The following is a 108,585-nucleotide window of genomic DNA, read 5'->3' on the forward strand; positions in this document are numbered from 1 at the left end:
AGGTGGTAGGATTCCAAGGGAACATGCACAGGGTCCAGACAATTCAAGTAAAAATAAGTATGACTGTCTCACTCTTTGGTCTGATACTGGTTGATTGTACCTCAGTTTTTCTTCTCTGACTCTCATTTTTCATGTAGGCCCAAATGATGCTTCTTCTTGAAAGTAATCCATATTTGTTTGACAAATTTATACCGTGAGGTGTCCTACTTTTAGACACTGTTTGATTTATATTTATCACTCAATCCTCCCATTATCCCTGGGGTTTAGGTATAATTGCTGTTTGTTTGTTTTTTTAAGATTTTTATTTATTTGACAGAGATTGCAAGCAGGGAGAGAGGCAGGCAGAGAGAGAAGGAGGGGAAGCAGACTCTCTGCTGAGAGGAGAGCCCGATGTGGGGCTCGATCCCAGGACCCTGAGATCATGACCTTAGCTGAAGGCAGAGGCTTTAACCCACTGAGCCACCCAGGCTCCCCATAATTGCTGTTTTTTTTTTTAAGATTTTATTTATTTATTTGACAGAGAGATCACAAGTAGACAGAGAGGCAGGCAGAGAGAGAGAGAGAGAGAGAGAGAGAAGCAGCAGGCTCCCTGCTGAGCAGAGAGCCTGATGCGGGACTTGATCCCAGGACCCCGAGATCATGACCTGAGCTGAAGGCAGCAGCTTAACCCACTGAGCCACCCAGGCGCCCATAATTGCTGTTTTAAAAGTGAAAAGACTGGGGCACCTGGGTGGCTCAGTCGTTAAGCATCAGCTTTTGGCTCAGGTCATGATCCCAGGGTCCTGGCATCGAGCCCTGCTTTGGGCTCCCTGCTCTGTGGAGAGCCTGCTTCTCCCTCTCCCATTCCCTCTGCTTGTGTTCCCTCTCGCTGTGTCTCTCTCTGTCAAATAAATAAATAAAATATTTTTTAATTTTTAATTTTTTATTAACATATAATGTATTATTAGTCCCAGGGGTACAGGTCTGTGAATCCCCAGGCTTACACACTTCATAGCACTCACCATAGCACATACCCTCCTCCAATGTCCATAACACCACCACCCTCTCCCTCTCCCTCCCCCACCCCAGCAACCCTCAGTTTTGTGAAATTAAGAGTCTCTTATGGTTTGTCTCCCTCCTGATCCCATCTTGTTGCATTTTTTCCTTCCCTACCCCCAAACCCACCACGTTGCCTCTCAAATTTTTCATATCAGGGAGATCTTATGATAATTGTCTTCTCTGATTGACTAAATAAATAAAATCTTTTAAAAAACTTTAAAAAAAGAAGTGAGAAGACTATTGCTTAGGAGGTATTTGTAACTGACCTAACGTTGTGCTGAGATCCGTTCTCTGGTCTTCTGACTTCAGACTCAGAACTTATCCAGAGGACCGTGCCTGCTTCATTCTCCCTCTTGTCTCTGTTTTGGCTCTACCAGCTGGGGAGCTGCCTGGTCTGAATGCCTGCCTTGTCCAACTCCTTATCTGGGTTTCATGGGACCATGAGGTTGTCTTTGCTCTTCTTGGTCTTTTGGTCTGCGTCACTTTGGAGAATCTGGTAAGCAAGTACTAAATCTGTTGAGATTCTAATTGGAATTGCACTGAATTTATGCATCCATTTGAAGCGAGATGCCGTCTTTACAGAACTGAGTCCTTCCTGCTATGGACATGGTGTATATATTTCTATTTTTTAAGGTATTTGTAAACATATTATTATATAGATTTGATCATAAGTAGCTTACAGTTTCATTGTTATTGTAAATAGCTTCTTTAAGAAGTTATTTTCTCCTTTTTAAAAGATCACTAAGGAATTAATTTTTCTCATATACATATATTAAAAGCTGAGCAATCCAGGGCTGGTTTGGCACATGCAGTGATGCTATAGAAAGCACAGGCTTCTTGGGGCTTCCTTTGAACCATGTCCAGCCCATGGATGGTACCCTTCTGGCTACAAGATGACTCCTCGAGCTGGAGGTACAGGTTCCTGCTTCCAGGAGGGAATGGATGAAATGTGAGAAGGAAGGAGAGAGTGCCTGCCTCATTGACCACAGTGGCTTCTTCATCTGTAGGAATGCTCTCTGCCTCAAAGTCTGATTTTAACAGAGCTATTGCAACTTGTTATGTAACAAAAATATTTGTATGATATACAAAATATGTAATTTTTATATCCTCTTACCCTCAAAATCTTTCTGTACCCTTGTTTTAGATGTGTTTCTTGTAAACAGTATATGGGTGAATTTTATAAAAATGCCGTCTATCTAGGGGTGCCTGGGTGGCTCGGTCGGTTAGGCATCTTTCACTCAGGTCATGATCCCAGGGTCCTGGGATTGAGTCCCACATTGGGCTCCCTGCTTGGCGGGGAGTCTGCTTCTCCCCCTGCCTCTGCCTGATGATCTGCCTACTTGTGTTCTCTATCTCTCTGTCAAATAGGGGCTCCAGGGGCGCCTGGGTGGCTCACTGGGTTAAAGCCTCTGCCTTCGGCTCAGGTCATGATCCCAGGGTACTGGGATGGAGGCCCGCATCGGGCTCTCTGCTCAGCAAGGAGCCTGCTTCCTCCTCTCTCTCTGCCTGCCTCTCTGCCTACTTGTGATCTCGGTCTGCCAAATAAATAAATAAAGATCTTTAAAAAAAAATACCATCTATCTTGGGGTGCCTGGGTTGCTCAGTCGGCTAGGCAGCTGTCTTTTGCTCGGGTCATGATCCCAGGGTCCTGGGATCAAGCCCCCCATCTGGCTCCCTGCTCAGCAGCAGGGGTCTGTTTCTTCCTTTCCCATTCCCAGTTCCACTCCCTCTGCTCATACTCTCTCTCTTTCTCTGAAATAAACGAAATCTCTTAAAAAAATGCAATCTATCTTTGCATTTTAAAGAGATTATTTAGTCCGTTTGTACTTATTGCAAATACTCATATAACTTAATTTATAGCCATCTTCTGTTGTCTGCTTTCTATTTGTTTTTCTCCTTCTCCTCCTCCTCCTCCTCCTCCTTCTACTTCTTCTTCTTTACCTTCTTCACCCTCTTCTCCTTCTCCCCCCCCACAACCTCCTCCTCCTCCTTCTTCATCTTCTTTTTAAAGTAGGCTCCATGCCCATGACCTTGAGATCAAGATCTGGGCTGAGATGAAGAGTTGAACACTTAGCCAACTGAGCCACCCAGGCGCCCCTGTTTTGTTTTTTAAAATGTCTCTTTTTAATCTTTTCTCTGTTCTTATTTTTCATTAATAGAATTTTCTCATTCTATATTTTTCTCCAAACAGAAATTGAAAGTTTTAAGATTTTTTCCCCTATTCTTTTAGTAATTACTATTGAATTACTGAAACACTTAAATTTAGCTGTTAGGTGAATGAACACATAAATGAATGAGTTGACAAATGTTAAATATAATCAACATCTTTAACTTCTTTTCCAAACAGCGTAAAGACCACATGCCCCTTTAATCTACTCATTTCTTGGCAGGAGAGATGTGATATAATACTGCCCTTGACTGCTTTTAATACATTCTTTATGTTGTCTGAAATTTAACTCTGATGTCTTTAAAGATTTTATTTATTTTATTTGAGAGAGAGAGAGAGCAAGAGAGAGCAGGAAGAGGAGCAGAGGGAGAGGGGGAGAATCTTAAGCTGACTCTGTGCTGAGCATGGAGCCTGACACTGGCCTCCATCTCACCACCCTGAGATCATGACCTGAGCCGAAACCAAGGATGCTTAACCAACCTAACCATCCAGGCATCCTTTACTCTGATGTGTTCAGATGAGGATTTCTTTTTATTTATCCTGCTTTGTGTTTGTAGTACTTCCTCTATCCAAGAATTCTTGTGTTTTATTAATTTAGAAAATTCTTCAGCCATTATGTTTGATATTTCCTTTCTATTACTCTATATCTTCCTCTTGGAATTCTCTCTGTACCTCAGATCAAAGTGCCTCTTAAATTGCTGTTTTCCATCTCTGTTTTCTATCTGAGCTGCATTTCAGATAACTCCATCAGACCTATCTTCCAATTTACTATTTCTCTCTGCATCTATGTCTAATCTGTTTACTGAAGGTTTTATTTTAATTACTGTAACTTTGAATTCTGGAGGTTCTCTTTGGGATTAAAAAAATCTGTCTGATAATTTTTTGCTGAGCTCTTATTTTTGCCAATACTTTAATTGCCTTTTTTTTTTTGGAAAGATTTTATTTATTTGACAGAGAGAGACACAGCGAGAGAGGGAACACAAGCAGGGGGAGTGGGAGAGGGAGAAGCAGGATCCCTGATGAGCAAGGAGCCCAATGTGGGGCTCGAGCCCAGGACTCTGGGATCATGACCTGAGTTGAAGGCAGACACTTAATGACTGAGCCACCCAGGCACCTCTTCAGCATGGTTATTTTTTTTTTTTTTTGAGCATGGTTATTAAATGCAGTTTTGGGTTACAGAGTTTGACAGACACCTCCAAAGCAGTGAGCAGGAAAGCATAAACACAAAGGCTGCTCTTTACCAGGCCCTGCTTGGAGGGCTGGCTCTTGTCTGCCTTCTCAGAATTTGGCTTTTGGAATGTTCCTATGCTGATAAGTTTTTTGTTGTGTGCTTGCAGCACTGAATTGCACCAAATCTGCTTGCCTAGACTTACAAACAATGTGATTTCAGGTGGACACTTGCTTTTCTTCTGAGAATCTGTTGTTGGTTGTGCAGGTGGAGAAAGTGCCTATGTGACCAGCCTCCAGTAAAAACCCTGGGCTCTGGGTCTTCAGTGTCCTTCCCTGAGCAGAAACCCTGCGTACGTGTTTGTAGGAGTACTGACAATACTGCTCCGTCCTTGAGCCCCTCCCCACCCCCGCACCTTGTTCACGTTTGCTAGATTAGAAATGCTGGCCAAGGTCGGGATAGGGGGAGGCTTGTTTTGGAGATGCCCTATCTGTTAGATAACATAGTCTTTCCCTTTTCTGATGCACAGCAGTGTCACAAGCTCTGAACAAAGGGTCGTTGTAATTAGGAACACGCAAGCTGTGTGATGTGCATGTGAACCCTTTGATCTCACGACAGCGCCCTCCTTCACGTGCGATCTCTCTGCAAGATCTGTGGACTAAGGTCTGGACATTGAGGAGAGTAACTCTGCAGCTGCTAGGGACCCCACCCCCACCCCCACCCCTCCGTGAGCCTCAATAAAACTCTATATAAATTCTATGGAGTGGCCTCTTCGTTTTCTGGTCTCAAGGTGCTTCTCAGTTTGGGGAAACTTTACTGTCTTCCCCCCACCTTTGAACAGTGTTACTATGCGGCCTCAGTGGTGGGAGGATATAGGACACCTGAACCCAGATTCCTCCAGAGTCCACCCAATATGCCTTTGTCCCTTGCTGACATTGCTGTGGCTAAATGTAGCTGTGAGTACAGCCCTGCGCAGAGTCCTATGGGTCCTTCCAGTGGAACACTGAGTGTGTGCGTGCTTGCGGGACTCCCAAGCAGGTGGATACGAATTTCAGGACTCAGCGCTCTGAATTCATGCTCCTGCTTGCTTCTACAGGGGCCTATTCAAGTTAGCCATGAACTTAAACATACATGATTCGTGCTGTGTCCGGCAGTCGTGGGTACTTTCTCATGGGACAAATTCAGGGATTTTATGTATCGTCTGTCTTCAACAAAATAATTTCCAAAGTGATGGCATCTTGGCTTTACATCATCTATTTCTCACTATTTACAAACAACCAAAAAAAAAAAAAAAGTCCAATTCTCAGTTTGCCCAGCGTTCTGTCTCTTTCATCTGAATTGTAGGGAGAGGGGTTCAGAGTCCCTGCCCCTTTTCACCATTTCTGCCCGGGCATTTGGGCCTCCAGTCCCAGAACCAGCCTCCGGGAGAGTTCACTTTCAAGGTTGGCAACTCCAAACCCAGATGGGGGGCTGGGAGATGGAGGACCTTGGTAGATTTGCACTGACTCCCTCTCCGCCTTGCCCAGCCGAGAGAAGTCCCCCGAATAACTAAGCAAGAAGCTGGGAGAAACAACAAGACAGTTTATTGTCATTGCTGCTCGTGAGGGGCTGTGAAGCAGGGTGGGATGGTGAAGGTGAGCCAGAAATCGGCAAGACTGGTATCATGATTGGTGGCCGTGGCCGTGGCCGTGGCGGGGGTGGGGGTGGCGGAGGGACAACCGGAGCTAGTGCAGGCTCCTTCCCCAGACCGGTCCTTCTCCCAGGAGCCAGAGGCAGGGATGCCCAGTCCGGAGAGAGTCCAGGCATGAACACTCAGGAGAAGCGCAGCTGGGCTTCCCTCACTTCCAGCAGTTTTCTCTGGTCTGTTTCCTAAGGGAGGCAGAGGGGCAAGATAGCGTGGGGAGAGGAGATGCAAATTCTTTCCTCCAGAGCGGCTTCATTCTGGAGCCCACCAGATCAGCTCTAGCCTCAGGGTACCTGATGCCAAGACCCCCAGCTTCCCCGCATGGATACAGACTTTCCTGGCCTCCTGGGGGTCTTAGTCCTGGGGGGCCACTTGGTCTGGGCCAGGCCCCCACTGGGGTGGAAAGACAGGCACGATGCCCCTTGGGACTCACTATAAGGGTCCTTTTCCCTCCCCAAGTCACGTCCTCTCCATCTCTGCTCCTCTGGGCACTCCTGCCACCCAACACACAGACACACGCTTTAGGGACTCACCTTCTTACGTTGGGATCTTCTCCAGCAGTACAGACAGAGGGGGACCAGAGATGCCAGAAACAGCAGAACCCAGACACCCAACAGCATGGCCTGAAAGCTTATGAACAGGGCCTGGGGACGAAGGGCCAGTCACGGTGCCATCTGCTCTGTGCTCTCCCTCATTTCCAACACCGGGCCTCTCCCCCCCTGCTTCATCCTCACACCCGTAGCTTCTGGCGGGGCTGAGGAAGGAGCCGTGCACGAGGGAGGGGGTGTTCACGAGTCCAGCACACAGAGAGTAGCCAGAAACCCCTCCTCTCGGGCCTCGGCGTCCTCCTCGGAACAGAGATGGGCTCGGGCTACGATTCGGTGCCCCGGCAGCCCCGAGGCTGGAGAGGACCCAGGAAGGATGTGCACGTAATCCCTCTGGAGCACCCCTGCAGCGCTGGTTCATTTGTGATCATTTCAGGGTTTGCGTGTCCCACGAGTCTGGAACACCCGCAATCACGGGGACTGTTTCCAGTCTGTTCAGCGCCGCAGCTGCGGTGACGGCCGTCTAGCTGGGTGTGCGAAGCAGGGGACCCGCCTTGCTCTTGCACCTTGGCCCTCCCTGCCCAGCGCCTGCCTCGCCCCTTCCTCCGCTCACCCCCCACCCCCTACCTTCAGCATGCTCAGGTAGGACAGGCACAGGCGTAGTCTTCTGCTTTCTCCTGGACTTGGAGTGGTCTGGGGCGCGGCGGCCCAGGACAAACCCGTGGAGGAGACTTGACAGATATATTCTCTAAAATGAAACTTGTACTCGTAGAAATAACTAGCCCCAATGACGACGGCGGCAATGGCCGTGGAGAAAGCTGCCAGGGCGAGCAGGGTCTTCAGCAAGGCCTGGTGAGGAGAGGAGGCAGAGTGAGACTCAGGAGACTCAGTCTCCAGGAGCCCAGCGGGGGAGACACGGGTGTGCTCTGGGCAGGAGGCTGGGCTGGGGTGGCCTCCAGCTTCTGGGCCTGGTGTCCCGCCCCTACCTTTCCCCAGACTCACCCAGTAGATGCCACCCCTTTTCTCGTAGATGAAGGCGACGGCTCCAGCCAGCACAGCCTGGGGAGAGAGGGAAGTAGGACCAGGGCTAGCACGGGAGACGCAAGCCCTCCAGCTGCCTGCTTCCGTTTCCCTCGGTAACCCCCACAGACAGAGCCAACCGTCGGCCCGTCCTTCCTGGGGGCACTCCACGTGGACCCAAGGTTTTGAGCTAAGCTTTGTTGTCTGTAGGTAGGCCTGGGTCAAACTCCTGAGGCATCAGGACCCTCTGATTTAGTGACATCGAAGAGCCCTCCTTCCTGTCTCCTCCCCTTCTCCAAAACCGTCCTTTTATTTTATTTTTTTCCCATTTTATTTATTTTTTCAGCGTAACAGTATTCATTCTTTTTGCACAACACCCAGTGCTCCATGCAAAACGTGCCCTCCCCGTTACCCACCACCCAAAACCGTCCTTTTAAAGCAATGGTGCTTTATGGGGGTTCCGATTGGGGCGCAGAAGCCCTAGGTTGTTGGAGAAGCTCTCCGTGCAGGATGGGTCTGCGGGTGGCCTCTGGTCCAGGCGCCTGTCCAGGCACTGCCCGCCACCTGGGCTGACAGAACAGGACGTCTGGTGCCTCCTGGAAGATGGGCAGATTTGAATCCCGTTTGGAGATGCTAGAACTGCTCTGAGTGTTTTGCCATTGGGGGGATGAGGATGCTTATTCTGGCTCTTCTCTCCCTCAATATTCTGTGAGTGCGGGCGTGCGGAAGGGCCTCTCGGCGCTACCACGACTGCCCCCGAGCCCCTCCTGCGATCGCACACACGCATCTGTGGATCTTCGCCACTGTTGCTCCGTGGCCCCCACTGGGTTCCCCCCACGTGGAAGACCCGCAGAGGACAGTGGGAAATGACCAGGAGTTGCCCTCATCTTGTAGAGTATACACACTCTAGCACGTTCTGCCTGCCCAACTCAGGGCAAGTGTCTGGAAATGAGCTGGGTCCCAGGTCTTTGGTTGATGTTTGCTGCTGAACATGGCGGGAAGGCGGCCAGGCTGGCGGGAAACCATGACCGCTGACCTGACCGGGTGACCTTGGTCAGACCACCGTTTCCCTCGGCTATTTTCTCATCTGTAGAAACAGGGAATCAGCCTCGATCACTTCGGGGCTTTTCGACTAGCGACACATTTTACAGTATCCTGGTGATGACGGTGATGGTCTGTCCCCTCTGACAGGAGGCTAATCCGCCCCTTCTCGGCCCGTCCACCATCCACCTGCCCGACTCACCACAGCCCCTGTCCAGAGGGCGGCTCCGGAGCCACGCAAGGTGCAGAAGTGGAAAAAGTAGAGGAAGCCTCCCAGGGTGCCGCTCAGCAGCCCCAGCACGATCTGCACCACCTGGAGGGAGACCAAGAGGCTGAGGGTGCGGCTCCCAGACTCCCGGGCCCAGGAGCCATCTCCAGGTGGGAACAGCTGGAACCGTAAGAGAGAGTGGGGAGGGCGGGGGTGGAGGGGCAGCCCACACCGGGTCAGGCAGAGGGAGACGGTGGCTCGGGGCTCCACCGGCTGGGACTTTAAATGGCCATGACTCTTCTGCACCCTGTTAGCCCAAAGCCCACCCTCCTTCAGCTTTTACTGAGAAGGACAGTAAGTGAGTAAAAGAGTTGGAAACGGAGCACAGGCGATCCGGATTTCTAAGAAGATAAAACCGGCTGAGTTCCCAGTTCAGAGAGGCTGGCCATGGGTGTGCACCGCAGAAGCAGGGTCCTCTTTCCCTGACACAGGGAGCCTGAGGGCCCTTCCGGGCCCCTACTCACCCAGGAGGCCACCAGCAGCCGGCTCCGGCCCCCGGTCCGGGAAGTGGTGTCCGGGGTGGGGGACCAAAGCTGGGAGCACGCGCGTACCAGGAGCGTGGCCAGAGCTGACTCCTGGTGGATGTGCACGTCGATGCGGGTGGGCTCTGGGGCCCCAGGGGCCACCTCGCCACTGTCAACTGTCTCCATGCTTGCGGACATCTGTCTGAGAGAGGGGAAGGGGAAGGGACGGCGAGGAAAAGTTGGTAGGACGTGTTCAAAGATCCCATTGGCCTTTGAGGCTGGTGGGGGGTCCCTGTCACAGAACGACGTTGCTGGCCCTTTCTCAAGGGTGTTGGGTCAGGACGGCCGGCTCTGCTGGTGCTGTGAGACGGCCGAGCCCGCTGGAGCCTCCCCCTTCACCCCAGGTCTGCTGTCCCCTCGTCCTCCCACCGCGTCAGGGTCCGGACCAAGTAGTGCCCCTCAGTCCTCACCTCTCCACCCTCGTCCGCCAGCCTGCCGTCCCAATCCCCACCCTGAGGCATCCGGCTATGGGGCTGAACCCCAGGGCCCCGCTGCTGAACCCCAGAACCCCAGGTCCTGTTGCTGCAACTACTCTGCAGACGGGCCTGGGGACATCCCTCAGCCCCTAAATCCCTCCCTGTCCACCAAGAGTCGCGGCTCTGCCTGGCCTATTCAAGTTGCTGTCCGCCCCCACCCCCAGCAGATGCAGGTGGAGGGCAAGGCCTCAAGCAGGAACACACCTGGCCTCTGCTCCTGCCACTTTCCTGGAGTCCATTCTCCACTGGTGGTTGGTCCCTTCCTCCCTCCATCCCCAGCAAGCTCTGGGCCAGGCTTTGGAGGCCTGTGAGGGGTTGGGTGGGGAGTCGGGTGAGGAGGGGTCCCGGAAAAGTCCTGCCTGGCTGGCACCCGCCTCACCTGCTCTCCTTAGGAGCCCCTGCGGGTGAGTGCGCCTGCAGGGATGGCCGGCTGGGCTGGGCTGGGCTGGGCTGGAGCTGGAGCTGGGAAGCCAGCAGATGGGGGAGGAGGTTGGTGGAGCACCAGAAGGACAGGGTGGGGGAGGGGCATGGTGAACCTCAGCATCCTTTCGAGAAGACAGCCTGGCAGAGGGGCCCCTGTGTGGGGGGTTTCCAGCTGCCTGCCCATCCCTGGGCTCCAGCCTAGAGCGTGGGTGAGAGGTGGGAGGCCTGGGAGCCCGCAAAGCTGAGGAGCCCTGGGAAAGCCCGGGAAGCTGTCTTCTCCCCCATGACCACTTGGGCAGGTACTTTCTGAACACGGGTCTGTGGCTGCTGCGGGTGTGGCCCCATCTGTTGTGAGAGTCAGTAGGAGTGTGTGTGTGTGTGTGTGTGTGTGTGCGTGCACTCTGCCTTTCTCACCAGCCTGGTTATCAACTCAAGACAGAATCCCCCTAGAGGGGCCCCTTTGCCCCAGCTGTTTTCTGGGAAGTTGCAAAGCTGAAGGTCAGACCTTCCTCCCTCCACCCCTTCCCTCTACTCTTCTCTTTCCCAAGACGGGTCCTCGGGTCCTCAGCTGCGGGTGGATCCTCCCAGTCCTGCTCTGCTGAGGCTCCCAGAGGACAGCAGGTGAGCAGGGCCCCCACAGGCCGGGTGGCCCCTTCCCAGGAGACTCTCACCATTGGACCTTGCTCTCTTGAGGAGTCTCCAAGGCCCGTCGCCAAAGCCCCCATCCTATCTCCCAGGATGCTGCTCTCTCCTCATTCCCAGTTCCCACAGGACTTGCTAGGGGTGCGGAGGGATGCCCTCGACAGGGCGTGACCTGGGTGGGGGGGCGTGTGTCTGGCTGCAGCAGCCTCCTCAGGCCTGCCCGGTGCAGTGGCTGATGCTCGGGCGGCTGGGTGGTGAGAGCTCCTTCAGAGTGAAGCTGGAAGGCGGAGGGCCCCGGATGTGGCATGGGTCCTGCTCCTCTCTCCCCAACCCCAGGAGAACTGGGAAAGGCAGGGCAGAGAGAATGGCCAGAGCAGCAGGGACAAGCCTCACACCGTGGAGCCCAGGGGGCATGGGAGGAGAGTCCTCATGGGACCGGCCTGGTCCAGCAGACAAGCAGGGGTCTTGGCTGAGCCTGGGTTGGAGTGTGGTGGGGGAAGTGGTGGTGCCCAGGGCCTTAGGGAACTGGAGCCCAAGGCACATTCAGGGCTGCCCCATGATGCTGGCTCCTGGGGCCTAAGGGGGAGATCTGGCTGGAATCCAGGGCACACATCCTCGAGTGTATCAGTGAACAAATCTGAGCCTACTTGTGCATCTGCAGAATTGCCCAACACCTGCGCTTTATACCTCCAAGGAGCCCGGTGGGTACAAGAATGATACTGCTCTGAAGGACACAGAGTACAACGGAAGACTTTAGGGTCGCCGTCTTGCTGATGTTACAACTGTTAAAACGGTCATGATTTCCATTAGGGAGGCTGCAGGAGGATGCCCACTAGAATTACTGTGGAGGATTGCTTTTGGGGCTGGGCAAGTTGATTCCAAAGTGCATATGGAGAAGTAACCTAGCAAAAAAGGCAATGAAAGAAAAATTAACATGGGATGGGGGTCATGAAACAGTTCAATTAAATATTAAACTCCATCCTCGTCATGAAAATCGTGGCGATGGTGCCTAACTCACCACACTCAACAATGGACAGAATATAAAGACTAGAATAGATCCGAATTCCCAGGAGAATTTTGTTTTTGCTCAGGAGAACATTTTAAATCAGTAGGAGAAAGATAATATATTCCTCGAACAGAACATACCCTTCAGAAGTTAACCATCTGGGGAAAGAAACCCCACAGCAACTTGGATCTGTCCCTTCCGACTTACAAGATAAACCCCAGATGGATCAACATTTAAATGTGAAAACTGAAAGCGTAACACTACTTAGAAGACAACAGGGAAGAATTATTTTATAATCTTGATGTGGGAAAGTCCTTTTAAAGTATGATATAAAACCCAGAAATCAGAAAAAAGATGGAAACTGGTTAACCAGAAAATAGATCACAAATTGTAAAGAAATATCTGGAAATCCTGTCACAGATGATAATTTTTCGAATACCTGAGATCCTATACAAAACATAACAGCAAAACAAGAAGGACTTGGCTATGAACAGAGAGCTCACAAAAGAAGGAAAAAACGGTGTCTTAAACATATGAAAAGATGACCAGTCCAGTATCACTCATAGTAAGAGAACTATGGATTGAAACTACACTGGGATAGTCACAGACAGCAGATCAGTGGTTGCCTTGGGCCAGAGGTCGAGGGGTTTACTGGGGACAGAACATTGTGGAATTTTTTGCAATAGAGAAATGTTCTCTACCGTGATGGCGGTTGGGGTTGTACAAATGCATGAATTTGTCAAACCTCACGGAGATGCCCCCTGAAAAGGGGGCATTTTGCTGTATAAAACTGATTAAAATCAGTTTAAAATAATAGGATGTAATTTTCCTGATAGACATTTGAAAAAGATTAAAAACTGTGCTGACACGTCCTGCTGGCCATGGAGAGGGGCGGTGGCTGGGCTTTGACCTTGCTTCTGCTTGTGGACGGCATGGGGTAGCCCCACACAGGCCAGTATCTATTCAAATGACACATGCATGTTCCCATTGACCTGGTAATTCCCCATCGTTTTCAGGAGGAAATCGATGTCTATCAATAGGGGCTGACTGAGGGGCACCTGGGTGGCTCGGTTAAGCCTCTGCCTTTGGCTCAGGTCAAGATCCCATGGGCCTGGGGTGAGGCCTCACATTGGGCTTCCTGCTCTGAGAGGAGCCTGCTTCTCTCTCTCTCCCTCTGTCACTCCCCCTGCTTGTGCTCTCTCTCTCTCTCAAATAAATAAATAAAATCTTAAAAAAATAAGAGCCTGCTGAAAACGATCATGATGCATTCAGATAATGGAACACTGCGCAGCCAGACAAAGGAGTGAGAAAGCATTTTATGGACTGATGTCCAATTATCTTCAAAACATAGTTCAGTGAACAAATCATTGTGTAGATGGTGTGTTTAGTCTCCTGCTCTTTGTGGGAAAAGGGGGAGGAGAATATATCTAATATGCTTTTCCATACCAATAATGTCATTGTAGGATATGTAAAAAATGATAACTTTAGTTTCCAACTAGAAGGAAACTAGGTGACTGGGAAAGAAAGATGGGAGGGAGGGCTTTAAAGGTATATCCTTTCGTATCTTTTGAATTTTTTAACCATATGGAAGTATTATGTATAAATATATATACTAAGTCCCTGAACTAATTCAGATTCCTTTCCTTGCCCAACCTGAGACCCAGATAGACTGTGTCAGACCATTCTGGGGAACGGTCTAGGAATACATGTGGTAAAGAACTGCAGAGGTGATTTGGGTTTGCATCCCAGATTACAGCCACTGGAACACTGCTACCTGCGCTGGGCAGACACTTTGGATCTTGACAAGGGACTGTTCTCTCCCTTTACTCTGCAACATATTCCTTTTTTTTCTTTGCTGGTTCCCAGACCTCACTCTTGTACATCTTCTTCCCAGCAGGCAGAATGACCCAAAACGTGGTGACCGTGAATGGGGTCGATGTGGCCTCTCCGCTGTCCCAGCCCAGCCACATCAACATCCACATCCACCAGGAATCAGCTTTGGCTCAACTGTTAAAAGCTGGGGCTTCCCTGAAGGAGGTCTTGTCCCGCCCTCGGTACACGGCCCCTTCCAAGGACAGGATGAGCTACGGGCAGCTGACGTTGGGGGTAAGAGGAGCGGGCGCTTACAGAGGATGGTAACTCTCCTCCAGCGGGATGGAAAAAAAAAAAGTGGGTTGAGTCCTCATGAGACCTTACTGTTTGTATCTCATCTTTTTTGGGAAAAGAAAGTTTTGGTAGGTTGCCCCACACAGTTAGATGGAAAAGAACGATGGGCCTCTTCGTTGGTACAGTGGGGGTTGTCCCAGCTGGAGATGGGGGACAGGTGGCTGTTAGCGGAGTTTCATGGAACCCATGTGGACTGAGGGCCCGCAGATGCGAGGCAGTATTACAGGCTCTTCGGGGAAAACTACAGAGAGTCCCTAGGCTGTAGCCTAAAAGAGCTCAGCATCCGTCAGAAGGGATCACACCAGCATACACATGCCTAGAATGAAAGGCAGAGCAGGTAACATTCCTAGGGTTCGACCGGCAGCAGTTGGCCTCTGAGCCAGACCTTGTGTGGAGGATGAGTATGTGTAGACAGATAGAGGTGAACGGTGGAAGGAAAGGAATGCCAGGGCAAGAGAACGGCAGGAGCACGGGTGAAGGAGCCAGAAGGCACTGGGCAAGTTCTTTCAGAGTGAAGAGAATAGGACTCAGGGCAGATCGGACCGCAAATGCAGCCCGGGGCCCTGCTGCTGAGAGTCTTGACTGACGAGGTGAGAAGGGTCCTGAATCAGCGTCAGTGGTGGGAAGGTTGTCTCCCTGTTTACGAACCTGCCTCCCAGCCAGGAGGTGTCCAGGGAAGAAGGGTGGAGGGTCTGCGCCTGCCTGGGCCCAGCAGAAATGACAAGGAGAGAGAGGAGTCTCCGTCATCTGCGGATGACGTCTCCGTGACTTGGGGGTGAGTGGGCTTGGGGTACGAGGAAGGAGAGGAATCCAAGAACATGGTGAGGTTTGGCGTGTTGGTGACCAGGAGCCCGGGGCCCGGAAGGCGGGCAGGGCAGACACTGGAAGTGCGGGTGAGGAATGGAGCTTGGATCTGAGGTGCTGGTGGGCTGAGCAGGGGGAGACCGCCAAGAGGGAGTGACAGCCGGGTTGTCCAGGAAGCAGTGAGTCAGGGTCAAATGTGCCAAAGGTTTGTTGGAGGGTCACACGTAGGAATGAGAAAGGAGGGAGCAAGATCGGGCAAGGGGAGCCCCCAGATCCTGACGCAGGCCTGACGAGGGCCCACGGGGAGCTCGGGAGCAGGGACCGTCTCTTCATGGGAGAGCTGCTTTGGGTGGAGATGACCGTTGAATTCACTGCCTGCTTCACCAAGGGCTGGGTGGCTGTCCCCGAAGGGCACCTGTGGCTTGAAAGGTGAAGGGACCCTGGAGCTGACGAGCCCCGAAGGCCGCCCACTGACCCTGCTTCTTGAAAGGGGTCCTCTCGGCTTAGCCTGGACAAGATGGTGGGATTCTTAAGGGGGAACGAGGAGGAAAGAGTGGGACTCATCCAGCGGGATGACCAAGAGTGGAAGTGAGGAAAAAGTAGTGATAAAAAGCCAGTCATGTCAGAGGGAGGGCAAGAGAGCCACGACATGCTGCTTCGTGGATGTGAAGGGGACGGAACCTTCCATAATCAGAGGTGCAGGTTGGTCAAGACAGGAAAAGGAGAGGAAAGCCAGCTAGGCGGGAGGTGGGTGGCCTGTCCTGGGGCGTCTGGGCTGGGAGGGGAAGGGAGCCGGCTTCTCACTCTGTCTTGCAGGTCATCCAGATCCTGCTGGGGGCTGTGAGCTGCGCCCTGGGAATGCTGCTGTACTTCGGGCCCTGGACTAAGCTGCGTGACTCTGGCTGTGCCTTCTGGGCAGGGTCTGTGGTGAGTGAGGAAGGGGCTGTAAGCCTGGTGTCAGGCAAGTGGTTATGGGCAAGGGATCTGGGGCAGGGATCTGGGGAAGAAATCGAAGACCCGGATCCGAATGCCCTTTGCCGTGAGGAAGCGGGTTTAAGGGGCGAGTGAATCCCTGTCACTCCCTTCTGAAGGCCAGGCTGGGCAGGCAAGGCGGCTGTGACAGAGTCCTGTCCGTATGCTCCGTGTCTTTGCCAGTCCCTTGGATCCTGCTTCTAATCGGCTGTCCTGGGAATGGGTGGGGTGGTCACTTCAGGAGAGTAAACCAGAGGCCTTTTCTGGCGTCTTGTCTCTTCAGGCTGTTGTAGCAGGAGCTGGGGCCATCGTCCATGAGAAGCGCCGGGGCAAACTCTCCGTGAGTCTTGGCTGTCCTCTGGCCCCCTCCTATTCTGTTTTTTTGCTCTATTTTTCTGTCTTCTTCTCTTTGGTTCCTAATGTCTCAGGATCTTATCTGGAGGGCTGGGGAGGGTTTCCTGGGGCAGGATGTGAGGAAGAAGAGACAGGTTTGGGGCCATGACCTCGTGGCTCTCACTAAGGAGGGTCTGTACCCTGCACTTTTCCCTTCTAGGGCTGGGCGTCAGGTCTGCTTACGCTGGCCAGTGTCGCCACGGTCGTGGCTGCCCTTGTCTTCTGTGCGAACAGCCTAACCATGCCAAGTGATGGTTTCATTTACATCGACTCCGCCTGTGACTCCCCAGATCTTCCCAACGCGACTGCCGGGTACAAAGAGAGGTGGCGAAGGACTCGCGTACCATGGTGGGATGCAGACAGTTGCAGAGCCAACATGCAAATGCTGATGGTGAGAACAGGGTCCAGTCTGCTCTGTGAGAACAGCGGTCTGTTCCCAAGGAGCTGGGGCACAGGCAGGCAGAGATGTAGATTCTTGGAGTGTGGGCCTCATCCTAGTCTGTGGTTCAGGAGGTTTTAACTTAAGCTGGAGACATTTCTCAGATCCTCATGGCTTAAGAATTTCTGATTCAAAGGGGATGACGTGCAAAGAGCAGTTAATGAGGATATCATGGAGCATCTTTCTATCTCTTCTGGTGTGCGGCTGTCCTAGGTACCTGTTGCTGCATAACACAACACCCAATGTGCTGTGGCTGAGGACCGTCACGTATCATTACTTCTCCCAGTCCGTGGGCTGGCTGTGCTCAGATAGACAGTCTTCCTTTGGGTTTTCTCATGCAGTTGCAGTCAGACGTCAGTGGGGGGCGGGGTGAGGCCATCTGAGAGCATGATCAGGTCAGATCTTCAAGATGGCGGGATGTCCAAGATGGCGCTCACATGGCTGGGAGCTCAGCTGAGGCTGTCCACCAGAGAGCCTACGATGGCTTCTCCATCTGGCTTGGGCTTCTCCTGGCATCGCACCTAGGTTCCAACAAGAAGTCTCTCACTGCGAATACTTCAGGAGGTGGGAAATGGAAGCCACCAGGCAATGAGAGGCTGCCCCTATGACTGGCTTCGTGTCTCCTCCACGGTACCTTGTCGTGCAAGACAGTTACAGGCTGTTCTAGATTCTAAGGGTGGAGAAATAGACCCAGCTCTTTTCACAGGGTGTGGTCAGGTCACATGGCAGACAGGCCAATGGGGTGGACGCTATGGCTGCCCCATGGTTGGAAAATGCCATCTGCTTCGGTGGGAAGTGGTCCATTGGACAGAGTCTGGTACCTGGCCGGGTTGGTAAGGTGGTAGTAAGAGCAGAATCAGAGGAGCAGACTCCTGACCGTGTCTTTTTGCTTCCTGCCTCTCCAGGATTTGTTCCTAGGCATCCGTGCTCTGCTCCTGGCTGTCTGTGTCCTGCAGGTGATCACATCCTTGGCTTCCCTGAGCATGGGGCTTCGAAGCTTGTGTGGCCAGAGCTCCCATCCCCTGGTGAGCTGTCGGGGAGGCACCGGGGAAAGAATGGGTTTGTTTGATGAGGCTCGGGGAACAGGGATGGACATCAGGGCCAGGAGCATCACTCGGCTTCTTTCCAGCACTCAGCGGTGTCGTTTGCCATTTGGGGAGCGTGTGCTGGTACCGTGTTGGGGTTAGCTGCTGCCCTCCGCCCCTTCCGGACCTCCTTTGTGCTTCCTGTCCCAGATCTCTGGGCAGCTCCCCTCCTCTTCCCTTTTCCTTCCCTCCTTATTTCTTTGACCTGATTTCAAGTTCGAGGAAGCTAACTAGGCCCCACCTTTTCTCCAGCAATGATTGATTTCCCCTGTTTTGGGTTTTTTTTTTTCAGAATGAGGAAGGGTCAGAGAAAAAGCTACTGGGGGAAAACTCGGTGCCTTCCTCCCCTGCCAAGGAGAAGACTGTGGCTACCATCATCCTGTGAGCTGCTGCAGAGCCTGCCGGGCCTCCGTGTGCCCCCGGCCAGAGTAGCCCAGGGCCTCTGGAGAGCACAGAGTCCCCTCCCCAGGACCCCTCACTGCCCTGCCCCTCACACATGCCTGTCCTTTGGTCACTGTTCCAGCCTCCTCCTCTTCCCATTCCAATGGCCTCAACTCAAGGAACAGGTGTTGTCACCTTTTCTCCAATGCTGATTAAATAGAAACAACAGGAAAAATAATTTTGGCCAGGCAAGAGGTGGTCTCCCTTGCTTCCGCTCACGGTGTGCCGTGAAAATGCCTTTCTCTGTGCTGATATGGATGGCTTTAAATGAGGGCCAGTTTGCGACATGGAAACAAGGTCCCAGTAAGACTAAATGTAATTATGTTCCACTCTATATCTCAAGTGGCTAACTTCCTTTTTACGATTTCCAAGTAAAGTGAAAATAACTCTCTATACTTAGAATCTTTTTACCTGCTGAGATTGTCTTTAAGCATCTGTAATTTTGACTATAACTTTCTGGGCGGGGGTTACAAAACTATGTGAGGCATGAAACAAGACTGTTGCCTCTCTCCCTCCCTCCCTCCCTTCCTTCCTTCCTTCCTTCCTTTCTACAGTAGAGTTTATTCGCTCTCCACACCTGCACACACGCACACACACACACGTTCTCACACTCCCCCATTATTCTTCACTTTCTTTTTGAGTGATATGAAGAATTTTAAAAAGTTTTTCATTTCTTTATACCTCTATAAATATATACTATACATATACAGATAGAAGCATTTCTGAAGGGTAAGGAAGCAGGTTATGGTCTTTAGAATTAACAAGTGATTGTTATTCTGGCTTTTTTTTTGTCTTCTGATTCCAGCATAGCTGACAGGCTAGCATTTCCGTGTGGCTTCATGAAATCTCCATGAGGAAGGGTTTATCCCTCCTTGGCAGATGACAGGGGAGGAAATAGTCTTCGAATCCAGGCAGACTGCCCCGAGCCCCCACCTTCACCCACCGCACAGTGCTGCCTCATGGGGCCGTGCTGAGCAGGTGCGGAGCCGCTAGAATGAGCGAGGCATGGCTCTGTGTGGGGGGCTTCAGGATGGGGGGGCCTGCGTCTCTCTCCCCAGGGCTCCCTCGCTGCCTAGTCCGTAGACAGAGGCTTGTAAATAGGCTTGTGTAAGAAGAGGCCACAGAGATGACTCAGATGTATGTTCAGAGTATTGGAAAGGGGTTGGTAAATTTCACCCTGAGGGTCAAATCTGGTCTGTCGTTTATTGCTTTAAATAAAGTTTTATTGAAACACAACCACAGCCATTTGCTCATACACTGTCTATGCTCCAAGGGCAGAGGTGGGCAGTCTCAACAGAGACTGAATGGACCACAAAGCCCGAAAGATTTACTACCAGTTCTTCTGGGAACCCCAGGAGGGTTGGGGGGAGTGGCTAGTTTTATGGGGTGATTGACAGGAGCCTCAAGTGTGAATCTGTCCCAGATGACCTGGCCTGTGGCACAGGCAACTCGGGGCAACTTGGAGAGCTTGCTGGAGATACATACTCTGCCCCACCCTAGACCCCCTGAATCAAAATTTCCATTTTCACAAGATGCACAAGGGGGTCCTTCCTGTGCTGAGTACAGTTTGGGAAGCGTGGGAATGGATGATCACTCGTGGCTGGCTTGCTGGGCGTATTCAGATATGGGACGAGCCCCCTTGCATTTAATCATTTTGTTTTAATTCTTTGTATGAACTCGGTAGATGCTATTAATTTCTGTGCACCAGTATTTCTAAACCAGTCCATTTATGGCCAGATCAGATAGAAGTGTTTTTCATTTTTCATACTAAATGTCATGTAAATAAATGTCAACTTGGTAGTTTTTTGTTTGTTGGTTGGTTTATTTTTGTTTTTTGGATGTTTTTGCATGAAATAGTCTTTTAATGCCGGAGTCTGGCAACTCCTTTTTCCCCCTGAAAGTTGCTGCTGCAACTGAAAGTGGTGCCGCTCCCTCTCTCTGGCCCTTTTCTCCCCGTCCCGTGACTAGCCCTGGAAGTTTCTGAATCTTGTCCTTTTCTGTAGGAAATCAGACACCAAACCCTTCTCTCCTGGCTTTTGTTTACTTAGAAAAGCCCACAGTTACCGGTCTGTCTGCATGGCTCCATCTTGGTGTTGAAACTGTGTATATACAGACGGAAACAACCTCCCCACCCTGACATGGGGTCAGGCAAGTAATCCCAAGCGGTTTGTATTTGTTGGAGGATTTAAAACCAGAGTATAAACAGGAAATAGCTTCATTCTCTAATCACTACTTTATTTTGTTTTGAAGCCCAACACAGGGCTCGAATTCAAGATCAAGACCTGAGCTGAGAAAGATTAAGAGCCAGAGGCTCAATTCCCTGAGCCTCCCAGACACCCCTCTAATCCCTGCTTTTAACTGTGTTTTGTCAACTTCCCATTTTCTTGTTGGATATGGGGTCTGTTAGCATCAGGACCAATTCCAGATTCCATAACCTGGAAATGGCCTCACATTTAGTGTTCGAGAGCCGGCGCTGTCCATTTTTAAAACTGCACTGGTTGGAGCTCGACTCCCCCTCTGGTGTAGACTGGGCTGCTGGACTGGGAGGGCCTGGGACCTGGAAGAGGGATGAAGGGCAGGGCCTCCTTAGGAGACCAGTTGGGACTTTCTTGGCTCAGCTCCATCCTGCAGATGTAGTGACATGGGTGGTGTCTGTCCTTGCTCAGTCTGGGAGGCACCAGGTGATTTCCCCACCCTTCGCTCCGTTAGCTACCCAGGGCAGGGGCACTTGGGCAACTTCCTAGGAAAGCATCCCAGCGTTCCTTCACCATTTCTTGCCCCTGCGAAGAGCATGGTCTCTTTGGATATGCTTCTGGATATCTGACTGGTAAAACCCCATTGTCTCAAACCGAACAAAGAAGGCCCTGGAGCCTCTGATCCAAACAACTGTTCATAAAAAATGTGTAATGAAGGTTTAGGAGAAACTGTCAACTCTTATTTTAAAAAATTCCTTCTCAAGTAAGAAGGAGACATCACAACAGTTCATTTTCAACGCTAGGGGCTGCTATAAACTTCTTCGGTATTTACCCACTGATTCCTTTCTCTCCTAGCCCCTCTAGAGGCCACCCCTTCATGAGAATTTCTGATTTATTATTATTATTGATTATTATTTTATTATTATTATTAATTTTATTATTTTTATTAATAATTATTTTTATCGCTTTGGTATCTTTTTTAAAAAAAGATTTTATTTATTTATTTGACAGAGATCACAAATAGGCAGAGGCAGGCAGAGAGGGGGGAAGCATGCTCCCTGCTGAGCAGAGAGCCCAATGTGGGGCTAGATCCCAGGACCCTGGGATCATGACCTGAGCCGAAGGCAGAGGCTTTAACCCACTGAGCCACCCAGGCGCCCAATCCCCTTGATATCTTAAAAAAAAAAAAAAAGACACTTGTACACTTAATCAAACGATTCTAAAGGTAATTGATATCCTATCCTCTATCTGAAAAATATAATGCTTTTGGAATGCTCCTTGTTATATGATCTCCTTGTCTTAAATTTTATGTTCTGTCTTGGTTTATTTTCACCTCTCAGATTAGATATCTTATTTTTGTGTGTGTGCTCAATGTTTATGCTTAGGTTTGCTCATGTTTTCATTAAGATCAAGAAGATCTCCTTTTCTTCTTGTAATTATGGGCTTCTTTCTGTACTGCTTTTTCTTCTTTCTTAAGGTATATCCTTTCTAATTTCTTTAAAAGTAAAGGTCTCTTGGTGGTAACCCTTCTCACTTTATCTTGATCAGAATATTCTTTATTATACCCAGCTCGAGAGAAATAGTTTCACTGGATAGACAATTCTTCCTTTAACGAAATGTAACCAGTTCTGGGGTGCCTGGGTGGCTCCGTTGGTTAAGCCTCTGCCTTCAGCTCAGGTCATGATTCCAGGGTCCTGGGATGGAGCCCCACATCCGGCTCCTTGTTTGGCAGGGAGCCTGCTTCTTCCTCGGCCTGTTCAGCCTGCAGCTCTCTGTGCTTCTGCTCTCTCTGACAAATAAATAAATAAAATCTTTTTAAAAAATGTAACCAATTCTCACGGCTTTTAAGATCTTTCCCCTTTCTTTGGTGTTTTGAAGATTTACTTCTGAATGTGGGTGTGTATGAACCTATTTTCCCTTAAAAAATTCTTCCTGAGGAATTATTTTAAAGAATTCTGAGTCCCAGAATTCACACTTTTGTTTTTAAAGATTTATTTACTTGAGAGAGATGGAGCCCATGCACGCAGAGCGGGGAGGGCAGAGGGAGAGGGAGAGCAGTCTGAAGCCGACTTCATCCGCAGCGTGGAGTCGGAAGCAGGGCTCGATCCCGCATCCCTGAGATCAGGACCCTGAGCCGAAGCCAAGAGTCAGACACTCAACTGACTGCGCCACCCAGGTGCCCCCTCACTTTTGTCTGTAAAACCTGAGAAACTCTGAGTTATGTCCGTGATCAGTCCCTGTCCTGCACTCTTCCCTGCAATTCCCTCCGAATTCTTGGTCAGACCTGAGTTGGACCTTGTCACTCCAGCCTCCCGATCTCCTCGTTCCTTCTCTGTTTTACATTTTCCACCTCTCTGTTTCCACCTGTCGCATTCCAGATAACTTCTTCATAATTATTTGCCGAGTTTACTCATTACCCCCTAGTTATTATAATCTGATTTGAAGCCTTCTGCGCAATTTTAGATTTTTGTTAAACATTTCTGGATGTTATCGTTGTGTTTTTTTCAAACCTTCTAACCTCTTTTGACCCTCTCTTATTCCTCAGTCACGCTGCTGAGGGTCTATTTTATTTCTTTAAACTTCCTGCATTATTTGTTGTATTATCTGTAGGAAATAACACCGGAGTTTGAAGTCTTTGTTGTTTTCTGCTACCTACTCGTGACATTTAATTTATTTATTTTTATGTCATTTTTTAAACCATTTTAACCATGTTTAAATGTAAGGTTCGGTCGCATTAAGCACATTCGCCTGGTCGTGTACAGACATCACGTGTGTCTTGAGCGTTTTATCTTCCCCAACTGAAACTCCGTCCCATGAAACATTCACTTCCCCTCCCCCCCTTCCGTCGCCCCTGGGAACCACCTTCTACTTTCCGTCTCTGTGAATTTCATGCTCTAAGTACCATATGTAGGTGGAATCACACAATATTTATCCTCTGTGACTGGCTTGTTTCAAGGGCCTCCTGTGTTGCCGAGTGGGTCAGTTTAAGCACGGGCCATATTGTGGTGTAAGCTTGCAACACACTCAGTGGGCCCGTCTCCTGTGGACTGTGGGGCTGACGTGGTCTGTAAATGTAAGTTTGGAAGTCAGCAGTGAATTGCAATGGTAAACAAACCCTCCCGTTTGTATATACTGGAGTGATATTAGGGAGACTTGGGAGGACACCCTAAATATTTGTTGGATGAATCAATAAATGGCACGAATTATTTTTTCCAGCTGTGCACGGAATGTGTCTGAGCCATTTACACTCCATGTGCATTGTGATTAAGGGCACGTATTTGGGTGGTCACTGAGGAGGGCTGAGATTTCCAGCGTGGGATCAGGGCATTCCCACTAGGAGATACATCAGAACCGTTTGGCAACTTTCTCATGGTACCTATCTTTTCTTGGTTGAAATTTGAAATGTAGTGAGGTGGGGGAAATGCTTTTTGAGAACCAATGGACTAATGTTATTATGGGATCTCATAACAAAGTAGCCTTGGCATTCATTCTCCCCTTTTTTAGGAACAGCCCCGGCTTTCCATTTCCTCTCCACTTGGGCGATCTCTTTTCCTCACTGTCTGGCTATGCGTTCATGGTGGGGCTTTAGTCTCAGTTCCAGGGATAAAGGATGTGGCCCAAGCTTGGACCAAGCAGCAGATCATTTCCCCCAGACCATGATTGTTGTTTCAGGAGTGGGTACACCTAAACTCGTCCCATCAGAGTGTACCCCAAAGACTACCAGAAAAGGCTCTGGCTCTTTAGGCTGAACTTGAACCTGGAAGGCTGTAGAATTGGAGCGGTAACAGCCATACTGCCACCGGGAGAGGTCTTTCTGGAGCTGCCAAAGACCACCCTAGGGGCTCTAGAATGAAGACAGGCTGTCGAATCAGAGCGGAGGTGGGAAAAACCCACTGCAGGGGATATTGTAACAGTGCCTGAAGCAGGAGTGACCCTTGCCCACTTTAGTATGTGACCGAATAAGTCAACTCTTGCTTAAGTCACTTGCAGTTGAAACCGTTCTAATTAATATGTGGAGAGACAGACATACCGACCTGGCATTTGAGTTGATGTCCAGGAATCTCTAGGTCCCAGACCCTGGGGTGCTTCTCTCAAAGCGTCCTGAGATGGGAGTGAAGCCAGGCACTTGCTCAATTGTTGTTACTTGGTGGTAGAACGTTATCTAACACTGGGGAGAAAATCACGTATGCCACCAACGTGACCGTCACTTTACACCGGCACCATTTCCCTAAGCTACCACTCCTTTATGAACACATTTAGGGTTGCAAAAACTTATGTGTAGGGCCACCTGGGTGGCTCAGTCAGTTAGGCGTCTGACTCTTGATTTTAGCTCAGGTCGTGATCTCAGGGTCATGAGATCGAGCCCTGCGTGGGGCTCCTCACTCAGCGGGGAGTCTGCTTGAGATTCTGTCTCCCTCTGCCCTTTCCCCTCCCCCCGTTTTCTCTCTTTCTGTTTCTAAGAAATAAATAAAATCTCCTTAAAACAACATATGTGTAGCATAACAGATTGTATATATTTGTTGCAATGGACGCAAATATACACGTGCATAGTGCCCGTGCAGGCTGCCGCTCCTTCATGTGCAAGGATGAGCAGAAAGCCTAGGACACGCCGGTATTTGCGGAAAATAGAGGCTAAATGAGCTGAGAGAAAAACAGGCCCTAAGAGAAGAAAAAGGGAAATGAAGAACATCCAAAGAGCTCATTTAGCATCCTTTTTAAAAAAGATTTTATATACTTATTTGAGAGAGAGAGACAGACAGCAGCAGCAGGGGGGGACAAAGGGATAGGGAGATGCAGGGTCCCCACTGAGCAGGGACCTCCCCCCCCATTTGGGGCTTGATCCCAGGACCCCGAGATCATGACCTGAGTCAAGGCAGAGACTTAACCGACAAAGCCACATAGGCGCCCCTGTATAGCATCCTTTTAAAGGCTGCATAACATATTTCCAATCTCCCTGCTGATGAGCTTTGACTTCACTTCCTGTATTTTTGTCCCTGGAAACACCGCTGCGGGCTGCGGGCTGCACTGCCCAGACCTTCTATTGCCATGAGAGGAAGTCTTTGGATAGGATCGCTCATTGGAGCACATAAATATTTAAAAAGGCAATAAATGTCATCAGAGAGCTTTCCAAAAAAGGCTACAATAATGTACATTTCACGGGCAGTGCATTAAAGCATCCTTCGTACTTCTCCTTAACTTCAGAACTAATTTTCGTCCGTGGTAGATATTATAACTTTTCCCAGTTTTTGCAAGTGGTTATGTTAATTCTCATCTCCTCTCCTGTTCATGAAGTTGAGTATCTTTTCATACACGCGGTGGCTGTTTATCGCCACCTGCCAACAGTCTACACACGGTGCAACCCTTCCTGGACTTGCGTGAGCTCTTTCGGTAACAGATTTAAGTTTTCCATCTTTTTTCAAATCTGGTAGGTTTCTTTTTTCTCTTTTAACTTCATTTATGGCATCTTTGTCATAATAAAATGTTGAAAGCTATTTTTTTTCTTTGATAACTTCTGTCTTCATGTCTTGGTTAAGAAAATATACCCAACTCTCGGATTGTACATCTAGTTTCCGATATTTTGTTCTAATATTTTTGTTTTATTCTTTACAGATGAGAATTCAGTTCTTCTTAGGTTTGTATATAGTGTGAGATAGGAGCTCGGCTTTTTTGTCTTCTAGTTAGAAAACTCTTCGGTTGAGCAACACTGACTAAGTAAACTGTTAATTCCCTAGTCTTTGTCATATATCAAATTCCATTATTAACTGGGATTCACTGTGTATTATGTATTATTTTATTAGTTTGTTTATTTTTAAGGCAATATAAGACTGATTTGATTATGCTTAGGCATTTTTCATCCCATGGGAACCTTAAGAAACTATTATCTAGGACACCTGGGTGTCTCAGTTGGTAAAGCTGTTGACTCGATTTTGGCTCAGGTCATGATCTCAGGGTCCTGGGGTTGGGCCCTGCATCCCTCTGGCTCCAGGCTCAGTGGGGAGACTGCTTCAGGATTCTCTCTCTCCTTCTTCTGCCTCTCCCCTTGCACATATATGTGCCCTTTCTCTCTCTCAAATAAATAAATCTTTTAAAATAAGAAGAAAGCGTTACCTACTTCCATACATGACTAGTTGGGATTTCAGTTGGAATTAAATTAAGTATCTATCAATTTTGGAAGATTGTATATTTTTTTTGTTTATTTACAGCATAACAGTGTTCATTGTTTTGGCATCACACCCAGTGCTCCATGCAGTACGTGCCCTCCCTATTACCCACCACCTGGTTCCTCAACCTCCCACGCCTGCCCCTTCAAAATCCTCTGGTTGTTTTTCAGAGTCCATAGTCTCTCATGGTTCATCTCCCCTAGAAGATTGTCTATTTTTATAGTATGGTATTTTCATGAGAACATAGCAAATTTTTCTATTAGTTCAGATCTCGTTTCATGCTTTTTAGTGTGGTGGAGTTTTTTGTAGTTCCGTATATCATATATATGAGTGTATGTACAGTGTAAAGAAGATCAATCAAGTAAATACCCCGTTGAAGAGATAGAGCATTGACTTTGAGGCTCTCCACTCTGTCCCCATCACTCCCTTCTTGACCACGTCGCTCTTCCTCCCTCTCACTGTGGTGTAATCATACAATTTTACTGCAAAAGTTACGTCTGTTGCCCTAAATAATATCTATTTTTAGTTTTGTCCATTATTAATCTCAACAAAAATGGAATCAGACTCCATGTGCTCCTGGGAATTGCTCCTTTTGTTCAACATAATATATTTGAGATCTGGCCATGTTGATGGTGGGACCTGTACTTTGCCCATTTTTACTGCTGTGTATTTTTCCATTGTATGAGCATTCTGCAATTTGTTTTTTGAGTCTACTGTTGATGGATATTTGTGTTGTTTCTAGGTTTTAACCTTAATGAGCTTTTTAAAAATATATTTTATTTATTTATATGACAGAGAGAGGTCACAAGCAGGCAGAGAGGCAGGTAGAGAGAGAAGTGGAAACAGATTCCCACTGAGCAGGGAGCCCCGATGGACCCTGAGATCAGAACCTGAGCTGAAGGCAGAGGCTTAACCCACTGAGCCACCCAAGTGCCCCCTTAATGAGCTTTTTAATAAATATCATCATGCATTTATTAAGAGCTTATCTCAGGCAATGCTTTTGCTTTTATATTCACTAAAAGAATTTTAAAAATCTGAATGCTCTCTTCAGCATTTTAAAAATGTATTTATTTTTAAGATTTTATTTATTTATTTGACAGAGAGAGAGATCACAAATAGGTAGAGAGGCAGGGAGAGAGGGGGAAGCAGGCTCCCTGCTGAGCAGAGAGCCCAACGCAGGGCTCAATCCTAGGACCCTGAGTCCTGAGATCATGACCTGAGCCGAAGGCAGAGACTTCTGAGCCACCCAGGAACCCCTCTCTTCACCATTTTAAACTGAACTTCTAAAATTTTTTCATGAATGCTTGCAAAGAATGCAGTTTCTAGCACATTGTAGATATTAAAAATAATATAAAAACAGAAATTAAATAGTAATCAGAAGCTATTTTAAAAATACATGAGCAAGCTCCTTCCTAATAGTCTGTTCCTTTTTCTCCTTCACTGTCCATTTACCTCTCCCACAGAATTGTATTTTATTATAATGGATTTTTGTGCCAGGAAATTCTTATCACCCTAGTCACACACATTTCTGTTTTAAAAATATATGTGAAAATTGGAAATTTTCCTTCTGCTTCAATTTTTTGGAACAGCTTCAGGAGAATTGGTGTTATTTCTTCTTTGAAAGTTTGGTAGAATTCCCCAGGGAATCCGTCAGGTCTGGGCTCTTGTTTTTTGGGAGGTTTTTGATCACTGCTTCAATCTCGTTACTAGATATCGGTCTATTCAGGTTGTCAATTTCTTCCTAGTTCAATTTTGGGAGTTTGTAGTTTTCCAGGAATGCATCCATTTCATCTAGGTTGCTTAGCTTATTGGCATATAACTGTTGGTAATAATTTCTGATGATTGTTTCTATTTCCTTGGTGTTAGTTGTGATCTCTCCCTTTTCATTCATAATTTTATTAATTTGGGCTTTCTCTCTTTTCTTTTGGATTAGTGTGGCCAATGGTTTATCGATCTTATTGATTCTTTCAAAAAACCAGCTTCTAGTTTCATTGATACATTCCAATGTATCTCTCGTTTCTACCTCATTGATCTCTGCTCTAATCTTGATTATTTCCCTTCTTGCATGTGGAGTTGGTTTGATTTGTTGTTGATTCTCCAGTTCTTTAAGGTGTAGAGATAGCTGGTGTATTCTGGATTTTTCAATTTTTTTGAGGGAGGCTTGGATGGCTATGTATTTCCCCCTTAGAACCGCCTTTGCTGTATCACATAGGTTTTGGACCGAAGTGTCTTCATTCTTATTAGTTTCCATGAATTGTTTAAGTTCATCTTTGATCTCCTGGTTGATCCAAGCATTCTTAAGCAAGGTGGTCTTTAGCTTCCAGGTGTTTGAGTTCCTTCTGTACTTTTCCTTGTGATTGAGTTCCAGTTTCAAAGCATTGTGATCTGAGAATATGCAGGGAATAATGTCAGACTTTTGGTATCGGTTGAGTCCTGCTTTGTGACCCAGTATGTGGTCTATTCTGGAGAAGGTTCCATGTGCACTTGAGAAGAATGAGTATTCTGTTGTTTTAGGGTGGAATGTTCTGTATATGTCGATAATGTCCATCTGGTCCAATGTTTCATTCAATGCTCTTATTTCTTTATTAATTTTCTGCTTCAATGATCTGTCTATTTCTGAGAGAGGTGTATTAAGATCTCCTACTATTATTGTATTCATATCAATATGACTCTTTGTCTTGATTATGTAATTTCTTATGTAATTGGTTTTCTTATGTAATTGGGTTTTCTTATGTAATTGGGTGCTCCCATATTGGGGGCATAGATATTCACAATTGTTAGATCATCTTGGCAGATAGTCCCTTTAAGAATTATGTAGTGTCCTTCTGTATCTCTGACTACAGTCTTTAGTTTAAAATCTAATTTATCTGATATGAGATTCGCTACCCCGGCCTTCTTTTGAGGCCCATTGGCATGAAAGATGCTTCTCCATCCCTTCACTTTCAGTCTGGGTGTATCCTTAGGTTCAAAATGGGTCTCTTGTAGACAACATATAGATGGGTCCTGTCGTTTTATCCAGTCTGCAACCCTGTGTCATTTTATGGGCGCATTTAGGCCATTCACATTGAGAGTGATTATTGAGAGATAGGTTTTTATTGACATCGTGTTGCCTTTGAAGTCTTTCTGTCTGTAGATTGTTTCTATATTTCTGTTCAATGATATTCTTAGGATTTTTTCTCTTTTATAGGACCCCCCTTAATATTTCCTGCAGTGTCGGCTTGGTGGTTGCATAATCTTTTAAGCCTTGCCGGTCTTGGAAACTCTTTATCTCTTCATCCATTTTAAATGTCAGTCTTGCTGGATAGAGTATTCTTGGTTGCATGTTCTTCTCATTTAGTACTCTGAATATATTTTGCCAGCCCTTCCTGGCTTGCCAGGTCTCTGTGGAAAGGTCTGACGTTATTCTAATGGGCTTTTCTCTGTACGTAAGGAGCTTTTTTGTCCTAGCTGCTTTTAAGAGGGTCTCTCTTGAAACATAATTCCTCATTCTAACTATCAGGTGTCATGAGGACTTTTGAGAATCTAAAATCTTGGGAGGAAATCTCTCTGCCTCTAGTACATGAATGTTGTTTCCATTCATGAGATTGGGAAAATTTTCATAGACAACTTCTTCCACTATATCTTCTAGACTTCTTTCTTTTTCCTCCCCTTCAGGGATTCCAATAATTCTGACGTTGGAACGTTTCATGGCATCGTTTATTTCCCTGATTCTGTTTTCGTGGCTTCTGAGCTGTTTGTTCCAGGCTTCCACCTGATCCTTTCTCTCTATCTGTTTGTCCTTCAGATCACTAATTCTATCTTCTGTCTCAGTTACCCTAGCTTTTAGAGAATTTAGATTAGATTGGAACTCATTGAGAGCATTTTGAACATCATCCCTGGTGGCTTTCAGTTCTGCCCTAACATTGTGAACATCATCCCTGGTGGCTTTCAGTTCTGCTCTAATCAATTCTGTTTGGTCATCCATGGCTTTCTCCAACCTAGCTATTGCCTGGATAATTGTTAGTCTGAATTCCTTTTCTGACATATTGTCTATGTCGATAGCCATTAGCTCTGTTGCAGAAGGCCCATCCTCTGTATTTTTCTTCTGTTGGGTATTCCTCCTCCTAGTCATTTTGGAAAGAGATGACTGAACAGATGCAGCTGGACTTATTGATTGTGGTGCAGTCAATGTGCACCCTGGAACGCTTCTGTGCAATCAGGATTCCCCACCCAAATGAGAGAAAAAAGAAAAAAATAAATAGAGAAGAAGAAAGAAAAAAAGGGGAAAGAAAAAAGGAAAAAGAAAAAAAAAAGAGAGAGAGAGAGATAGGAAAAAAAGGGAAGATAAAAGAGAAGGCTCAGCCCAAATGGGCCACAAGGTAAGATTTATGAAGTATACAAACAAAAACAGACGAACAAAAAGACTGATAAAAGTATATGACAAGAGAAAAAAATATATATATAAGCAAAAAAAAAAAAAAGGGAAGAACCTCATCAGAAAGAACCCCAAGTATTTATGAAGCCAGCATTACCCTGATCCCCAAACCAGGCAAAGACCCTACCAAAAAGGAGAATTTCAGACCAATATCACTGATGAATATGGATGTGAAGATTCTCAACAAGATCCTAGTAAACAGGATCCAGCAGCACATTAGAAAGATTACCTACCATGACCAGGTGGGATTCATCCCTGGGTTGCAAGGTTGGTTCAACATTCGCAAATCAATCAATGTGATAGAACAAATGAATAAAAGAGAGAAGAACCACATGGTCCTCTCAATTGATGCAGAAAAAGCATTTGACAAAATCCAGCACCCGTTCCTGATGAAAACGCTTCAAAGTATAGGGATAGAGGGAACATTCCTGAACTTCATAAAATCTATCTATGAAAGACCCACAGCAAATATCATCCTCAATGGGAAAAAGCTTGCAGCCTTCCCGTTGAGATCAGGAACACAACAAGGATGCCCACTCTCACCACTCTTGTTCAACATAGTATTAGAAGTTCTAGCAATGGCAATCAGACAACAAAGAGAAATAAAAGGTATCCAAATTGGCAAGGAAGAAGTCAAACTCTCTCTCTTCGCAGATGACATGATTCTTTATATGGAAAACCCCAAAGACTCCACCCCCAAACTACTAGAACTCATACAGCAATTTAGTAACGTGGCAGGATACAAAGTCAATGTACAGAAATCAGTGGCTTTCTTACACACTAACAATGAAAATACAGAAAGGGAAATTAGAGAATTGATTCCATTTACTATAGCACCAAGAACCATAAGATACCTGGGAATAAACCTAACCAAAGAGGTAAAGGATCTGTACTCGAGGAACTACAGAACACTCATGAAAGAAATTGAAGAAGACACAAAAAGATGGAAGACTGTTCCATGCTCTTGGATTGGAAGAATAAACATTGTTAAAATGTCTATACTGCCTAGAGCAATCTATACTTTTAATGCCATTCCGATCAAAATTCTACCGATATTTTTCAAAGAGCTGGAGCAAATAATCCTAAAATTTGTATGGAATCAGAAGAGACCCCGAATTGCTAAGGAAATGTTGAAAAACAAAAACAAAACTGGTGGCATCACGTTACCCGATTTCAAGCTTTACTACAAAGCTGTGATCACCAAGACAGCGTGGTACTGGCATAAAAACAGACACATAGACCAGTGGAACAGAGTGGAGAGCCCAGATATGGACCCTCAACTCTATGGTGAAATAATCTTTGACAAAACAGGAAAAAATATTCAATGGAAAAAAGACAGTCTCTTCAATAAATGGTGCTGGGAAAACTGGACAGCGATATGTAGAAGAATGAAACTCGACCATTCTCTTACACCGTACACAAAGATAAACTCGAAATGGATAAAAGACCTCAACGTGAGACAGGAATCTATCAGAATCCTAGAGGAGAACATAGGCAGTAACCTCTTCGATATCAGCCACAGCAACTTCTTTCAAGATATGTCTCCAAAGGCCAAGGAAACAAAAGCAAAAATGAACTTTTGGGACTTCATCAAGATCAAAAGCTTCTGCACAGCAAAGGAAACAGTCAACAAAACAAAAAGGCAACCCACGGAATGGGAGAAGATATTTGCAAATGACAGTACAGACAAAAGGTTGATATCCAGGATCTATAAAGAACTTCTCAAACTCAACACACACAAAACAGATAATCATATCAAAAAATGGGCAGAAGATATGAACAGACACTTCTCCAACGAAGACATACAAATGGCTATCAGACACATGAAAAAATGCTCATCATCACTAGCCATCAGGGAGATTCAAATTAAAACCACATTGAGATACCACCTGACACCAGTTAGAATGGCCAAAATTAGCAAGACAGGAAACAACGTGTGTTGGAGAGGATGTGGAGAAAGGGGAACCCTCTTACACTGTTGGTGGGAATGCAAGTTAGTGTAGCCACTTTGGAGAACAGTGTGGAGATTCCTGAAGAAATTAAGAACAGAGCTTCCCTATGACCCTGCAATTGCACTGCTGGGTATTTACCCCAAAGATACAGATGGAGTGAAAAGAAGGGCCATCTGTACCCCAATGTTTATTGCAGCAATGGCTACGGTAGCCAAACTGTGGAAAGAACCAAGATGCCCTTCAACGGATGAATGGATAAGGAAGATGTGGTACATATACACAATGGAGTATTATGCCTTCATCAGAAAGGATGAATACCCAACTTTTGTAGCAACATGGACGGGACTGGAAGAAATTATGTTGAGTGAAATAAGTCAAGCAGAGAGAGTCAAGTATCATATGGTCTCACTTATTTGTGGAGCATAACAAATAACATGGAGGACATGGGGAGATGGAGAGGAGAGGGAGTCGAGGGAAACTGGAAGGGGAGATGAACCATGAGAGACTATGGACTCTGAAAAACAACCAGAGGGTTTTGAAGGGGCGGGGAGGTGGGGTGGGAGGTTGAGGAACCAGGTGGTGGGTAATAGGGAGGGCACGTACTGCATGGAGCACTGGGTGTGATGCCAAAACAATGAACACTGTTATGCTGTAAATAAACAAATAAAAAAATATGTGAAAATTGAAAAAAATTATATGCCCATAAAGCTTTAAGTTTGAACAATCTCTTCTGTATTTGGTTATTACTAAAGTGTTATTAGTACACAACAGATGAAAGCAACACAAATGTATCACATTTCCAGGAAAAAAACAGTAACTTTTTTATTTCGGAAATGCGTCTCCCAATGAGACAAAGGAGGCTTTTTTCTCCATTTATTTCATATATACATGCATGATTATTATTCTTTGATAGAATGAGACAATGTTCAGATTAATTCTGTTCCCATATTTTGTTTTAATTGATGAAGGTGTAAGGGCCTCCTTAGCCAGAGCGACTCCATCTCGGTAAAACAGCCATTTTGTTGTTTGTGCAGTAAACTTAAAATGACCCTACCCCCCCAGAGGAATTTACTTAGAAACAAGCCTGGGAAACCAGTAAAATGTAGCCGACCAGTCCCTGATAACAGAGCCCAGATACAAGAACGGGTCAGTTCAGGCGGAGAAAACAGAGCCCAGATGCCAGGACGAGTCAGACCAGACGGAGGCATCCAATTAGTGAAGCTCACATACTATCTCCCTAACCACCAAAGAATGTGGGCCCCGCCTTTTCGGGCGCCAACTTGAGTGCCAATTCTGACCAAAGCGATAGATTAGTTTAAATAGCTACTATAGGGTAAATTGTAGTTCAATTGGCCACCTGCGTGTGACCTAGCATGACTGTGCAGCTTTCTCTGTGTGTTACAATCTCATTGGCCAGGCTCAACCACGTGGCTTTTGCTCTATAAAAGCTAGTCTGTGAGGCTGGGTGTGGGGGGGTCGCTCTCTCTCTAAGAGACGGTCCCGGCCGGTTGGTTTGATTCTCGATACTGGCGCGAAATAAGGCTTTGCTTGACCTTTGCTTTGTTATCAGTCTCGCTCCTTTGATAATGGACCCCAACAAAGGTAATGAGAAACCTCATTCACATAAATAAGTAAATAGGAATGGAAACAATTTTGTTATGGCAATACCACTTAATTCTTAGTACTCCTTCCAAGATAAATGTCAAAACCATAATAGCAATCTGTCATTAATTTTTAATTGTCTGTTAATGGATACATCTGCCTTCCTTTTTGTTGAAAACAGGACAGTGTATACTGCTTGACTTCCAAAAGGATTTATTAGCCAGTCATTGGAAACATTAGGTTTTGCAATCTCTGAGAAGTATACCAAAAAGGCTTTTTAAGACCTATCAAATGACTGTACTGTATTTCCAGCTCTTTCCCGGAGAGGCTGGAAGTTATCCTGTTTAATCCAATATATTGAAAATGTTTGGAAAAATGGAAATATTGTGAACTTTGACAAACCTTTGTCAATATATTTTGAGTGGGAAATTCTATATAGAGAGAAGCTAAAAAAAAAACAGTGTACTGAACTTAATGAATCCATCATTAGGAGTCCTGCATTATCATACGTGGCAATCTTTTTTTCGTCTAAACCCCATCCCTTTCTCTCCTGATTATTCAAAAGCCAATCTTTGATATCATCATTTTATCTGTGAACATTTCAGTACATAACTCTAAAGCAGTAGGACTCTCCTTTTTAAAAAGATTTTTGTTTTGTTATGTTAGTCGCCATACAATACATGATTAGTTTTTGATGCAGTATTCCAAGATTCATTGTTTAGCACCACACCCAGTGCTCCATGCAATACGTGCCCTCCTTAAAACCCACCACCAGGCCCTCCCATCCCCCCACCCCCCTCCCCTCTAAAAGCCTCAGTTTGTTTCTGGGAGTCCACAGTCTCTCATGCTTCCTTCCCCCCTGCAATTTCCACCTGATTCAATTTTTCTTTCCTTTTCCTAAGTCCTCCGTGTTATTCCTTATGTTCCACAAGTAAATGAAACCATATGATAATTGACTTTCTCTGCTTGACTTATTTCATTCAGCATAATCTCCTCCAGTCCCATTCATGTTGATGCAAAAGTTGGGTATTCATCCTTTCTGATGGAGGCATAATACTCCATTGTGTATAGGGACAATATCTTCCTTATCCATTCATTGGTTGAAGGGCATCTCAGCTCTTGCCACAGTTTGGCTATTGTGGCCATTGCTGCTATGAACATTGGGGTGGTACATTACTACTGTAAATACCCAGTAGTGCAATTGCAGGGTCATAGGGAAGCTCTATTTTTAATTTCTTCAGGAATCTCCACACTGTTTTCCAAAGTGGCTGCACCAACTTGCATTCCCACCAACAGTGTAAGAGGGTTCCCCTTTCTCCACATCCTCTCCAACACTTGTTGTTTCCTGCCTTGTTAATTTTGGCCATTCTAACTGATGTAAGATGGTATCTCAATGTGGTTTTGATGTGAATCTCCCTGATGGCTGATGATGAACTTTTTTCATGTTCTGCTAGCCACTTGTATGTCTTCTTTGGAGAAGTGTCCATGTCTTCGGCCCATTTTTTGACATGATGATCCGTTTTTTGGGTGTTGAGTTTGAGAAGTTCTTCATACATCTTGGATATCAGCCCTTTGTCTGTAGTAGGACTCTCCCTTTTATTCAGATCACATTTAGGAGATGAATATTTACTATTAAATATCTAGGCAGTCTTCCATCCTCCCCAGTTGTCATGCACTTTTTTTTTTTTTACTTTACTTTTTAAAAATTTGAATATAGATCCACAAAAGGTCTGTGTACTGGAACTTATACATAGTGTGTACACTTTCTCCTGGAGGCATATCATGTCCAGTTGTGTCTCTTTTAGTGATATCTAGTAATCATGGATCATCATTGCCTAGATCTGTTCACTTATTAGGGGTTGCAAAATTCAAATACTTTATCATTCCTCTGTGTTTATTAGCTGGAGTATTTCTATAAAAAGAAGGCTTTGGTCATTGGGAACTCTTTCATGTTGCCTCTTGTGTCCTTTTGATATGCCCCCATATAGTCCTATATCTCTCAAGGACATTAAATCCATACTTTAAAACATTCCCAAAAAAGGAAACTCCAGGGGAACCTGGGTGGCTCATTCTGTTTCACCTACGAGTCTATCCTCCTAAACTGTGGCAACCCACTGATCCTTTCCTGTCTCCATAGTTTTGCCTTTTCTAGAATGTCATAGAGTTGAAATCACAGAGTACATAGCCTTTTCAGATGGACTTATTTCATTTAGAAATCCACATTTAACTTTCCTCCATGTCTTTTCATAGCTTGAAAGCTCATTTCTTTTTAACATTCCATAATATTCCATTATCTGATGTACCACTGTTTATTTATCCATTCATTTATTGAAAGATATCTTGGTTGGGGCGCCTGGGTGGCTCAGTGGGTTAAAGTCTCTGCTTTTGGCTCAAGTCATGATCCCGGGGTCCTGGGATCGAGCTCCACATTGGGCTCTCTGCTCCGTAGAGCCTGCTTCCTCCTTTCTCTCCCTGTTTGCCTCTCTTGCCTACTTGTAATCTCTGTCTGTCAAATAAATAAATAAAATCTTAAAAAAATATATATCTTGGTTGTTTCCACATTTTGGCAATTACGAATAAAGCTGCTATAAATATTTGCATGCAGATTTTCAACTGGACATAAGTAATATATATATTTTTAAATTTTATTTATTTATTTGACACACAGAGAGATCACTAGTAGGCAGAGAGGCAGGCAGAGAGAGAAGGGGAAGCAGGCTCCCGCTGAGCAGAGAACCCAATGTGGAGCTCGATCCCGGGACTCTGGGATCATGACCTGAGCCGAATGCAGAGGCTTAACCCACTGAGCCACCCCGGTGCCCCAAGATACTGTACTCTTGCTGGTTAGCAGAGGACACGGGGAGCGCCATCTTTTTGGCCATACCTGCCCAGCATTCAGGTTCCTTCCAGAGGAGCTGAGCACAACTTGGAATGGAGGAAGCAGGTCATGGATCAAGTGCCATATAGACTCACTGTTTTTATTAAGACTTTGTTGATTTTTTTGAATGAATGTTTCTTTTTTAAAAAGATATTTATTTATTATATTATTTATTATTTATTTGCACAGAGAGAGATCTCAAGTAGGCAGAGAGACAGGGGAAGCAGGATCCCTCCTGAGCAGAGAGCCCGATGTGGGGCTGGATCCCAGGACCTTGAGATCAGGACCTGAGCCAAACGCAGAGGCTTAACCCACTGAGCCACCCAGGTGCCCCGAGATTTTAATCTTTTTTTAAAGTAACTTTTACCAGTTGTGGCTTCTCCACGAGTAAGAAGTCTACTCGGTTCCTTACATTGCATTCTAGAAGTAGAAGCCATCAGTCATTTTAGATCAATTCCAGCCCCCTTGGTAGCTCCCCTCTTCTTCCTTCCTCCTGGATGCCTGGATTTTTTATAGTCCCCACACCCTTCCCACCACTGTTGTTCTCTGTTGTAGCTGAAGAGCTCTCGCTGAATAGGGAGCCAGGTGGCAGGTTTATGAAGAGTCCTGCTCTCCCACTAAGTGCAAATATAAAGTCAAAGGAGGAAGAAGGCAATGGGATGGAGGCCGCAGAGATTGGTGTGATGTGGCCACAAGCCAAGGAATGCTGACAGCTTCCAGAAGCTGAAACAGGGAAGGGATGGATCCTCTCCTAGAGCCTTCAGAACCATCTCTGCTGAGACCTTGATTTTAACGCCATAAGACAAATTTCAGGCCCTTGTCCTCTAGGACTGTAAGAGAATACATTTATATGGCTTTAGGCTACTCAATTTTTGGTGATTTGTTAGGGCGGCAATAGGAAACTGACACACCAAGGTGATGTAGTTAATATGGTTAATATGTAGACATTGTGAGGAGCCATTATTTTACTTTTCCTGTTATTACTTCTGCAATGTCTTCATAAATTGAGATTTGAATTTACCTAGATCCCATTAGCAGAAAATGCCCTGAGCCCCACAAAGAAAGACTCCCATGGATTTAAAGAAATGTCTTTTAATGACCCCACAAACTTTTGGAAAATTCATTATATATACATTGCTGTGTGTGTGTGTGTGTGTGTGTGTGTTTGCTGTGAAGAATAGGAAAATATAAACCAGGGAGCTGTGGCTTTCTGCAAGTTCATCTCTCTGCCTCTGACTGTGCAGTGGTAGGAGTATCCTGGGGGAACAGGTCTGCTTCAAGGGGATGCACATGGGGACCAGCAGCAGAGAGACAGGCGGCTCACAGCACAGCTTTGAGTGGAAGGGCGCTTTCAGCAATGAGGAGTGTGGCTAAGTGAGCAATACAGCAGAGATATGGGTGACCCCGCTCCTTGCCCTAATCTTCTGGAGGGAAATCACTCCTACGTCAGGGTTCAGGATGGGACTGCAATGTGCCAGATTCTCCTTTTTGGCCAATGGTCTGCATGCTGTTACCATTTGAGACCCACATCCTGTTCCCTATGGCATTCATGGATTCTGCCTCAGTGACTCCCCTGTTCCCTCTAGGGGATATACCTGAGCATTATACCTGGAGAAGCAATTAGCTGACCAGGAAAACATCCAAGGTGGCTCTGGCTAGGCAAGTTTCATTCAAGGAATATGTAGAGTGCAATGAAACTGGGCAATGGGAGAAATCATTTGAGCAGGAGATACCGTACTGGGTCTCCTCTAGACGCCTATGAATGCAGCCTTATCCGGATCTACTTCATGGCTAGGTGGTCTGTACAGTTGCACAGGGCCCTGTGCTTAGTACAGTTTAACCCTCTGTTGATGGCATCTTGAAATTTTTTTTTTTTTTAAAGAAAGGGCCTGGCATTTTCATTTTGTGCCAGACCTTGCAAACTATAAAGCTGGTCCTGGTCTGTGCTTTTATTGGAAGTTGGAAGACAGTTACCTGGGCCTCTTCAAGTCATTAACACCAATAATTGGCCCAATGATAAGGACCAATAATATAGTCATTAACACCAACGTTTCCAAATCTAACTGCTTCCCCCCATGGGTAGTTACCCCATTGTCCACTATTTCCTGCCACATTTAGTCCTCTTACTACCTGCCTTCGAGCTTGAGCATTGACTAATCCATTGTCTCTATGTAGTGAACCAATGTGTATAATCAAAACCGTAATATTTTTGTGGTGATGCAGCAGACAGTTGGAACAGTTTGTCAGTCAAGCATGACAGATTTGACAATCTGCCTCTCACCTCACAGTTGCCAGAGAAGATTGGAATGACGCCCTGGGTAACTCTGGGGGAAACCGATCTCTGCCTGCGTCTAGGGAAGGGAAAGGTAGGAAAGTTGGAGGGGCAAGTTGAGTCTGCTCCCTGCGTGCGTCTCTCCTTGTCAGGTCATGCATGTTGTCAGGCTCAGAAGAAGCACACGAAGAAAACTAGGGGTGTGTGGTCATTGACAGACTTTTTCCAGGTCACACGTCTTCTTTTCCTCTTGGCTCCCAAAGGCTTAGACTTTTGGCTTTGTACCTGAATGCTGTTAATTTTTGAATGAGTAACTCAAGATCTTCATGAAAGATTGTCGTAAAAACCTATATCATACAATCCCTGGGAAATATCCCCAGACTCTACATTTGGAAACACCAGGCCACATGTTTGAGTTCCTTCTTCCCCAAAATCACCCAAAAGTCTCTCCCTCTATCTGGGGAAGATGATCAGACCCTGTGGCTGGCTCTGTGTGCCTTGATTTGGGTCATTTAATAAGGGCCTTTTGGATCCACCACTATGACACAAAGCAACAAATATAGCTCTGGAAATTTTGGTGCGATAGCAGACACATGGGGAAAAAAGGTTTCAACTTGACAAACTAAAGCAGCCCCCAAATTGTGGGGCAGTATTTCTGTCTCTTTAAAGGCAAACTCTTCCTTCACTAGCGCCACCCAATCAGAACTTCCTGGCTCAGGGGCTTCAAAGGGGACAAACCCCTTTTCCTTACAGTTAAAACAAAAGCAGCAGCTCCAACAACAGCTCCGTTGGAGAAAACCTGGGAGCTCATCAGCTCTTCCAAAGGTGAGTCTGGCCTTAGAGCAAGGAGCTGTGAGATGCAGCGGGACACAGGGAGATGCTTGGGGACAGACTCTGGTCTGAAAGGGGACCAGGTGCTGTGCCAAGCAGTCCCACAAGGAAGATGCTGCCAGAGGGGTCGTGGTGGAGGGTGGGAAGGGAAGGTGGAGGATGGGAGTAAAGAGACTGACTGGCCCAAGGTCCACCTGTCTCATATTTAACAGGACAGACTTGCTGAATAACCCACCCTCCAACACTTGTTCTCGTGACAGACACTGAGCTCTGCCTTAGCGGGAAGTCAGTGTCCTCAAGGTAGGGCTTTAGAGCCGGAAGGCAATTTAAAGACCACAAAGAGGGTCCAGATCCCTCTTTTTCCTGAAAAAGAATCTGAATCCCTGCCTGTGTGAATATGGTTTCCTTCATCTACCTAGGGATCCCCCAGTCACTAACGGCACAGGAAGCCAAAACTCAGTTTGCTGGGTCCTTGCAACATTTGAGGAGACCGTTGTGTGATTGATAGTGTCGCAGATAAGGTAAGGGAAGGGGCCATGGACGGGGAGACGTAGCCCTTCTACAGACACAAAGTGTCTGAAACCCTTTTGTTGCCTTCCCTAATTCCAAGCTTGCTACAAGTTTACTGTTTCTGGAAAGAGTGCGCACTATCTCCCTGGGTCTCCCCTGATCTATTTCTTTCTTTCTGTTTTTCTTTCTTTTTTAAAGATTTTATTTATTTATTTGACACAGAGAGAGATCACAAGTAGGCACAGAGGCAGGCAGAGAGAGAAGGGGAAGCAGGCTCCCCGCTGAGCAGAGAACCAGGCTCGATCCCAGGAGCCTGAGACCATGACCTGAGCTGAAGGCAGAGGCTTAACCCACTGAGCCAACCAGGCGCCCCACCCCTGATCTATTTCTGATTCAGTGTAAGTGAAAATGTGGAATCAAGGACCTGAGAAGGACCCAGGAAGGGGCCATAGTGTGCAGTGGTCATGCATGAGCATGGTGGTAAGACAGACTTTGAATTGGATCCTTCCTTTGCCCAATGTCCATCAGCACTGGACCTTGGGCAAGTCTCTCGGCATTTCTGAGCCACATCAATTTCCTCATTTAAATGATTAGGGTAGGGGTGCCTGGTCTGGCTCCATCAGAAGAGCCTGTTCATGCCCATGTTCATGATCTCAGGTTCATGCCCATGTTGGGTGTAGAGATTATTCAAATAATAAATAAATAGACCTTTAAAATTAGAATAATAAAATTAGCTTCCTTGCAGGTATTTTTGAGGAGTAAAGGAGAAAATGTACAAAACCTATTTATCAGGGGCTTGGTATATAGTATACATTCAGTAGGTGTTATATTAAGAGAAAGTTAAATTTTTAATTGTGGGCAATATTTTTTATTTCTTTTTTTTTTTAAGGTTTTACTCATTTATTTGATAGAGCACAAGCAGGTGGAGGGACAAGTCAAGGGAGAGGGGAGGGGGTGGGAAAAGCAGGCTCCCTGTTGAGCAGAGAGCCCGATGTGGGGCTCAATCCCAGGACCCTGGGATCATGACCTGAGCCAAAGGCAGATGCTTAATGGACTGAGCCACTCAGGCACCGCAGTTGTGGGAGATTTTCAACTCATTCAAAGATAAAGAGAACTTCCATGTACCATCAACACTTATCAATTTGTGTCCATCTTTTTTCATCTACAAACCCCTCCCACCCATCCCAGATTATTTTGAAGCAAATGTCAGACACTGTATCGCTTATCAGTAAGTATTTGAGTATATCTGTCTGAAAGATAAAGACCATTAAAAATATGACTTTTTCAGACTTTGAAGAGCAATTAGAAATTTAAAAAAATTATCAGATGTATTCAGATTCCTCGATGGTCTCATAATTTAAAAAATTGTTTGAGACCAGATCCCAATAACATTCATAAATTGCAATTATTTGATATCTCTTAAGTTTAGCTTAGTGGAAAAGTCCCTACCTTCCTGTTTCTGTCTGTGGAATTGTTGTTGTTTAAGAAAGGGCCAGTCTTTTGTTCAACAATTGGACAGTGTATGTCTTGTTGATTAAATCCTCCTGATGTCTTTAAATGTGCTCGTCTAATTTCAGTGTTTTGTATGAATTTATATTTAAGGAGAGGCTTGATCAGATTAAGGTTTGCCTGTTTTTTTGGGTGGGACTATTTCATAGGAGCTGTTGTAAACATACATCAGACGGCACATTACGTTTCCTTCTCTCTCTTCCTGTGATTTAGCAGACACTAATGACAACCTCGAGTAAAATTGTTTCATTGAGCATCACAAATTATGATATCCTAATTCCATCAGTCTTTCCTCGTTTATTAGATGGAATAACTCTATAAAAAGAAACTTCCCCTCAATGGTTCTTCCATTTCCGTGAGGAACAGTTAGACAACACAAAAGACATGCTTGATTCTTTCCCTTTATTTGTCCACATTCAGAATGATGAAATTATTTCCAGGCATACTCTGAAGGGAACAAGTGACTTCTTTTAAGATGATGATATTATGAAGTTGTGGATTTTAGCATATTTGATCTATTTCAATCCATTGGAAATATTATCCTGTGGACCCTCAATTGCCCCCTCTCTGCCAGAGCCTCTTCCAGCTGACTCTTTAGTCCTTTTGATATGATTCGGGCAAATTTTTAAAGTAATCTCTACACTCAATGTAACCCCGAGATCAAGAGTTGCTTGTTCTGCCGACTGAGCCAACCAGGCGCCCCGTGGTCTGAGTAATTTTTGGTAGCATCCTTGCTTTATAGTGTCACGAGACAGCCTAGGATCCATTTGCATGTTTCCTAGACCAGACCTGGGATCAGTACTTTCTCCTAAGAGTCCTAGTATTTTTAGTGAGAAATGGCATTTGAAGGGCACAGTATGGGCACTCAGGATGCTCATTGCCACTGGGCTTGTCACTGGCCTTCAAAACTACACACACACACACACACACACACACACACACACACTGCTAAGAACAGAATAGGATTCCTGAAAGCAATTTCAGATTATTTTGGCAAGTTTTCCCCCTTTTGGCCTTATGGTATATTCCACTAGGGATGGACAATGAAATTACTGCATTTTCAAGTTTCTTTGACCAATTTTTTGTATGGTTTGTCCATCACACCAAATACTATATGTGTCATTTGCTTTTGACTTTTACGGGTGTTTTTAAAAATATGTATGTATGTATGTATTTAAAGTAGGGCTGCCTGGGTGGCTCAGTCAGTTAGGCATCTGCCTTCATTTTGGGTCATGATCCCAAGGTCCTGGGATTGAGCCCCACATCGGGCTCCCTGCGCAGCAGGAAGTCTTCTTCTCCCTTTGCCCCTACCTCCCATGCTCTCTCTCACTCTCTCTTGCAAATAAATAGATTAAACAAACAAACAAACAAATAAAATGTCTCCATGCTGAAGCCTAATGTGGGGCCTGAACTTAACCCTGAGATCAGGTCCTGAGCTGAGATCAAGAGTTGGACACCTAACCAACTGAGTCCCCCAGGTGCCGCTTACCACTAGTGTTTTAAAATATGGTTTTATTGTATAGTTATATAAACTATTACAGGTTTCCCCTACTATCTGAAAGCAGAACGTTCCTATAAAATCTTTCATAAACCAAAATGAAGAGAAACAATTACCATTAATGTATATGGAAAATTTTGGGGGGTATTCCCAGATCCCCCAAAGTCACCTCCCTTATACATTTCCAATGGCTTCAGACACAACTTGCTAACAAATGCACAAAATCAATTGACGTAAAGTCCACATGTTCACATGGTTCAAAGCTCTGGCAGCTGGATGCTGAGATGCTGTGTGGGGTTCTTGGGGCTTGGCAGCGTCATTCTCACCGCCCAAGATGTGTGCTGCCTCTCCAGCGGCTCATCTAAATGTGAAACAAATGCTGAACACTGTTTTTGCTTTCAGCATTTTTTTGTAAAAATGAAAATCCTCTTTGAATTTACTTTGACTAGTAAAAACAAGTTCATGGGTAAGTCTTTCATAAAAGCAAAATGGTATGATTCGACTTTATTTTTTTATTTTTTAAGATTTATTTATTTGTTTGTTTGTTTATTCGATAGAGAAATAAACAGAAAGCACAAACAGGGGGAGCAGCAGAGGGAGAGGAGGAAGCCGGCTCTCCACGGAGCAGGGAGCCCAATGTGGGGCCTGATCCCAGGACCCTGGGAACATGATCGGAGCTGAAGGCAGAGGCTTAACCAACTGAACTCCCCAGGTGCCCCCAAGTAATTCAAACTTTAAAAAAGCAGGGAATACCAGTACATGCTTTCAAAATCAAATCTATGAAATCTAAGTATTTAAAGAAGTGTAGTTTCCAGCTTCTGTCCTTGTCCCTTCCACCTGTCCCAGCCCCACAAAAGTAGATTTTTTGTTTGTTTACTTTTCAGATTTTCTTGCCACTGGTTTTTCATGTACATGAAAAAATATATATAATAGTTTATACACATACTTCATGTTCCTCCTTATTAGAGAAATGGTAGTAAACTATGCTGTATTTTCTTCACTTTGCCTTTTTTTGCCTAATGGGATATCCTGGAGCTCTCTCCATACTGGCATATAGAGAAAGTTCTCGTTCTCCTCTACACTTCACAGTGTGAACATACCTTCGTTTATTCAACCAGTCAGTCCCCTACTTATGGGCATTTGATAGACATTTGGTCTTTTGCTATTACAAGTAGTGATGCAGTGAATAGACTTATGCATAATTTTTTCCCTGTATTTTTGTCAGTGTAGCTTTGGGATGTAGGGAAGAAAAAACTCCTCCTCTACCCTTCAACGACCTCCAGCTGGACTAAGAATTACACTTACTTGAGACAGATTAAGAAGAGAAAACAACAACGACAACAGCAGAGTGTGCAAATAGGCCCAGTAAGGAAATTGAGACCAAAAGAAATGACCAAGGCAGGCAGTTTTTGTACTTTTTAGACCAAGAGACAATGAATCTGGGAGAAATTGACAAAACAAAGAAAGGTTAACTGGGAGCGTCAATTAATAAGGAATTCTAAACAGACTTTGGGTTGTGGTTGTAAAGGAGTAAAAAGTGACAAGAGTTGGCGGTACAGCCTTCTCAGCTCCAAATCTCCCATCTCTGGTCACAAGGATGTCTCTTTAGCTCCTGGGACAGGGAGGGCACCCTTCACCTGGAAGATTAGTTTCCACCTTGCAAGGGGACAGAGAAAGGACTGAGTGTCCTTCTTGCACAGGGTGTCTCTTTAGTAACTCTTATTTAAAGTAATCAGCATGCCAAAGTGGCACATTTTGGGGTAGCCTGTGCTCATCTATAGGCATATATCCTAAAATTGGGACTAATCCTCCAAGGGTAAATGCACATGTACTTTTCGAAGATAGTGCTAACTTCTCCTCTGTAGGGTTTGGGCTGTTTTTCCATTCCCATTAGCCATGGAGAAGAAGAACCTATTTCCTCTAACTTTACCAACAGATTAAACAAATTAAACCAGATTAATAAAAAAAATTTTTTTTGGATTTTTGCAAACCTGTAAGTGAGAAATAGTATCTCAGTATAGTTTGAATTGTTTTAATTTAGTTATCTCATCTTATCTTTTCTATGTTTGATTTCTTTTTCTCTATTGTGAGTGAGTGTTAATATCTTTTAGTATATTCAGAGGTCATTTACTCTTTATCCTTTGAACTGTTTACTCCTATGTCTTACTCCATTTTCTATCAAGCTGTTGGTCTTTGCTTTCTCTACTTCTGGGAATTCTCTATAAAATAGGCTAATTTTCTCTTTTATTCATCATTATTCTTTTTATAATGGAACATTAACCCTCTTTGATATAGGCTGGAAATTTTTTGCCGTATTTTGACATTTATGTTTTTATTGCCTATACTGTTCTTTGCCTCACATTATCTTCTAGATTTAGATTTTCATGTAATCAAATTTATTAGTCTTTTCCCTTACTTCCCTTCCTTTAAAATCTTATAAATATTTTCCCCACCCCAAGTTATGCAGAATTTGCCACATTTCTTCTAGTATATGGATTAATATTTTATGTTTAGATTTCTAATCTATTTAGAATTTGAATGGCATAAGAAAGTGGATGCACTTCTGTGTTTTTCTGTATGGTTTTATAGTTATCTGGTTATTAGTCTGTCTTTTCCCCCACTGATGTGAGATGCTGACTTACTGAATATAAATGTAGCATAATATAATTGACTTGAATATCATGAATACAGTATGATTAATTTGGGCTGTTTCTAAATTTTCTGGTTTGGTTTCACTGTTCTGTCTCTCCTTTCATGCACGATGTCATAGTGCCTTGATTAAAGAGGTTAAAATGCTCTGCTATCTGGTAGAGCCAGTCCTCCCTCATAGTTCTTCTCTTTCTTGATTGCCTGGGCTAATTTCCTTTTTTATTCATCCAAATGAATTTTATAGTCAACTCTTTTAGCTGCAGGGGAAAAAGAAGTGATGACAAAATTTTTTAATTTATATGCATATAAGATCACATTGAAAAAGTATCTAATAACTTAAATTTTATGAAATGCTTTAAACATGAATCAGGGGCGCCTGGGTGGCTCAGTGGATTAAGCCGCTGCCTTCGGCTCAGGTCATGATCTCAGGGTCCTGGGATCGAGCCCCGCATCGGGCTCTCTGCTCTGCAGGGAGCCTGCTTCCTCCTCTCTCTCTGCCTGCCTCTCTGCCTACTTGTGACCTCTCTCTGTCAAATAAATAAATAAAATCTTTAAAAAACAAACAAACAAACAAACAAAAAAAAAACATGAATCAGTATTGCATTTGGTGAAATGTCTTTTCTGCATGTGGGTATTTTCATCTTAATCTATTCATGGGAATGTGTTGTTATAACACTTTTTCTCATATTGAACCACCCTAGGATTTCTGAAACAAATCACATTTAATCATGGTGTATTACTTGTTAGTGTCTAATAATGTATTTAGGATTTTTGTATGAGTATTCACAAATGAGACAGGTCTGTAGCTTTATTTGTTAGTGAAATCTTTATTAGTCTTCGAGATCAGTATTATACCTGTGTCGTAGAAAGAATCGAAAGTTTTCCTTCTTTTTAAATCATTAGGAATAACTTTAGAAGCATGGAGATTCTTAGCTCTTGAAGGGCTGAAGTGAGTTCCCCAGGAAGCCATGTGGACCTGATCCTCTTTGGTGTGGAAACCCTTTAACTATTTTGTTGTTTCTTCCATGGTGTTTGAACTGCTTCATCTTTCTGTCTTTGTGGGATCAACATGGATAGTAGACTAGGACACATTTTCAAAGAGGAACAGAAAGGAGAAAAGAGGGGGTAACGTTTTCCATGTACCTTCATTGACCCATTTTCTTCTCCTTCCCTTCCTTACGGTCTGTGGATACGTAAGTCCCAGATTCTCTTGATATTGACATGGCCGAGCTGAAGGACAACACTGAGGATGGTTCTGGTAGGGAAAACTGGAAATGGGAAGAGCATAACAGCAAACAATATCCTTGGGAGAAAAGCATTTGATTCTAGAACTACTCCCCACGCTGTTACCAAAAAGTGTCAAAAAGCATCTTGGGAATGGAAGGGGAGGAATCTTCTTGTTGTTGGGGCTCTTTGACACCAAGGAGACCCCGGAAACCACCTGCAGGGAGATCAGCCAGTGTGTCCTCTACTCCTGCCCCAGGCCCCATGCCATCCTCGTGGTTCTGCAGCTGGGCCACTGCATGCATGAAGAGCAGAAGACCATGGCATTGGTCAAGGCTGTCTTTGGGAAGGCAGTCTTGAAGCACATGATCATTTTGTTCACTCCCAAAGATTACTGGGAGGATTTAACATATATGACTCTATAACAGATGTAGATCCCATCCTGAAGGACATCGTCAAGGACTGTGGGAACCGTTTCTGTGCCTTCGATAACAGAGCCACAGAAGCTGAGAAGGAAGCTCCAGTGCAGGAGCTGATGGGGATGATAGGAGAGATGGTGTGGAGCAACGGTGGGGCTTACTTTTCTGATACCATTTACAAGAACATGGAGGAGAGCCTGAAAAAGAAAGACAGAAGTCCTGAAGAAAATCTACACTGATCCATTAAATAAAGAAATTAAACAGGTAGAAAAGGAATATACTCATAAAACACAGCAAGAACAAGAGGAAAAAATAAAAGTGCTGAAGATGGGAAGAGGCTGAGAGGGGTATGCTTTCAGAGGATTTAAATGGGATTATGAGGTTGTTTTCAAAAATATGGCATATGTTTTGGTAGTCCTGTCAATTTCACTTTTGCTTCTGAATTTACTGACTTGTAATAGTGGTAGACTGTATTTCCCTAAGACGGCTGTGACAATGCATTCTATCCCACTTATTCTTCTTACCATCTGACTTCACTACTTCTCCCACCAAGATGAGGGGTCTATGTCCCCTACCTTGGAATTGGACAGATTTTGTGACTGTTGATAAATAGCACATGGCTGAAACAACCCTTTGGGACTCTAAGCCTAGACAAGGAAAATGGTCCTTGCCCTGCTGGGATGCTTGCCCTCACAACCAGGCCATAATGTTGTGACAAAGGCCATGTTGCCTGTTAAGTCTCCCAGCCTGACGTTGCTGACCAACTCCCTTTTCCTCTTCTTTTCTCTTTTATCTTCCAGCTGGACCAAGTTGCTAGTCATACAAGCAAGGTGACACGGAAGCAGGCTTTCTACCCCCCCCGCCCACTGCCTCGGACAGAGTTGCAAAGGGCAAAGATGAGCAATCCCCACTGAGTCCTGCCCAAATTGCAGATTGATGAGAAAAAAATAAATGGTGAAATAGTGGTTGCTGTTTTAAGCCACTGGGCTTCGGAATGGTTTGTTCTGCAGTGACACCTAACCGGAATGAAACCTCTTCCCAGCTTGGTACCCCCCACCTCCTGTTATCCCATTTCCCTTCCAGTTTCAACAAATTTAAGAAGTTACAAACTTGGCATTCTCAGGCAATGATATGTAGACTTAAAAGACTCAATTTAGGAAAATTCAAATAAGAAAGGCTGCATCCGTTGCATGTTAGCACCACTGGGGACATGTGCTGCTGCAGGGCTGGTCTATGAGTGATTTGTTAGTGAAGCATTGGGTTTCTCTGGAAAGCTTGTTCTGTGGTTCATGGAGATTCTCTTATTGCTTTTCTCTCTTTTCTTTTTTAGGTCCCATAATAACTTAAAATGTGTCTGATGGTAGCTTAAAAATGTCTTCTGTACCAAATATTTTTCATTGACCTCTGCAGACCCACACTTCAGCCTTCTTCTCCCTAGATCTCTGCCCCAGGAGGCTGATCTCTATGGACTGACTACATCGGTGGGATCTCTTACTCTCTGACTTCTGCTTGGCCTGGCCAATGGGAAGTCCAAGTAGGGGACCTCATGGGAGTAGAAAAGCAAGGCTGGGTCTTCTTTCTCCTGTCTCTCTCCCTGCAGGGCCCTCTCTGACCAGCTGCAACCCTAAGCCAAAGGCGACAACTCCTCTCATGGTGGTTCTGGGTTCCATTCTTTGTTCACCCCCTTGGGTTGGGGTATCATTTTCTTATGGTTACTAGCACTCCTGTTTGTCATTTTCCAAAGCTCTGTACCACAGTTTGTAGGAAGTCTCTTCTCTCACCTTTCCCCCAAGGACCCAATGAGAGTAGACCATCATTTTACTGCTAGAATCCTGATTGATAAATCATAGGATTCCCACTTTACTCTGAGAGCATTCCTTGGTCTTTATTGCTGCTGTTGGTTTGAAATTCCCTCTAGTGTTTTCGGCCACCAGAAAAATCTCTTCCTTTCCTTTCCAACCTGTGACATTGGCAGTGAGTATTTGAAAGGTTCTGTTTTACTAAAATAATTGAAAACCTGGGACACCTGGGTGGCTCAGTCTGTTGGGCATCTGTCTTCAACTCAGGTCATGATCCCAGGTTCCTGGGTTCAAGTCCCACATCGAGCTCCTTGCTCAGCAGGGAGCCTGCTTCTGCCTCTGCCTACTGCTCTCCCTGCTTGTGCTCTCTCTCTCGATCTCTCTATTTGATGAATAAATAAATAAAATCTTGAAAAAATAAAATAATTGAGAAACTTCAAAGTTGGAGGGGTGACTTTCTATCATTTACAGTGATTGCACACATCCAAAATTCAAATCATTAGAGTTTTTACAGTCGTCCTTTGGTCTATGAACATGACTGAGAGTATTTACTGTATTAGTGAATTTTAGGGAGATGGGTTAGAGATTAAGTCTGGAAAAAAATTAAGATCCTAAATCCCTGCTTGTTCTAAGCTTCATCACAAGTATCAGGAATGGAGTTCAACACAAGTATCATGGAAGAAAAAGACTCTCATAAGTAAACATATTCTTAACATATGTCAGATAACATTGCTGGACCAAACTGCTCTTTGCCATCATGCAATTCTTTTTTTTTTTAAGATTTTATTTATTTATTTGACAGACAGAGATCACAAATAGGCAGAGAGGCGGGCAGAGAGAGAGGAGGAGGCAGGCTCCCCGTGGAGAAGAGAGCCCGATGCACGGCTCGATCCCAGAACCCTGGGATCATGACCTGAGCCGAAGGCAGAGGCTTTAACCCACTAAGCCACCCAGGCGCCCCTACCGTCATGCAATTCTTATATTCAAATGTACTTCTTGTGAATGACTCATCTGTGTGGTAGTATTCATGCCGTGACCTGATGTTTTCATGCAAGAACCATTTAAAAGATGTTTTCCCTCAGAGATGTGCAGAAACATTATTAATTCAATTAACCTGTGTTAGGGCCTACTGAACATGCAACTTCTGTGAGCTGATTTCTCTCAACCTTATTTCTATTTTGGACAGGAAGACATACCCAGAGGAAAAAGGAGCAAATCAAATAAATCATTGTCTTTTTACTTGACAAATGAAATATTGCTCATTCAGTTATCTTACCATATTTTATATCCCAGTTTTCTCTGAGTGCTGAGGACTCTGGAAGTTCCAGCCTTTAATGTGTGCTTGGTCCCCATCATTGAAATATGTGATTGTCGTGACCCATCATACAGAATTCAAACTATGATTTGTAGAGGAAGACCTGAGGAAGAATTCAAGACTTGAAGTCTACTGTAAAGGATGTGTGGGATGTGTCTGTGTGGGTGATGGGTACGATGATCACACTTCATTTCAGAAACAGGAAAGTTAAGCATGACAGGTAAGGTTGTCAGGGGAAGGGTAGAGTCAGGAGCAACAGTGCTTTGTCTTCCTGCCAAAGCATCCCTTTTGTACCCTGTGAGGACGGGATGGGTTGTAGAACCTGCCTACCTGGCTTCTTGATGGAAAGAAGAAAAGTTCCATTTTGAATACAAACTGGGGGAGGAACTCCCACGGAGATGTCCCAAAGTCAGTTTTCGAGTTACTTCCTGCATTGCTCTTACGAGGAACAGCTACTCACGACAGCTCAGAATTCTCTCCTTGAACTCTTTTGTTTCCACTTCTGTGGGCTACTTTGCTAAGAAGGCAAGAGTAAGAAGCTCCATGGAATCCTGGAAAGTCCTTGGACCTTCCCCACGTGCTGCAAGGGAACATCAGGCTTCATGAAGACTTTCAGTACGCTTCTGTAGAAAGGCCTTCCGTAGTGCTCCTGTGAGTGCAGAGGTCACGCACGGGAGGGGAGCCCAGGGCCAGAGAGGAGGAGTGTGTAAGGGGAACAGGAGCCCTGCTGGGGAAACAGCCAGAGATCCATCCTAATGCTGTGGCTTTTGTTTCCTGATGTCCCAGGGCTTGAAACCCAAGACCGCAGAGATTCACAACTGAGACTTGTCTCAGTGGCTAAGACTGGAGCAGGAAAAAGTGCAACGGGCAACAACATCCTTAGACAGAAAATGTTTGCTTCCAGTCCTGCAGCAAAATCGGCCTCCATGGTCTGTAAGAAACGGAGCAGCTGGTGGCACGAGAGAGAACTTGTCGTCGTGGATACACCTGGTGTTTTCGACACTGAGGTACAGGATGCTGACATGAGGAAGGAGATTGCTCACTGTGTCCTCCTGACCTCCCTGGGGCCTCACGCTCTGCTCCTGGTGGTCCCGCTCAGCTCGTACACACAGGAAGACCAGAAGGCCATGGAGAAGATTCTGCAAATGTTTGGACCCCGAGCTAGGACATACATGATTCTCTTATTCACCCGGAAAGATGAGTTGGAGGACATCAGTTTCCATAAATTCTTAGAGGACGCTCCAGACAGCATCCGAGGGCTGGTGCATGAGTCTGGGGATCGCTACTGCCTATTCAACAATCGGGTGATAGGAGCTGAGCTGGAGGCCCAGAGAATGCAGCTGCTGGCTCTGGTCCAGCACGTGGGGGTTGGGAACAAAGGAGGCTGTTACACCAATTAGACGTACCAAAAGGCCAAAGAGGAGATTCAGAAACAAGTCCAAGTGACACAAGAAATATACAGAGCAGAGCTAGAGAGACAGACAATGCAGATCAGAGAGGAGTTTGAAGAGAAAATCAGAAAGCTGGAAGATAAACTGAAGCAGCAGAAACAGAGTGAAACGAAGAAACAGAGTGGGAATTGGCAGAGAAGGAGGCTTTCTATGCTCTAAAGCACCAAAATGCCAGAGAGGAAGTTGAGAGTAAAAGTGGGATACTTGACGTAATCATGCAAGCATGGAGATGGCTTGCTTTGTTTTCTCATTTCTGTTTAAGGAAGATTGAACAGAATGCAAAGATCTATTTTCTGGTGGTCCTGCCCCCGTGACTCATTCACCAAAGTCAGAGTGCTCTCAGCTGCGTCTCCCAACGGATGTAATAAAGTTCACTGTTAGCAATCTGTAGATGGTTGGTTGACTTAACAGAGGAAGGACAAATTTTCAATTGGTGGAACTCGAGAGCAGAAAGTATGGATGCTCTCTACCTTGTGAATTCTTCCAAGAAGATGACCCCAAACTTTCTCTGTTTCTCCCTTGCAAAACTTTCTCCTCTAGCTTCTTTCTAGTTTTCTGGATCATCTCCCTCTGTGACTTCTACTCCCTTATGTTTGCCTTCAGGATACAGTGATCACCTTACACATATGGTTTGTTAGAAAGATTAGTTCTTTGTGTTGAGTAATCTTTAGATGGAGATACTTACAGAATTCTTTCCAGATGATTGGAAATTTGTTTAATTACACTTTTATAGAAGGACTCAAATTGTTCCTTATCATCTGCCCATTGAAGAAGAAAGAGTCATCAAGAAAACAGATCTCTTAGAATTCAACTAAGTGAAATGCCAGAAAGAGTGGATGACAGACAAAGATTCAACGCATAAGGAAACAATGTTTGCTGTGTTCAGACATCTCCATAGCAGCTCTTTGACAAAATTCAATGCAAAATCGTTGCTGAATTAACCCGTTTTCTCCTTTTCTTGTGAAACTAACTATTGCTACCACAACTTGATTACGTACTGCTTTGAAGGTCCTCTGCACACTGCCATGCCCCAACCAGTTGAATTGTTTGGTTCTTGTTATTATAAGATTTTCTGATCTCTCATACTCATAAAGAATCTTCCCACTTTTTCTTGGAAGATAACATAACTCCTTCTTCTAAGAACACAGGGATGAGTTTCACTTTTTGGAAAAAAAGCTCAAGATGATTTGGGAGCTAGTCTTGGTCAACCTTCAAGAGATCTCTCCTTCTTTTTCCTGGAAGATTGCCAATCCCTCTGCCAGTCAACTACCACATTCCCCTTGGATTCATTCATTCAGCACCAATAGAAATCATGTGTAACCAAGGTTTCAGAGACCTTTCTGGTTTTCCCTGTGCAAAAATTCCCCTTTAAGATATGGACAACAGTAGGAGATGTCTCTATTCCTTCCTACTAGGTACTTCTCACCTAATCATTTCCAGGTTTCCCAAAGCACATTTCCAGGTTCCTCGTGGTCATATGTGACTTATGTCAACTCTCCTTGCCCTGCCATCTTGAAATTGGCTTTTCCATGCTCCAAGCCATTTTGCCCTGAGGGCCATATACCTCTTGCTTATTTTCCCAAAACACATATGAGTTGAGACTGTACATTTTATTTTGTTATTTTTTAAAGATTTTATTTATTTATTTGACAGAGAGAGAGAGCAAGCACACAAGTGGGGGCGAGGGTGGCAGCAGAGGGAGAAGGAGAAGCAGTTTCCCTGCTGGGAGGGAGCCCAATGCAGGGCTTGACCCCACGACCCTGGGATCATGACCCAAGCCAAAGGCAGCCACTTAACCGACTGAGCCAACCAGGTGCCCTAGACTGTACATTAAAAAAAATATTTTAGTTATTTATCTGAGAGAGAGAGAAAGTGGAGGGGGAAGGACAGAAGGAGAGGGAGAAGCAGACTTCCCATTGAGCAAGGAGCCCAATGTGGGGCTCCATTCCAGGACCCTGGGATCATGACTTGAGCCAAAAGCCGACACTTAATCAACTGAGACACCCAAGAGCCCCTAGACTGTACATTTAATAAATGTTAGCAAAGGCTTGAGGATAAGAGAAGCACAACACAAAGAAGCTTACAATCCCTTTCAAAATCATCACTCAGAGTGAGACAGATTTGATTTTACTCTATAATGTGGGTGCACTTTGAATATACTATTTTTATCACTGGAGTTTCAGCCAAAATCATTATGAATTTAACATCCTATTGTGTTATGACCTTCTGTAAACAAATTGCTGGGTCCGTGATCAAAGGAGTGAGACTGATACAAAGCAAAGGTCAAGCAAAGCTTTATTTCGTGCCAAGCATGGAGAATCAAACTAACCGGTCGGGGCCGCCTCTTACAGAAAGGGTGACCCCTCCCAGCCTTACAGCCTAACTTTTTTTTTTTTTAAGATTTTATTTATTTATTTGACAGGCAGAGATCACAAGTAGGCAGAGAGGCAGGCAGAGAGAGAGGAGGAAGCAGGTTCCCTGCAGAACAGAGAGCCGGATGCGGGGCTCGATCCCAGGACCCTGCGGTCGTGACCCGAGCCAAAGGCGGAGGCTTAACCCACTGAGCCACCCAAGAGCCCCCAGACTAACCTTTAAAGGGCAAAGGCCGTGTGGTTGAGCCTGGCCACACACAGGTGGCCAATGAGATTGTAACACACAGAGAAAGTTGCATAGTCATGCTAGGTCACACATGGGTGGCCAATTGAATTTCAATTTACCCTATAGTAGATATTTGAGCTAGCCTATCACCTTGGTCAGAATTGTCACCCAAAAGGCACCCAAAAGGCGGGGCCCATACTCCTTGGTAGCTAGGGAGACAGTGTGTGTGCTCCACTGATTGGATGTCTCCACCTGGCCTGACCCGCTCTTGTAATTGGGCTTTCTTACCTGGGACTGGTCGACCATATTTTACTAGTTTCCTGGACTTGCTTTTAAGTTAAGTCCCCTGGGGGGGAAGCAGGGTCAGTTTAAGTTTTACTGTATAAACAACAAAATGGCAGTTCAACGGAGATGGAGCTGCTCTGGCTAAATAGGCCTTTACATTCCCCTCTTTTCTTTGGAGATTAGTCAAATCCTTGACTCTTCTAGCCTCTTTTTAACAGCTGCCAGATTGTTTTTAGTGACTCCAGTGTGATTTACCCAGAAACAGCATTCCTTTCCTAGGGCTACACAGAGCCCCCCTTTTTCTAGAAATAGCATGTCAAGCCCTAACTGTCTACATTTCCCACCTATACTTTAACAATAAAAGCAACAATGAACTCAGTGAAGTCATTGTTTTTTGAGTCTTAGCTTTAGTCCACAATCAGCGGGGTCCATTGGCTGCGGGGTCCATCTCTGGGGGGTGTCCTCGTCCTCGGCTCATTTGATGTGACCCGCATGAACCCAGGCCCTGATGTCTTCTACTTTTATTGCTGTGGGGGTGGTCAGGATGACAGCAAATGGTCCCTTCCAGCGAGGCTCCAAGTTTCCCACATGGTGGCGGCCTATCCAAACCAAGTCCCCGGGTTGGTAAGGATGTGGTTCTACCTCTGTCTCCGTCTCCGTCTCAGTGTGGGCAGTTTGGATCCCTGCATGAGCTCTTTTTAAGACAGACTGTAATGCCTGCAGTGACTGGAGTACAGACTGATCAGTCATTTCTGCTAGGGCAACCTCTTGTAGTCGAGGGCAGAGTGGGGAGGGGGAGATCTCCCATACATTATTTCAAATGGGGTCACCTTGTTTAAGTAGGGTGTACAGCGTGCCCTGAGGAGGGTGAAAGGAAGGGGATTCACCCATCCACCCCCAGTCTCCATAATTAGCTTTGGACTCTTTAAGAGTCCGGTTCATTCTCTCTACTTGCCTGGAACTCTGGGGCCAGTAGGTACAATGTAGCTTCCAATTAGTGTCCACAGCCTTGGCCATTTGTGAACTTACAAATGCAGGGCCGTTGTCTGACCCAATTGCAAGAGGCAGCCCATACCTCCAGAAGCTTTTTGGCTACCACTCCTGCTATCTCATGTTTGGTGGAAAAAGTCTCTACCCAGCCTGAAAAGGCATCCACAAAAACTAACATATACTTGTGTCCATACTTTCCCTGTTGTTAAACATCTTTTCTGCTATTCCCACTAACTCAGTCAGATTCTTCCCTTCAAATCCTTTAATTTTCTGAAGTTTCCTCCTTATATCTGGGGCTGACTGACTGGCAAAGGCAAGATCATCTAAACGAGCTATTGTGCAACTTCTCTGAAGTTTACCTCAAGTTGTCTAGCTTAGGTAAACAAACATTTAAAGACAATCAAATCTAGAATTTAACACCCATAAAGGTGTGTTATTAAAACATGATTTTTCTCTCTAAAATAACCCTCATTTCCAGAGCTAGCCAAATCAGGACTAATTTATTTGAAAAACAAGTCTAGTTATAACAAACTTGGCCTAATTATTTACATAAGCTCAGCAAGAACAGTGAGGGATCATATAGATCTTTTAGAATCTGCTTTGCTGGATCTTCTTATAAGGAATCTCTAGGTTGAACTTTCAGTAGCCTCTCTGGGCCAGAAGCCAAGTCATGTACTTGCCAGCAGACATGCTTGCAATACCTCTCGATTTGGGCGAATTCTTCTTCCTAAGTTCCCCAAAGTATCCTGCGGTTCCTGCACCTGCCAGGAAGTGACATTCTTTATTCACCTGGTGAGGCTGCTGGGAACTCTGTAAGCAAGGTATCAGACCAACAGTTCCAAAGGGCTTTACGGCTCCATGTTTTATAAAGTCAACCTTAGTTCCTTTAAGCTGTCTGGTCATATCTGAGTCTTTTTCAAATATGACATTCCGTCAAAGCCTTGGTAAAATAACCAGTATTTCCAATGGGATCCTGTTACAAGGAGAACAGATTCTTATTGAACTTATGCAAATGACTGATTGCCATGGGAGAAAGAATACTTACTGAGACCTTTTGTGTTTCCAGAGGGTTCAGATAGAGAGAAAAGTTGAATGCCCTGATTTGTTTACAAATGAATACTTTTACATCTCTGTAAGTTACAGATAACTTAAGAAAAAGTTTCCCTAGTCTGGAAGAGCAAACATTACAAAACCAGTAATGTTTAAAATAAGACAAAACATTAAGAGACACAACCTTATAATCTTTCAGTTCATCTAGTCCCATGTTACTATTTCTGGTTTAGTCCAAATGCAGCTCTTACTTCTGGAAATTCTTACCCATTTCAGTTCCAGGATATTAACAGATCAAAGACCCATATTTGTCCTGAAAGTCTCCCATATGAATTTCCTTTAAAGCTGAATTCATTTTACAAGAGAATTAAAACAATTACAAATGACAAAAACTCAGAATAGATATGGTTAAATATCAAGTGATGACCCTATCAAAACATTAAAACTTTAGAAAATGTATAGAGCTTCTAGAGTAGTTACAGCATTTACCCAAATGTAACCTAAGATTTATCATTGGTTTAGTAGTACTTCCTGAGTAACTTAGCATATCAGGGGAAAGCATTATAAGTCAAAGAGATCACATTTACAATTCTGGGCAGGCAAAGAGAAAACCATTTATATTTTCTTAGAAACATCTCAATCTCTAATGAAGACTAAATATTAACCAATTGTGAACTGTTACAACAGAATTCTTCGAAGGCAAATTTATGAATCAGTTAAGCACAAAATATGTTTACCCACAGATTTCAAAAGCACAAACCTAGTTCCAGCAACCAACCCTCTATCATTTTATCCCATTTGGTTTAAAGTTTCAGGTTACCAAAGGCTTTGAAAGCTACTTTAACAATTACCCATTAAAACTTCGAGACAGATAATTAGCCATCGGTTTAGTCATCTCTTTGTTAACAGATGTTAACAAATAGCATGAGCTCATTTGACTCTCAGTAAACTTTGATTGAAATTTCACATTTACTGCTGCTAACTCAAAAGACATGTTCATCTTAATTAACCCAACAAACTTAACTTAGTTCAAATACTGATTTACGTTCCACGTGGGCCCACCCCACTTCGAATGCTTAACCAGAGACACGGGTGGGAAGATCTGGAGTGGGGGGTGTTAGGCCCAGGGGTGCTCTTCTTGTTTCCTGACAGTGAAGAGCGAAGGAGCCGTGGTGCAGGGAGCACTGAGGATGGTCTAGAGGCCAGTTATGCAGACTGCACCCAAGTTGGTGCAGAAACAGGGGAGACAGAAGAACAAAGTGCCACCAGAAGGCAGAGAAAGGGTTCCCAGTTTTAGAGCTCATCAGCTCCAACAGAGGAGCAGATGCCATGCTTTCCTGCCAGCAAGGGGGAGGGGCTAGGCAGTCCATGTCGGGCAAGAGAAGGCAAGGAATTTCCCCGAAACAAAGGGAGTTTCGGCAGCTGCTTGGGAATATTTCTTAAAGTCTCTGTCTGACCACAGTTGGCTCCAGTTATAGCCATTAACACAAGAAATGAGTGAGGGAGAAGCCCCACATCTATTAGGAGGAACAGAGAGATAAAAGTCAGAGTCCCCTTACTCTCTGCTTGCCCCATTCCTTCAAACACAACAAACAACACAACAGACAACAAAAAGACAAGACAAAGACAACCACAGACCCAGCGGCCCTTACCTAGAACCTGCCGCCAGTGGGGATTTTCTTGGCCCCCTACAAACACTCGCTGGTGGGGATTTTCTTGGTCCCCTGACCGCCTAGTGGGACTCGAACCTCCAGTGACCACCTAGGGGGACTTGAACTCCCTGGCAGGTCCCCTGACCACCTAGGGGGATTCGAAACCCCTGGCGATCTACCAGAGGAGGGATGGGGTGTCCCCACATCCACTCCAGCCCTGGGGAGCAATACTGCGTCCAGTGTCTCCCTGGTGAGCTATACCTGGAGTTCCACAACCAGACAGTCAGACAGACAGGATCTTGAAGGATGTGGTCTCGAGATCTTACCTCTGGAGGCTTTTCCCTGAAATTCTGATGCTGGCTCAGTTCTCGTTGTTTGATCCTGGACGAGCCCCCAGTGTTAGGTCCATGGTCAAAGGAGCAAGACTGATACAAAGCGAAGGTCAAGCAAAGCTTTATTTCATGCCAAGCATGGAGAATCAAACCAACCGGTCGGGACTGCCTCTTACAGAGAGGGCAACCCCTCCCAGTCTTACAGACTAAGTTTTAAAGGGCAAAGGCCATGTGGTTGAGCCTGGCCACACACAGGTGGCCAATGAGATTGTAATACACAGAGAAAGTTGCATAGTCATGCTAGGTCACACATGGGTGGCCAATTGAATTACAATTTACCCTATAGTAGATATTTGAGCTAGCCTATCACCTTGGTCAGAATTGGCACACAAAAGGTGCACAAAAGGCGGGGCCCACACTCCTTGGTAGCTAGGGAGACAGTATGTGCGCTCCACTGATTGGATGTCTCCACCTGGCCTAACCTGCCCTTGTATTTGGCTCTGTTACCTGGAACTGGTCGACCATATTTTACTAGTTTCCTGGACTTGCTTTTAAGTAAGTCCCCTGGGAGGGTAGGCAGGGTCATTTAAGTTTTACTGCATAAACAACAAAATGGCAGTTCAACTGAGATGGAGCCGCTCTGACTAAATAGGCCCTTACAAAATATTTAATGAAAGAGCCACATCTACCTCCTAAGAAAAAGGAAATACAGGTTCATGAGATGGGAGGCCCAAAGGAAGTACCCTGAGAGCAGTGTTGCCCATTTGTCTCTCAGAGCAGAAGACAGGTAGAGTGTCCTTGATATATACTACTCATTGTGGTTCATACAGTAGAAGAATGAGACATGTAGCATATTCCCATCTCTTGAGGTTTAGGAGTTTGTATCTATTCATCCATTCATAAACATTTCATAAATTGTTTGACTTCAGGGTAGATTTTATGCCATAAGAAAACACAGAGAATCTAGAGATAATGAAAACAAAGTCTCTTTTGAGACTGGCTTCGCTCAGCATAAAGATTCTGAGAACCATATAAGTGGTGTGTGTCTGTAGCTTGTCCTCTTTTATTGCTGACTAGGATTCCATCTGATGGATCCACCACATTTTGTTACTCCTTCTGTTCTTAGTTTTACATCCCTAATTGATGTCTCTCATCTCATTTCATTGGCTAAAACCTCCACCATGATGTTGAATGGTAGTGGTTGGACACACTTGCTTGGCTCCCAATATGTCTTCAGTGATTCCCAGTGAAGTAAGTGAGATACTCGACCACGGTAATCTATGATTTGTGTGTGTGTGCATGTCATTTTCAGCAAGTATTCTCCAGCCACTTTTTCTTGAGTGAATAGTTATCCTATTATTAATCATGAATAGCTAATAAATTTTGTCAAAAGCTTTCAAAAATTATCTATGGGGATAATATTTTGATTCTTTTTCCTTCTATCTATTAATAAGGTGAATGGTAATAATAGATTTTCTAATAACAAGTTGATTTTTCATTTCTGTTCTGTCCTCCTCGGTGAAGCGGCCCAGCTGTGTCACCAGCAGCACCGTGTGCGGTCCAGGCGCCCAGAAGGCCACCGTCTCGCAGATGGCCTGCGCCGCCACCTCCAGCCCGGCCAGTGGGGACAGGAAGTCAGGTGTATCGACCCCCTTGAGCTCCCTCCCTGCCCAGCCACGGATGCTGCGCTGGAGGGTCAAGGTCCCCAGGCCCTGCTGAGCTTAGACTCGAACTCTCTCCTGCCCAGGATGCTGTTTCTGGTGGCGCTTTTCCCGCTGCCCGTTTTCCCCACCAGGAGCAGCCTCAGCGACCGCAGGCTCCATGAGTCCTCCCCCGGCCTAGGAGCACCAAGCCAGCAAGGCAAAGTAGAGGGAGCCGGGTTAGAGCCGAGCAGAGTGTGGGTGGGAGAGGGGAAGACTTGGAGTGTGCCCCAGAGACTGTGGGGCTCATGTTCTGTCTTGCTTTTTAAAAGCTTATTATTATTATTATTATTATAAAATACAATATAGTTTGCCATCGAACTCATTTTGAAGCGGGCCACTCAGTGGCGCTCAGGCCATTCACCGTGTTGCGCAGTCATCTGTGCTGTGCATCTCAAGCGCATTTTCATCATCCCACGTTGTAATTATATTTGCTTTTCTATGTCTGGCTTACTTCACTCAGCAGAATGTTTTCGGGTTCATCCGTGTTGTAGCCCATGTCAGAATTCCCTTCCTTTTGAAGGCTGAATAGTACTCTGTTGCAGGAACAGAGCACTGTTCATTTCTTCATGTGCATCCGTGAGCAGCTGGGTTGTTTCCATCTTTTACTACCATGAACGGTGCTGCCCTGACCCTTAGAGCACCTGTCTCCGAGTCCCTGCTCCCAGTTCTGTGGTATCTACCTAGAAGGGAGATTGCTGGGTGGTGCCATTTGGAAACTCCTTCTCAAGGCCTCTCTTCTCACCCAGCTGGGAATGAGCCCGGCACAAATATGGGAGCCTGAGCTTTGCTGAACATCCCTGATGGAAGATCCTCCTCAGTAAGAGAAGGAAGAAAAGAAGAACGTGGGCTGTGTCTATGACTTCCCCCTGAGGCAACCGACTGCATCTCCTTCTTCAGCCTTTCCCACTGGGAATGCTGTGAGCACAGGACCACCTCAACCAGACCCCAGGCTCCAAGCGCAGGGACATGCTGGGTCCACGTTCTTAGGCAACACCTTAGAGATCGGGTTGGACGTTCTCATCCGGCAGCATATCAGAAACATGAGCTGAGAGAAATGACTGGGAGATGCCAACTGAGCACCGAGAAACCAGTGTCAGTGGGGCTGAGGGACGGGAAGGGCAGTTCCCTTCTGGCCTTCCAGATCCCAGACCCAGAGCACAGAGATGCCAAACAGCAGCAGGTTTCCGAGTCTGCTCCCCACCGAACAGACTGGTGTGTCTCAGCGGCAGAGCATCGTCAAGCCTCCTGAAGGCATGGGCATCGTCTTCCTCTCCTCTCCTGAGCGGCCACAGGCTTCTCTGCTGCCTGCCATGCTGCCAATGCTGACGGAATGGCTTTGCCTCCCTCCAGCTTCCCCCGGCTGGCTCGAGAGGAATGTGGGTGAGTGGCTGGGAGTGTCAAGGAAGCACGGAGGGTGGCGTTCCTCCCTGCCCTCCTCACCAACGCAAAGCGGGACAGCAACAGCAGCTCCCGTCCGGGCCGGCCTGGAGCTGAAGCAGGCCAAGAACTTTAATGTATCCCTTGGGCTCTGGGGAGGACTTTTCAAGTAACAAGAAAATGTACATCAGGGGCGCCTGGATGGCTCAGTCGTTAAACATCTGCCTCCAGTTCGGGTCATGATCCCAGGGTCCTGGGATCGAGCCCCACATCAGGCTCCCTGCCCAGCAGGAAGGCTGCTTCTCCCTCTCCCACTCTCCCTGCTTGTGTCCCCTCTCTCGATGTGTCTTTCTCCGTCAAATCAATCAATCAATCAATCAAATCTTAGGAAAAAACAAAAGAAGGAAAGGAAAATCAGGTGTCAGTACTGATATTCGCAATATTCTTATGTGGTTTAGTAAAACGGCACTCTCCTCGTGGCTCAGTCTATTGAGGTTCATAGAGTAAAACAACAAAATGAAACAAAAAGAATTTGTGTTAAAATACATAATGAATCACAAGTAATTTCTGCTGGCCAGGAAAGCGGATGGATTTCCAGCATTCCCAGATTCTCTCCCTCCAGGTTAGATGACAACGTTGAGCTCTTGGAAGTCCAGCGCCTGACCTTGATGCAATAGCTCTTAGGGGACAGAGCCCTGTGGGACGGCAAGCCCTGTTCTGAGGCAGCGGTCGGCCGAGGACATCCTGCTTGTTTCCGTGGTGCTCTGCAGCCCATAGGACCCCAGGAACTTTCACACCGGATCCAGCCAAGCGCCTGCACAGGGTCTGTTGGCTTCAGAGCCTCAGGCCCGGGTGAGACTTTGGTCACACTAACCATCAGCACATCCTTCCTAAGGACAAAAGCCCAGAACACACAGATCCTTTTCCTTGGGCCTGGCACAGAGATTTAGTAAAGGGGGCAAGTGGGACTATGTCTCCCCTTCCTTTCGCCTGTTCTGCCTGTCAGTGAGCTTTCCTTCTTATTTGGCTGCAGTCAAGAAGGGCCTTCGATGGCGGCTCAGGGGTACACATCTCTGACCGGGATGAGCTTCGGTGCGGGTCCCAGTGGACCACCTGCCTTCCGAATGTCCCATCCACATCCCTCTCACATTCATTTCTGCCAGAAAGTAGTTTACCTCTTAAAATGTCTCGTCTAGGATCCTGACACAGTGCTCCTTTGGGATTGTCCTCAAGAACATGTCCGTCTTCTTCTTCCTCTGTCTAGAGAAAATCATAATCTGTCTTATTAGTTTTTCAACAGTTTTAACACCTGACTTTTGCCTTTCTCCTGCCAGAAGCATTGGTTTGAGGGGGAGCAGGCTGAATGAGGGGAGGGAGGTCTGAGGGAACAACACTTCGTTTGCTCCCCCCTCCCCCGCCTCCAGAACTGTGGTATCACCTGTCATTCTAAGAGATTTCCTGGAAAAGGTGAGTGGCCCTGACCACTCAGGAGCAGGTGGCATTCGGACAGACAAGGACCTGGAGCAGTTCTGCGGGGACGGAAAGGAGCAGAGAGCAGAGGCTGCTCTGATCCTGGGTCCTGAGAGCCGTGGAAAGATCTGGAGGGCATGGGCAGGAAGTTGTGGCGAGGGGCTGGCATGGCTCAGCGTGGTGAGTCACAGGGGTCCTGGGCTACAAAGAGCTGTGCAGGCCTGACCTTGGGGACGGTTCGGCAGTGAGGATTGCAGAAGGCAAGGGGTGGGTGGCCGGTTTCTGCGGTGAAGATGACAGGGAAAGTGTCTTCACGGTGTGGGGCAGAGACCTGCTGGGAGCCAGGGGACCTCAGTGCTCATGTCCAGCCACCATCAGTTCGGACAGCCACACTGCCTGGGCCTTAGTGTCCCCAGGAGTGTGAATGCTGGGCCTGAACTAAGTGTCCCTGTGGACTCTTCCCCTGGGAGATTCCAACACACTTTCTGACATTTTCTAGAGCAACTCCTAGTCCTCCTTGCCAAGTAGGGCCATGTCCCTCCAACCAGGAACACAACACACGCTCACACTCACAAGCATATGAACACTCACTCACAAACATACACACAAATGCAACACACACCCACACTCACAAACACTACACACACACACTCACAATCATGCAACACACGCTGACACAGACACAACACACATCGATACTCACAAACACAATACACACTGACACAAAGACAACACGCCTTCGGAAACATACATGCAAAACACAGCACACACTCACACGCTCACATAGACACAGAAACACAACACACACCCACACTCACCAACACAACACACACACTCACCAACATACAAACACACACTCACAAACATATCCAGATGGCTTCTACACGCCTTCTCTCAGAGCATACCACACACACTCACAAATATATAAACACAAATAAACATACACACAAACAAATGCATACACATAAACTCACATAGACACAAACATAACACACACAGAAACACATAGCACAGCCACACACACACACACACACACATCTCACACACTCCATCAACAACTCCCAAACACAACACATACTCACACAAACACAACACACACGGAAACATACATACTCAACACATACACAGACACAACACATACAAGCACAGACACAACACACACACGCACACAGACACACTCCCCACACACTTGGACTCACTGTTGGGGTCCGTTATCAAAGGAACGAGACTGAGACAAGGTGAAAATTATGCAAAGCTTTATTTTATGCCAAGCATTAGAAGTCAGACTGATCGGCCAGGGGAACGAGACTGAAACAAAGTTAAAGTTATGCAAAGCTTTATTCTATTCCAAGCATTAGAAGTCAGACTGACCGGCCAGGCCTGTCTCCGGAGAGAGCGACCACCCCCAGCTTACAGGCTCAAGAATCGACTGACCGGTCAGGGCCACCTCCAAAGAGAGCGACCCCTCCCAATCTTACACGCTACTTTTTTTTATTGGGTAAAACTGCAACCCATATCTTGGTATCTCAACCCACTGGATTTGTGTGTCTCTTGCTGATTGGCTAGTTCCCTCCGGTCTGGTGACTTGTTATTCAAGATCACCCCATATCAGGAACTGTTACAAATAGTACTTTCCGGGAAGGCTTAGTCAGCTAACATACTCCGTGTGAATAATAAGATGGTCGTCCTTCCCAAGATGGAGTCATTTTGGTCTGGGCAAGCCCTTCTCACTGTTACAAACAGTACTGCGTACTGATTGGATGTCTCCATCCGGCCTGACTCGTCCTTGTATTCTGGGCTCTGTTATCAGGAACTGGACAACTACATTTTACTGGTTTCCCAGACTTGTTTCTATGTACGTTTCTCTGGGGAGGAGGGTCAATTTAAGGTTACTGCACAAACAACAAAATGGCTATTTAACCGAGATGGGGTCGCTCTGGCTAAATAGGCCCTTCACTCACCACTCTGTCAGCTGTTGGGCAAGAGGAACGGCAGTGTTTTCTGTCTCCTGGGGTCACGTGCACTTGTGAGTTCTTTGTTTTTCCCTTTGGGGCTGACCCATCCTTGACTTCTGGGGATCTTGAAGGGAGGAGGTAGAGGAGAGTGTCCGCGGTAGAACAGAGGAGGGACATGGCTTCTGTTGTTTTCAGCAAAATGGGATGAGAGAGCTCAGCTCCAGAACTGCCCTTGAGCGAGCGGCAGTCGCTGTGGGGGAGGAACAGGAGGTGAATGGGACACTCCGGCCAGGATCCTCTGCCATTTGCATTTTCTCTGCAGCTGTGGTAGCATGAATAGGAAAAACAAGAAACCAGTGTTGTTATTATTTTGATCCTGTAGGAGGACAACGAGATCTCAGAGGCTTAGAAAGAAACACAGGTCATGGTCCCAGGGTCCTGGGATTGAGTCCCACACTGGGATCTCCGCTCAGCAGAGAGCCTGCTTCCCCCTCCTCCTCTGCCTGCCACTCTGCCTGCTTGTGATCTCTCTCTCTCTCTGTCAAATAAATAAATAAAATCATTTAAAAAAAAGAATAAGTCATGTAGCCAATTCTTTATAATAAAATTCTTTATGTATGTGCGTACACACACACACACACACACACACACACACACACACGCACACACACACACGTCTGACAATCCCAAAATCTGAGTCCTATCTGAGTCTGGTTTTCTCTGTGTGTCCAGGCTGTCCTTCTGGCTTCTCAGCACGCCTTGTGTGATGTGCCAGGCTGGACGCGACCTACAGGAACCCGGAAGTGAGGTAACAAGGGCTGCAGCACGAGCGTGTGAGTTCATCTGTCTGGGAGTCGGGCTGTGTTCATGTTCGCTGCAGCCGTAAGTGCAGGCGGTTTCCTCCACAACTCCTGTCTCAATTCCCTGTTGCCTGTGCATTTCCCTAAGAAGCCCTTCTTAAATAGAGTTTGTGCCTTGCTGTTCTTTTGGCTTTAAGTCCCTGTTTTTACACCAAAGCTCTGTCGGTGTGGTAGCAGGAATGGGTGGGGGAAGCACAATCTTGAGATTAAATCACCCTTCCCTTCGTGGGTCTGTGATGGGCTGTGATCATTACAATTTACTGAGCTTTCCCTCCCCCCATCCCCACTTTGGATGCAATGGATGATCTGGTCACTTCCCACTTGTTTCTCCCCGTTTGATTCCAGCCTCTCTCTTCTTCCCTCTGCTCTGGTATTGGTGGACTTCCTTTATTTATTTACTTGAATGCCTCATCCCATCTTTGTTTGCAGAAGCTGCTGTGACGAGCTAGAACCAAGATGCTTCTTTGGGAAGGTGCTCTATTAATGAAAAGATTTGGCTATGCATTTTGGAGGTTTAATGGAGATTTGGAGGTTTAAAAGGTTCATTATTAACACCATTTTCAATGTTTAAAGGAAATATACACTAGAACCATAAAAGACAAATAAACTATATGTAATAAAAACATAAGGTGGATATAAAATTATCGTTATTTGTGACGCTATGATTTCATATCTGGAAAAATCAAAAGACTAAACCAAGACCTTGTGGCTTGGTCAGTTAAGCATCCAACTCTTGATTTTAGGCCAAGTCATGATCTCAGGGTCCTGGGATTCAGCCCCACATTGGACTCCATGTTCATGCTGGAATCTGCTTGAAATTTTCTTTCTCCCTCTCCCTCTGCCACTTCCCCTGCTCACTCTCTCTCTCTCTCTCTCTCTCTCTCTCACACACACACATTCTCCTTAAAATAAATAAATACATCTTAAAAGAAGGAAAAAACCAATAAGCTCCTATAAGCAATCAGAGAACCTGATAAATTAATGAATGCTATTTAAATAAAAACCATAAGAACTGACTAACATACAAACAATAACTAATTAGACATAACTTGTGATTTAAAGGATAACAATCCCCCCCAGCAACAACAAAAAATAAAATGCCTAAGAATAGACTTGAAAATTGTGCAAACATTCTGTATAAAGGAAACTTCTGGGGCTATGGAGCAAATAGAACTCTCACATGACGTCTGGTGAAAATGTAAATTGGTAGAACCCCTTTGGGAAAGTCTATAGTACCCAGGAAACCCAAATATTACACATAGTCAGTATTGAGCTATCCTCCCCAGAGGAACACACCCAGCAGACATGCGTGCCTCTTTCCATGCAAGGAAATGTCTGTGATATTTATAGTGGTGGTACTCAGAATAGCGCAAACACTGGAAACAATGTTAGTGCCCACCAAGGGGCAGGTGTTCTCCCAGAGAAAGAAAGAAGGAAAAATGGTAACTGTGCGAGGAGGTGGATATGTTAATTAGCTTGATTGTGGTGACTATTTCTCAGGGTATGCCTATGTCGTATCATCAAGTTGTGTACCTTGAAGAGATACATTTTTTATTTGCCAATTTTTTAAATCTGTCAATATGTGATTTTTATTTTTCAAAGTTATACCTCAATATAATTGGATATATTGCTGGAAATATAGCTGGAAAATAAAGTAAAATACAGTCTATACATTTAACATAATTCCTATCAAAATACCATCAACTTTTCCATAGAGCTGGAACGAATAAGCCTAAAATTTTTATGGAACCAGAAAAGACCCCAAATAGCAAAAGGAATGTTGAAAAACAAAACCAAAGCTTGTGGCATCACCATTCCGGACTTCAAGCTCCTTTACGAAGTTGTAATCAAGACAGTATGGCGCCAGCACAAAAACAGACACGTAGATCGGTGGAACAGAATAGAGAGCCCGGAAATAGACCTAAATTAATGAATGCTATTTAAATAAATAAATTGACCCCTATGGTCAACTAATCTTCGACAAAGCAGGAAAGAATCTCCAACGGAAAAAAGACGGTCTCTTCAAGAACAGGGTTCTCCGCTGCATGCTGATGTTCAGGGTAAGGCAGGGCCAAGACATTTTCACTGTCGTGTCACCAACTTTATGGGCCTTGCCTGACCCACCGTAGGTATTTACACCTGTTCAATAAATGAAAGAAGGAAGGAAAGAAGGAACGAATTGTGTTTGGGACTCTTTCAGGCAAGCATGGGAGGATGGAAGATGGCAAGAGATGAAGAAAGTGCCGATGGTCAGAATGTGCTCGTGGTGTGTACTTGGCCCCAGGTGTCAGCTCTGGGGATCAAGGGGAAGGACTAACTCAAGACTGAACAGACACGAATCCCAGAGGCATCTCCATGCTGGGGGGAGACAGCAAGAGCCCTGATTTGCCTCTGCGCCACATCTCTCCCCCTGCCCTACCGTGAGATAATCAGAGCCTTGACCAGTCTGTGCCTCCACACCCCAAGGGTAAACTGAGGAAAAGAGATCTACTCTGACCCCCACAGACCAGGAGGTAGAAGAAATGAGATCACGAACTAGAGGGAACGCGATTTACCAAGTAGAATGTGCTAGAGAACAAGGATTGGGGCTTAGCAGGTATCTTCCTGGCAGCAGGTGTAAGAGAGGGAGGAGGGGAAGGCGAAAGGCAGGAGGAAGGGTTGTCTCCGAGCGACCCGAGAATCAGCTGTCACCTCTGCCCTCCCTGCAGAGGAGGTTTAACACTCCGATGAAGCAGCTTCCCCGAGAGTCACTCAGCGGGCAAAGCTGGGGCTGTGATTCCAGCCCAGGGTGGCGGGACTCCAGACAGCCCTTCAGTCGCAGGCCTCACGGGCCCTCCCGCCTCTGCTCGCTGGGGCGGCATCCGGGAGAAGCATCCCAGAGGCGCGGGCAGGTGCGCCGCGTAATACCAGACATTGTGTCAGCAGAAGCCATGGTGGACGGGTGCCCTCCAGAGAGATGCTTAAAGCTGCCGGAGCGGGTCCCGGTGCATGTGCTGAAGCGGAAGACAAGAGAGACGGGGAGAGACAGACGCCCCGGAGTGGAACAAGCTCAGACCGGAGCCCCGAGGAAAGGCTCGGTTGGAGAAGCAGAAGCCCAAGGCCTGGCGCTCTCCTGTGCTCCACAGACACCCCTGAGGTCCGGGAGAGCGCGAGGCGGGCTCCCCATCGCTCCGAGGGCTCCGAGGGGGGCAGCCCACGCCTACTCTGTCCTCACGGGTCCCCAGGACTGGGACGACGCGCCGCCCGCGCACGAGCCCCTCCTCGGGCTCCTCCGGCCGGCGAGACGGGCGCGGGCAAGGGCGCCACCGGCAGCAGCTTCCTGGGCCACAGGCGCTTCCCGTCCAGGCTCGCGGTCACCGCGGTGACCAGGGCCTGCGCCCGGGGAGCCGCCGCTGGGGCCGCTGGCGCCTGGAGGTCATCGCACCTCGGACCTGTTCCGCGGCGAAGGCGGCCGCGCCGACCCCGACTGCGCCGAGCGCCACCTGCTGTCGCTGTCGGGGCGCACGCGCGGCTGCTGGTCCCCCTTCACCGCCCGGGACCGGGACGAGCTGTTCGGGGCCCGCGTCCTGGCGCCGGCGTCGTCGTCTTCACCCGCCGCGAGGACCTGGAGGGGGCGTCGCGGCACGGCTCTGTGCGCGACACCGACAACCGCGCGCCGCGGGCCCTGGTGGCCGAGTGCAGCGGCCGCGTGTGCGCCCTCAACAACCGGACGGCGGCCGCCGAGCGCCGGGCGCGGGTGGACGAGCTGCTGGCGCGGGTGGAGCGGCTGGCGCCGGAGCCCGCGGGCGCGCCCTTCACCCACGCCGTGTACCGCCTGGCGGGGACCCTGCGCCACGCGCCCCCCGACGACAGGCTGCGGCCGGGGCCAAGCGGCTGGCGACGGGCCCCTGGGGGCGGGAGCGGGGGCGGCCCCGGCTGGAGAGGGCGCGGCGCAGGTGGCGGCGGGCGCTCCTGCTGCTGGGGGCTGTGCTGCCGCTGGCCCTGCGGCTGCAGCGTCTGGGACCAAAGGCCTTGCAGGAGGTCAGTCCCCACTTGACATGGGTCAAGGCCCCATGAACTGATGAGCACTTCACCGCTGGTGGTGCGTACCTTCATGGTCCACAGGCTCTTCTGTCCTCCTTCCTTAGCCGTAATTACCAAAGCAGAGTCCTGCCAGGGCCAGTCTCCCACAAAACCTTCCCCTGGGACGGGGCCCTCCCTGCGCTCTCCTTTCACTGAAGCCAGACATCCAGAGCTGCCTTCGTCTGCTTTCCCTGAGCTCAGGCTGTCCTTCCCTGTCAGGGGATTGTCTTTGCTCCTGTCTTTGCCCTCCTGTCTCCCGGACTCCCCCAGGGCCCCAGGGGGAGGAGCGAACAAAGGAGAGCCTGAGTCCATCCTTTACTTGAGTTGAATAAATAAATATACGAAACCATCACATTGTGTTAGAGGAAATGGGTATTTCCTTTACATGGTGGATGTTTGTTCTGCCTTATATTCCTTATATTCCTGTTGAACAGACACTAAGTCCTGTCCTTCCTTCCTGAGTCTGCAGAAGCCATCCGCCCCAGTGCAAACACAGCCACGCCCACTCAGGCAGGTGATCCGAAGAACAGAAGACGCTGGTGTAAAATTGTCCATCCACCCGCAAGGCGAAGTCTCCCCGGGCATGGCCATTTCCACTCCTCTGCAGCTTGAAGGCAGACTAAAAAGACAAATAACTCGGTTTTTAAAAGGGTAAAAAAGTTGATTAGATATTTCTCCAAAGAAGATACACAAATAGTAAACACAGAAGAGATGCTCAATGTCATGAGGCTCAGGAAATGCAAATCAAAACCAAAATAAGATGCCACTTCATATTCACAGGATGGTTATAATTTTTAAAAAAGAAAGCAAAAAGGAAAACTAACAAATACCAGTGAGGGTGTGGAGAGATTGGCCCCTGATACATTGCCGGTAAGGGTATCACATGGAGCGACCGTACGAAAGAGTCCGGCAGGTCCTCAAAACGTTAAACACAGAGGTACCATGGGACTCAGGAGCCCCACTCCTAGGTATGCACCCAAGAGCACTGAAAACATGTTCACACAACAACGTGTACATGAATGTTCATAGCAGCGTGATTCAAAATCACCAAGAAAGCAGAAGCAACCCAAACGAGCATCAGCTGATGGATAGATACACAAACTAGGGCATATTGAGAGAAGGGAATATTCTTTAGCCATAAAAAGAAAGGGAGTACAGATCCAGGCCACCGCATGAATGAACTTTGAAAGCATTATGTAAGTGGCAGAAGCCACACACACAAAAAAATCACATAAAGGTATGATTCCATTTGTACGGAATGTCCAGCCACTGGGGTGGGCTCGTGAGTGTCTGTGAGAGGGTTTGAGCTTTGGTTCCTTGTACTCCGTCAAAATTTATATTCAAGTTCACTTTTTGAAATGTGGTGTTGTTGTTGTCATTTTAAGTAGGCTCCATGCCCAGCCAGGAGCTCAACTCGGGTCTCGAACTCATGACCCTGAGATCAAGACCTGAGCTGAAATCGAGGGTTGGCCACTCACTGAACTGAGCCGTCCAGGAGCCCTCGCCTTCACTTTTTAAGCTTTTCTCCCCTCCCATGGGTTGAATCGTGTTCCCCCCAGAAAGATATGAATGTGACCTTTTTTAGAACTAAATAAGAGGAGGGAAATGTGGCCACAGACACACACAAGAGGGAAGACAGTCCCCTAAAGATGGAGGCAGAGATGGGACCATGCTGCCAAGGAGCCCGTGGGGCCCCTGGACCTGGGAGAGGCAAGGAAGGAGGCTCCCTTCAGTCTTCACCGGGAGTGTGGCCCTGCCGATACTCTCATTGTGGATTTCTGGCCTCCAGAATTGTGAGAAAATAAATTTCTGTATAAGCCACCCAGTTTGTGGTACTTTGTTAAAGCAGCCCTAGGAAATACACAGTTGATGGTTTGAACAACTCGACAGGGGCACTGACCTCCCCCGCCCCTGCCACAACTGAGTATCTGAGTATAACTTTTTTTCCAGGTACAATTTTAAAAATTTTATTATTTATATCCAATATCTGAAATAACTTTTGACTCCCCCCAAACTTTACTAATAACGTACATGGTTGATTAACACATATTTTGTATGTTATATGTACTATATGTTGTAGTCTTACAATAAACTAGAAAGAAGAAAGTGTTATTAAGAAAATCATAAGGAGGACGCCTGGGTGGCTCAGTGGGTTACAGCCTCTGCCTTCGGCTGGGGTCATGGTCTCAGGGTCCTGGGATCAAGCCCCACATCGGGCTCTCTGCTCCGCGGGGAGCCTGCTTCCTCCTCTCTCTCTGCCTGCCTCTCTGCCTACTTGTGATCCCTGTCTGTCAAGTAAATAAATAAAAGCTTTAAAAAAAAAAAAGAAAATCATAGGAGGTAAAATACATTTATAATACTATACAGTATTTTTTTTCAAGTTTTTATTCATAGGTAATTTTTAGGGTGTAGGTAATCTCTACACCCTACATGGGACTCAAACCCACAACCCTGATATTAAGGAGCCACATGCTCTAATGACTGAGCCAGGAGGCACCCCACATAGTGCTGTACGGTATGTATTAAGAAAAAATTTCGCATCGAAGTGGACCCACGCAGTTCACACTGACGTTGTTCAAGAGCCTGCTGAACATCCTTCACGTTGTGATTCTCTCTCATTAACCCTGGTCAACATACAAGAATTATGTATTTGTGCCCTTCCGGGAGATGAAATGGCGGGTCGCACATAGATGTGAGTAGGCAGGGCAGTAAGGGAGTGCGGACTGCCCCCAATTCACCCTTCTCTGAGGATGGCCCAGCGGTGGCAGTAATGACCTAGGGAGGACACCAGTCCCAAAGGGGCAGCTGTGGATAAAACCAAAGCAAGGCGAGGCCCACAGTGAAGCTGGGTGACATTCAGGCACCAGGTGAACCTACATGAGGACAGATTGGAAGCCCCTGGAAAGATACCCGCCCTGACCCTAAAAACATAGTGGGATGGGGGCTGGGTGCCTGGCCCCTACCGTTCTGTAGACAGGGGCTATAGAAGTGGCAGACCCTGGACAGGGACAGGGCCATCTCCAGACTTCTCATCTGGAACCATGGATGTCGGAAGGAAGTGACAAAGCATTTTTCAAGTGTTGAAAGAAAAGGACTGTCCACCCAGAATTCTGTTGCCAGAGAATATGTTCTTCCAGAATAAAAGGGGAATCATGACATTCTCAGGTGAAGGAAAACTAATTAAGGGAATTTGTCACCAGGAGACCTTCGCTAAAAGACTGAGGAGGATTTGAAACAGAAAGGAAACAATAAAAGAAGGAACCTTGGAACGCCAGGAAGAAAAAGGACCAAAAGTGAGTTCTAATTACGTCTGATGATGGAAGAATATATCACAACATCGTCTGATGTGGTTCTAAATTTATGTAGAAGAAATAAATTTAGGACAATTATATTGTAGACAGGGGAGATTCAGTGCTGTAAAGGGAAGTTAAGTTCATACGCTTCACTCTGGCTGGTAAACTATCACCAACGGACGGTGGTAAGTTTATATATATATAAAATATTATATATTAAATATATATATATATATATATATATATATATATATATATATATAAAACCTAGAACAACCTCTAAACCACTGATTAGTTATCCAGAAAGGGACACTTTAAAATAGCGTTTCTTTTTGAAAAACGATTTCAGTGGTTGTTCTAAGTATTATAGTGCAAAAATAGACACACAGATCAACAGAGCAGAATAGAAAACCCAGAAATGAACCCACAACTCTATGGTCAATTTACCTTTGACAAAACAGGGAAGAATATTCAGTGGAGAAAAGACAGTCTCTTCGACAAATGGTGTCGGGGAAACTGGACAGCCACATGCAAAACTGTCCATGTGGACCACCGTCTTACCCTATACACAAAACTAAACTCAAAGTGGATGAAAGACCTAAATGTGAGACAGGAAACCATCAAAATCCTAGAGGACAACACTGGCAGCAACCTTTTGACCTTGACCGTAACAACGTCTCATAGATCTGTCTCCTGAGGCAAAGGAAGCAAAAGCAAAAATAAACTACTGGGGACTTCATCAAAATAAAAAGCTTCTGCCCAACAAAGGAAACAATCAATAAAAATAAAAGGTAACAGACAGAATGGGAGAAGATATTCGCAAGTGACGTATCTGATAAAAGGGTAGCATCCATGGGTATTTACCCCAAAGATACAGATGTAGTGAAAAGAAGGGCCATCTGTACCCCAATGTTTATTGCAGCAATGGCCACGGTCGCCAAACTGTGGAAAGAACCAAGATGCCCTTCAACGGATGAATGGATAAGGAAGATGTGGTCCATATACACAATGGAGTATTATGCCTCCATCAGAAAGGATGAATACCCACCTTTTGTAGCAACATGGACGGGACTGGAAGAAATTATGCTGAGTGAAATAAGTCAAGCAGAGAGAGTCAAGTATCATATGGTCTCACTTATTTGTGGAGCATAACAAATGACATGGAGGACATGGGGAGATGGAGAGGAGAGGGATTTGAGGGAAACTGGAAGGGGAGATGAACCATGAGAGACTATGGACTCTGAAAAACAACCAGAGGGTTTTGAAGGGGCGGGGTGGGGGGGGGGGTGGGAGGTTGAGGAACCAGGTGGTGGGTAATAGGGAGGGCACGTACTGCATGGAGCACTGGGTGTGATGCCAAAACAATGAACACTGTTATGCTGTAAATAAACAAATAAACAAAACAAAACAAAACAAAACAAAAAAGGGTAACATCCAAAATATAAAGAACTTATAAAACTCAACACCTCCAAATGAATAATCCTGTTAAAAAATAGGCCAAAGACATGAATAGACCTTTTTCCAAAGAAGACAGAGAGATGGACAACAGACCTATGAAAACATGCTCCATCATTCTCAGGGAACTACAAATCAATACAACAATGAGCGATCGCATCACACCTGTCAGAATGGCTAAAATCAACAACACAGGAAACAGCAGGTGTTGGCGAGGATGTGAAGAGAGGGGAACCCTCTCACACCAGGTGGGAATGCAGGCTGGTGCAGCCACTCTGGAAAACAGTGCGGAGGTTCCTCAAAAAGTTAAAAATAGAACTAGCCTGACTCAAACTGCTAGGTAAATGCTAGTATTTACCCAAGGAACACAAAGATACTAATTCAAAACTAATTCAAGGGCTCCCAGCACCCTGATGTTTATAGCAGCATTATCAACAATAGCACACACACACACACACACACACACACACACACCCCCCACATATATATATATATATATATATATATAGGGCCCATATATATACATAATGGAATATTACTCAGCCATCAAAAAGAGTGAAATCTTGCCATTCACAACGACCGGGGTGGAGCAAGAGAATATTATGCTAATCAAAATAAGTCAGTCAGAGAAAGACAAATACCATATGATTTCACTCATCTGTGGAATTTAAAAAACAAAACAAATGATCACAGGAGGAAAAAAGAGGAAAACCAGAAAACGCTCTTTTTAAAAAAAGATTTTATTTATTTATTTGACAGAGAGAGATCACAGGTAGGCAGAGAGGCAGGCAGAGAGAGAGGAGGAAGCAGACTCCCCACTGAGCAGAGCCCCATCTGGGGCTCGATCCCAGGACCTTGAGATCACGACCTTAGCCGAAGGCAGAGACTTAACCCACTGAGCCAACTAGGCACCTCCAGAAAACAAACTATAACTATAGTTAAATATAGACAACAAACTAATGGTTACTGGAGGGGAGGTGTGGGGTAGGGACATGGGTTATACAGGTGATGGGGTTAAGGAGGGCACTTGCGATGAGCACCGGGTGTCGTATGGAAGCGTCAAATCACTAATTTGTACACCTGAAACCCATAGTCCACTGTATGCTAACTACTTGGAATTTAAAACAAAACTAAAATAAATGAATAAATACAAAAACAGTATATTAAAATCAAAATAGAATTATAAGAGTGTTCAAGTAACCCACAGGAATGTAGAGGAGAAAATAAAGACGTGAAAACGGGAGAGAACAAAGGAAAAAACCAAAATAAAAATGGCAGACTTATGCCCTAAAACTTCAATAATTAATTCTACTAAATGTAGGGATCTAAATTAAAAGGTAGAAACTAAAGAGTAGATTAAATCATATGACCCAACTATATGCTGCTTCCAAGAAAAATAATTTCAGCTGTTACTGTACAAACAAGCTGAAAATAAAAGGATGAGAAAAGATAAATAGTGCAAATATTAAACATGCAAAGGAGAGAAAGAATGGCTATATTCGAATCCAATAAAGTCACCTTCAGAACAAAGAAAATTACCAAAACCAGGGAGGGACATTAGACAATGATGAAAAGGTCAGCCCATCAAGAAATAAAGCAATCCTAAATGTGCTATTTCCAAAAACAGAATTGTGGAACACGTGAAGCAAAAACTGAAAGAATGGAAAGAAGAATTGACGAATCCACAATTCCCTCTCTCAACCCCTGACAGAGCAGCGATGAGAAAATGAGCAAGGTTAGAGGAGAACTGGTCCCATAAAACCATCAATCAGCAGGATCCAACTGATATTGATTGAAACCAGTGGAGCGGACACATCCCTTTCGAGTACACACTGAACACGGGCCTGGACAGACCACATCCTGGGCTACAAGACAAATCTCAACGAATACAAGAAAGTAGAAACTCTATGGAGTGCATTCTCCGGCCACAATGGAATCCAGCTGGTAATCAGTCATAGAAGGTACCAGAAATGTCTTCTTCTCTGCGCTAGCAACTTCATGACTCCCTAAACCATCACCGGAACCTGAGCAAAGCCCTTATTGATGGCCCTCCCGTGTCAAAGTCTAAGGCTGAAAAGGGACTTTTCTGCATTTGGAAGACATTCAAGACTCTGTCACGAAGGATGGAAAAGTAAGTGGTAAAAACCGATTTCCTCTTTTTTTATACCCATTGCTAAAGCCAACCTCCTTTGACGTTGAAGAGAAGAGGGGAGAATATTTTCCCTACTGAGTATCTGTCCAACACTCACTCCTTTCCACCTTGAGCGCAGATGACTTTGCTCAAGAATGGACAAATGGGGGCGCCTGGGTGGCTCAGTGGGTTAAGCCGCTGCCTTCGGCTCAGGTCATGATCTCAGGGTCCTAGGATCGAGTCCCGCATCGGGCTTTCTGCTCAGTGGGGAGCCTGCTTCCCTCTCTCTCTCTGCCTGCCTCTCTGTCTACTTGTGATCTCTCTCTCTGTCAAATAAATAAATAAAATCTTAAAAAAAAAAAAAAGAATGGACAAACGGCCCCCCTATGCCCGTGTTCCGGCTTAGCCAACCTCTGGGCATGATCAGCTCAACTGTGTCATTTGGACCCTTGGTGAAAATTCTGAGAGTGGCTGCCTGGTCTGGGCAGATGCCTTCCAGGCTGTGTGAGAACAGGCCTTCCAGGATGCTGGGCACACCACGGCTCACATCCCCGGGGCACTGGCAACCGTCTCCTCCATCCACTCACGGGATTTCAGGGACTCCAACTCTCTCCAACACAGGAGAAAAACGGTTCTCTTTTTTTGACAAGAGCGGACCCTGAGGCCCGGAAAGCTTAGATAGCATATACCAGGCCACTGTGTGTATCAGACCTAGAACCACCGTCTGAGTCCTACAGTTCACCAGTAGCCTCTAATGTTACAAAGTTTGCTTGGGGCCCAGAAGAGGGAAGAGCAGAGCATAACGTTAGACTGCGTACTAAGAATGGAAGCAAGATTTTGCATTATACAAGTGCCTTCCTGCACAAGAGTCATGGGCCATCAAACGCAGAAACACGGCTGCGTTCTTAGCAGAAAGCTTCGGACATAGTATCTCCGGTGAAATCAGTAACTTCTCAAGCAGTTCTAAGCCAAGTCCCCAGTGAAGAGCCAATGTGGGAACGACTTTCAGGACCCCAGCCGACAAAACAAGTCCCTGCCGTCAACCGGCATGAGAAGATGCCCAGAACACGAAACCCCGAGAGCAAAGTAATGACCCTTTACGGAAAACCCCTCCGAAAAGGCAAAGGAGAATGAGGCCAAAAGCTGCAAAGCAAGATCGTAGCATAAAACACGTCTCAGCCCACATCCCAAGAGCCGAAATAACTAGCAGAGACAGCAAACAGCCAGAAGCAAGCACAGCTGGGGAAGGTTCCAAGAGAGACGCCCCTCTCCAGGAGCTGAGCCCAGTCTTTTCACTCTTCATAGGAAACGAGCGGGAGACCACGAATCAGTACAAACCTGTCTTCTGCTGAACTTGATGGCACTGCCTGCACATTTTTGGGTCCACACTCGATGTTTACCTAGACTTTATCCAATATTCTGAATATGTGGGAAATTTTTAAATTTTATATTAAGTTTATTAAATTGACTTTTCCAGGGCGCCGGATGGCTCAGTTGGTTAAAGCCTCTGTCTTTGGCTCAGGTCATGGTCCCAGGGTCCTGGGATCGAGCCCCGCATCAGGCTCTCTGCTTAGCGGGGAGCCTGCTTCCCTCTCTCTCTGCCTGTCTCTCTGCCTACTTGTGATCTCTGTCTGTTAAAGAAATAATAAATAAAATCTTTATAAATAAATAAATAGATTGACTTTTCCTTCTGTTAAGTATAACGCAGGACAGGGTTGCTGGGTTGGGGGAGGATACTGATGAGGGGCTTTTGTTCATCAAACTTGGCAGACTGGAAGAGAAATGTCATTGTTGTCCAGGAAGGGACAGGATCTCATATACATTAGTAAAAGCATCTTAAAAAAATTTTTTTAAGAGAGAGGAGAGCAAAGTGAAGAGAGCGATCAGAATGAGAGAGGAAGGCTGTGAGCTCACTCTTGTACTCGGCACAGTCTCCAGTAAAGTTCCTAAAGTTAAAAAAAGAAAGAAAAATCTGAGTATGAATAATTGTGTTCGAAGACAGTTTTTTAAAAAGAAACAGTAACACTGCGTTTTCAGCTTTCAGGGGGCATAGCCTGAAACAGAAACAGTGCATAATTTCATAGAAATGAGGAAACAGAAAAGGCTGAGGAAGAAGTGAAGGGAACTCAGAAATAGCAGAGGGGACTGGAGCCCTCACGCATTATGCAATGATGGACTGGACCAAATGTAACCATTCACCAAGGAATGGGGCAAACCTGACTGACATCCGAGTGACAAAAACTGCGGGCCTTGGACATAACAAGTACCGGAATGTGACTTAACAATAAGGAGTTTCTGTCACCGAGGATTTTATAATGTACTTGGATATATAGACAAGAAATAGGAAGCCGTGGGTCTGGGTATGCAGAGAATGTGACAGAATGAAACAGGAGAGGCGCTTAAGTCAGCCTTGGCTCGGTCAGAAAACTTTACTCAGGAATATGAGGTGTGGGGCGCCTGGGTGGCTCAGTGGGTTACGCCTCTGCCTTCGGCTCAGGTCACGATCTCAGGGTCCTGGGATCGAGCCCCGCATCAGGCTCTCTGCTCAGCGGGGAGTCTGCTTCCTCCTCTCTCTCTGCCTGCCTCTCTGCCTACTTGTGATTTCTGTCTGTCAAATAAATAAATAAAATCTTTGGAAAAAAAAGAAAAGAAAAGAATATGAGATGTAGGGCACCTGGAAGAATCAGTTGGTTAAGTGTCTGACTCTTGATCTCAGCTCAGGTCTTGGTCTCAGGATCGTGGGTTCAAGCCCCGGGTTGGGCTCCTCGAATATGAGATGTAAGATGACTCCTTAACGTGAAGGATCACGTTGTTCACTTAAATCTAAGTGATGAGTTGGAGCGGCCATCCACAGCATGTGTGTGTGTCTGGGGAGGTGGGGAGGGCTGCGGCAGGAGGACAGGACTTTGGGGTGTGACCACAAGAGTAAGAATTGTGAGCGGAGAGTTACATGGAGGCCACAGAATGAATAGCTTTGCTTAAACTACAGAGGAATTTGGACAGTTGTGAAGCACACCATGATTATATTTCTTCCTAGTTTATTGAGTGTTTCATCATACATGGGTTTGACTCTTGTCAAATGTTTTTATCTGTATCTATTGAGATAATCATGTCCTTCATTCTATTAATGTGATAAAACACACTGATGGATATTTACGTATTGAACCAATCTTGTATTCCCGGGGTTAAATCCCAGGTATACATATTTTTAGATGGTCCTTACTTCTCATGGTCTACACTTCTTTTTATAAGTTGTTGTATTCAATTTGCTAGTATTTTGTTGAGGATTTTTATCTAAGTCAAGTTCTTGGCGTGGGCCTCAGTGGAGTGTGTCACTGTTTCCAATGTAGGTAACCTGGGGAGGAAGGGGGTGAGTGGCCAGCGGAGTCAGCATGGCGCCCACAAGACCTTGTTGCCCAGAAGAAACACCGGAGGTGTTTGGCAGATGCTCCAGGCCCCCGTAGACCTGGCAGCGTTGAGAACCTGAAGACATGGTGACCAGTAAGACTGAGAGTCAAACCTGATGATAACAGGGCCTTCCGGGCAGTTACTCAGCAGAGGATTCATATCAGGAAAAGAAGAAAAGCATGGCAAGTACCACGTGGCAGGTCACAGACATTTTCAGGAGCTTATACAATTCATCCTTCGGGGAACCTCAGAAATACACCCAAGGAAAACAAACAAGAACTTGCAGGGGCTCTGGAGGGCCACATAAGCAGGAAGAGTGAACGCTAGGAAAACTTTCGTGATGTCAATGACCTCACTTTAAACTTACTGTAGCCTTAACACAGACAAATTAGAAATGTATTTCCAAAGACAGTATTTGGGACGTAACGCCTGACCCAGGCTTGACCCCTATTAATCTGGGGATCAGGAAACACAGGCGCGCCACCATAGCACCCACTAGCATTTACAAAGACGGGGTTAGGGGAGAAGAGGAAAACAGGAAATGTTTGTAGCTGAAGTATCACGGTGTTCACAGGTAGATCTCACACCGATCTGGTAAGCACATCTTGTGTCTGTTCTCAGAAATAAATGCGAGAATTATAACCATGAAGGCTCCTCGTTAGCATCTCATTGTCCCTCCTGGAAACCTGGAGGGTGAGCTGTGCTGACGTCTCTGTCTGCTGGGGAGAAGCATCATATAGCAGGGGGGAAAGCTGGGCCCATGGGTCCGTGGCACCAACCGTTGTAACGATACGATAGGAAGATGAGGTTTTTTCGGATTTTCTGTCTTTGTCATCAGCACACTTTTTTTTTTTTAACTCTGGAAGTTAAACTCACGACACATGCCACAATCTGCACAAGGTCTTTCCCGGGGCAGGAAGAGCGAGAAGAGGAAGTGAAAGGGGTCCCCGTGAAGAAGGAGAGGCTGGGGGGGGGGAGGCTAGGGACATCGGATGACCCCATGTGGTAAATAGGTACATACGCAGGGCATTCGGGCAATGGAAACACTGTGAATAAGGAAAAACCACCTCCTTGGAAGTTACTTCTCCCACTCTCTACTCCAGAGACAGCAGGAACATCTGGCCATCCTTCAATACGCCACCTTGATCACTCCCCCAGGGTCTCTCAGTCTGCATCCTGCTGGTGTATGGGGCCCGATCATCCTTTGTTAGGCAGACTGTCCTGTGTAGTGTAGGACATTTAACAGTTTCTCTGGCCCCGGTTACTACATGCCAGTAGCAACCCCCTGTTGTGACAACCAAAAATGTCTCTAGAGATTGCCAAATCTACCCTGTGGGGCAAGGTCAGCTGGGAGCCAGCCCACCACATACCTCACTGAACAGGCAGGATGAGCAACTCATGGCCAGCCTTTAGTGGCCTTGCTAAGACACATATGTTTGAGAGACTCTTAGAGTCTTACCAGGGTCTCAGATCCGTAGGAACCAGAGTGTGGGTCATACGGACAGAAACAGAAATGAAAGCCAAGGCAAGGGAAATGAGAAGGGACAGTGGAGGAGGAAGACCATGAGTTGCAGCCTGCGGTTGAATGCAGTGACAAGGGCCACAGATCATTCTAGAAATCTTCCTCTTTTCGTTGCCTCAAAGGAAGAGAGGCCCAGTGGAAACCTGCAGGAGCTGATCTCTGAAAATATGTGGACAAAAGTCTCGGCAGAGCTGTGACAGCTACGAAGGTCACCACTCTCGAAGCTTCTCCCTTCAAGAAAATTTAGTCAAGGGATGCCTGAGTGGCTCATTGGTTAAGTGTCTTCCTTTGGCTCAGGTCATGATCAGAGGGTCCTGGGATCGAGTCCTGCATCAGGCTCCTGGCTCAGCAGGGAGCCTGCTTCTCCCTCTGCCTGCCGCACCCCCTGCGTATGCTCTCTCTTTCTCTCTTTCTGACAAATAAATAAAATATTTTAAAATTTAAAAAAAAAGAGAAAATTTAGTCAAGTAATCTTTGACAAGGAAGCCAAGAATAAATGGGGAAATGACCATCTCTTCAATAAATGGTGTTGGGATACTGGATATCCACATGCAAAAGAATGAAATTAGACTCTCATATTCTTCAAAAATTAACTCAAGTGAATTAACGATTTAAATGCCACACCCAGAATGGTAAAAACTACCAGAAGAGAGCTCAGGGAAACGCTCCCTGATCCTGGTCTGGGCAGTAATTTTTTTGCACAAACAACAAGCAAACAGATAGTGGGATAATGCTAAAGTAGAAAGCTTTGGCGTAGCCAAAGAAGCAATCGACAAAATGAGAAAGCGACATACAGAGTGGGAGAAAATATTTGCTTATGATATATCTGAGAAGGAGTTACAACCCAAAGTTTATGAGGAACTCATACAATTCAACAACAACAACAACAACAATCTGATTAAAACATGGACAGAGGTCCTGAAACAATATTTTTCTGAAGAAGACATACAAATGGCCAGCAGATACATGAAAAGATGCTCAACGTCACTGGTCACCAGGATAATGCAAATCAAAACCACAATGAGATACCCCCTCACATCTGTGAGAATGGCTGTTATCAAAGGGACAAGAGAGAACTGGTGTCCACGAGGATGTGGAGAAAAGGGAACCCTACACACTGTGGCAGGGACGTAAATTTGTGGAGCCCCTGAAGCAAACAGTGTAGGGGTTCCTCAAGAAATTAAAAATAGGGCTGCCTGGCTGGCTCCGTCAGTGGGGCGCGCAACTCTTAATCTCTGGGATGTGAGTTCAAGCTCCATGGTGGGTGTAGAGATGACTTCAGAATAAAATCTTTAAAAAAAAAAAAAAATTAAAAAGAGAACCACCACATGATCCGTCCGTCCTGCTTCTGGGTGTATAGCCAAAGAAAAGCAAGTCAGGATCTTTTTTTTTTTTCTTTTTTCCAGTTTGCTTTTTTAAAAATTTTTTTTTCAGCGTAACAGTGTTCATTGTTTTGGCATCACACCCAGTGCTCCATGCAGTACGCGCCCTCCCTATGACCCACCACCTGGTTCCTCAACCTCCCACCCCCGCCCCTTCAAAACCCTCAGGTTGTTTTTCAGAGTCCATAGTCTCTCATGGTTCATCTCCCCTTCCAGTTTCCCTCAACTCCCTTCTCCTCTCCGTCTCCCCGTGTCCTCCGTGTCCTTTGTTCTGCTCCACAAATCAGTGAGACCATATGACGCAAGTCAGGATCTTGAAGGGATTCTGCACGCCGCGTCCCCGCCACGTTCACTGTGCCTTATTCACAAGAGCCAAGATGTGGGAACGACCTCAGTGTCCGTCCACAGACGCGTGGATGAAGAAGGTGTAGTGTATAGAGACAATGGGATATTCTTCAGCCATTTAAAAGAAAAGAAAAGGAAATCCTGTCCTTTGTCACAGGATGGGTGGATCTTGAGGGCATTACGCTCAGTGAAATCAGTCAGACAGACGAACACTCTCTGATCGCGCTTACACGTGGAATCTGAAAAAAGTCTAACTTGAAGAAACAGTAGGACGGTGGTTGTTGGGAGCTCGTTGGGGGGGCGGGGGGGGGGTGGTGGGAAGTTTTAGTCCAAGGGTGAGAACTCCCGGCTGTCAGATGAGTCACTTCCGGGGATCTAACATGCAGCATTGGAAAAAGAAAAGAAGGAAAACTTCCACTCTGCTCCGAGGAGGACGATTAGCCGGCAGCCTCCAGCTGCAACCTTTTCAGGACCTGCTTCAGCTTCTGGGCCAAAGCCATGCCCTTCCCAGGCAGCGCCCAGCCAAGGGCTGAGCCCGGCGGAGCCGCCAGTGTCTGTCCATTGCAGAACGCCATCGCTGTGCACCAGCCTTTGCCCTAGAACTCCCTATTCAGATGGCCCCGGCTTGTCCAGGGTGCCGCTCTCCCTCCCGGGCAGCGCCTGCCCTCTCTCCTCGGGCAAGTGTCAGATCTGCATCCCAGTATGAAAGCTCTCAGCCCCGTTCTGCTTCCTCTTTAGTCTTTAACAGCTATTACCTTGTCCCCTGCCCCCGGAGAAACCTCTTGCACTCCTAACTCCCAGCAGGTGCCCCGGGGGAACAGACATGATGTTGTCCCGCCCCTCTAACGTGGTCCTAAAGGAAAGGGGAGATGGATGTTAGGTCCTAGCTGGGAGAAGATGTCGCCTGGCTTGGCCCACACATCCCCCACCTCGTCCAGCTCCCAATGCCACCTGCTCGGCCACAGGTAGCGCCCTGGGCTCTGCGCCTGCCTTCCAACAGAAGGGAAGTTCTGGGAAGAGGCACAAAATGCCTTCTAGACTTTATTGCTCCCATGCTCCTTGTTCTAACGTATTTGTCCTTGCTACACGGAAATGCCCGGACTGGGGGGTTCCTGAGCTCTCACCCACTCCAAAGTTCCTCATGCACCAAAGATACAAAAACCTCCCCAAAGTCAAGGTGTCTATAAACATCTGCATTGCCTCTCCATGGCGGCGGGCTCTTCCCCAAGTCAGAAAAATAGCAACCAGGAGGACGTGAATTTATAGAATAATTCACCTTTATTATTTCATTCAACCGAATGTATTTATACACACATTTTCCAGAATTTGTCATCTGCAGGGTTAGGGAGAGCACAACAGTATTCATGGTGACAGTCCGGGCTCTGATGAACAGGTTAAACTTGAAGGCAGCTGATGCCTTCAAAAAGCAATAGCAGATGACGGATCCTGTCCTCAAGGCATACACAGAACCGTTCACAGTGATAACGTCCGACCGCTTACCTGGGAGGAGACCCCGCAGTTCGCCCCTTGCTTACTGCCCGCACCAGGCGGCCCTCAACCTCCTCCGCTCAGTCTTGGTGGGATACCCCCGTCCCCGACCGAGTAAGTGTGGAGGCCACAGCGACCTCGGACTCTCTCCCCTTGGACTTCCTGACACGAGACTCAATAAGCCCCTAGAGTGTTCAACACATTATTCCTTGGGGCGCCTGGGTGGCTGAGTGAGTTAAAGCCTCTGCCTTCGGCTCAGGTCAAGATCTCAGTATCCTGGGATCGAGCCCCGCATTGGGCTCTCTGCTCAGCAGGGAGCCTGCTTCCCCCTCTCTCTGCCTCCCTCTCTGCCTACTTGTGATCTCTCTCTCTCTCTCTCTCTCTGTCAAATAAATAAATACAATTTAAAAAAGTTTTAGTTTAGTTATTAAATTCAATCAAATGTTGTATTATTTGTCTCAGGGGTACAGGTCAGTGATTCCTGAGTCTCATAGGACACCCAGTGCTCATCACAACACATACGCCCCCCAGTGGCCATCACCCAGGACAAAGACGTTTTCGATGAGCTTTTCTAGAGGCAATCTAGACTCCTACTTAGAATTCTGGAACTTTGCAAGGTTGGCTAATCTTGGCAATTTCGCCATGTGTCTGATTTTTGTCCTGCTCTATTTCACGGCGAGGGCTAGCAATAAAGTCTTTTGAAACCTCCCAGACTCATGTTCATTTCCTAAGGGACAAGAAAGAAGAGTAGACAGGGTCCCACTTTCCATTCAGGCCTGGAAAGAAGGGAGCACTAAGGAACAGCCCCCTGGTGAGGAAAGGAACATGCTGGCCCTGAGTCATCTCGGGGGTGGGGGGTGTAGCAGGGGCTCGTGGAGGTCTGCACGAGTCCAGCTTCTCCATTCTGCCATGCCAGGAGTTGTCTGGATCTGCATCCCCTGGTCCTTGGGCAGGTTTCTGTATTTGACCCCAGGCTGGCCTTGGCCTTGGTCACGTTGTCTGTCCTGAAGCCACTCTACGTACACAGGTGAGGTGATTCGTGTGACTTAATTCTGACCCTCAAAACCACCCAATCTCTGAAGCCTCTTTCTAGAATTCCCCACCTAATTTCTTCTTTCTCCTTTAGAGAGGAACCTGACGGTTCATTTACCCACAAAGAGCTGAAGCAGCATGGGCTGAGCTGTACGTGCCTGCCAGGTCCTGGAGCCTCCTGCCACCCCACCAGCCCTACCGCGCCCGGTCCCCAAGTGAGGGTGTCTCTACCTTAGAGAGACCCCCACACACGTCAGCTGCCTACGATAAAATCTCTTTCAAATTCTTCAGTAAATCTGTGGGCTTGTACTTTTCCTGGGCATTTTTTTAAAAAAGATTTTATTTACTTATTTGACAGGCGGAGATCACAAGTAGGCAGAGAGGCAGGCAGAGAAGGGGGGAGAAGCAGGCTCCCCGCCAAGCAGAGAGCCTGATGCGGGGCTCGATCTCAGAACCCTGAGATCATGACCTGAGCTGAAGGCTTTAAGCCACTGAGCCACCCAGGTGTCCCCTTCCTGGGCATTTTTAATGATTTTGCTGACTTTCTCCCATTCGTGTGAACCCCCTGCGCTCCGTGGCTCTTTATCAGTTTATCGACCATTTCCAGAAGATCTGTTGCCTGGTTTTCCCTGGCTTAGCCCATTTCTCTGTTATTAGAAGCACAGACTTGCGCCTCCAAACACCTTTTAATTATGTTCTTAAGAGTTTTGTTATCTGTGTTCTGGACGTACTCTTCAAGGTCCCCTGACTCAAGGTCTTCCTTCCGAGTGAACAGCACGTCGTGTACTTCTCTCCAAAGATGCTCTCCAAGTCCTTCACCGCCCTTTTGCCCTCCTGAGTGAACCGTCCCAGCTGGAACACCAGGACCAGAACCTTGTTCCCTTCTTCACAGCAGGACAAACAGCCTCTGACCGCCTCCTCCAGCTGGGACAGACCTCCCTCCGCACTGGTCGTCAGGTGGAGTGAAGGCGTGTCCACAACCACCACCTGCAGCCTGCCCCACATCCTCTTGCTGCTCCGGCACGCCTAGGTCACCGCCTGTGCCTGGAAATGAGAGCGGAAGTCAGGGTTCCCAAGGATGGTGTTCCCGGTGGTGCTCTTCCCAGTGCTGCTCCTCCCCACCAGCACAATGCTCAGGGTCTCTGCTGAAAAGAAAGCAGGAAAGATGGACGACCATGGGATCTGGGGGCAGCTTTCAAAACACCAGATGTCATGGCAGAGGATGCTCGGAGAGCACCCTGACCATCCTCTGATCCGGCAGCTCTCTCCCAAGCATGGTTCCGGGCATGCGCTCTGGGAACCAGAAGCATGACTTGGAGCACCATCTCTGCCCGGCGCTCACCCACAATATGGCACTGTTCCTATCCCTGAATTCACTCCCTCCTTCTGGTAACTTCTCTGACTCCCTGGCAACTTGTGAGGGACCCTGGCTTTACTTCCCTTCATCTACTCAGCTGCACCCAGACTCCACATCTCATCCCTTGGTCTTCCGTTCCTGCTGCAACGATGTCTTCCTATTGCCAACTAATGCTAACTGCCGCAAAATCTCCTTGAAGCCTTTGAGAAATTACTCCACGGAATTGACTGTTCCTGAAAAAGCAGCTGCATATCCCGTTGACAGATTCCTCATTCCTTCATTTGGATCACCAAAAATTCGTTTCTCATTAAAACCACATTAAACTGAATTGTGTCTTTCGCTGATGTGTCAAAAGGCACTTCATGGTTATAACAATGAACGCACACTCACGCTGTTTTGTGTGGTGATGATGGAGAACAGATGTCCCTAAAAATTGAATGACAGATGCTGAGACCTGACAGTGGGCGCTCGTGGGGGCCCCTTATGACTCTCCACCTGTACTGTGGTCTTTCTCTTCTGCACTAGCCTTTTCACAGTCCTCTCAATCATACGTTCTTTGCCAACGTACCCATATCCGCCTTACAACAAAGAGGGAGGAAAGCCTACCCCGTGCTCTTCTAGGGTAAATTATTGCATTGCGTATCCTGAACCCACAATCTCATAGTTATGCTTACAGGATTCTAGATCCGTCTTCCAACAGTCTCACATTTGTCATGGATTTCAGTCCCTGCTTCCACACCCTCAGAGCGGGAGGTTCTCAAAGACCTCCATGATCGGGTCTATGATGGCCGTCCCACGTCCTGTAGAGGTGTGAACCCTCTGTTTCCATCATGGCCGCTCCCTCGCCCGGCCCCTCGAGGGGTAGACTCAGTCCCACCTCCCTGCTTCCGACTGCTGGAGCATTCCCTGCAGTGTCTCCCAGCTTTCTGCCAGCCGCCCAAACCCTGCCCACTCTCCAAAGCCCATTACAAACTGGGCTTTCTCCACACAGACTGGACCTCCCTGCATGTCTCCACTTCTTGGGCAGGCTCCCGAGCACCCAGCCCTCCGTGAGGACTGTGCAAGGGATCCTAAGCAGACACAATCTTCTGAATCTGTGTTCCTCTCAGGGGAGGGCGTTTGAAGTGAAGGCAACGGGTGAGTCATGCTGACTTGGAAGAATCTCAGCTCAGGGCAATGAGCACATAGCACCGAGTGCACGGGGACATCTGCTAGAGCCGTGGGTGGTGTGGCTGGGCTGAGAAACCCACCTAATGCCATGTGAGGACTCAGGCTGCCAGTCCTCATCCTCCTCTCTTCAGAATGGCCTCCCTCTCCAACGAGTGAAGAGTAAGGAACCAAGAAGTCAAGAGAGGGAGAAGGAGGGAGAGTGTCAGAGTGGGCTTAAGAGAAAGAGAAGAGTAAACCAACTTTCCAGAACCATCTATCTCATCATGAGCACTGAGTCTTGAGCCACAGGCAACAGATACACTGTGGGGAGAAGAAGAGATTGGAAAAAGCTCAACAAGAGACCTTCACCATCCCGTTGGAGAGAGGGGGTAAGGGTCAGGAGAGAATTAAAGACCATGTGCACAGAAAGGCTCATAACTTCAGTAACCTTGGAGAAAGAAAAGTTAGTCAGTAGACTGGACCTGTCCTTTCCCTCTTCTTGTATATTTCATATCTAGTTTCTAGAAGCATCTAGAAAAGGATTTTAGACGCTGTGTACCTTCCCCTCTGAAGCTGCAGGGCCTGCCCCCGTTCTGTTGCACCAGGCCCACAACTGTTTGCAGGAGCTCGTCCGCCTGGCGCTGTTCCTCTTCCCCCGTCACTCGGCAGTTGAAGACGAAGTACCAGTCACTGCACACGTCAGCGAGGTTGTAGAGAGCTTTATTTCTGTGTTTCATGAACATCTCTAGATTCTGATCCCCGAGGTCTTCTTTCCTGGTGGAGAGAATGATCAGGTACTTCACGAATTTGTCTCCGAAACTGGCTCAGATGGTCCAGGACCGCCTCATCGTTCTCGGTGAAGGAGCCCAGCGGCATCACCAGCAGGAAGGCGTGGGGCCACCCAAGGGCAGGTCTCTGGAGCTCCGCTTTAACATGCTTGAAGATGAGATGTCTGGAGCATCAGTGATCACAGCTTTCCTCTCTCTCCAGATTCTGCTCTCAGACACAAACCTCTGGGTGACTGACCCTTCGCTGAATTTGGTCTTAAAGACTCGCTTCCCCGGAAGGCTGTTCCCGGCTGCACTTTTCCCGGCTCCACACTTGCCTACAAGCAGAACCTTCAGCTCCGGTGGCCCAGGGTTCGGCTCACATCCTGGGGCCTGAAGTGGCTTCTCCCCTTGCCCTGGGGGACAGAAGAGCAGATTCAACATCTCCTCTTGCAGCTGAGTTCAGAGATGGGGACAGATGTTCTGCTTTCTCATCTTTGTCAGTTTTTACAGAGAAGGCTGGTAGTGTTCTGAGCAGCAGGACGCTAGTCCCAGTCAGGAGCTACCTCTCCGAGTCAAAGCCGCAAAGGGGCCCATGAATAAATGAAGAGATAATGTAAAAATGGCCAAGATTTCCCAGGAACGTGAAAATGTTAAACTTGGCGTAGTGTGGTCTTGGTGCTTAGATTTCCTTTCATTTTGCAAAGGTAAATGCCTGGGCTGCGAAGTCGATGGACTAAAGCAGAACAAGGGAAACTGAGTTTAAAATGCCCCTTGGGGGGTGGGGCGCCTGGGTGGCTCAGTGGGTTAAGCATCTGCCTTCAGCTCAGGTCGTGATCCCAGGATCCTGGGATCGAGCCCCACATCGGGTTCCCTGCTCGGCGGGGAGCCTGCTTCTCCCTCTCCCACTCCCACTGCTTCTGTTCCTTCTCTCGCTGTGTCTCTCTCTGTCAAATAAACAAAATCTTTAAATAAATAAATAAATGAAATGAAATGCCCCATGGAAAAAATAAATGAATAAAATAAAATACCCCTTGATAGTATATGTATAAAATGTTACACTGCTCAGCAATCAGAAACAAAAACGAAAGAATGAATGGATGAACTATTGATATGCGACATGCATGGATCTTCAAAACATGCTGAATGGAAGAAGCCAGACACAAAACACGCACTATGGGGTCTCACTCTATGACGTTCGAGAACAGACGACATTAGTCTATGCTGCCCGAAGTCTGGATTCAGTTCCCTTTGGGGAGAGGCAGCAGAAACTTGGGAAGTGATGGAAATGCTCCAGATCTTTTTTTTTTTATTATTTGCTATTTTTTAAAGATTTCATTTATTTATTAGAGAGATACAGAGAGAGCGCAAGCAGGCAGAGCAGCAGGCAGAGGAAGCGGGAGAAGCAGGTTCTCCGTTGAGCAGGGAGCCCGATGTGGAGCTCGATCCCAGGACCCTGGAATCATGACCTGAGCCAAAGGCAGCTGCTTAACCAACTGAGCCACCCAGGCGCCCCGGAAATGCTCCAGATCTTTATCTACGTGGGGGTTACAGAGCTATACACTTAAGATTTGTGCATTTTACTCTATGTTAATTGTACATCAATAAGTTACTATAGAACCTGGGTCACAAAACTATCTCCACACACGTGCCCTGCCCCCACCACTTCTCGATCCAAGGTCAGCTCCAGACCTTCAGGCTGAGTAAAGGTCAGCTACTCCTGGGAATATTCAGAGGCTGAGGCATCCGGGGCACTATCAGTGTGGACCATGCCTGGGCCTCTGATCCGCAGGTCTGAGTGGTGGAATGAACACACTTTTAAAGAAAACCACCAAAACGCTGGTGACAGCTCATCCTTGTTGTCTTGAGAAAGCTCCTGCTTTCCCCAAAATCAGCTCACACAAGTCTGCATCCTACCAAGATAAAGTCCCTTCAAGTACCCTCATTCTGAGACACCCCCCGGCTCCCCATGGCTTGCTATTTCCTCAGGGTCACAAGGAATCATTTGGGGACATAACAGGCAAGTTCCTGGAGGTCTTGACTGAAGGGCATCAACAGAATTTTAAATCCCTACTTCTGCCTGAGGACACATATCTCTGGCTAAGTTTACTCCTCTATAAATGAGAATAATGACAATACCACCCTCTTCATTGGGGTGTTAGAGGAATAGATGTGTATCTATTTATCATGAGAATTATATACTGGGAAGATTGAATTATTTATATGTATTTCCAGTACATAATGTCAATTGTGATTATCATTAAAATCGAAATTATTATAGTTACTATTATTATTATTATTATTTGGGGGAGTTCTATGAGAACAGAGATCTCATCTATTCTTTTTTTTTTAAGATTTTATTTATTTATTTGACAGACAGAGATCACAAGTAGGCAGAGAGGCAGAGAGAGAGGAGGAAGCAGGCTCCCCGCTGAGCAGAGCCTGATGCGGGGCTCGATCCCAGGACCCTGAGATCATGACCTGAGCTGAAGGCAAAGGCTTTAACCCACTGAGCCACCCAGGCTCCCCAAATCTCATCTATCTTATTCACTGCTAAACACTCAGTTCTTGCACAGAGCTGGCCCAGAAATAACCTGAAAGTCCATCAATAAAGGGACGGTTGACTTAGTCGTGTACGCCCCTTACCGTGAACAGAATTGCACCTACTAAACAGAACAAGGAGGCTCTTATAGGGACTGACTCGTGAGGTGTGCAGGATGTATCCTTAATGGGGATCATTACAAGGATCCTGACCTCCCCCACTGAACTCCACAAATGAGCGGAATCACCATGAAGGTGATTTCTGCTTTCCCGGGGGGAGTCAACATTGTATAGTCCTGGATCCAGGGCCAGAAAGACAAGGCTGAGTCAGGAAGGAAGCCACGAAAGGCAAGCGCACCTCCATAACATTTCAGGGAAGGCTCCGGACACCCACACCATGTCCAGAACCTACTCCCAAGTGTTAAGAGCTCCCTAGGGGACAAGCTGCAGACGCCAACCTGAGCTGGGCCTCCGGAGCACATCTTTGATCCTACTTATCTAATTTTTCCACCTCATTTTGACTCATGATGCATTCAAAAGGATACAGATGTAAGCTTAACATTTTGAAGGATCATCTTACCATGTGGCTTCTCCCCCTTCTGGTCGTGGCTTCATTCATATAATCCTAGAAATAAAGATGGAAATGATGCACAGGGACCTAAAATTTCTTCTTTTTGCAAAGTAAAGAAATGGAGACACAAGTATATAATTCAGAGGAATTTGATGAGGACGATGTAGTCAGATCAAGGCCATGGTCATGTTCCTTGTTGGCTTTTGTAGACCCGTCCTCAATGTCAGTCATCTTCAGACCCCACTGCCGACACCACAACAGGCTTCCCAGAAGTATGAAGATGGGTCTTGTTCTCACTCAGAGGAGCCCCACAAATGCCATCTAACCAAGGCATTGAACCTGAAGCTCTAACTTTCCTTCTCCCCAGTCTCCCAACAATAATGGCAGTTCCTTTCCAAGTCTCCCAGAGTTTCTGCTCTTCCTGGAGAAAATCCAGAGGCTTAAGAAGAGTGGACTTCCCGGAAGAAGAAACTAGCCCAGTAATGTCTGAAATGTTCATCTGAGGGACCGGGGGAAAGGAGGAGATCGAGCGTGAAACTCCTACACATCTCTGGTGTCTTCTCCCCACACTGCGCCCCTGGGATAGAAATGAAGCTGCTTCTGACGTAAGAACCAGGGACATTTGGAACTTTCCCCATCCAGGTGAGCAAGTGGAACCAAACACACAATTGGTATTCCCTTCGCCTGGCAAAGTAGACTAGCTCCCCAAAATTTAAATTGTCATGGAATCAAAAGAGAGGGTAAAAATTATATACAATCCTGATGAGTCTGCTATTCCTAGAAGCTTCCAATACTTTATTTTGACCCTATTTTTGTTAAATCTCCATGCCAGCCAAGGAAATTTTCCCTCTGCTTTCTTACCTGGCCTTACCCCAAGCTGTAGGTCCCTTCCGCCATCCCTCTCCCTGGATCCTCTCCTCTCAGCTCTGACCCTCAGACTTCTTTCATCTTACCCGGCACAACTCAAATTCTTTCATGTGTTTTAAATGCCAAAGGTTGTTGCAGTGCAAATGTGTATGATCTAAAAAGTAATAATTTTTAAATTTCTCACCCACTGTAAAAGGAGCAGCTGCTAATTAACATACATCCTTCTGTGTTTTTCTAAGTTTATACGCATACGCACAAGCATATATGAACACACAGGGAGACTTGGTAGGCATCTTGCCCTGCAATCTGCTTCAGAATATGTCCTGTACAGCTGTACAAGTCAGTACCCACAGATCAGCTCCGTTTTTTTAGCAGATGCTCTTTGCTCCAAGGCATGGACATGGAACATTCCATCCTAACGTAACAGTTCCTTTACTGGTAGACTGTCAGGGTATTTCTGGTTTTACTATCTCAAGAGGTGCCATGATAAGTATCCTTACACATACATCTTTATCTATGGGAATGTTTTATTTCTGGGTAATAGTCCTAAAAGTGGGACTCTTGCTGAGTTTCTGGGTTGTTCAAGTCCTTAATGTCTCCATAACTTATGTGAACCTTATACACATCCATAATAATGCCAATAACTGTAAGGTTTTATAGCGAGATACATACGACACCAGGCAAGATAGGTGCAAGGCAAGGTTTATTAAAGGCGCTCTCGGGGGAAGTTCCGAGACTCAGGAGAGGAGAATCAGGGTAGTCACGCCCGGGAGGGTATCGAGTGGGTCTTTTCTTTGGGTTAAGTCAGGGCATAGGGTTCACAGCCATATAAAAGTCAGGTATTCCGGGCGTGGGTTCACAACTATATATGCTAAGGTATTTGGTGGTTGGAGGGTAGGGGAGTCCTGATGTTCCTGTTTCCTGCATAGGTATTGGTTTACTTATGGTGACATGTCCTCGGCATACGTCCTTCTGGCGGGAGAGTCGTGGGTAAAGGAAGAGGGCGGCCAGGAAGATGGCGGCCCGGCGGCCACTTTTATTGTTCCTCCTGCGTTCCTGGAGCCGCCGACCCAACAATAATAATAAAAGGGGCAGCTGATAATCACCGAATGCTTACACCTCAAGTATTCGCAAATATTTTTGTAAGCATTTATTTCATTGCATCATCACAGAAATCTCTGAGATACATATTATTATCTCTGTTTTAAGGAAGACAAAAATAAGATCCTGGGTCAACAGAGTGGATATGAGTTCTGTCCCTCAGGGAGTCTGTGGGGAGGCAACCACCACAAGTATATTCACAGCAATCACTTGACTCGCCTGCTGGTGGCCACATGAGGAGCGCCATGATGGAAGGCGGGCCGGTGGGGAAGACGCGCTGAGGAAGTGAGCTCACGCTGAGGGAGGCGGATTCACAAAAGCAGACCTGGTACGGGGTCGGATGGGAGAGGGGAAGTGTCCAGGTTGGAAGCTCCAGAATGGACATGGATGAAAGTTAAGGACCACTGGGAAGGCCAGTGAGACCAACACCTCAAGAGCAAGTTAGAGGGTGAGGGACCAGCTCAGGTCGGAGATTCTGAACTTGATCTGAAGATCACCAGACAGTCACCACGGCATTTTATTTTATATATATATATATTTTTTAAAGATTTTATTTATTTATTTTTGTCAGAGAGAGGGATCGCAAGTAGGCAGGGAGGCAGGCAGAGAGAGAGGAAGAAGCAGACTCCCTGCCGAGCAGAGAGCCCGATGCGGGACTCGATCCCAGGACCCTGAGATCATGACCTGAGCTGAAGGCAGAGGCTTAACCCACTGAGCCACCCAGGTGTCCCCACCGTGGCATTTTAAACAAGAGGGTGTCGTGTTCAGGGCACAGTGCAGAGAGCTCATCCCGTGCTCTGATCCTGTCTGCAGACATCCCTGTTCCAGACAGCCTTCAGGAGACAGAAAGATGGTTATAAAGGAAAAAGAAGGAGGGCAGACCTAGGAGATAAGAGAGGGACAAGTTCCCTAGAGGCTCAGGGTCCTCATCTGTAGAACAGGGTACACAGAGCACTTGTGAAGACGTCATCCGTTCACATGTCTGGGACTCAGCAGGTGGTTAATAATTGTTGCCTTCCTTCTCACCTCCGTCCTGTTTGGGCTTCGCACTCATCAGTTCTCAGAGTTTACTCTGACCAACACCGCTCCCCACGCCGTATTTTTCTTGCTTTACCTCTTTTGGCACTTGCGCTCCGAATCCTCTGTACCAACATCACTTACCCTGAATCAGGACTGTTTTGTGTCTTATGCATGAGTCACTCAAACCCAGGAGCAAGTTCCTCAAAAGCAAAAGCCTGAGTTTTTGTATCTTCCTTAACTACAAATACATTTTCTATTCAGGTTTAGAAATTAGGGTGCCTGGGCGGCTCAGTGGGTTAAGCCGCTGCCTTTGGCTCAGGTCATGATCTCAGGGTCTTGGGATCAAGTCCCACCTTGGGCTCTCTGCTCAGCAGGGAGTCTGCCTCTCCTTCTCCCTCTGCTGCTCCTCCTGCTTGTACGCTCTTTCTCTGCATCAAATAAATAAATAAAATCTTCAAAAAAAAAAGAAATTAAATAAGGGCACCTGGGTGGCTCAGTGGGTTAAGCCTCTGTCTTCGGCTCAGGTCATGATCTCAGGGTCCTGGGATTGAGCCCCCTATCGGGCTCTCTGCTCAGCGGGGAGTCTGCTCTCCCCCTCTCTCTCTGCCTGCCTCTCTGCCTACTTGTGATCTCTCTCTCTCTCTCTCTGTCAGATAAATAAATAAATAAAATCTTTTTCAAAAGAAATTAAATAAAATATGACTCTGGCTCTTGTGTGTGAAACTGATTGAGGGTAAGGCACAAGAATGAAAGAGGGGAAGGTTGTTTGTAAGACAGGACAGGTGAGAACCCAGGCTGGCTTGGACCGGAGGGGAGAGTGCAGATGGAGAGAGGCGGGACTTCTGACCACAGAAGACTTGATGAATTCTCAGATATCAGCTGCCAGCTGGGAGTGGTAGCAAAGCTGACCTCTGGGTTTAGGTTCTAAGAGCCTGGTAAGCAGCACCGCCATTTACCCAGTTGAGAGGAAAATGGAAGTCTTACAGATTTCAGAGGGAAAACCAAAAGTCTGGACGTGTGAAGTCTGAGGTCCTCTATGAGAGCCGATTGGAGATGTCGAGGAGCAGTCGGATAAGGGAGCAGGATTGAGAGGAGAGACCTGGACGACAGTGATGAATCTGGAAACCGTTAGCGATCGACGGAGCTCAGAGCTGGAAGGCAGAGTTGAGGAAAGCCTAGAACCATGCCCTGAAGGTGCCAACTTTCAGAGGCCACTCGAGGAGAACTCAGGACTCTCTGGCGTAGCCAAAAAGGGCAGGAGGAAGAAAACAAAAAGAGTGCAGTTCTATTGAAGCCAAGGGAAGAGACGGTCCATTTGTGTGTCCAATGCTGTGAGGGATAAAGTCAGGTGAGGACTTAAATGTATCCGTTAATTTGCCAAGAAGGGTAATATGCAAAGCCCCATACCACCTGGTGCCTCTTGTTGGCAGATCACGGATAAATATCTCCGTAAACAAAGCCTATGATCCATCACACGGTGCCACACCTCCCATATCCCTGCCCTTCATCCGCCCAAGAGCTCTAGAAACAAAGATCCTTGTAGACCTTAAGAATGTCTTACCACGAATTCACAGCTTTCGTTTCTGAAGCTCACAATTTATGGTCCTCGATTTTCATGCAACAAACACTGGACCCGGCACAGGAGCCCCCTCACCTGACGGGCCGCTCCGCCTCGCTCGCCCTGCTGGTCAGAGCGCAGTTCTGGCCTCCGTAGTTTTCAGCCAGCTCCGGGAGGTACCCCTCCCCACAGACATTAAGCTTGCAGGGCATCACCCTCCAAATCATCCTCCTGAGTGAAAACGATAATGATGTACTTCTTGGCTTTGGCTCCAAACAGCTCATGGATGCCTGTGACTGCCTCCTTGTCCTCCGCCTTGTAACAGCCGACGGGAATTACCAGCAGCAGGGCATGGAAGCTCCAAGCAGCTTTCAAGGTTGGCGTTGCTTGTCTTCGGCACAAGAGATGGAGGAGAAAATGTCGGGGGTGTCGATGACCATAACCTTCCCCTCTCCTGTGGCCCCACTCACTCTCTGGCACGTTTTTGTCACCATCTGGCCACTACATCTGGACACAAATGCAACTTTGCCCAGAATCAAGTTTCCTGGGGCACTTTCCCCCGCACCACTCCTCCCCAAGAGGAGAAGCCTCAGCTCCGGTTCCCTCTCCTGATACGGCTCTGGTTGGCTCTGGACAAAAACAACACACCAGTGTGGAACACATGAGAAGTCAACAGAGGGGCAGCAAGAAAATACATTCTCTTTCTAGTTCCACCTCAAGTACTGGGGCTACCGACGTCAACTCAGACTAGATTCGGATAAGCAATCCTGTTTCCCAGGATCCTCTCTGTGCTCTTGTCTCTGAACTAAACCCGTATGAAGATGTCACACACGGCTGGCTAAACCGACAGCCCCTTCTCTCTCTGTTCCTCCCCTACTATGCACACTGGGGTAAATGCAGACACTAGGAGAGAATAAGGTCCCCTCCCCGAGATGTCCATGTGCTAATCCCCGGAATCTGTGGCCACATTATGTTACATGGGAAAAGGGACCTTGCCAATGGGATTAAGGATGTTGAGGTGGAGAGATAATCTTGGATCATCAGGGTGGACCCAGTAGAATCACACTGTAAGAGGTCCTTCCGAGAGGAAGGCAGGAAAGTCAGAGTAAGAAAAAGGAGATGTGAGGACACAAGCAGGGGTCATAGAGTGAGAGAGATTCGAAAATGCTACACTGTTGACTTTGAACATAGAATAAAGGGCCACAAGTCAAGGGGGATGGGGGCAGCTTCTAGAAACTGGAAAAGGCAAGGAAACGATTCTCCCACCCAGCCTCTGGAAGGATCCTGCCCAGCACCTTGATTTTAGACTTCTGACCCCCAGAATTATAAAATAATAACCTGGTGGGTTTTTAGCAACTGATCGTGTGGCAATTTGTTACAGCAGCAACAGAAACTGATATGCACTCTTTCCCAGCTTCCTTTCAGCTGGAGTGGCCATGTGACCTAGTTCTACCCAAGGACAATGAGGGAACATTTCCTTGGGCTTTCTTCTTATTTGGAATAAATGTGATACCTGGGGGCCCCTGAGAGGCTCAGTTGGCTAAGCATCTGCCCTCAGCTCAGGTTACGATGCCAGGATCCTAGGATCGAGCCCCGAATCAGGCTCCTTGCTCAGTGGAGAGCCTGTTTTTCCCTCTCTCTCTCTCTCTCTGCCCCCATTCGTGCTCTCTTGCTCTCTTGCTTTATCTCAAATAAATAAATAAAATCTTTAAAAACAATAAATGTGATATCTGGAATCACCGCAGATATCACGAGGCAATGAGGTAGCCAACACGAGAACAAAAGGTCAGCGTGCGCCATCACACTGAAGGACTGAAGCAGAGAGGTAAAAGAATTCCCGACAATGTCACTGAGCTGCCAAAACATCCTTGAGATCACCTTTAAAAAAAAAAGATTTGTTGATTTATCTATCTATTTGACAGAGAGAGAGCGTGCGCCAGAAAGCACAAGGGGTGGCGGGGGGGGGGGGGGAGCAGGGGCAATGGGAGAGGGAGAAGCAGGCTCCCCGCCAAGCAAGGAGCCTGACACAGGACTCGATCCCAGGACTCCGAGATCATGACCCGGGCCGCAGACAGACACCTCACCGACTGAGCCACCCAGGGATCACCGTTTTGTTAAGTAAACGGCTGATGTTCTAAAGATCTAGCTGCTGCTACTCAAAGCGTGGATCACGGGCTGGCGGTACGGCCAGTAACGGAGACCATGTCAGCAGTGTGAAATCTCAGTCTCCACCCAGACCTCCTGAATAAGAATCTGTAACCGAACAAGTTCCAGATGCTTCTCACGAACACTCAAGTTTGAGAAGCACTGGCGTATGCCGTTAGTTCAAGATTAGCATTCCCAGCCAAATCAGGACCCACTTGAGGAGCCGAGTTTCCCAGCACCATTTCTTGAACAGTCCCATCTTCTTCCAAATGATTCTGTCAGATACCATGTGCCTGGATTTCCACGAGTCTGTTCCCAGGTTGTCTGTTCCGTCCATTAGATGCTCACTCAGTCTATGCCTGAACCAGAAAATGTTATTTACTAAAACCAAAATGACTTAATATTATCCTACTTAAGATACAACTTTCAACCTTTATTATGTGATCAAGGAGGTCGGTCCCAACACCTTTTGCCGTCACACTCTTCTCGGCTTTTTAATCTCCTGTAGGACTTTGAAAATCATTTGTCCTTGTCTTTAGGAAATCCCTGTGGAAATCTAGAATGCCATTGCTTTGAATGTGGAGCTTAGTTTTAGAAGAACTGACATCTTCATAGTGTTCTCTTTGTGTTGGCCAGTTTTAAGCATATTCTAATTTCAACCATTATTTCTTTCGGATTCATAAATTAGGAGAAGTGACTATGAAATTTAAAAATGTATTGGGAGAATTGTTCTATTTTTATTTATTTCTAATATTATTACTCTCTGGCCAGAGAACAACACCTGTATAAAATATTTGTCACTGGTCGAGATCTACTTTTTTTTTTTAAGATTTTATTTATTTATTTGGCAGAGAGAGACGACAGAGAGGGAACACAAGCAGGGGGAGTGGGAGAGGGAGAAGCAGGCTCCCCACTGAGCAGAGAGCCCGATGTGGGCCTCGATCCCAGGACCCTGGGATCATGACCTGAGCCAAAGGCAGACGCTTCATGGCTGAGCCACCCAGGCCCCCGAGATCTACTTTTTAACACAATAAAATTTTTGTAAATGTCTCACGCAGGCTTGAAAAGAATGTGTAGCGTGCATTTGGGGATGCCTTTCCCAATCAGAGACCCCACCTCGGTTCCGCCAGCTAGGCTCCAGGTATCCAGAAGGTCCAGCATGTCCTTCCCTGCACCAGTCTCCTGTCTGTCTGGAAAACTCCTCCCCATTTCTCACCACTTAGCTGAAGTCCTCTCCATCTCAAGCCTGTCGTCATTTTTCCAGATTGAACTGATCACGAGCTCATCACTGGACTTCTGCAGGGCCACTGTCACTGGTCCCCGGCTTCCATCCTCCGGAGCCTACTGTCCATCAGCAGCCAGTGTGCTCCTACCAAAACAAGACACAGATAATGTCCCCCGTCACTCCAAAATCCCCCAACGGCTTCCCAAGGGCTTGAAGTAACAGGCAAAGCCTTTGAAGTGGTCGACAAGACCCTACCCGATCTGGGCTCCAGCTGCCTCTGCAATCTCATCCCCCACCCCCCTCCACCTTGCTTGTCTGGTGCAGTCACATCAGCCTCCCTTCTAGTCCCCAAACTTGCAGCCTTGGGGCTCTATGCTGATTATTCATCTGAACTAGAACATTCTTCCCCCAGTGCTGTGCAAGGCAGCTTCTCTTCTTTTAGGTCTTTGCCATATTGTCCCTGTAATGCAGAAGGCATTCTGCAGTCATCCTGTAATTAAGAGCAACCCTCCCTGATGCCCCACCAGCACTCTGTGTCCCCCCTCCCCCATTCTATTTTTCTTCCCAGCAATCACCTTTCACACTGTGCATTGACTTGCTTATTGCTTTCTTTTTTGTCTTCCCACCACTGAAAGGTTAAGTCCTGGGAGAAGGAGGATTTGCCCTGGTTTATTCGCCACATCTACAGCTTAGAGAAGGCATTTGCTGCTAAGTACCTGCTTGTGACGGCGTGGATGGCTATGAACTTGAAGACAAAAACCAGCAGCTGAAAGACCTAAAGACTGGGACGGGAGAGCCCTGGCTGGGAGAAGCCGGGAAAGGCAGTGCGCAGACTCCTCCTCCCAAAAGCCCACCATGAGAAAAAGGCAATGGACTGAGTGGGGATCAAAGAAGTTGCCACGGGTGGAGGCCTGGACTGTTCTCTAGATCTGTGTCTCCGGATCTCCACAGGATGCAGGAGGCGAAGCTGCCTGACCTGGACACACACCTCAGAGCTGTCACGCCAAGGAGAAACAGACTTCTTGGCAGCTGAGGTCCAGTCACCGTTGGGATGCTCCTGAGACTACCCCGACATGTTTCTGGATGAAGAGACCCTCCCCGTAACTCTCCATCCCCCTTCATCTCCTTGACTTTGCTCACGATGCTGTTCCTATCTGATAGTATTTACCGTGTCTAGCTTCTATGTGCTCTTTTCTCTCTACCGCTCTTAGTATGAAACTCCTTAAGCGCAGGGACCGCTCCTGTCTTGTTCTGTGTCCAGGGGTCCCAATACCGTGTCTGGTACATAGCGTACACTCCATAAATGTTGCTAAGTGAATGATCATAGGGGAGAGGACGAAAGGAGGAAAGGAGGAAAAACCGTTTTTAGGAAATGAAGAGGAAGATAAAAGTGATGTCATTTTTTTTTTCATTTCCATTCTGCTTTGTTAGATATTTATTTTATTTTATTTTCATCTTTTAAAAAAAGATTTTATTATTTATTTCAGAGAGAGCATGAGCTGGGAGAGGGGCAGAGGGAGAGGGAGAAGCAGACACCCCTCAGTCCATTAACCCTCTACCTTTGGCTCAGATCATCATCCCAGTGTCCTGGGATGAAGCCCAGCGTCCTTCTCCCTCTCCCTCTGCCTGCGGCTACCCCTACGTGTGCTCGCTCTCTCTCTGTCAAATAAAATCTTAAAAAGAGAGAGAGAGAGTGATCTTATATTGTATCCCAAGCCAGTGAAATGGTATTTTTTTGTACATCAACTTTTTTAAGTAAAAAAAAGACCAAAAAAAGACAGTAGTGAGTAAATAGGTGAAGGACGCAGACACCCCCAGCAGATCTGAAGAAGAAAGGAATTTATTTCCCACTACGCTCTGCTTTTTTACATGATTGCCCATCCTAGTGACTAAATTAGTCTTTGCTAAACTCCTAGCCAGGCTGCCGTATTGAACCAGGACGCCACTTCTCCACGTGGACAGGTGCCAACCTGTAGCATTTTCTCCCCAGGATATAAAAACACTTTTAAGGACAAACAGGAGCCAAACCCCCCTCCCTCAGTTCTCCTTTACGCGCGCTGCCCTCCCTCATCTCCCAGACCCGTCTGCAGACCCCAGCGGGTTACTGGAGAGGGAAAGAGCGAACTTTCTGTCCAGAACTTCAGTTGCGACTCCCCATCAGCCCTCAGGTCTCAGGATAGAGCCCCAGGGGGGCGTGGCTTCAGCCATCGGAGCGAAGCTCCCAACCGTGTGGGGACCTGTCCCACATTAAGGGGCAGTTCGCACCCACAGAAGAAGATGGCCAGAGATGCTTCCAGAGCTCAGCCTGGGGAGGACTCCGTCCCAGCCCGGCAGGTCAGTCATCAGGAGGAGGAGACAGAGTTCAAAAGTGAGAGCCGTCCATGTCATTTGTTAAGCTCCACAAGTAAGTGAAACCATATGATAATTGACTCTCTGCTTGACTTATTTCACTCAGCATCATCTCCTCCAGTCCCGTCCATGTTGCTACAAAAGTTGGGTATTCATCCTTTCTGATGGAGGCATAATACTCCATCATGTATACATACCACATCTTCCTTATCCATTCATATGGAGGACATGGGGAGATGGAGAGGAGAAGGGAGTTGAGGGAAACTGGAAGGGGAGATGAACCATAAGAGACTATGGACTCTGAAAAACAACCTGAGGGTTTTGAAGGGGGGAGGAGGTTGGGGGAACAGGTGGTGGGTAATAGAGAGGGCAGGTATTGCATGGAGCACTGGGTGTGGTGCAAAAACAAAAAATACTGTTACGCTGAAAAAATAAATAAATAAAAATTAAAAAAAAAAAAAAAGTGAGAGCCCGAGAGGCTTAACTGTGCGTGAAATCAGTCTTGTTTCTGGCAACCACTGGCACCTTCAGTGCTCAGTTAATGGGACCCAAACGTGCACGGGAAGGAAAATACTAGAAAAGTGAACCTGGAAGGAAAATACTGGAAAAGCGAACCTGGAAGACCCACCTGCTAGCTTCGCAGGGAGGCTGCGCGGCCTCCCGCGGGCTGCCTCCGACCCAGACCTGGCCGTGCCATCGGTCCCTAAGTGGGGTGGGGGCGCCCCCCGAGGACGCCCTCCCCCTGGAGCCTCCCCACCCCCACCCCAGGGCCCGGCCTGAGCGGCTGGTGCCGGGGTGGGGGGAGCCCGAGCCCGCTGCCCGCCCTCCAGGGGACCCCGCTGCCCGCCCTCCAGGGGACCCCGCTGCCCATCCTGGTCGCCACGTGCCGCGGCCTCGACCCCCGCGCGCGTCGCAGGCTCCGGGGCTCCGGGGAAGCCCCCGAGGTCCCCGCGGGCCGCGTGGAGAGAAAGCAGCGGCGAGCACCGAGAGGTCCCCGCTCTGGTGTGGCTGGGGTGGGGGTGGGGGGTGGCGTTCTCACCGGTGCCAGCTTCGCGCCACCGCCGGGCCAAGGGTGGGGGGGCGGGGGACGCGCGGGGGCTCGGTTCTGGAGGGGCGGCGCGGGGGCTGGAGCCCAGGCCGAGCTTCGGGGGGTCCCCAGAGAGGGTCACTGTGCGGGGCTCCCCCACCCCGGGACGGACTCGCGGCGCCGGCAGAGGCTGACCCCGGCCAGGGCGGGGACGGGTTCTTCTCCAGGTGACCGCCGCCGCCCCGACACCAGACCCCTTCCTAGACCGCGGAAACCGGCAGACGCTGCTTTCTCTCTCCCTCCCCCACCCCCAGCAGCTCCTCACACCGTGCGCGGGACCCTTCGGCCGACCTGGGGAGCGCGCCGCGTCCCGCGAAGAGACGCCTTCCTAGAGCTGGGGAAGCGCTCGCAACGCTCCCTTGCTTCCCAGTCGTCTGTAAAAGAAACTCCCCAAAAAAAGATCTTATTTACTTATTTGACAGACAGAGATCACAAGCAGGCAGAGAGGCAGGCAGACGGGAGTGGGGGGAGCAGGCTCCCTGCTGAGCGGAGAGCCCGATGCGGGGCTTGACCCCAGGACCCTGGGATCATGACCTGAACCCCCCGAGCCACACCGGCAGCCCCATAAAAGAAGCTTCTGTGAGTGATAATGGTTTCTGAAAGTCCCCTACTGCAGAACGCAGTCGAATACTGAAACTTACTTTATTATGGTTTTTATTTCTTTTTTTTTAATTATGGTTTTTAAAAAGGCAACACACGCATAACATTACATAAATTTACCGTCTTAGCTATTTTTAAGTGCACAGTTAGGAGCCCCAAGTATATTCCTTGTGCAAAGAGCTCCGCAACTTTCCCATTCTGAGACAGTGAAACTGTACCATTAGCCTCTGTTTCCCCTCCCCCTGGCCCTGGTAACCACCGCCCTACTCTGTTTCGTTTCTTTTCTTGTCTTTTTTTTTTTTTTTTTTTTTTTTAAGATTTGATTTATTTATTTGAGAGCGGGAGAGCTTGCTGGAGGCGCAGAGGGAGAGGGAAAAGCAGGCTCCCCGCTGAGCAGGGAGTCCTTGCAGGCACCATCCCCCTGGGGGCTCCCCCGGAGGAGGACTCTGGGATAGAAACCCCAGCCAAAGGCAAATGAGTCACGCAGGCGCCCCTCACCTTTCTGTTTCTGTGATTTTGAGGGATTTATATACTTCGTATGAGTGGAATCAGAAACTGTTTTTGCCCTTTTTAGGTCGAGTCCTGGAGGTTCATCCCTGTGACAACACGTTTAATGGGAAGGTGGAAGCCGATGGTCCTTGAACTTGAGCTCCCACCATCACACCAAGCTTGGTCTTTGAAATGTCTGAGGTGGTGCGGAAACTTCCAGAGGGAGACTGGGGGCGGAGCCGGGGGGGGGGGGTTGCTGAGCAAGTTTTGAGGGGCTGCTCTGTCCTAAGGGGTCCGTCTCCCCTCTGGGCTGGTCTTCATGTTCCCCCTCATTAAGAAACCAAAGAAAACCTGGAGATGTGGCCCTGCCCACCAAGAACTTGGGTCTGCACAGGCCACATCTTGGTGAGAAGAGTCTCTCCCAGGGACTCCTGGGTGGCTCAGTCAGGTAAGCGTCTGCCTTCCAGTTTAGGTCAGGATCCCAGCATCCTGGGATCGAGACCGTGTCAGGCTCCATTGGAAGTCTGCTTCTCCCTTTGCCCCTCTCTGTGCTCTCTCTCTCTCTATCTCTCGCTCTCTCTCACTCAAAAACATAAATAAACTGTTAGGAAAAAAGAAAAAAGCAGCCTCTCCCCTTCCCCACCCCATTTACGCCCCTAGTGAGAAGGACCTTTCCAGAAACAATACCCGCCCCTCTTTGGGGTGCTAGGTCAATTCACATAAAATCAATTCATTTCCCTTGGGGCAATTAATACATTATATGTTAATAAAAGTAATTTAAAATAAAAATAAAAAATAAATGTGTACTGTCGGGAAAAACCCAATTCATTAAAATAATCAGAAAAAAGCCTTCAATCCCACCTTTTGACCATCCCAGCTGTGTCCTCCCAGGAGTGAAGGTCAGTTCAGGGGCACAGAGTCACAGCCTCGTTTCCTATCATTTCCCCAAAATAGAGAAATTAGGAAACCGAGCTCAGGAAAAGCTCACTTCTTCTGAAACATGAAGCATTTGGGGACCATTCTGAGTAAAACCACGGCTTCAAATAATTCCTCACTGATTTAGCAAGCTATCTGCTGAGCTGACCGTTTTTGCAAAATGATCTTTCAGCACACGGCTCCTTGAAAAATTGAATTCTGTGGGGAAGGCTGGCTGGGCTGGCATCTAGGGAAGGATGGGGATTTCCTGCCCCCTAGTGGCTTTGTGGCTAATGACAAGGGCGGCAAGACCACTTCCAGGCACTCCTCCCTTCCTCTCTGAGGAGGTGAGGAGGGAGAGGGCTGGCCTTCCCCAAATCATACAAGCCTGGAAGACACAAACTATGCGAACATCTACCAGGCCAGGCAGCGTATTAGACACAGGGGCTCAAAGACCCTGCAAGACAGATCTCCACTGAAGGAGATCAGTCAGATGATGGGAAGAGGGACTGAACCATGGTCACGGGACAATGGGACAGGAACTGTCATAGAGGTGTGTTCAGGGGTGCCACGGGAGCAAAGAGGAAGGTGGAGACAATGAAATAATCTTTAAATTTTTAAAGAGGCTAATTCAGGGTTGCTCTGGCAGGTGTTCAGGCTGCCACGTCAAAGGGAGGTCTGTTCAAGACACAGGCAATGCCTTATTTCAAAAAGCTGTGTTGTATGTTGTTTAACTTCACTGATGGGAGTTGAATGTTTACTACGACTTTGGCAGATGGTAGTAAAGTGCCTTGTAACTAAATTCGCATATTTTGACAGTTTTCTGATGGAATGAAATGTCCTTGTTTGTTACAGTACTTATTAAGAAATAATATGCTCATTCGAAATAAGCCAATCAGAGAAAGACAATTATCATATGATCTCCCTGATGCGATGAATTTGAGAGGCAACGAATTTGAGAGGCAACGTGGGAGGTTTGGGGGGTAGGGAAGGAAAAAGGAAACAAGATGGGATCAGGAGGGAGACAAACCATAAGAGACTCTTTTTTTTTTTTTTGCATTTTTATTTATTTATTTTTTCAGCATAACAGTAGTCATTGTTTTTGCACCACACCCAGTGCTCCATGCAATACGTGCCCTCCCTACTGCCCACCACCTGGTTCCCCAACCTCCCACCCCCCCACCCCCCGCCCCTTCAAAACCCTCAGGTTGTTTTTCAGAGTCCATAGTCTCACCATAAGAGACTCTTAATCTCACAAAACAAACTGAGGGTTGCAGGGGGTAGGCGGGTAGGGAGAGGGTGGTGGGGTTATGGACATTGGGGAGGGTTTGTGCTATGGTGAGTGCTGTGAAGTGTGTAAACCTGGCGATTCACAGACCTGTACCCCTGGGGCTAATAATACATTATATGTTAATAAAAAATTAAAAATTTTAAAAATGAAAGAGTTTGCTCATTTATAAATGTTTCACTTGA

At 46.8% G+C, this 108,585-nt stretch overlaps 2 protein-coding genes and 3 pseudogenes across 6 annotated transcripts; 3 read left to right on the forward strand and 2 right to left on the reverse strand.

The window, feature by feature from the left end:
* Window positions 1-5,934: 5,934 nt before the first annotated feature.
* Window positions 5,935-10,457, reverse strand: TMEM176A (transmembrane protein 176A). 4 transcript variants are annotated; one of them, XM_046021066.1, is made up of 7 exons: window positions 10,311-10,457; window positions 9,396-9,597; window positions 8,866-8,976; window positions 7,605-7,661; window positions 7,230-7,451; window positions 6,591-6,701; window positions 5,935-6,242 (listed from the first exon to the last, which is right to left on the reverse strand). In XM_046021066.1, the coding sequence occupies exons 2-7, from the start codon at window positions 9,591-9,593 to the stop codon at window positions 6,186-6,188; spliced, it is 756 nt and encodes a 251-aa protein (XP_045877022.1). In that variant the 5' UTR covers window positions 9,594-9,597; window positions 10,311-10,457; the 3' UTR covers window positions 5,935-6,185. The 4 variants fall into 4 exon arrangements, with proteins under 4 accessions (XP_045877022.1, XP_045877023.1, XP_045877021.1 ...); XM_046021067.1 differs by having other exon boundaries at window positions 9,396-9,593; window positions 10,311-10,432; XM_046021065.1 differs by lacking the exon at window positions 10,311-10,457 and adding an exon at window positions 10,136-10,281.
* A 403-nt stretch (window positions 10,458-10,860) lies between these two features.
* On the forward strand, window positions 10,861-19,538 carry TMEM176B (transmembrane protein 176B). Of its 2 annotated transcripts, none has more exons than XM_046021068.1 (7): window positions 10,861-10,975; window positions 13,897-14,108; window positions 15,789-15,899; window positions 16,228-16,284; window positions 16,498-16,728; window positions 17,682-17,801; window positions 18,154-19,538. In XM_046021068.1, exons 2-7 carry the CDS (start codon window positions 13,905-13,907, stop codon window positions 18,244-18,246), a joined length of 816 nt encoding a protein of 271 aa, XP_045877024.1. In that variant the 5' UTR covers window positions 10,861-10,975; window positions 13,897-13,904; the 3' UTR covers window positions 18,247-19,538. The 2 variants fall into 2 exon arrangements, with proteins under 2 accessions (XP_045877024.1, XP_045877025.1); XM_046021069.1 differs by having other exon boundaries at window positions 13,900-14,108.
* A 6,217-nt stretch (window positions 19,539-25,755) lies between these two features.
* On the forward strand, window positions 25,756-53,295 carry LOC123952137 (annotated as a pseudogene).
* On the forward strand, window positions 47,843-48,758 carry LOC123951645 (annotated as a pseudogene).
* An 8,032-nt stretch (window positions 53,296-61,327) lies between the features above and the next one.
* LOC123952138 lies at window positions 61,328-98,514 on the reverse strand (annotated as a pseudogene).
* Window positions 98,515-108,585: the final 10,071 nt, after the last annotated feature.

Source organism: Meles meles, chromosome 10 (assembly GCF_922984935.1).
Source record: "Meles meles chromosome 10, mMelMel3.1 paternal haplotype, whole genome shotgun sequence".
Lineage (NCBI taxonomy): Eukaryota > Metazoa > Chordata > Mammalia > Carnivora > Mustelidae > Meles > Meles meles.

Excerpts from the sequence above, each read along its gene's own strand:
- TMEM176A (XM_046021064.1), bottom strand. The coding sequence starts at position 10,204 with ATGGAGGGAGGAAGGGACCAACCACCAGTGGAGAATGGACTCCAGGAA. Across the intron at positions 8,977-9,395 it reads GGCTGCTGGTGGCCTCCTGG|GTGGTGCAGATCGTGCTGGG; the intron begins GTGAGTAGGGGC and ends GTCTCCCTCCAG. Across the intron at positions 6,702-7,229 it reads CCTACCTGAGCATGCTGAAG|GCCCTGTTCATAAGCTTTCA; the intron begins GTAGGGGGTGGG and ends CTTCGTCCCCAG.
- TMEM176B (XM_046021068.1), top strand. The coding sequence starts at position 13,905 with ATGACCCAAAACGTGGTGACCGTGAATGGGGTCGATGTGGCCTCTCCG. Across the intron at positions 14,109-15,788 it reads ACGGGCAGCTGACGTTGGGG|GTCATCCAGATCCTGCTGGG; the intron begins GTAAGAGGAGCG and ends TCTGTCTTGCAG. Across the intron at positions 17,802-18,153 it reads GCCAGAGCTCCCATCCCCTG|AATGAGGAAGGGTCAGAGAA; the intron begins GTGAGCTGTCGG and ends TTTTTTTTTCAG.